At 57.7% G+C, this 135649-nt stretch overlaps 5 protein-coding genes across 6 annotated transcripts; 4 read left to right on the forward strand and 1 right to left on the reverse strand.

The window, feature by feature from the left end:
• Positions 1-3746: 3746 nt before the first annotated feature.
• TACC1 (transforming acidic coiled-coil containing protein 1) lies at positions 3747-25467 on the forward strand. Of its 2 annotated transcripts, XM_086477102.1 has the most exons (14): positions 3747-3907; positions 4483-4598; positions 12041-13124; positions 14694-14729; positions 17532-17592; positions 18156-18354; positions 19992-20047; positions 22307-22441; positions 22662-22738; positions 23135-23178; positions 23280-23440; positions 23993-24099; positions 24696-24816; positions 25399-25467. In XM_086477102.1, exons 1-14 carry the CDS (start codon positions 3747-3749, stop codon positions 25465-25467), a joined length of 2427 nt encoding a protein of 808 aa, XP_086333228.1. The 2 variants fall into 2 exon arrangements, with proteins under 2 accessions (XP_086333228.1, XP_086333229.1); XM_086477103.1 differs by lacking the exon at positions 14694-14729.
• An 18311-nt stretch (positions 25468-43778) lies between these two features.
• Positions 43779-57357, forward strand: PLEKHA2 (pleckstrin homology domain containing A2). Its single transcript, XM_086477128.1, has 11 exons — positions 43779-43919; positions 44934-44990; positions 46876-46924; positions 47887-47984; positions 51529-51675; positions 54174-54320; positions 54414-54482; positions 54631-54701; positions 55675-55738; positions 56514-56591; positions 57013-57357. The coding sequence occupies exons 1-11, from the start codon at positions 43779-43781 to the stop codon at positions 57355-57357; spliced, it is 1266 nt and encodes a 421-aa protein (XP_086333254.1).
• Positions 57358-61946: 4589 nt separating this feature from the next.
• Positions 61947-63587, reverse strand: TM2D2 (TM2 domain containing 2). The gene is made up of 4 exons (XM_086477170.1): positions 63382-63587; positions 63221-63308; positions 62982-63097; positions 61947-62786 (listed from the first exon to the last, which is right to left on the reverse strand). The coding sequence occupies exons 1-4, from the start codon at positions 63585-63587 to the stop codon at positions 62573-62575; spliced, it is 624 nt and encodes a 207-aa protein (XP_086333296.1). The 3' UTR covers positions 61947-62572.
• A 7601-nt stretch (positions 63588-71188) lies between these two features.
• On the forward strand, positions 71189-108966 carry LOC104349077 (uncharacterized). Its single transcript, XM_086477151.1, has 50 exons — positions 71189-71256; positions 72056-72120; positions 75493-75582; positions 78085-78182; positions 79557-79615; positions 80682-80760; positions 82686-82762; positions 83515-83704; positions 84492-84557; positions 84986-85057; positions 85782-85951; positions 87199-87280; positions 88052-88185; positions 88389-88560; positions 88682-88774; positions 88997-89192; positions 89721-89826; positions 90529-90712; positions 91293-91373; positions 92275-92380; positions 93897-94035; positions 94518-94620; positions 95224-95351; positions 96132-96154; positions 96277-96389; positions 97897-98083; positions 98721-98761; positions 98922-99147; positions 99576-99628; positions 99833-99965; positions 100149-100306; positions 100663-100724; positions 100876-100954; positions 101409-101485; positions 101586-101763; positions 102049-102114; positions 102356-102427; positions 102569-102735; positions 102829-102910; positions 103077-103213; positions 103469-103649; positions 104571-104660; positions 105732-105930; positions 106370-106475; positions 106804-106987; positions 107104-107217; positions 107271-107351; positions 107749-107920; positions 108094-108247; positions 108861-108966. Exons 1-50 carry the CDS (start codon positions 71189-71191, stop codon positions 108964-108966), a joined length of 5799 nt encoding a protein of 1932 aa, XP_086333277.1.
• Positions 108967-111352: 2386 nt separating this feature from the next.
• LOC104346755 (indoleamine 2,3-dioxygenase 2) lies at positions 111353-118176 on the forward strand. The gene is made up of 10 exons (XM_086477233.1): positions 111353-111451; positions 112197-112292; positions 112865-112984; positions 113192-113310; positions 113697-113711; positions 114167-114266; positions 114487-114604; positions 115055-115106; positions 116954-117102; positions 117806-118176. The coding sequence occupies exons 1-10, from the start codon at positions 111353-111355 to the stop codon at positions 118174-118176; spliced, it is 1239 nt and encodes a 412-aa protein (XP_086333359.1).
• The last annotated feature ends 17473 nt before the right edge of the window (positions 118177-135649 follow it).

Raw genomic sequence — 135649 nt, forward strand, 5'->3', positions numbered from 1 at the left:
GTGGTAACAGCGAGAAGAATCAGCCACGGCGTGTTTCTGGGGCGCAGGGGCAGGCAGAGGCACTGCTGCCAGCTGGCCAGGAGGGAGTTCATCCCGGTATGAGAAGGGAAAGTCTGTCTGGATGCAGAGCCGTTATCCCTGGATGCAGCTGGCTTCCCGCGAGGGTCAGCGCAAGAAGCGCCAGCAAGGTTTTGCATCTTTTTGCAGCCTCTGCAACGCCAGGGCTCTGCCAGCTCCAAAGCCTTTGGGGCTCCACCTGTTTGCTCTGAAGCAGAGCGCTGCTGCTCTCCCCCTTCCCTGGAAAGCTGAAGCAGCCTGGGAGCTCCGGGTGGTTTCTAGGTCACTCAGCGCTGCGGCTGCCAGAGACGCTGCACTGTGCTGCCTGCTCCCGGCAGCAGCTAGGATGGCGCTTGGCCAGAGCCACCCGCACCACCGATCCGCAGGGAAAGGGCTGCAAGAGCCCGAACAATCCCTTCTCGGGGTGTCTGCTGCCCACGTGCTTGCAGAGCTGATGGAGGATGTTACTTATGTAAACCCACAGTATTGTTTAAAACAAGGTAAAGCCAGGAAAAATAGCCACTAAGCAAGGCCGGGTGCCCATCCTTAGGGCCTCCTGGGGCTGGGACCACTGCGCTGCCACCTCTACTTCTCCTCCTGCGCCCATGGATTGGCCCGTTTACGGACCCCAACCGGGAGAGGCTGGGCGCTTGGGCAGGAGGGTGCGAGGCTGTACATTGGCAGGCTGTATGTTGATATATAGGCTGTACATCGATGCACAGGCTGTATATTGATAGGCTGTACGTCCATCCATAGGCTGTACATCACTGCCCATCCCCGAGCCACTGCATCTGTGCGGTGCTTGGCACAGCGAAGTGCTGGGCCGGGCCGGGAGGTGACAGCAGCACGAGGGACAGCCCGTCCAGCTGCTGCGTGCGCAGGCTGCAGCTCACCGTGCGGATGGAAACTGCTGGCAGGTCTTCTTTTGAACGGGTCAGCGTCCTCTCCGCTCTGCAGAAATGCATCTGCTGACTGTGCCAAGCAGGATTTGGCAGGCAGAGCCACCGGTGTGACTGACAAAGACAGGTTATCTCCTCAGCGTTTGATTTGCAGTCGGCGTTGCTGCCAAGCTGGGTTGGGTGCCAAGCTGGAAAATGCCACTCGAGGCATTTTCTTAATTGCCCGTCACAAACAGCAAGTGGAAGCAGGCTCTGCTCTTGCGCCGCTCTGGTATCTTCCTGCCCCAGGGCCCTGCGGGTCAGGAGCTTCGCAGCTGGTGCTGGTGTGGTTCAGTCCTGCTGATCCCGTTCCTGGCTGCCGCTCTCCTCCCTCCGGGCGGTGGGTGGGAGCGGGGGGCCCTCGCTGGGCGCACTGTATCTGCATGCAGCTTCCGCAAAGGAAAGATGCTGCTGGTTTCCTCCACCCATGCGCCCCCCGTTCCCTCGCCCAACGAGTGCGGGGGCTGTAGGGGTCGGTCCCTCCGTTGTCCTTCACCTGGCACAGCTCCTTCCCTTCCACAGCGAGGCAGCCCCCGCCGCCAGCACCCTCGCCGGCCGCTGCTCCTGCACCGCTCGCGTTTCTGTTGCCTCGGCGCAGCCCCTGGCAGAAGCCAGGCAGCCGTTCCGAAACGCAGCGATGCTGTCGCTCTGGCTGGTCTTCTGGGTCAGCGGGTATTCGGGTGGCAAGGGGGAGAGGGAGGAGGGGTTCAGGCTGCAGCGAGCGGTGCTGCAGAGCGGTTCACGCTGAAGATCTCCTTATGTAAAATTCATCTGCAGAAATCAGCTCTGTCGCTTCAGGTGGTGGGAAGTAGGCTGCTCGCTTCTGCTCACAGCAGACGCAGGCAACAGGATGTTGAGGTTCTGCTTTTGCATCAGCCTCTTGGGTTTTGGCTAAGCTTTGCTACGTGTCACTTAGTCCCCTCCTGCTCGGTGGCCTTGGCAGCAGGGAGGTTTTCAGGGCTCCTCATCCCCCAGGCCCTGGTGATGCGGGTGTTATCCTGGGGTCGGGACGCGTGAGCTGCTTCTGCTGCTGCCCTGCGGTGGGAACTGGCAGCACCTTTGCTCTGGCTGAACCAGAGGTATCTGTGGGGGTGTGAGGGGGCAAGAGATTTTCATTGACAGACACCAGACAGCAAAAGTGTGCAGCAATGACACGTATATTTAATAAGGACACTAGCAGATGGAAGCTTGGAAGAAAGGATCCCTGTAGGGAGGTTATTTGAGATGCTCCACAGTGAGGAATGAGCCCTTTGAAGCATCTGCTAGAGGCTGGTGTCAGAGGTAGCCAGACCAGATGGACGGGTCTGGTCTGACCCAGAGGCCTCTCGGCCCATGCGAAGGCATTCCTCGCGCTCGGAGCTGGCTGATGATTCACAGAAAAGCATCGGGCTGCGGTCTCAGCCTGCCACGGGAGCACTTGGCGTGGTTGCTGAGGGCCAATAGCACTTCTTCGCAACGGGCCGGGCTGGTCCTGCAGCAGGACAGTTCCCTGCCCTTTCCCAGGTCATCCCTGGAGCAGGGTGGGCCAGCCCGGGGCTCCGGGGAGCTGCGAGCTCTGTGGCAGCAGCCATCCAGAACCGGTGATGCCGCTGGGTGGGACAGATCTGCTGAAAAGCCCCGGAGATTCCTTGCAGTGCTTCGGTCGCTGTGCGGCATCAGTGACATTACCCTCCTCTCTCGAGCAAGCATGTGGGAGGCAATAAATTTGGGAGCGGGAGCCCTGGTTAGGGGGAAGATTCTCAAGGGAAGCCAGCATGGCAGTGCTTATTTCAGCAGGGACTGCTGGCTGTTATTTTTAAACAACAATAGTTTAATAAATAAATAAACTTGCTGCCACGGAAGGATATAGCATCAGCCGGGGCTGTTGAAGTCGGCATTTCCTTGGAAGTCGGTATTTCCTTGGAAAATGGAAGGGGCAGGTGTTTCCCTGTGCCCTGCGTCTGACTCCGCGGAGCCACTGGCTCTGGGCAGCCCCTCTGCCCTGGGGACAAGGCTGCCCTGGGGGCCAGCTCCCGGCGGGGGTGGGGGGTGGGAGCGAGGGGGCGGGGAGTGGAAGGAATCTGCCGCCCCCGGCTGTGTTACAGCACAGGTGCAGCCCTGATAAATGCGGGATAAATCGGGGAGGGGGGGATCTGGTTTCACAGCCCCCTGCCCCCTTGCGGGGGGGGTGGGGGGGTGGTGTTATTTCGGCGCGGGGGGGGTGGTGGTGTGTGTATTCTTTCGGCGCGGGGGGGCGGCAGGAACAGCGCAGCATCCCGGGGGGGTGGGGGTGACAGCGGGCTCAGGGCTGGGCTGGGTAATAATTATGTGCATAATAAGCCCGCGCAGGCGTTGCCCCGCCGGCCCCGCGTTTGGGCAGAAATAGGTGGATTTGAGAGTTTTCGTGGGAGGGGAGGAGGGCGAGGGAGGGGCACGGCGGCCTGTCATCCCCGGGCCGGGTGGGGTGGGGTCGGGGGCGCTGCTCCGCATCCCGCCCCGCACCGTCCGACCCGGCGGGCGCGTCCCGCGGCGGGGCCGGTCTGGCGGCGGGGCCGGGGGGGGGGGGGGGCTCCCGCGGGCCGGTCCCTCCCGGGCGGGCGGCGCCGGGGGGCGGCGGGGGCGGGCGCTCTCCCTGCCGGCGAGTAGTACGGTCCGGGGGAGGCCCTTGAGCGGCGGTGGGGGCGGCGCGGCCGCAGTGAGCCCGGCGGGGCGCGGAGCGGGGCGCGGAGGAGCGGCGCGGAGCGGCGCGGAGCGGGGCGGCGGGCCGGGCCGATGGCGTTCAGCGCCTGGCAGATCCTCTCGCCGGTGCAGTGGGCCCGGTGGACCTGGTCGGCGGTGCGGGGAGGGGGCAGCCCTGAGGGGGAGGACGGTGGGGCGGCGGCGGCGGAGGAGGAAGGCGGCTCGGCGGCGGAGGGCACGGCCCTCGGCTTCAGGCAAGTGACCCGCGGCCCCTGCTTGCCCCGAGTCCGCCGGCCACGCGTGACGTGCGGGGCTGCGACCGCGTCCTGGGGGTCCCCCGGCCCTCGCCCCCCTCTGCCCGCTCGCTGCCTGGCATCGGCTTGGCTACCCGGGGTGGGGGGGGATCCGCAGCCCGCACCGCTGGGTGGGGGGGACACACCGCGGCCGAGCCGTCCCGCCGGGAAGATGCTGGCGGCCCCACGGCAGGGGCACCGCGGCTTGCTTCCCAAACCCGCCCGCAGCGGGGGCGGCTGCGTGTCCGTGGGGTGCGCGGTGGATGCTCGGGAAGGACCCGGCGGCGACCGCAGCAGTGGCGGAGGGTCGGCCGAGAGGAGGGTTGGGGGCGCACGGGGGGATGCTCACGCTGTGGTTTCACCTGCTCTCCCTTTTCCGTTCGCTAGCGAGTCCCGCTGGACAGGAGGGAGCGGCTGCCGCAGGATGCCCGCGGCCGGCCCGGGAGCCGGTCTGGCTGGACGTGTGGGCAGTGCGGAGGATTTCAGAGCTAGCCTTGAAGGCGGTAATTCCTCACTCTTTTCCCCCCCCTCGGCAGCTCGGACTCCGAAGGTAATTTTGAGACCCCCGAAGCAGAAACACCGACCCGCTCGCCCCTAAAGGAGCTCTGCGAGCCGTCGCCGGGAGCGCCGGACCCCGAGGCCGGGACCCCAGGTAAGGAGCCAGTGCCTGCACCTCCTGCTTTTGGGTTCCGCTCCGGGTGCAGAAAAGCAGGGTGGGGTCAAGGAGGAGAAGTCGCTTATTTTGAATAATGCCTGCCACATTTTTTGTGGTTAATGGCCTGGATGGTTCAAATGCCAGTGCTCGCTCCGCAAAGGGCTGTCCTCTCGCCTGAGTGAAACGGTGGTTTTACTGAGTCGCTGTGGAGGGAGGGGGATGCGCTGCAGGCTCAGAACAGTCAGTTTGCCCCCCTTGGCTCATGCCTACACGGAGCAAAATTATCACCATGCTGTTTTGCGCCCACCCCTGAGCCAGGGAGAGAGCGAGGGGCTGCAGGAGGCAGAGCTCTGCACGGCAGGTTTGGGGAGCTGCCGAGGCTGCGCCCAGGGATGCAGAGGCTGCAGCCGGGACGGCTGCAATGGGCTCATTGAGAGGAACCGAGGATGTTGTGGAATCGTTTTGTCAGTTAAACTGCCCCCTGCCACTTCGCCCCCCAGGCTGCACGGCGCTCAGGGCTGGTGGGAGCTGCCCCACATGTCCCCCACACACCGCTTGCCCTCGGCCCTTGTGCAGGAGCTGGCGTGGTGCTGGGCTTGTGTCTGGTCGCCGGCCGGTCGGTGGTGGAAGTTTCATTGCATGGGTATCTTTGCCCTGGAGTTAGTGGCCGGGTGTCTTTTCTGTGTAGCTGCTGATAAAGATGCAAAAGCTTGACACCACTAAACCCCATTTCTGGAGAAATTGTGAGGGATCTGGTGAAAACACAACGGGTTTCGTTTGCTGGTGGGGTCCCGTGCTGCTGCTGGTTTGTCCTAGCGTCTCACACGGCTGCTGCTCCTCTGAGCGCAGCTCCCCATTAACCCTTGGCCTTTTGGGGACCAGCTCCCCCCTGTTGTCATCCCACTCTCTCCAGGGGGAATTGCGGTTGGTGACTGTGGCTGACCTTGTGTTTGTCTGTTTTTGTGCTGCTGGGAGGAGGCTTTGAAGCTCCAGTACCTCTGCAACAACTGCTGGAGGTTATCTGGGCAGGGCAGGGAGGAGACCTCCCCTTTCCTTTGCTCTCTCAGCAGAGCAGGGCGACTGGGCAATGTCTGACATCTGACCCGGGGTGTCTGGAGGATGGCAGCCTCTCTGGGGCACGGGGCAGTGTCTGGGGGGCCGGGAGGTCCTGGATGGGTTGTCCTGAGCATCCTCTGCTCTCTCTTGCTGGATTGCCTCTCGCTGCTGCAGGGCCCCAGTAGATTTGCAATATTGCGCTGTTCTTGAATGCTCGCAGCAGTGGGCTGGTACCTTACCGCTCAGCTGGTCTGGAGCACCCTGGTTCAAACCACACCTTGGGTCCTCCCCATGCAGGAGCCCAAGTGCTACGTGACCTTGGCAGTAGCAGGGTGCTGTGGCTCTCTGTCTCCTGCTGTGTTGTTTTGCTGTTGGGATGGATCTGGGTGCTGGTCCATCCCCATGGAAAACACAGGTTTGTTGGCCTTGATGGAGAGACCGCTTGGTTCACGCTTCTGATAATCCCAGCTCTTGGAACAGTCCTTCCCTTTTAAGAAGGGATGATAGGGGCACCTTTCCCTTGGGAGATAATGTCTGGGGAGGGGGAGAGGGGAGGTAAAGGCTTTCCTAGCAGGTATGAGGATCACTTCTGCCAAAGTGTCTGCTCAGGGAGGCACGTTGCCTCAGACTCCAGGGAGTCACCGTCCCCAAAGTGTGCCGGTGCCCCTGCATCCTGGAACAAGCAGTTCCTCGAAGCCAGCCTGGCACAGCAGCGAGGGATCCGGCTGCTCCTGGCACACGAAGGTCGCGATGTCACGGGGCCGAGGGGATGATTTCTGGCAAAAGCTGTTTGTCCACCCTGGCTGGAGGAGAGCGGGGTGTGGGAGAGAGCAGGGCCAAACCCGCTGTGGGGTGCACCCAGCTCCGTCCCCGCCCGGGGCTCCGGCTGCATCTCTTCAGCGTCTCTGAAATGGTGGAGGAAAGAGATTGCCTGGGCGTGGTTGTGAGTTTGCAGCGTGCAGAAGGCGTCCTGGGGTGTTAACTCGCCCTCCCTCGGGTCATCTGTACATCGAGCCCTCATCTTCGCAATGCTGTTTTGCAGCAGCACGTGTCCTCCCGCCTGGCTGCAGCTCGGGAGCAGCAGCGGTGATCGCTGCCGTGATGGGGAGGCAGTAATGGCTGCTTGTCAGTACTGAGACAGCCGGGCTGTCGTGTACGGCGAGAGCTGCTGCTGCCCTGCTGTCGCTGGGAATAGCTGCTGCCACTGCCTGTGTGCAGCAGGGCCAGCGCTGGGGGGACCCGGGGCAGCCCCACGGGCAGGCACAGCATCTTCCAGGCTCGGGGGGGACCGGCAGGAGCAGACGCTCCTCTGTCTTACAGCTGCAGCCTCACCCTTACTTGGGAATAAATAGGAAACTTGTAAGACCGAAGCTGTGACTGTGGGGGCTGGCTGCTCTGCGTGCAGCTCAGAGGTGACCTGGATGCATTCAACCTTGTTCTCGGGGATAAAAATTCAGCTGGTCCCATCGCCCTGGGGAGGGGGCTGCGGGTGGGCTTGTGCCCATTCAGGATCACTCAGTTTCCTTCTTGCCGCCTGGGATGGCGGAGGCTGTGATTCTGCGCCGTTCTTGCTAAAGTTATCCTCAGTCATCTGCCAGAAGGAGCTGTTCTGTGCAAGGGGACGGGCAGAAGCAGAAATGTGGAACCATCAGTGATGGGAGCAGGCTCATCGGCTTTTGCTTCTGTTGCCCCGATGCAGGGCACGTGTTTTCCGGTGTGTTAGTGGCAGCATCGTTTGCCGGTATGCTAATTCTTAACAGAATAGATTTAAAAATAGATCAACGTCTGTTGAATGAAAGCGGAAAGCCAAAAGAGGAAAAAAGTCGTTAGCTACGTAAGCCTGAGCTGAATGTACAGGCCAGACATCCTGTGCTCAGCCTGCGTGTGGAGAGCGCCGGGGAAGGGAGAAATGCGTGACTCAGGCTGCGCACAAAGCGTGAGCCGAGTCAAAGGCTGCAGATAGTGGAGGGGTTGTTCTCGCCGGCGTTTGGCATTCAGGGCTGCGCGGAGGATCATTGCTGCTTCGCTTGGCTGCTGTATGTGGGATGAAAAGGGCGCGGAGCCTCTGCACCGCAGCGCTGCCGCCGCCAAGTTGTTCTGATTCATTTAAGGGAGCGCGAGGTGGCATGGAGGAAAGCTGTTTAGTTCGCCGGCGTTTGTGTTTAATTTCAGCTTAAGGAAGACGAGCGCAACGATTATAATGCACACGCACAAAGGGCCTGTTCCTGCGGTGCCAGGCAGTCCTGGCGGTTTCTCTTTAGAGAGGACAAAATCTCCGTGTTCACTTTGTAATACCCCCTCCACAGACACGGGCCGGGCCAGAAGCAGGTCTGCGCTCCGCACACAGCCGGTACGGCTGCTGGGTTTGGGGATCCAGAGTGCCATTTATTGGATCTGTTTTGGGATGGATCCTGGGCTCACTGGGCCTGCCTTGCTGCTGGCAGTGTCCGTTACTGTGCTGGGACCAAAATGTCCCACCTGCAGGCGCAGCGCCAGAGGTGAAACGGGAGAGCGTGGGGTCACCTTTGCAGGATGCCGCTGGAAGGCGTCTGCTGGGATGCTGTGGGAGGAGCTGGTCCGAGGGGAAAAGCTGCGTGTGGTGGGTCAGCATGTGCAGCTGCCTGGCTGCCTTCTCCTGGGGTCCCGTGGGGCGTTCAGCATGGTTTCAGCTCAAAAGGAGGGTCAGGGCAGCTCGGTGGCTGGACCGGGGAGGCACCGGCTGTGTCTGCAGGCTGGTTTCCCTGGCAGGAGACGTGAGCAGGAGGATTGTGCGCTGAGCCGGCGCGGCGGCTCGCCAACGTGACTGCACGGGGGTGGCGGGGAGCGGGGCTCACTTCGGGATGTAGATGTGTGCAGAGGCTGTGGAGGAGCGGGGAGAGCTGCACGCAGCTCGCCGGGGTGGGGAAGGGGAATAGGCAGCGCGGTGCCGAGGTTATCGCGATGCTCGTACCCAGCAGGGCTGGGCAGCTGGGGGGTCCGCAGTGCAGCCCTTGCCTCTTCCCAAGCAGCCCAAGGCCCTTCAAGCCACCGATTTCTTCATCCTGTGTCATTGTTCCTGCAGGAACGTGTGCTCCGGTCATTTGGCAGCTGGTGGGAGGCTGCGTTGGAGGCAGAGGAAAACGCATGGGGGAGGAACCGCAGCCGCCTGGCTGGGGCCAGAGGGAGCTTGGGGCCGGGCTGTCCCCCCCCAGCCCTTGCTGGGCAGGAGGACCCGCATGGGGTGGGGTTGCTGGGGATGCCCCCACCTTTGGGACTGCTGTACGGGAGGGGTTTTTGCCCTGTGCTCCTCAGCAGGCAGGAGGGGCAGGGGCTGGCTCTGCATCCCTGCGAGAGGCAGCCGAAGCGCTGGGTGCCCCGGGAGCACCCGTGGCCCCGGCAGGTCCCTATGGTGAGGGCTCTGCCCTACAAACCTTCACACTCTTTGTCCTCTGGAGAATTGATTGACCATGTAGCTTTGCCTGCCTTTCTCCTCTGTATGGAGCGATCTCGGTGCCAATGTGAGCCCATCCTGGGCTGGCCTTGGCCCCGGGGCTGTGGTTCCCCAGCGGGGTGCATAGCTCAGCCCAAGCAAGGTTGAAAATCGGGACTCTGGGGCATCATGTGAGTGTTGGAGGAGGGCAGGGATGGGGTTCTTGTGGCAGAGGTGGGCCGGCTCCTTGCCACCCCTCCAGCTCTCGTTCCTTCCTTGGGTCTCTCGGGCTGTTGCTCGGACGCCGCGCTGAGCGTGGCTGTCGGCTCGCGCCGGCGATTCGTACCTGCCCCATACCCAGGGCCTCCCCAGAGAAGGGGGAAAAACCCACCGAGCTTGTAGGAGGAACGGTCCTCCTTCAGAAGATGGCCAAAATCACGGGCGAGCTGCTCAGGTGTCCGTCACCTGTGCCTTCTGTCTCCCAGTATACTCCAGTTCTGCAGCTCTCAGACAGGCTGAGCAGGCGGGCTGTGCTGCAGGCAGGGGCTGTGGCCGAGTGCAGAAAATGAGTGAATCACAAAATTGGAAGACCTGGGCGGGTGGTTCTTCTAATTTCTGTGAAGAAATGGTTGTTCTGAGTGATGGTCACATGCACCGTTCCTTCTTCTCTCCCTGCCCTGCAGCCATCCACAGCAAGCAGAGGTGGTTTGCGTGCTGACTGCTTGTTATTCAAGAAGTAATTACTCACTGCTTGGGTTAGAAACCAGGATGGGCTTATGTCTGTGAGAACGGCGGCTGCAAAACCTTCCGGTGGGAATGTAAAATGCATTTAAAAGGTGCCTTTTGCCCTGACTTTGAAGTCTGTTCTTCTATTCAGGGCTGTCTCGGTGAGGTTTAAAACATCTGAGCCACACAGCAAGTGTAATAAAGTTTTCTTTGGGGTCTGTTAAGGAGGTTTTCCTGGTTCCTAATGGTGGAAAGGCCTGGCAGGCGCTGCCTCGGAGTGTTTTCTGGCTGCACTCCAGGTACATATCCACTGGATTTGTGTTTACTGATGAGTTTTCTGGGGCAGCAAGGCAACGTCTATGTGGAGGGAGCTTTTTTTGCAGTCAGAGGGAGCTTTTTTTGCAGTCTCAGGGAGCACACGGCCCCTCATGATTCATTTCCATGGCTTTTAGTGTCCTGGAGATCAATTATGCAAACCGTGAGCCATCAGCTGAGTCAGGGTTGTTGGCTCGGTGTCCTGGATTAGCCCAGGGACCAGATATTTGCCTGATTTACTTTTCTTCTTGCCAGCCTGTGACTTGCTCGGTCACCAGCAAACATGAGCTGGTTGCAAATGCCCCATGATAGGAACAGCCTTTCCAGGGAGATGCTGTCGGGGCTGCAGGTGTGTGTGGGTCTGCGGGAGTTTGTCGTTGCCATCCCCTTGCCAAACCTCCCCCCTGAAAAACAAGGGCTCGCTCGATGTGACTCCGCTCCGCTGCTGCCACCCGTGTGCCAGTGGAGGGGGACAAGCAGGTTCCCTGGCAAAGCTCTGCATCACCCATGCCGCTGTTCCCAGGCAGGTTTTCAAACCAGTTCAGTCCTGGTCATCCCAGCATCCCGTTCTGCCTTGTCCCGGGAGTCTTCCTTGCTGAGATGCTGGAGAAGAGGTGCAGATGGGCTGGGCGGAGGTGGCACTGGGTGTTTTCCTCTTTGCCAGCCTGTGTGAGGTCCTGGTGCTCGGTGGGTGTAGCTTTCAGGATGCCTCTGTAGATAAGGAGCTTCCCTGTCCCTTGAGAGCGAAGAAGAGATTAAACAGTAAAAGGATTTAGGGGAAGGGATTGGAGTAAGAGTGATTAAGTCATGGATCAGGATTTGTGATTAAGAAACTCTGACAGCAGCGTGGTGAGCCTGGCATAAACGTGCAGGCAGGATTTCTGCAGGCAGAGGTGCAGGCAGCATGTGGCCGCGTTCCGGTGGGCAGGACGGGAGTCACAGGCAGTTTGTGAGCGAGAGCATCACCCACGTGCAGCTGCTGTATCTGGAGCTCACGGTTTACGGGGGACCCTCCTGGTTCACAGGGGACCTTCCTGACGGCCGGGTGTCTCTGGTGGTGGCAGGTCGGTGCCATGGTGCAGGCAAGGACTGTCTGTGTCGTGTTGGGTGCCCGTCAGGACTGTTGAGGCTCCGCAGGAGAGCGGAGGCTGGCGTGTCAGGGGAGAGCAGCAGCGCTGTCAAACCCGCTCCCGCACCTCGGGGTGCGGTGGCCGAGTCTTGGGGAGCAGTTTGCATCGGGCAGCTTCCCTCTGCCTGGTGCGCATCCAGCTCCACAGCCCTGGCACCGGCTGCCTGTGGGTGGCTGAGCCCCAAATCCCCTCTGCAGCCTGTTACATGCTCATTAATTAAGCACAGCGTCCCGTTCCTATTCGCCCCGGGGCCTGCTTATTCATGTTTTATGGTGTTTTCTCGTTGTGCTTCCTTAAATTCCTCCCAGTAATTTTTAGCTCTCCGCCCAGGTGAGCAGCGACTCCCTGTCGCTGCCATTCCTGCTCGGATGCGAGTGTTTCTGCCCTGGGAGCAGCCGCCCCGCGGTCGGTCCCGGCCGGTGCCTGGCCCTCGGGACCTCGCTGGGATTTGCAAAGCTCCTCTGGTGCTGCTGCCACCCTGGGTGGGGGCAAGCGGTGGGGAGAGGAAAGGTGTAAATGGAGGTGTTGGTGGGTCTGCTGGCGTGGTGCAGGCAGCGTGGCCCCGCAAAGGCTCACCCTCGGCGTGCAGTTCATGTACGTTTCCTCCACTGGGTTCATGGGCTTCAAATTTTACAGAAGGGGCTGGGAGCTGGGGTTACGCAGTCATTCTGGCAGGTGGGGAAGCCAAGCTTTGGGTCAGTGGATCCCCTGTAAATTCTGACCCTGTGAGGAGGGGAGAGGAGCCCCTCTGGAAGGGGGCGCACGGCAGGCAGGGGTTTAACCGGCTCCTTTTATCTTTTCAGAACCCAGTGGCCATGGTGACCTGCTGGTAGGGGAAGCCGTCCGGGACAGCTTGCCTGGGAAGCACCCCAAAGATGAGGCTCAACTGGAGATCGGAGCCCCTAAAGCCAGATCAGATACTAAAGGGGAAAATGACCCCAAAGACTCATCCCTGACGCAGCCGCTGGCTGAAACGCAGCCTCCAGCTGCGCCGGGAAGCAGGGCTGACGCTGGCTGCGCCGCTGCAGAGCCGGCCCCGGTGCCCCATGCGGGCAGAGCCGCCCGGGAGCGGGTCATGTCGGGAGGGGATGTGGCGGACACCGGCACAGGGCTGGTGGAGCCAAAGGCTGATGCCCTGGCCCGGGAGTGCTCGCCCAGCTGGGGCCAGCTCGGGAAAGGGGAAACGCCTTCGCTGGGGAGAAAAACAGAGGAAACCACAGAGGAGACCCCGGTGCCCCAAGCATCCTGCCAGTTCGACCCCGAGCAGTACGATGAGCGTGTGAACCCCTTTGTGGCAGGGGGCTGCCGGCTGCAGAGCTCCCCCCCGGCAGCCCCGCGCCGCCTCCCCCATCCCGACAGCATCCCTGCTGAGCTGGGGGGGGACCCATCCCTGGAGCCCAAAGGGCAGGTCCCGAAACCCGAGGTCGATTTTACAGAGGGGGGAGAGAGCACGGAGGCCAGGAGAGCTACACCCAGGAAGGGCAGCAGGATCCCGGCCAGCAAGCTGACGCCGAAGAGGCACCGAGAGTCCCCCAAGAAACCAGCTGAGGATGTGGAGAGGGGTGCTGCGGAGCCATCGCCTTCCCGGGGCTCCCCCCGGCTGGGTCCCGCGCTCTGGGACAGCCCGGGTCTCAACCCCTTCGGTGGCAGCTCAGCCCTGCAAAACTCGCCGACTCTCCCCAAGGGCTCTTACCAGTTTGACCCCAACAACTTTGACTCCATGGATCCGTTTAAGCCCACCAAGACCCTCGCCAGCACTGCCGCTGACTCCTGCCCCACTGCCGATAACAGCCTCAATGAAATCCTGGAGTCTCAGACGCTGGAGGTGCAGGAAGATCTCGTGAAAGGCAGAGACTCCCCGAAGAAGCCCAAGTCGCGCCTGATAACGTGAGTGTCGGTGCAGGCAGAGCGGGCGGCCGGCAGCCCCCTCCGTTCCCCCGTGTGCGGGCAGAGCAGCAGCGGTGGTGGTGGTGGTGGTGGTGATGGTGATGGTGCTCCTGCCCCTGTGCCTGCTGAGCAAGCCCAAAATACCAACATGCGCCTCGGGTTCTCCTGCCACCCCAGTTTTACCCGCCCCTCATCCTGGAGGGGCAGCTCCCCTCTCCCTGCCGGCACCCTGGTCGCTCAGGAGCGGATGGGAGGAGAGGGTTGAGTGTCCCGGAGCGGTGCCGGTGTCCCGGGTCCCAGACAGAGCGGGGAGGGCTGGATCGGAACCTGCTTTGCAGGATCACCTCTTTGGAAAACCCCTTGGGGCTCCAGCTCATGGGGTCGTGGAGTCAGAGCAACCCTGTAAAGGGGGCTTGAGCCTGCCAGGCACACAGGAGGGTTTGTAGGTCTTCGGGAGCTTGTGGGTGCAGATCTGGTTAATCAGATGCTGCTGGGACACTTTGTGAGCTGCTGCTGAACTTCTCCTTTTGTAAGAGGGGAAGAGAGTAGAGGTTGAGCAGGCAGGTTGTTTGCTGCCTTTGTCACATCCGCACAGGCGGCGGGGAGCTTGTTGTCCCTTGCTGAACTATTTCAGTGCATTTTTAGTTCCTGAACAGTGCTATTTAGAACCCCCATGTAGATGGTGACATTTCACAGTGCCTCCTGGGAGTGCAGACAGCATTGCTGTCCTCCTCTGGGGACTGGTTTAATGGCTAAGCATTGCTATTTTCTTGGTCGTTCACCTGTTGTGTCACAAATGTCCCCCAGCCCGTGTCTGGGCAGTGCTGGAGTCTCAGCCTGATGTTTAAGACGGCAGCTGCTGAGCCGGGCTTGGCTCTACCTGCCCTCCCTCTCTGCGCGGGCAGGGGAAGCAGAGGGGCTACTGCACGAGGGAATAATCGCCCAGCCAAGTTTGGGTCCTTCCACTGTAATTTGTGATTGCGCTTAACACCAGTGATTGGAACCAGTGGGAAGCAAAAGCAAGAAGCTTAAAAGGGGACGTTGTAGAAGTGCAGAGTTTGTGGCTGATTTGGCACTAAAACCGAAACGAGCTGTCACTCTGCTACCGGAGGGAAACCAGAGAGTGGGTTTTTACAGAGAGAGCAGGTAAAACCTAGCAGGCAAAACTAAGGGTGTGTTGGATGCTTTTCTCTTAAAATACTTTGCAGAGAGTTGATATGGATTTTTGAAGAGTCGGCATTCCTGTGTGTGCCCGCGGGCGAGCAGGCGCTGGTGGTGAGGGGGGGCAGCAGGGGATTGTCGGGCTCCCTCCCCGTCACCTCGGAGCAGCTCGGGCTGCTCCAGGCTCTCGCCTCCCCGGCAGCGGGGTTTGTGATTGAACGGCACCCTGCCGCCGCGAATGGCAAAGGCAGGGTCGGAGCATCCTTTATCTGTGTGTTCCTTCCGCAAAGACAGAGCTGAGCAACTCGCTGTGCTTCTCCAGAGGAGAGTTAATATCCAGGTCTTTTCACATGCTCTTCTTCTCTCCATCTGTCTGTCTCTCTCCCTGTCCATGCTTTGGTGCATCAGGACTACTGAACAAGTGAAATTTCTCTGTTTTCTGTTGTAAGTACTCTCTTCTGTATTTCTTCCTTTTCCTTTGCTGGTTTTTGTCCTCTCTCTCTGGGTGTGTGCTGGCCCCACTCGTCTCCATGGCATGCAGGCTCCTTCTTGCCCTTTGACTCCTGCTCTCCGCTGTCTGATTTGTGTCCCGCACCTCTCAGGCCGAATCCCGGGGCAGCTTAGCCTGGCGAGTGCCTGGGGCGAGGGAGGAGAGGAGAGGCGAGGAGAGGAGGGCCGCACCGGAGGGTGCGCTTGCAGCTCTGCCAACGCCTTTTGGTGATGCACAAGGACTCGAAACCAGTGCATCGGCTAACGGAGGGGGAGCCGGTTTCTGTGCAGTCCTGGTCCCTGCAAGTCGAGGGCAGATTTTAGTCCTGAAGATGAGGATGTCTTTTTACCCCCTCCCATGCAAAACTACCAGGGAGGTAGCTGCTGTAGAGGGGTGGGAGGGTGGAAAGCCTCAGCTGGGAGGCAAGGGGGTCAGGGGGCTATCTCCTCCAGCTACAGGATGTGTCAGATAGTCCCAGGGGAGCTTTGCCCTCACAGCCAGCTCCAAACAGGGCTCTCTCTAGATCTTTGGTGGCTGCCAGAGCTGACTCGCTCATGGCTCTCCCCTGAAGCATCCCTCCTGTGCCCAAAGCCAGGGCAGTAGAGCTGGTCTGCGAGACCCTGGACAGGTTAGAGAGCTCTGCTTGAGTAAAGCAGCCTCCGTTCGCTGCCCTGTGACCTGCGCTGCTGCAGCGGGGCCGCGCTGCAGCCCCGGCGTGAGCAGCCCTGCGGTGAGACACCAGTGAAATATCGAGAGCCCCGTGCTGTGCCCCCCCAGGGCTTGCTGCTGCCCTGCGCTTGCATCCTGCGGGGAGGGACCGGTGTTGCCCCCATTGAGTCTCCTGGCGATGCTCAGTGTCTCTTGCAGATTGTCAGCCCCCCCGCACCCTCTGGGCTCTGCTCTGGTGCCAAGAGAGTCGGAGGAAGGGGGGTCCTGGGCTCAGCTCCTGGTCTGATGTCGTCCGTCCCAGTGCCCTTCTTGTCTGCTCAGTGCCGCCTGCACGAGCAGTGTTGGAGCTGGGCTCAGGCACCGACACCCGTGTCTTTGCCGAGAACCGATCTGCCTTTTCACAGCACGATGTTCAACCGCGGCCGGCTGTCTCTCGACACGGGACCTGCAGCCCGTGCATCAGGCGGGCACACGGGCAGCGCTGCCCGCACGTGGGTTTATCCGGCTGCGGATGCCAAACCCAGCGTGGGCGGCTGTGCGTGTCCTGGCCTCGGGGGCTGCAGGGCAGAGCTGGGGCCATCGGTTTCGGCTGTCTTCTCCCCGTTTCCCCATCCCCTTGAAGTGCGGAGCTGTTATCTTGGTGCTGGGCGGGGAGATCAAACCAGATGGTGTGATAACACCCAGGAGATGGTGCAGAGCAGAGGTGGAGAAGGACACACCGAGCTGCAGTGTAGCTGCTCCCGTTAGGGCACGGTGGAGGAAAACAGTCAGCAGCGATTTTTCGGTCTGACCCGGGTGTGCATGTTGGCGTGCAGATGCCCGTGTGCCGTGCCACGCTGCTCGCTGTGCTCTGCTGGCGCACGTGTGCGGTGGGACGGGGAGGCTGGAGAGGGAAGCGGGTGGGGGCGATGCTCTAGACCTAGGAACAGCTCGCTGCAATCCTGCTTCAGCCTCTGCCCGCGTCCCTGCGGCGGCGAGCACCGAGTCTGGAGGGGGAGGTCCCTCCCGGGTACCCGCAGCGGGCTGTCGCACGGGTTGTCTCCAGCTCAGTGAATGTCCGTCTTCTGGGGGGTTCGGACACGGCAGCGAGCCGTGGGGGCTTGCTGAACGTGGAGCGAGAGGGTGGCGTGATGCAGGAGGAGCTCGTGCTGTTCTTGGCATGCCAGGGTGAGTGCCATGGTGCACATCACCTCATCGCCGGCTCCCGCAGCCCCCGCGGGCTGCAGTGGCACGGACCCTGTGCCACACGCGGCCGTTCCCGCTGGGACTGTCCCTCCGCTGCCTCGAGCCGCTTCAAGGAGCGGATGCCTGGTGTGTCAGGATGCGGCCGTGCCTGCGGTCCTGCGCAGGTGGACTCCGGGATGGCACGTTTTGAGGAACACAGGATGAAGTTCCAGGGAGAGCTTCCTTCCTGCAGGGCATCCAGCCACGGGACCGCCTGCAGGATCAGCCTGAGCTAAACATTCTCCCGTCTGCAAGGTCCTTCTCCTCGGGACAGCGTTTGCATCTGGTGGAGGCAGCGTTCAAGGCACAGCAGGTTGCCCTGGTGCTCTCGCAAGCAGAGCAGAGCTCTCTGACCAGCAGCCCTCTGACTCACATGGATGCTGCAGAGATGTCCCAGACAAACCTCCAGCTGCGGGGACAGGGCACGAGACAGGCTGGAAATGGTGCCTTTCTGCGGGAGGTCAGCGTGCACAGACACCTCAGGATGCCGTCACGCTGGACGCACGGGGCGAGGGTGCAGCAGGGGAATCTTTCTGTGCCGGCTCCTTGGCGATTGCCTCTCTTGCTGTCAGCACCTCGGGGTCCTTTCTCCGACCCTTACCTTCAACAGCAATAAACACCTCAAAGACAAACCCAATTGCTTTGTAGTCGTGTCTTTTGTTTGCTTGTTCCTTCTGTTGTTCCAGGACTTGCTCTGCCTCGATATTTCACTGGTGAGTGGGGTTGCTGGCCCGCGGCGGGGTGCAATGCTAGCGCTGGGGCTGCCTCCCCTTGCTTGGGCTGTCTCGCACGCGCCCCCACCTCCTCCCCGCGCAGCCCGCGCCAGCCCCCTCCTCAGCCGGCTGCTTCTCTCTCCCCTGCAGGAGCGGCTGCAAGGTGAAGCCGTACGAGGCGCAGCCCCTGGTCCTGGACGTCTGTGCTCAGGTACGTGGGATCCAACCCGGGAGCTGCTGGCTGGGGGCAGGGATGCTCGGATGGTGGCGTGGGGTGGGCTGGGCTGGCGGAGCTTTGGGCTGGCGTGTGCCTGCAGCAACGCCTGGCCAAAGGGCCGATTCTCTGAAAGCGGCAGCTCCCAGCTGTGGGGAGAGCATGTTTCTGGTGGGGAGGGAGGGAGGAGGGCTGTGCTTGGTGCTCCCCTGGGGTCAGCCTGTCCCTGGGGGTTTCCTGGCCAGTAAACGCTCTCCATGTTCCCTGTGGTTTGTTAGGGACCGTGTGCGTGCAGTACCTTAGCCCTGTCCCCAGCGTGGGCCAGAGCGAAGCACTGAGCTCTGTGGTCGGGTTAATGGATTTTGCTTGTTAATCGCTTCTGTCCCCAGCACCATGTGTTTCCTTCTGCCTTCTGCCAAAACCTGCCGAGGAGCCAGTGGGGAGCAGCTTGTTGGTGGATGCTAAGCCTCCTGTGCTTCCCCTGGGCTGTCCAGCAACCTGGCTGCCTAATCCCCACAGAGTAGCTCAGTCCTGCTTAACCACATGCCTTGATCCTGCAGGATGAAGGAGCGTTGATCTCGGAAATCCCAGATATTGCAAATCGGGATGGACATGCCACTGATGAGGAGAAGCTGGCCTCCACCACCTCTGCGCAGAAACCAGCTGGGCTGGAGAAGAAGGGCGAGCCAGAAGATGACCTGGAGTACTTCGAGTGCTCAAACGTTCCTGTGCCGGCGGCGAAGCACGGCACGGAGGCAGGTGAGGAGCGTCCCCGCTGCCTCTGGCTCCGGGGACGTGCTGTGCGTGCACCCAGGCAATCTCTGCAGCCTCTGGCGATGAATTGGTGCTCTTGAGGCAATGCAGCTTCATCAGTTTATTTGTGCTGACAGGGCTAAAGGCTGCCACAAGCTGTAATGAAACCTCCAGTTGCTTATCTGCCCCGTTTCCATTATGGACAAACCACGGTACAGGCTGTCTTTAGACTTTCTCAGCGCAGAGCACTCTCCCCATGGCCCCCGTGGTGCTGTGGTAGGACGTGGCTCAGGCTGACAAGGCTCGGTGCCCGCTGCCCCGCAGCCATGCTGCAGGTGCCCTCCTGAAACCAGTGCTCACCAGCGAGCCCAGCCAAGGGCTGAGCCGAGCCATCGCACGCCGTTCAGTGGGGGCGCTCCTGGTGCCCACCCTGCCTCCTGGGTGACGGGGTGTCCTGCTCAAAGCCTGTGCCAGGAGCGGAGCTGCCGGGACTCGGTGTCCCTGCACAAGCGCTGTGGTTGATGGAGATCGCTGTGTCTCTGCAGAAGACCTCTGCTAATGCTCCTGGTGGTGGTTTGCTGTCAGCCTCCTATGTAATTAGCCTCTCTGACCAATCCATTAAAAAATAATTAAAAGCCAGGCAACATGAGATTTAATCAATAGCAAAGTTACAGGTGCAAGCAGGGGAAGTCACCGCGCGGGTTTGCAGCTCCGCTCTGCACGGGTACCCGTTAATCATTTCTCCTGAGTGCTGCGCAGAGCTGCAGGCCCTCGGGAGAGGCAGGCAGTCCTTTGTCTCTTGAGGGAGGAAAAATCTGATAGTCAGCGGAGAGGCTGGGAGGTTTTATTTATTGCTGCTCGTCTCAGAGGGCCAGGCAGGGCTGCCCAGGCTCGGTGCTGGCTGCAGGGACAGTGCTGTGAGCTGTGGCAAGCAGCCACCGACCAGGGCACAGGGATAAATGGGGGAAATAGTAGGAAATCTGCAGTCACCAGGGTCACGTTGTCTCCTTCCTTTCCTGGCTGGACTCTCACAATACACTTTTCTCTGCTCAGTTAACACATGAACAGCCACTCACGCCTGCAGCCCTTTGAGGGAGGCTGTGTGAGGCGGCAGGGTGTCCCGCACGCTGCGGGGGGAGACGGCTTTTATCTTCCCTCCGCTGCTGTTAAGAATAGCAGGGGCCGTGTGGCAGCTCCTTTGGAGGGTGTTGGGCCCGGTTGGCGTGGGCTGAGGCTTGTGCTATTCGGAGTGGCCCGAGCAGCTGGGCTTCACCCCAGGGATGCGTCCTGCCTGCCCCGGCCAGCAAAGTGCAGAACCTCCCGTGCATCATCATTCCTCCTCCTCGGCCCCCCCGGGTCCTGGGGGATGGCTGGTGTGGGTGGCAGCTGCGGGGACACAGGGATGGACTGCCACCAGAGGGGAGTGTTGGCTTCCACTCCAGGGAGCGCAGGAGGAGAGGCTGGCAGGGGTGCAGGATGCGTCCTCCCTGCGAGGGCAGGAGCTGGGGCAGAGGAGCCTTTTGGGAGGGGAGTCTCAGGGGATGTAGAGTCTCAGGGGTACCCCTCTGCATCCCGGCAAATCTGCATGTGCCGCCAGGGTCTTGTTTCCAGGGAGCTAAAAGGTTGTATTTCCTTGTCTGTAGGCTTTGAAAAGGAGATCTCCAAGCAGATGGAAAAGGATGGGCCTGGCATCTTCCCCGTGAGTGCCTCTTGCTTCCTCCTCCCTCGCCTGCCGGGAGGCTCGGGGCGGCGGTGCCAGCGCGGTGGCTGTGCCAGGAGGGCGGCTGTGCCAACGCTGGCAAGCAGCTCGGCTGGGCGGTGGGGCTGGGGGGCTGATCCTCCTGCACCGCAGCTGCTGCCTGCCCCGCCGTGCAGAGGGGTGTGGGGAAGCTGCAGCAAACATTGCTGCTCCTCCCAGAAGTGCTACCGACACCTCTCTGAAATGAGGTTTTTTTGAGAGATAAAATTCTTGAAAAGCCCACGCAGGGACTTGATAAAAATGGGGGTGTTTTCCCAGCAGGCCAGGAGGAGGCTGGCAGAGGATGGCTCAGTCCTGGGTGGGCGTGGGAGGGAGAGATGCTGGTGAGGAGCCGGGGCTGCAGCCATGGGAGGGCAACGAAGGCGTTTGGAAGTGGCTGAATGACAGCGAAAGGGCAGAGGAGATGACGGGGGAGGGATGAGCTGCAGGACAGGGGCTGTGTCTCGGGTGGAGGAGTCCAGGGCTGGCTCCGACGGCCGGTTCTGCAAGGAAGGGGTCCTCGGACGCTGCTTTCAGGAAGGCAGCTGACAGCAGAGTTGGGGCGATTAATAAAAACAGCCCTGGCTCTGCACCCACCAGTGACCCTGGCACCCCAGCAGTGGCACCTCTGCACGGGGGTGCTCCTGATGTGCCCCGAGGAGCCCTTGGAGTGGCCCCGAGACCCCTCTGCTGCAGGGGGAACCCTGTGCCAGCTTAGCCCCCCTTGGCCAAAGCTGCTCGAGGTGGCAAGCAGATGACAATGAGATTAGCAACATCAGCAAAATTAGTTTCTCTGAGACAGATTTAACTATGCTAAGCCCCACAAGGACATTAGGCAAAGTGAAGCTTTTGTTTGGTGCTGGGGAGAGTGTGGACAGACTCTGCTCCTGCAGACGAGCTGGGGTCATCCCAAAGTGACAGTGTGGGAGGATTTGCCGTGGGACAGGCAGTGGGCAGAGGTACTTGCAGGTGTTCAGGTGCACGCCTGCTTTTGGGAGATACTGCGGGAAGCTGCTGCCGAAACCACCCGGGGCTGAACCTCCCCAGTGTTGGCTGCCTGGACCCAAAACTGCACCCAGGGGTGACTCTGGGGGTGGCTTCTGCCACTGGCCATCACTCACCAGCTCCTGCGGGCAACAGAGCTGTGAGAGCCCCAAAGGGCTTGGCTGGTCGTGCTTGAACCTGCGCAGCAGTCCCAGCGCAGGGAGGAGGGGAGGGAGGGAGAGAAGTGCTTTAGCGCTCCCGTTTCCAAAACACGGCAAAAGCAGGCTGCCTCCTCCGAAGCACTTCTCTATTTATGGCCTGGCAGCCGGTTCCCAAGGAGATGGCTGCGCGGGGCTGTCACTTCGGCTGGGATGATAAAAGGAGGAACAGGCGGTGGTGTAAGCCTGGGTTTGAAGGAATGCTCTTCTGGAGGCCTTTCAGGCTGCAGGACCCCCCAGGGAAGGGATGGGGCCAGCATGGTGCCTGGGTTGTGGGGCCGAGCTCTTCCCCCAGTTTGGTCCCTGTGGCTGCAGCACTGGTGCAAAGGAGCTGGGCTCCGTGGGGAGAAAGCACTGAGTGATGGGGGTGCAACCACCTCTGCCCGGTGGGAGCGCCTGCGGTGGAAACAGGAGGGTGCTAGGAGCCCTGTGGGAGCAGCCTCAGAGCCAGGTCAGCTGGACCCCTGCTCTGCAGGGAGGTGAAGCCTGCTGCCCCCACCAGCTCCCCGGTGCATTCGGGGCCATCAGCAAGGCCCAACAAATGTCCCCGCAGCTGCCAGCGGCAGTTCGGGTGCATCAGCTGCAGGAATGTCTCCTCCTGACTGGGAGGCAGGTGACCAGGACCCTCACAGACTGCCCCTGTACGTGGTTCACAGTCAGCAAAGGTCCTCCAGGCTGGAGATATCTTTAAGCCAACCACGGGAAAAGTCAAGGGACATCAGATGAGAGCACATCTCTGCTCAGAGCTGGATCTCCTCCTTCTGAAATGGGAACTTACTGGGTCTTCCCTTTGGGATGCAGCTTCCCTGGGGTGTCCTGTGGAGCAGCCCCAGCTCCCAGCAAGGGACTGGGCAGAAAGTGTACCAAAAGTCTGATACTGGGCTCTGAGCTGTCGGTGTGCAGGTAGGGAGGTTTGGTGCCTGAACAGAGGCTGATAAAATGGGGAGAACACCCTAAAGAGGGGAGATGGGGCGAAAAGAAAACCCACGCAGCATCCCAGCTGGGTAATTCCCTGCAGGGCAATCCCGGGCTGTGCTCCATGGACAAGTCCCCCACAGCCATCACCGGTGTGAGCAGGAGCGAGAGTCCCCTGGACGGCATCTGCCTCAGTGAAGCCGAGAAGACGGCCGTGCTCACGCTCATCAGAGAGGAGGTAACGGCCGGGGACCCCCGTCCTCCCCGGGCTCACCCCAGCGTAGCAGCCACCCCAGGGCTGCCCCTCACCAGACCCCATCCCGGCTGCTGCTGTGGTGCAGTGGGGGCAGCTCTGCTCGGCCCAGGGAGGGTCTGGTCCCTGACCCATCGCAGGCACGGGGCAGCGAGGGAAGGCACCCAGAGCGTGTCCCAAGGGTCCTGTGTCTGCTGCAACCTAGATAATCACAAAGGAGATCGAAGCCAACGAGTGGAAGAAGAAATACGAAGAGAGCCGCCAGGAGGTCTTAGAGATGAGGTGAGAGCCTGCTCCTCGCGCGTTCGCCTGCCTGCTGCCCTGCTCGGTGCGTGCCCCGCTGGGAGGTGGGTTAGCGGGGCCGTGATGGGATGATGCGCCTCGGCGGGACGTGTTAGGAGACGCGCGCTCTTCGTGCTTGTGCTGTGTCGAGCCTGCCTGTTTCTTTGTGGCAGGAATAAAATCCCCTTGGCCGCGCTGGCCCAAGCGGCAGCGGCTGGAGGGAGGCATTCGCCTGGAGCAGCGGTGATGGGCATCGCGGCACCGAGAGCTGGGGCTCTGCAGACGGGCTGCTGCTTGGGCTGCCTCTGCGGCGTGGGGAAGGGGCAGCAGGGCTGTAGGTGCGTGTCTGCGAAAAACTGCTGCCTCTGACTTGCTGTTTTTCTCCCTTCCTGCTAGGAAAATCGTGGCTGAGTACGAGAAGACCATTGCCCAGATGATAGGTAAGGTGCCGTCGCCTGGCCGGGCGTGCGGGGCAGGGAGCTGGCTGCTGCAGCCGTCCCCGCTCAGTCGCTGCATCCCGGCTGTTTATTCTCCATCACAGAGGACGAGCAGAGGACAAACATGACATCTCAGAAGAACCTGCAGCAGCTCACGATGGAAAAGGACCAGGCTCTGGCAGACCTAAACTCGGTGGAGAGGTCCCTGTCAGATCTCTTCAGGAGATACGAAAACCTGAAAGGCGTCCTAGAAGGCTTTAAGAAGGTCCTTTCCTTGGTTTCCTCCTTCTCCCACGGCCCTGGTCCCTGGGCGCAGAGTTCCTGTGCAGCATTGCCCCCGCCTTGTCCCCTGCTGCAGCACCGTGGCTCTCCCGTCCGTGCTGCTTCAAGCGCCCTGGCCCTTGCTCGGGGGGCTGCTCACTCGCCTTCCCCTGACCGCTTTCTGATAAACGAGCAAAGAGTCTTTCAAATGCCAGGGGAAACCAGAGCAGGGAGCCCAGTTCTCCAGCTCTTCTCCATCTCTTCTCCGCTCTCCTCCCCGGCTCTCTCCTGCTGAGCTGCTGGCAGCAGAGCATCGTGCCCTGGGCAGGGTGGGTGCCGGGGCAAAGCGCCCTGAGAAACCTGGCCTCCGTCTACGCGCTGCTTGTCTGTGCTGCCGAGCTGGATGAGGGGCTCCAGCGTGAGGGAGGAGCTTGGTCTGTTTAAAGCCTTTTTCTTTTTCACTCAGAGCGGGATATGTCATCCCATCAGAGCAAACATCTCTGTGCTCGGTCCCGATGCAGATGGATGTACTTTTTTGTTTTGTATTGTTTTCCAGAATGAAGAAGCTCTGAAGAAGTGTGCTCAAGATTATTTAGCCCGGGTCAAGCAAGAAGAGCAGCGCTATCAGGCCCTGAAAGTCCACGCAGAAGAAAAATTAGACAAGTAAGGTCATGCATGAGATCGCTGGGTGCTTAAAGACCTTGTAGGGCAGTGTCTCCGTTTGGCTCTCCTGAGGTTGGAAGGCAGGAGCTTATTGATGTGGAAAGCTGCCTTTTACAACCTCAGGCTCAAGTGACTTTAAATGGCTGTCAGTAAGCCAGCACAAATCCCTGAATGCATTCTCTGATCTCTGCTTAGTTGCTTTTTTTTTAATGGAGAATCTGAGGTTCATGGTCTACTTACAGTCGCTTAACAAGTTCCCGTGTTTCAGAGGGCTCGTGTTTGTGGTGTGCAAAGGGGTTGCGCAGCTGCCGAGGCTCAGCTCATGATCAGTAGCTCACCCACAATCGGTGGCCCCAAGTGAAATGGGTGAGGAAGGGGTTTAGTGTCACTCTGGGAAAGAGTTTGCATACAGGAGTCTGCAGGAGCTGGGTTAATCCAGTTTCATGCAGGTTTTCCATATGGGAAAACCGCCTCTGATGCATCCAGGCAAGCAGGAGCCGTGCTCTCCCGATGCCGCGTGCTCTAGCGCTGTGCCGCGGTGCTCCCGGCTGCGCCCAGGCGTGACCCCCGTCCCCTTCTCTCCGAACCCACCACAGAGCCAACGAGGAGATCGCCCAGGTGCGCACGAAGGCCAAAGCGGAGAGCGCGGCGCTGCACGCCGGGCTGCGCAAGGAGCAGATGAAGGTGGAGTCCCTGGAGAGAGCCCTCCAGCAGAAGGTACCGCACCAGCCTCCTCTCCGCGAGCCGCGCCGGCTTGGCTCTGCATTTCTGCTCTGCTGCCCTGGGCATCCGTTGGTGCTGGAGGCGTCCTTCGGATTTTTGGCCCAGAAAGTGTTTTGTGGGGGTGTTTCTGTGTATTTTTTTGTTTGCTTGCTTTGCGGGTGGTTTTGTTCCGTTAAAATGTACGAGTGCATCCTCTCGCAAGGAAGGCGATGCAGGCTCTGCCCGGGTTGGGGCATGGCTGCGTGCAGCGACCTGGCTGCCGGTTCAGGGCTGGCAAGCGTTTGGCCGTCTCGGAGCACGGGCAGAGCTTGCTGGCGTGTACCCGTGGGCAGGCACAGCGTGGTGGGCTGCAGCTGGGCAGCTGCGGGTCTCTGCGCAGCACCGGGGTCTGTCGGGGACGAGGAGGGGTGAGCCCGGGCTCCCCACGGCACCCAGATGATGCGCAGAGGAGCTTTCACAGGGGCAGGCGTAGGAGCCAGCTGCCCCTTCCCGCGCTGGCTCGGTGGCAGATGGGCCTGGGTGTTATCCCCCATCTGTGCCGCACCGGGGGGTCCTCAAGGTCTGCTTTTCTTCCAGAACCAGGAGATTGAGGAGCTGACCAAGATCTGTGACGAGCTGATAGCGAAGCTGGGAAAGACAGACTGAGTCTCACCGCCCCTTGTCCAGCACTCTGCACTTGGCCGCTTTTCTCGTAACGCCCAGCACCTTGCCTTACCGCCCAGGAAAACCCCCGGCAGAGAAACACGCGCGTGCAGCTGCCTGCTCCCCTCGGCTGCCGGACCCCGCGGCCCCCCGTGCAGAGCCGGTCCCCGCGCTGTCCCCCTCTCTGTTTCCCAGGGGCTCTGGGGCTGGGTTCCCTGCGGTCAGGCCGGGCGTGTTGTCCCTCCTGGGGTCCGCAGCAAGCGGCCACCGCGCTGTCTGTCTGCACGGATGCCACCTCTCAGCTGGGAGGTGACACCCCGGGCTCTGTCCCCCTCGGCCGGGCTGGATCTCGTTGTGCCCCTACACGCTCTGTCACTTACTGTCCTCACCTGCTCGGTTGCACAGGTCCAGCTGCCTCGGTAGGTCCTGCCCCGGGACGTGGGTGATGCCGGGGTTGGAGCACATGGGTGCACAGCTGGGGAGGCAGCGAAGGGGCTTGGGGACCCCAGGCACCCACCGCAGGTGGATTGGGGCCACCAGTGTGGATCCCCCGGCTGCAGGAGCTTCCCAGTAGATCGATTGTTTTTTGGAGAGGCGGTGGTATTCAAGGGGCTGGTCCTGGTCTCTGATCCATGGGTGAAACACAGCACAGCACATCCTCGTCCCTGGCCGTGCCAGCCTCGGAGGAAGGAAGCTGACGTCTGCATTCGTGCACTTTATTAGCATTTCTGAGCACTCGGGCTCTCTGCTCGCTTCTTCCAGTCAGGCACGGTCCTGCTACACGTCTCCTTCCCCCAAGAGCAGGGGTACGGCCACTTCACCAGGAGTAACTTCAGTCCCCTCAAAGGAGAGCCTGGCCAAGGGGAGGGCAGGAGGCTTCTGCACCAAGAGGTGTTTGAGAAATGGGGGAGATGTTGGTTCTGGAGAGCCGGGACTTGTCTGTCTTCCCTGTGGCCACCCTGCCCACAGCCCTGGCACCTCCTGAGGCTTGTTAGTGTGAGGTTTCTAGTCCGCTTTGAAATGCACAAAGCCAAGCCCCTTGCTGTTGGTTCCCCATGCCATCGTGAGATTAGTTCCCACTCTGGAGGTTGCAGGAGGAAGGAAGCAAACCCTGAACTACTTCATGGTTCTGCTGACTTAAGGCTGTTCTCCCCAGCCGGTACAGAAAGGCAAGGAGGAGTGCAGTACTGCCCAGGGTTTTGTGCTGCTGTCAAAAATGCCCTTACAGCCCTGAATATTAAGAGAACCAAACAAAAGCCTGCCTTTACAGGCAAAGGCAGATCCAGACGGCGGTAAAATGCACTTTGAAATACGTCTGGATGTAGCCCAAAATCTGACTTTCCACGCCGGCAGGCTGCCTGCCCTGTTTCAGAGGTCTTTACTTTTCTGGACACACCGAGCTGCAGCAGAATTGCTGAGGTTGCCTTTGCACTGTGCTGGGAATGGGGGGCTCTGGGGTGATAGGATGTGCTTAAATCCCTGTGTAGATCCTGCGTGTGCCCTCCTGGTAACGCCGTGGCACGAGCCAGCCTTGCCTGGGGAGTTTTGCTGTGTTTTCCTGGCTGCGGTGTCTGTGAGCAGGAGCCGAGGGCTGGGGGGTGCCGAGGGCTGGGGGCGCTGCCCCTCGGTCAGTGCAGAACTGTCCCGTCCTGCCGAGGGCAGATCGATGGGACCGGGCAATAGCTGCAGTGGTGGAGGGTGCTCTACTACTGCCTTGAACAGATAGTTGTACAGCATCAAATAAGGGGAATACTTGCTGTTTGGACTGTTTCCTACCCAGCCTAAGACTTTCGCAAACCTTTTTGCTGCTACCTTTTTGTAAGAGAATCAAGCTGTTTTCCTCCTGTTTTCTACTTCCCTGTGTTGAGCATGCAGTGCAAACATCTGTTTAAATCAGAGCCATACACTTGATATATATTTTATTAGTTATATTATGTATAGAGAGAATTTATTATACGTGTAAGCAGACGAAGATGCCTGAAGCCTGCCCTAGCATGCAGAGTCTGGGCCTGTTCACCGTTATCCCCGTGAACAGGCTGGTAGCTGTGCAGTGGGGAAGCCGATGGCTGGTACACTCGGAGCTGTGTACCTGCGGCTGTGTGCTGCGTGTTCACCCCTCTACACAGCTGACAGAAGGGAAAACCCTTTTTTTTTTTTTCTCTTTTCTTTTTTTTTTTTTTTCTTTGTCCTTTGTCCTCCCCACATCTCTCTAAAGGGCTGGTAGAAAAGCCTGTGTCAGATGATCTACAAAGGCTATTTCTGTCTGGGCAGTCCCAGCCCCTGGCAGCCTGACTCTCCTCCATTTCATCAGCATTTGGGGTTTCGCAGACCATAGCACCGCTCTCCTGTCCCGCTCCAAAACACCGTTCCTGCCTGGATGTGAGTGACCCTTCCCTGACTGCACTTAGCTGGGCTTCGGCAGGGTGGTGGTGACAGCAGGGAGCGACCCCCGCAGGTGCTGCCCCTTTGGACCTCCCCGGGGTCTGTACAGGTAAACTAAACCCCCGAGAACCAGGGATTTCTATGGGAGTTGTGTTTTTCTCTTTGCAACCCTTCAGAAGTCAAAAGCAGCAGGTCACCAGCATGGCAGAAGCTCTTGGAGCTAGCAAGAGGTTGTTTTGGGGCTGGTTTCTGATTTGGCACGCAGGTTCGCTGTCGTGCCCAGGGCAGCGCTGGAGGTGCCGGCACGAGGCCGATGGAGCCAAAGTGCAGGAGGAGGCAGGTCCCGGGGAGGGAGCGCAGGTTGTGGCAGCCCTCGGCCTCACGCTCTGCCTGGGTCCACGCCGCCCACTGTGCTGGCTTTGCCTGAGATGCGAGTGCCCCGGTCCGTCTGAGTGAGAGTTCGCTTCCCGCTGCACCCGAAGGGATGAAATTCGGTTTCTGTGCTGGCTGTGCTCAGCCCGGGCCAGGTCTGCTCGCCCGGGGTCAGCTCCAAGGAGCAGAGCACCAGGCTCGGGGCGTTGGGCTCACTGGGAGCCTGACCCGAACCTGTTTGAGCTCGGTCCCTTTTCAGGGGCGTTGCTCTGGCCCCAGAGGTGGCGGATCTGTTTTGGTTTTGCCCCTGGGCACTGGCCCAGAGCCCCAGCCCGTGTACAGCACAGCCGATGCTGCAGCCTTCCCTCCCTGGCAAAGAGGGGCTGCCCCAAGGCCGGGCTGTCGGTGGAGAGCGGCTCCCGTGGCAATAACCCGCTCTGGCAGAGTCCTCCCCGTCATCTCCCGGTCCCGCTCTCGCTGCCTCCCACCCCAGTGCTGCTGCGTTCCCGTGCCTGTCAGCATGCACCTCCTGTCCGGGCGAAGAAGATTCCTAAGGAATGATTTATTAACTATAATATGGTTATAGTTACATATATAAATATATATATAATGGTTATAGTTATATATAATAAAAGGCGTGTGTTTGTAACTGTAAACGGGCAGGGCTGTTGCATCTGGCGTGCTGCTCTCCGGCACGCGGAGCCGGCAGCACCGGCTGGCTTGGCCTGGGAGCTCCCGCTCGGCGAGGCTGCAGGAGCCAGCGACAGGAGGGGAGCACGGAGGCTCCCTCTTGCGAAGACAATGGCCTTCAGAGGCCGCCCCGCCATCCCGGCCGAGATGTGTAACCCGCGCAGGGAGCCTGGTTGTGTTTGACATCATCTTTTTCTTGCCGTAGAATTTAAATTCCCCTCTGACAGCGGCAGGTGCCTGCCCTAAGCCACTAGTGTTGCTGTTTGCCCGTGTGCGTTTGCCAGCAGGTCTCTGTCCCCAATGAAGTGCCAACGAGTAACCACCCTGACTGCAAATCGCTTCCCCCCCGTCCCTCCAGCGTGCCCCCCCAGAGGCAGGAACTTTCTCTGCATTGACTACTACCCCCATCGCTTTGTACCATGTACGTAACTGCCAGCGCCATCAATTTTATATGTACAATAATTTCCCTTTTATATGTCAGGTAAATATTTGTAAGAGTTATACTCACACAAATGAGATTATTATAATGATTACTAATATATTTTTTTCCATGTTTCATTGCCTGAATAAAAATTGTGTTTATCACTCTTGAAAGCTTTCTTGGTGTTTGTAAGGTTGGTGAAGGGTTTTTGGAGAAGTTGGCTTTACCTTCCAGGATGGGCCATATTCTGCCTCACTTTAATTAATGCAGTTTACGATGCAGTTGGTTTCAAATAAGCATGGCTATCCTCTGCTCCTCTGAAATGCAGACCTGAGATGACGGATGCCCCCTTGACTCCTACCACGCTGCAATGAGGCTTCTGGCAGATTTTGCCAAAGCAGTGAGCTCAGCCAGGAGGAATTGTGGAGGGCAGTGGGGAGACGTTGGGCTGTGGGACTTGGCTTAATCCCCTGATCACCTTTCGTGGCCTTGGGTAAATCCCTCTGTAAGGATGGAGCCCGCCCTGCCCAGCTGGGGAGAAGGGGAGCACAGGGACAGCTCCGTGGGGCTCCCAGCCCTATACGGGTTTTCAGTCCTTCTCTTGCACTTCTCTTTTGGTGGGTTGGAAACTTAGGAGGGTTTTTCCCCCAACCTGTCTGCTACAAACAACAAGAAAGGAGTTATTCTCTGGATGGAGCAGATGGGCTTGGACCAGATCTTTGAAAGCCGAAGAGGTAATGGGTCTGGAGAGGGAGAGGGTTCCCAAAGCAGGCACGGGCAGGACACGGAGCAGAGCCCAGCCCGGCAAGTGTGGGCAGGTCTGGCTACCTCCACCATCACCGGACCAGTGCTCTGCCCCGCTCCCATGCCCCAGACTGGCCCGTGCCCTTGGGGAGCCGTGTCCCGTCCTCCCCAGCTAAGATGGCTTTAGCCGGGGGCTGCAGTAAGTGTGTTATCCCCAGCCCAGTGATCCAATCACCCAAGCAGATTAGCTGTAAGACCTTAAGACAAAACAGAGGCTACGCGCCCTGGGCCGCACACTGATGAAAATGTCCGCCCTGAAGACCCTCCTGGCCCTGGCCCTCGTCACATCCCTGGCCGGAGAAAGTAAGTGTCCGGTAGCTCCAGGCAGCGCTAGGCACGGTAACTCGCTGTAGCTGCTCTTCTGCTCGCTGCCTGCCCTGGTCCCTGCCGCCTGCCCCTGGGCTTGCGTGCGCCCATTGTGCCCCTGCCTGCCGCTCCCATCGCTGCAGAAAAAGGGTGTTTGGAGGGGGGGGTGGGTGGCTTTCTCCTCCTAGGAGCACCAGAGGAGCACCCTGCCCCTCGCCCTCGCTCTGCCATTTGCACAAAGCACAGGCGTGTGGTGCCCAGCAGGGACCATGGAGCCTCCCGGTCTCCGTCTCTGACAGAGCCGAGGAGGTACCCGAGCCAAAGCACAGCAGCTTCTCATCGCTAGAGCGGTGTGTCCCAGCTAAAACTCCGCTCAAAGCCAGAGTCACAAAGAGCCATCTTAAAAGCCGGGAAGGTGGTTGTGCTGCTCAGCAATGCCATGAGGTGCAGCCAGTTGGGATGGTTTCAGGATCTCTGCACCGAGGGAAGACGAACCCCGAACTGGTTTTAGCTGATGGTAAATGAAAGGTTGTAGTGTGCTGCAAAGAACCGCAAAGGGGAAGCACGACACAAGCGATCCCGCTGTGGAAGTCGGGGTCAGTGCAGGTTAATGGTGGGTGTTTGCCGGCATTTGGCCCCATGAAATCCCGGGTTCCCTGAGACATCGGTTTTCTCCTTTCCCACGAGATGACGGTGGGAGCCCTGGCCTCCTGCAAGAGCCACCCTGCTGACCAGGAGCTGGGCGCGCTTGCCACGAGAGGGCTCTGCTCAGCCAGCAAAGCCCATACCAAGTTTTCTCCCAACATTAGCAGTAATTTAACCATCACCGTCAAAATCAAGTATTCACGATTTCAGGCGTGAGCAGGATCTTCAGGTTTGACTTTTTTGAGGTGGGGGGTGCTTTGTCTGCAGGTATTTAAAACAGTGCTGCTATGTAAAGTCTCTTACTGCCATAAAACAATAATAAAGCATTTGCTCCGCTGTCTCCTAAGCTGAGCAGTTGTGCATTTTCCCCTCCTAAAGGGTCAAACAGCTCTTCCACCTATTACCAGCTCTGACGCACAGAGTGCCCGTGGAGGCGAGGGGCTGGTTGTTGTCTGACATGCCTGTGGCCTCCTTTGAGGAAAATTCGGAGATGACTCGTCCTTCCTGACACAGCCCTGCACTTCGCTGCCTGTCACCACACTTGTCCCCCCAGGCCGTGCCTTTGGGGTGCGCTTTCTCAGCAAAACCTTGCACTGGGGAGCTGCTGTAGATTAAAGACACGCAAATGTACAAAACCTGCTTCCATGGGTTAGAAGAACCCTCCCTTCTCCCCCAAAAATGCTCATTAAAAGAACATTTGGCACAAGAAGACAAAAATCTAGGGTTTTTTTTTTAAATATTATGTCTGCCTGTTTTTACTGTGAAGGGAATTAGAGGACTCCCAGTTTCAGGAAGTTTTTGCAGAGCAGGGACTCGGAAAAGCTGGCCTGCCCAGTCTGGCTCTCACCATTTTGAGTCACACTTGGAAAAGTTTTGCATGAATTTTGTGGACAGGAGAGACCCCCATCCCAAAGCCTGTCGTGTTCCTGGCCGGCAGAGCTGCTCAGCTCCGACCCATGCTAACCCTCACCCGTGACTCCCTGCCCCCACGCTGGGGGTCACCAGTGGCCGTGGAGACCCCCAGACTGCAAACAGCACTCGGGGCTCTGGGACGGCGTGTTGCCGCCGCTCTCACTCCTCCTCCTCCCTGTCTTCACGCAGGTAAAGCGCTGAAATGCCACAAATGCGTTGCGTCCAACGAGAACGACTGCAACAAGCAGGGCTCCCACAGCTGCCCCCAGTACGCTGACGCCTGCTCCACGATCACTGCGCCGAGTAAGTCCCTTGGCTGGGGGTGCTGGGGGGGACTGGAGGGGCTGGGAGGGGACCAGAAGGTGAGGAGGAGCAGAGGACCTGCCAGGGCTGACGAGGAGCTGGCTTCCCCTTGTCCCTGTGAAGCAGGGATGAGCCACCTGGGTTTTTTCCAAGATTTTAGTCCTCGGAAACATACTTTTGGTCTGAGGTAACTCACAGCCCTTTCCTGGTGTAAGGAAAGTCCTTCTTCACGGCATGCAGCTCCTGTCCTCCAGAAATGCTTCACCACCCTCAGTGCAACCCTGCAGCTGCGGGGTCGGCAAGACGGACAGAGATAGTTCCCGAAGCCAACGTCCCCCTCCTGCCGTGGGTTCGCTCCGTAGCCTGGGCTGGATGTATTTTCACACGTGGCTATAGATACGTGGCCGCTATCTCACAGCGGGGCTGTGCGATGTGCTCCACAGTGACTTGGAGCAGTGCGACCATGGGACACCCCTTGGCCACCGGACCGCTGCGCGGCTCTCCCAGCAGTCCCGCGGGCAGGAGCGAGACCCTTTTATTCCACACCTGTACACGGACAGGGCCACAGCCCTGCTTCCCCCCTTTGCTCCCCGATCTTAGCAGTGGTGGAGTGAAGCCCCCGATGCCCAGGAGTGCCTGACCCCCATGTCACGTGTGCCTTCCCTTGCAGACAGCGTCATTAAATCTTGCTCCTACAAGTCCTTCTGCGACCAGGCACGGCGCGGCAGCTCCGGCGGGGCCACCCTGCAATGCTGCTTCAGCGACGACTGCAACGGGCCGCCTCGGGGCTCCAGGAATGGCGGGGGGACCCCACCGCAGCACCTCCCCGGCCTGCTGGCCGCTGCGCTGGCGGGGAACCTGCTGCTGAGCTGGCTGTGAGGGTCCCGGGCGAGGGGCGGCCGGCCCGGCGTAGCTGCTTGCTGCAATAGCCTAGGGACGCGCGCAGGTCGGGTTTGCTCTCCGCTGGCAGCGCGGGAGAGGCCCAGACGCCATCGGTCAAATAAACGCTGCAGCTGAACACCGTGTCCGCAGCCGCTGCGTCTCATTCACAGGGAAACCACAACCCCACGAGAGAACGGCCTGAACCGAACCCGTTTGGCTTCCTGGGGCTCCCTACGGGAATGGGAGCTCATCCGAGAGGAGCCACCGCGGGAGGCTTTGCCAGGCAGAGCCTGGGGGGGCCTGGGGCAGAGCCCCCACCCAGCACACCCCCCTGACGGAGGTGCTTTGGGGCTGCTTTGTGCTAACTTGAGAGTCACGGCTGTGGGGAATGGCTTCTGTCCTCCTGCAGCTGCAAAGACATGGGTCTGGATGGAGTATAAATATATTTGGCGTGGAATCTCGGCCGAACGTGGTTGGTGCAGCTCTATGTGCTGCTCCATCGGGGCCCCCTCGCCTCTGCAGCGATCCCCAGACGTGCTGCATGGTGGGCTGGGTTTGCCCCCAGACAAGCAGCACTGCATGTCTGCAGTCGCAGACAGATCAAACTTTCGGGTGACTAATTCATCCCCTGGCTGCCACCGCCACCTCCGGGAGATCTTGCTTTTCCTCTTTCCACCGGGCTTTCCCCTTGAACCCCTCCTGACGGGGTGTGTCCCGCAGGTGCCCATTGTTACCACCTGCTAAACTCTGGGTTTATGTAGAAGTCCTCCCGGGGCTGATTTGATGCAGGCACTGAGGCCTGGCCCAGGGGATTTTGCAGTCGAAGGAGAAGAAAAGCAGTGCCTGGTGGAGGTAAGGAGACGAGATGTGCGGGGTGGCTGGGGAGAATGCAGCACACGGGGGACTCCGGCAGAGCTGCTGAGCTGCCCCGTGGGAGACTCAGCCGAGTGTTGGGCTGAGAACGAAGCTCCCGAGGCTCGCAGAGAGCGGCTGGGACTCTGGTGGCACTGCGGCATCCAGGGCCGGGCAAGCAAACCCCTTCCCCGGTTGTTTTCAGTACATGATGCTTACGAACGCGCCGAGCCAAGCAAAGGGCAGTGCTCTGCTTGCTGCGGTGGCCCATGGCACCTGGGGAAAGTCATCCAAGGAGCGGTCGGCCAGGCGTGGGCAGGCTGCTCTCCCCCTGCAGCTCAGCACTCACTGGCCAGCAGCTTTTTGGGACTGTCCTGTGCATGGGGGCTCCTCGGGGCAGCGAGATCCGGGGTGAGCCCTGCCAGTCCTGTGGTTTGCAGAGGAGCGTTGATGTGGGGCTTGCTCTGTGGTCTGGGGCGGCTGGTGTTTGCACGGCTCAAAGCTCTGCTAGACAGACCCCTGGCAGTGCTCGGTGCTGCTCTGCTTGGTGAGGGAGAGTGGTGAAAGCGAGTGAAGGAGAATGAGGAGGAAAGAAAGGGGAATGATGAGGGAGGAGAGAGAAGGATGGCTGGGAGCGTGGAGGGGAGAGTGGGAACTCAGTCAAATGTACAAGAACTGTAACGTGGGGCAAGGCAGCAAACTGCTGACTGAAAGCCCAGCCGCTGCTCCTCCAGCAAAGCAATGTGCTAGGAGTTTCCCTTAGTCATAACACAAGAAAAAAGGGAACAGGTACTGAAACTGAAAAGAACAAGTTCAAGCAGAAGAAATAATTCAGCATGCTTGGATCCAGCCGTGGAACTCCCTGCCGCAGGATGCCACTGAAACAGAGACCTTGGTGAGCGCTGGAGGAGCAGAGGGTCGGAAGCCCTGGAGAGCGTGAAGTCTCGTGAGGGTTAACACCAACCAAGAGGGATGTTTGGCTGCTAATACTAGAGGGGAGACCAGGGAGAGCAGATTACTCCCTGTCTGCTGTGGGCCCTCCTCCTTCCCCTGGGTACACAAAGGCTGTGTTCCTGCAGGGGACTCTGCATGCTGGTGGGACCTCCAGAGGCCCCGGGGCAGAGACGTGCCCTGTCCTGGGAATCCCCTCATGCCCCTACGTCTGCTAATGGGTGTCTCTGCAAGTTCAAGGGGCTGCTCGCACCCCCAGGCAGGCTACAGCAACAAAATACTTCGAAAAACATAGGAGGAGAACTGAAAGGCTCCCCGAATAAAGGAAGAGCAGCGGTGTGACTAGCTGCCGTGTGACTGTGCCCATAGCAAACAGAGCTGCTCCAGAGCCCGGCTCCGGTGCACGTCACAAGGTCTGCAGGAGGTGTCCCCGCACAAAAATACTCTATGGAACAGTTTAGTCTTTGCAAAGCAGGCAGGGACGGGGAGAGGGGAGAGAAGGCAGCGGTTGGCAGGGCGAGGCTGGAGAGCTCTGCTGAGAAACGTGGGGAGGCAGGCGGGGCAGCGAGCAGTGGGACAGAGAGGACGCGCGCGGGATGGACGAGGGTTGCGGGTGGGTGTGGGTGAGGCTGTACTGAAATCCCGGCACTGAAGCTCTGCATCTTGCTTCTGCTGTTACACCCGCACCTCAGCGCCCGTGTGCTGCTCCCTGCTCCCTCCGTGGTGACAGGCATTTCCCTGGGGAAATGCTGCAGCAGGCTGGTGGGAATCTGCTGCCGAGACTTCCAGAGCTTGCCTGGACACGGCCCTGTCCTCACCCAGTGGAGCAGCCAGCCCTGCTTCGAGGCAGGAAAGTTGCTTTTCCAACCTTGTTGTTTTCTTTGGTGTTTTTTGCTTATTTATTTATTTATTTATTTATTTAAATTCTAAGTATAACCCAGTTGCTGTGGCTTGCGTTTCCATAGCTGGTGGTTTTTCATGCTTCAGGTTTTGGTTCCCTCCTTGCACCTTCAAAAGCTCTACAGGGTGCTTGGCCCTTTCAGACTCCAGCTCCATCCGTGTTCGCAGCTGGGCAAGGATGGGCTCTAGGGTCTGTGTGCGCGGGGAGACGGGCACTGCAAGGAATAATGCACTGGCTGCCCGGCGGGGTGCTCCTGCCCTTGAAAGGTGCATGAGGGGCAATGCCAAAATCCTGCTGTCGCGCGCAGCAAAAGGGGCTCCCAGGCTAGAGCCACCCTGGGCGTATCGCCTTGCGATTACACGTGGTCCCGTCGGGGCTCTCCGGGGCTGTCAGCAGGAGGAGGTGTGGAGGAAGGTCATCACTTTTTTTCTCCTGATGTAATTAATAAATGATGCAGTTTGGGCTGCGGCTTTTGGCAGGGCGTGGGGCTGGACGGTCCCCCAGCGGGACTGAGAGCAGGGAGGGAAGCTGCTCCTCCAACACGTGGCCGTGCGCGGTCGGCTGGCAACAGCGAGGAGAGCAGCTGCGACTGCCGAGCGGGACGCTGCCTTCACTTAATGGTGCCGAGCGCTGTGCTTCGAACGGGGACAGATGGGGCGAACGGCCCCGTTGGGGCCCAACGGGAAATTTCTGGAAAAAAAAAATTACCACTTGTGCAAAATGCTGGGAAAGCACCGCTTGCACGGTGTCTGCGAGAGCAAGGCTCCCTGTGCACCCTCGGCGGTGCCGGCAGCACCAGGAGCGGTTTCAGCTGCGCTGGGAGAAAGTGCTTCGGGGCCAGATGTGGCTCCAGAGAGAAAGCGGGGACTTTCCGGGGTGCAGCGGTGGGGAGCCCACGCTGTCCTGGGTGGCACGGGGGGAGAGTGAGTGTTTCCTGCTCCCCAAATCCACCCTGAGCTCCAGCAGCGGCTTTGCCAAGTGATGCTCCTGCAGGACCTGTGACCCACACTGGGCGGCTCGTCTCCATTCCATGTCCCGCTCCAGCACGGGCTCAAAAGCCCGGTGGGAGCGAGCCCTGCCCGGGCCCTCGCCGGCCGTGCTCCGGCATGTCGTTTCTGCCATGGGCTGGCGGCTGCGCTCCGCTGTGACAGACTGTGGTTTCGTCTGCTCCTGGGGCGGCGACACGGGCCCGGAGCAGAGTCACACAGAAGTGAACACACATGGTTTCAGTAACAGCGTTTGGGCAATCTTCTGCAACATGGAAGGGGAAACAAAAACCTTTGTTCTAAAAATGACCCAGGCCATAGGAAATGCTGGGGGTTGAGGCAACGTGTTTACTTCACAACATTTTGTGCAGCAAGTGCTGAACAGTCTGCAACTGCGCTGGGGAAAAAATAATCTTCTGATGCAGAGCACTGCATCCTCAAGCCTGGAGCCTTGCCTTGAAATGAAAGAAGACCCCCTGTGTCCCCGATCATCACGTGTCCACTGACACCAGCAGCAAGGGGCATGGAGCTGGAAATTGGGGTCATTTGCATGGCCTGGAAACAAGCAAAGCTGGTGACAGCCTCTAGACGGGGACTCTGCAGAGCTGATCCCTGTGGCGGTGGGAGCACCACTGGCCTTGGGTGGCTGCATCGGCCCGAACCAGGCAGGGACCTTTCGGGTGTGGGTGCCAGGCTCAGCCGATTGACTAACAAACCACCGATTGATGCAACCGTGAGGTTTTCTGGGCGACCAGCAGCGCCTGCAAGCCCCCTACATGCCTGGTTGCCCTCGGCTTTAGAAGGAAGAGCAGCTTCCCTGCGGACCCTGAGACAAAGGGGAACAGTGACTTGCGCTGCGTTCAATGGTCTGCCCACTCAAAACATCAATTATTAACTTTTTGTTATTGTTTTTGCACCTTTCTCAGCTGAGGAGGAACCCCAGGGCTGTGTGGCTCACAAGTAACTTCACAGCCTTCACTGCTGCTTCACCAGAGACCTGGCCCACTGTGAGGGCGTCTGCAGCATCTTGGGGGGCAGTGTGCCACAGCTTGGACACCCAGCGTCACCCCTCGTTACGTGACAGGGCTTCCCCCTCTCACCCCGTGAGGGTGGTGTGCCAACCCCATCGGGTGCTCGTTCTTTCCTGGCAGTGCCGCCGTTAGTGCCGTGGTGTTTTTGTCGGGTCTGGGCTGCAGCTCGTCCTCTCCAGCTCCCTCCCTGCCCAGCGCCGGCTCCGAGCGCTGCGAGTCTCTGTGCGTGCACAAGCAGAGGTCTGGGCGTGTGCTCAGGTAGGTGTGAAAACGTGTGAGCGCTGGAACTGCTGCGCGGGGGTAAAACTCCAAGGTGTAGCTGGGTTGATAGGACCTGGATCTGAACTACGAACAACAACGGTGGCGAGTGGCTGAGTCCGAAGCAGCAGCCGGGACGGATCCCGCTCTCACCTGCTTGCTTGTATTTGCTCAGATGCGGCTGCCTGTGACCTTACAGGTCGCGTTAAGGCCAGGGGAGCGGGGAAAGGTTTTGTACAGCAGCAGCGATGCCCTACATGGTCTGGAAGCCCTTTGTGTCAGCGGCGGAGCAGGACCACCGAAGGGCTGACTTGCATCAGCACCCACTTGCTGTTCTGAGCACCCCAGCCAGCAGCGCCGGCGCTGCTCCCTGGGCAGGGCCTGGCTCAGGGCGGTGGCTCTCGGGGGTCGCAGCCATCCCTACAGACCCCAGGGGCAGGACGGGCCTGGGAAACCTGTGGCTGAGGCTGGTGAGACGCCGGCACAGGTTGCCCAGAGAAGCTGTGGATGCTCCATCCCCGGCAGTGCTCAAGGCCAGGCTGGACGGAGCCTTGAGCAACCTGGTGGGAGGTGTCCCTGCCATGGCAGGGGGGTTGGAACCAGATGAGATTTGAGTCCCTTCCGACCCAAACCGTGCTGTGATTCTGTGAAATCCTTCACCGGAGTGTCCCGGTGCCCGAGCGGGAGCCGCTGGCAGGACGTGGCTTTCCCGAGGGGTGTTCCGTCGGCTTTGGGGGGGGTCGCCGGGCAGGACCCGAGCCCGGGGCTGGGCAGGGGCTCTCGGAGGGGCTCTCCCAGGGGTGCAAAGCTCAAGGCGGGGACCGGCACCGGGCTCCGCATCGTGGCCCCGGGGGCGCGGACCAAGCCGGGGGCGCGGACAGAGCCGGTGCCGCTACAGGTGCGCGGGGGGACGGGAGGGGACACCCACCGCCCCCGCGCCCCGCGCTGACATCCGGGGCCGGGTTTGCTAATGAGAGACGTAATTAACCCGGAAAAAAGCGGCGGCGGAGCCAGGGGCACACCCCCTCCGCCGCCCGCCCTCCGCCCGCCCAGCCCGCTCCGCCGGCCATGCGCGGGGCGCGCAGCCCGGGGACGCCGCGGGGTGAGTGCGGGGGCCGCGGGGGCCGCGCGTGTCCGCGGAGGCGCCCGTGGGCAGCGCGGGGCGGGCGGGGGGACCCCTCGCTGCCCCTCCCCAGCCCCCCCGCGGGGGCGGACCGGCAGGACATTCCGCCCCCTGGGAAGGGGCTGTTGGTGCCCCCCGGAGCGAGCTGGGGCGCGGCCCCGCGGTGGAGCGGCCTCGGTGGGGCCGGTCCGTCGGTGCGGGGATGTGGCAGAGGCTCCTCTCGCAGCGGGGGGGGGGGGGGGGGCTGGGGCTGGTTTGCTCCCGCGCGGCAGCGAGGGGATGGAGATGGGGGTGGGGGCAGCGGGGGCTGCTCCTGCTGGGGGGGCCCGTGGTTTGGGGAGCGGTGGGGGACTGGGGAGCGCTGCACGCCCTGGTCTCGGCTGCGGGTCTGTGGGGTTGGCAGCGAAGGTGCGGGGAGGGTTTGGGATCTGCAGCTCTCCCGAGCGTGTTCCCCGGACTGGGTGTTTTGGGGTTTTTTGTGGTGAAGTGAAGAAACATGTCCTCGCTGCGCCCAGCCTGCCTTTCAACAGGTTAATTGCTTCGTTAAGGCAAACGTCTGGAATTAGCAGGAGTTGTTGCTGGGCTCGGATGGACGTCGGCGGGGCGAGCTCTGGAAGCTCCTTTGCAAGACCAGGTAAAGGAGGCGGCGCTGGGCCCGGAGCCGTCGGCCCGAGCAGCCGGGGCGGTGTGGGGTCAGGGGGCGTCGCAGCGTGGAGCCCCCGTGAGACGGGAGTGGCCGTCCTGCGCCCCGACCGGCACCCGGGCAGCTCGGGCAGACAGGCGTGAGGGAGGAGGAGGAGAAGGAGGAGGAGGAGGATGAGGATGCTGTTGTGGCTGCCTGCAGGCGCCGCGGGCCGTGCTGAGGAGCGAGGTGCCGAGGAGATGCCTCTGGCCGGGCCTGCTGCAGCTCTCCCGTCGCCTCGGCGTTTTCCGCTGCCCGGTGTCCCCGGGTCACGCTCCCGTGGCTGTAGCTGTGGCGGGAGCAGGACGGCAGAGCCCGGGCAGCCGTGACGGGGCGGTGCGGCGCTGGCGTCCTGGGGTGCTTCCTGGAAAGTCTGGCCGTGTGGCTGCACACGAGGCCTTTGAGCAGCAGTGACCGCAGAGAGGGGCTTGGGTGCTGCTTGGGCCGTGCCCTGCACCTTCTGGCCCTTCCCGGGAAGCGCTTACCTGCGTCTCGGGAGGCAGGCGAGAGGGTATTTTTGCTGCAAAGCTGCTTCCGTGGGCTAATTGCTCTTGTCGTCTCATTGACTGAGCTGGGAAAGGGTTGTTCTTTTCGGTGGGATACGACTCTGAAAAAGCTGGGTAAGATAGGGAAAAGTCCTGGAAGTCTCTGATGTGCGTTGCTATGAAATGGCATAAATTCATAAACAGGGTCTGGTAATGAGATCCTGAGGGCCTGATTCGGCGCGATGCTCGGGAAGTTCAGGTCGCTGTGGGATGGCAGATCAGCTGCCATGAACCAGACGTGGGCATCGTCCATAAATCGCAGCTTCCCGTGCCCAGTGCCAGCGTGATGTCCATCGTGTTTCCATAAAGGATGTCCTCTGAAGCCGGAGTGCCTCCGCGCTGTGAGGCCCCCAGGGACTCATCTGCACTTTTAAATGATGCTGATTTTCTGTGAGGTCCCTTTTTTTCTCCCTCTCAGGTTTAGTCTTGTGTCTTTCCTACAGCAAACACAAGTTTGGGTCTTGCATAGAAATATTTGTGACTTGGAGTTTATGGAGTGCTGTATAAACAGTAAACGTTAGTGCAAACTGAGCATTTTCTGGCCCTCACAGAGTTCCTGAGCACAGGGACCAAATACCCAGATGTCGGTGGACCTGGAGATGCTACTTTTTTCCTTTTCCTATGGAAAAGCACAATTCTCGGTGGCTGCAAGGATTCAGACGGTTCGTGTCCTGCGGGCACTGGGGTGTGAGGGGACAGGGAGCTCGGCTGGCTGGGGGGAGCACAGTCTGGAGCACAGAGTTTGGAGCAATTGCAATCTCCTCTGCCCAAAGGGTTTTGCATATCGAAGTGCAATCTGAGGTCAGCTCACACAGAAGAGTTGAGCTCGTTTGTGAGCTTTCAGCTGAGCCTGTATTAATTAGGGATGGCAGGGGAAACATAGGGAGTCCCAGGAGGTGTCCCGAGGGGCTGGGGGCTAATCCCTGTGCTGCCTGTGGCATACCTCGTCTCTTTCTCATCCCTCTCATAAGCAGAAATCTCTGGACTTTTATTAGCAGCAGGAGGAAGAGGTAATTTATGAGGCCTGGTCTGAACGTGTTGGTATGGTTGAAGGCACTCGGGAATCTTCTTTCTGTGTGCTTCCTCTCGCCCACAAAAGTAACCCCACAAAAAAGCAGTAAAATGTGAAGTGCCCACATAACCCTTGCATCAGGGCAAGCGTGTTGTTTTAAAACGATCTCTTCTAGAGAAGCAGTACGATTTCCCTCTTGGCAAAGCCCTGATACCCATCTCTGGTGATAAACTCAGATCCTGACAGCAGGTTGTCTTGTTTTCTGCCACCTCCACCTTTGCAGCTGCACCACAGCTCTTGCACAACACTTGCCTCTCAGGGCCCCACTCCACTGCAGCTCTTCGGCTCAAAAATAGTATTTCCTCCTTTTCTGCATGAGATCTCTCATTTGTGCAGCCTCCACTCGTGGCACCTGCGCGAGTCACCCCTGTCCTACCGGACAAACCACACCGAGTTCAGTCGCATCCTTTCGGTAACCGCTGCCTCCATCCCCGCCCGTCCCCCCTAAGCCGCGGTGAGGGGGCCCTGCCCGGGCAGGGGGATGTGCCCTGCCCGCCCGCAGCTCTCGGTGCTGCTTTCGCTCCCCGCACGGGGCTGGCGGCGATGGTGCAGGGCCCCAGCCCGCTGGGGCAGCCCCGTTGCAGGGGTGCCGGGGGTCTCCCCTCCCCGTGGCTCTGCAGCCAGCTCTGCTGTGCAGGGTGGGCGGGAGCCACCGCCGAACCGAAGCGGTGGCGTCGTGCACCCGCTCCCGCTGACTCAAAGCGGCTGGCGGTCCTGCGGCTTGGCCGAGAGCAATGCTCGGGCTCCCCCGCGTCTCGCGCCCACGGGGGACGCGGCGAAGCCCGTTGGCGGGCGCCGTGGCTGCCGTCGTGCCCGTGCTGTGCCAGGCTCGGCGCAGTGTTTCTCCCTGCTTCTGCAGAGCGGGTTTGTGCGGTGGCTGCCCGCGGGGGTCTCGGTGTTGCAGCCCAGTGCTGCTCCTCCGCAGCTGCTGCGGCCGAGGTGAGCTCAGAGGCGAGCCCCTGGCTCGCCCCGGCTTGGGGGGCAGCTCCAGGGAGGGTCCGTGCCCGTGGCAGACCTGGTGACATGGCTTGGCCCCGCGGCGATGGGTCATTGTTTTCCCTGCTGACTCGGCATCCTGGCTGCACAGATTTTCTGCTGGAGTTGCAGATTGTTTTCCATTTCCTGGGAGTGTGCTCGGGCTCTCTTTAGTGCGCAGTCTGCTTCGGGATTATTTTTTGTTACGGTTCCCAGGGACCTGGTGTCTCGTGTCAAATCCTTTGTGGCTGCTTTCCCTCTCTCGATGGGCTGAGCTGCGGCACGGGGCTGCCCCACAGTGCTGAGCTCTCCGGAGGGCAGCTTGGTGGGACGCAACTGCCGCTGTGAGGGGGGCAGTTTGGGGCCCAGGGCTGTCCCTTGTAATCGGTCTGTCGCTGCCCCGGGATATTGCAGCAGCCGTGGTGCTGCCCTGTGCTACGAGTGGTCTCGGAGCTGGACCGGCGAGCGCTTGTCCGGCAGCGTGCAGTGGTGGAGTCCGTCTGCAGCTCCCGGGTTTCCAAAGTCCTGCAGTTCCTTGCTGAGCTATTCTGGTCCTGCTCCCTGGTCTGATCTGCCCTGCTCCTGCCTGCACCCGGGGCCAGCACGCTGGCACCCCTTCTTGTCACAAAGGAGTGCTGGGTGACGTTGTGTTTGGCAGCTTCCCCACGGTGCTAACGCGCGGCAGCAGCGGTTTGACTTTGCTTTCCGTGTGTTAAGCCGTGGGCTGTGGAGGCCTGGGAGAGGCGGCCAGAGGTTTGGGCAGGTTGGGAAACTGGACCTGCAGGGAGCTCGGCCCGTGGCCGTGGGAGGCGATGCGGAGGGTGGAGCTGGATTGGGAGCGAAGCCCCAGCCCCTCCGTTGAGCCTCGTGTGGCTTTTCACACCTTCTGAGCAACCCTGGGGCTGGTGGCTCTCAGGGCTGGGGAGAGAAGGGCACCTCTGCGGGGAGGAGCGCGCTTATGAAAATGCCTTTCTCAGCGAGGGGAGGCAGCTAATGTGCTCGTTTGGACCAGCCCTGGCAGGTTGTCCCTTCTCTCTCCCTCTTGGGAGCTCGGATGCAGGCTGAGCGACTGCACTGGCATCCTAGCACGTCTGGCACCGATGGGTTGAGGTGGCTGTAGGTGCAGGAGCAGCTGCCTGGGGAGCTGGGGCTGCAGGAGCAGAGCACCCACCTCCCCCTACCTGTCCCCCCTCTGCAGGGTGATGTGAGAAGGAGCCCGGCATGCCGTACTTGGATCGACAGAACCGTATCTGTGGGTTCCTGGACATCGAAGAAAATGAGACCTGCGGGAAGTTTCTGCGGCGGTATTTCATCCTGGACACGCAGGCCAACTGCCTCCTGTGGTACATGGACAACCCGCAGGTAGGCTGCTGCGCCAGACCCAGCCTCACACTGGGCACGGCCGGGGAAGTTGTCAGCGAGTCTGTAGGCACATCCCGGGCTGCCCTGGGGGAGGCGACTCCTCTGGTGCCTGAAGGAAGATGCTGTCTGCTGCGTGGGTTGTCTGTCGGGGTCTCCTGTGGCTGAGCGTGGCCACGACCAAGCTCCAGCAGAGCAGCCCGCCACGGCTTCTGTGGTTTCCAGGACTGCCCCAGCAGCAGCTTATGCTGTTGGGAGCCACTGGTACCCTGGAGGAGCCTAGAGGAATGCTGTGCCAATGCGAGGCGTTTCACCTCCCTTGTGTCTTAGCGTAGAGACAGTGATTACAAGAAAGAGAAGAGTTATCCTAGGAATACTTGTCATTTTGGAAGTGGTGAGGTGCAGCAAAAGCGCTTAGACTGGGAGCCAGGTGGCTGGGGAAGCTGGAGACTGTGCCTCTTGTACCCCGTGTTTCTGGGAGCTGCGCCAGCGCTTGCAGTCGAGCTCAGAAGAGCACGAGCCAAAGCTGAGCTCTAGGAAGACCCTCCTGGAAACCCCGCAGTGTCTGAGCACCGCTCGTAGGCTGGGGAGGCACCTGCCTTCCTGAAGAGCATTTCGCAGCAGATTCTTCATTGCCTTGTTGACAGGGGAAGGGGAAGCGGCCGTCCACAGCCCCTGGCCGGTGTTAGCACAAGCTCCCGCTCTCGGGGCCGTGCGGGGTGGGAGTCGGAGCCCGTCTCACAGCTGAGTCGCTGCTGCATGGGGCGGTGAGCGGGACAGGCCGTTCGGAGTGGGACCGAGGAGGGCACGGCGCTGGGGTGCAGCGCAGCATGGCCGGTCCCAGCCGCTCGTGGGGTGTGAGATGAGCCAGGTGCGGAGAGAGGGGAAGTGGCCGAGGCTGGCGGCGTGGCTGCAGCTTTTGCTGCCTGACCCCAGTGACACTGCATGACAGCCTGAGTCGCCTCTTCTGCGTTCTCCCTGCCCGTTAACTCCCGTTGCTCTTTAAATGTTTTGCAGAACCTGGCTATCGGTGCGGGTGCTGTCGGATCTCTGCAGCTGACCTATATCTCCAAGGTAATGTCAGGGTGGGGCGGAGGGAAAATGGATGGTCCCTGTCGTCCCCTTATCCCCGGGGCTTTGCCGGGAGGGGCAATGGCTCGCCCTGGCAGCACCGGGGGCGAGGTCCTGGACCTGCCCGAGCCCTCGCCGTCCTCCCTGGGTGGGGAGCCTGAGCGAGTCTGTGGGAAGGGAACCGGGCCAGGCTGCGAGGTTGGGGCGCGGGAGGAAGAGGAACTGCTCTGCCGTGAGGAAGGACGCGGGGCTGAGCGGGGATGGCAGCACGGTGCGGGTGTGAGCTGGGTGCGGAGCTGGCCATCAGCGCGGTGTTGCTGCTCCGGCACCGGAGCGAGCCAGGGTTCGTGCTCGTACCGCGGTGCCCCTCTCGCTTCGGTGCTTGGTCCCCGTAACCCCGGTGCGGTGCCTCCTGCTGCGGGTCCCGCTGCAGCCCGCGGTCTGCGGGAGGGTGTTCGTTAGGCCTGATGAAATTGGGAGGTAGAGACGGTCCCAGGGTCCCTCTCGCAATGGATTCGGGGGCTCTGGTAGCTCTCCCCTGTGCTTAGGGGGCAGAACCCTGAAGGGTGAGACCTTCTGGAAACTGAGGCTTTTGTGTGTCTTAATGGCCCTATCCGGCTTCCACAGGAAGGCAGAAATAGTGCAATAGATGACAACTGTTGCGGAGCTGGTGACTGGAACACGTGGAGCTGTGGCTGCGAGCGTGGCCGTGGGAAGTGGAGCTGGGGGGAGTGGGGGGCTCACGGCCGCCGCGCCGGGCTCTGCTCCGAGTTGGAGCTGGATAAAGAGTTGGACAGATCTCTGCGTTCCTGCTGAATCATGATTTATAAATTAAGTGCAGATGAAGCAACGCTGGGAGCTTGAGCCTTCCCCATTTCGGAAAGAGCCTCTCTTACAAATTATGTATGTTTTAGTCTAAATGAAAATTGCTGTAGGACAGCATTTGGTCACAAACGGCAGGGTTGGGTTATGCCAGCGGCTTTAACTACCAACGGTAAATATGCCAGAAAAATGGAGGTTTGCTTGAGAAAACATATTTAAAGCATTATAGACTGGCTCCAAAGGAGGAAGCCTGTCAGAATAAATACTCCATGAATGCTGTGCTTGGAGCCCCAGGGAATATTATTCTTATATAAATGATTCCTACTCTTTAGGGAGAAACCACTGCTATTTTCCCTCAATTTTCTTAATTGCTGACAAGAGCGACTGTGTTAGTCCAGCAGAAACTCGTGTTTTCAAGGCCTTTGAAAGCTTTCCGTTCTGTGCTTTACAGTGCAGCCAGCGCCGGGGGGGGACAGCGGGAGATGAAAGCCCCGTCTCCGCACTGACCTTCCCCTGGGACCGCGCGCTCGTTGCTGCAGGGGCTCGGCGCTGTGTCCCACACGGGTCCGTTCCCAAGAGCTCGCCGGGCTGCGCTGCAGCTCCTGGGCTCGCGTCGTCCTCGATGGCACGGGACATGCCAGAGCCCGAGGGCTGTGGTGCCCGTCAGCCCGGTGCCGGCGCTGCTGGGGTCCCGGGGGCGGCAGAGCCTGGGGTGGGCGCGCAGCCGGGCTCCGACCGGGAGGTGCGCGGGGAGGACGCGCTGATTGGGCTCTGCCCGCTGGCCACGTTCATGTTCCCTTGGCTCGAGCTGGCCGGCTCTCCTCCTCGTTAGCAGATGGGGGTAGTTGCGGGGCTGGGGAGAGGGCAGACGGTGCCTCCCCTCCGGCTGTAACAAGGCTGCAGCCTGCGGCGTGCTGGACCAGGGGCTTGGAGGAACTGGGAGTGTGGACTGGGTTGGAGCTTGGGGAACACCGGCTTCCCCTCTGTCAGGGGCATGTGGATGGAAGCTCACAGCTCTCATGTCTGCTGTTGTCTTTAACTTTTTCTTTAACTTGCCCTGTTGCAGGTTAGCATCGCCACCCCGAAACAGAAGCCAAAAACTCCGTTCTGCTTCGGTGAGTGAGGGGGACGCCGGCGGGGCGCTGCCGCAGGAGGCTGCGGCGCAGGCGCCTCCCCCGTGAGCCCTCCCAGACAGACCCGCAGGACCTGCCTGCAGCCTCCTTCCCCTGGGGGAGGGAAGGGGATGCTGCCAGGGTGAGCCACAGCCCCACGGGGTGGCCCTGTCACTGTGACCCCCCCTGTGCGAGGTGCAGGCGTAGAGCTTGGTGAGGGGGGCAGGACCCTGTGGGTCCCCTCTGAGACGGTCCCTGCTTTTGCTGTGCTCCTGAACCCTTTCGGTGGGTCCCGTTGTGCTGCACTATCTGGTGCAATACAGGGTTTTTTCTCTTTTTGGTGCCTGGGTAAGCTTCTGCCCCTTCTCCCTTCTGTGGGTGCAAGGGAGGGGTGTTTTGTATCCTGACCCAAACGGCCTTGGCCAGACCCACGCTGCCTCAGTGCCTTGTGTGAGCCATGGACCCAGGTTTAAAACCACAGCAAAGACAGCACGGGCACGTACATGTCGCAAGGGAACAGCGCTGCCTTTGTGGTGCTTCACTACGAGGATGTAGCCCGAGACCAGCCTGCGCGGCACATGCCCCCGCCGGGGTTCGCACCAATGTTTCAGATGAGAGTTAAAACCCAAGTCCTGAATGAAGGAAGTCCCAAGGGGCCCTCAGACACCCCATGCAAGCACTAGATTAAGTCCTAGTTCGGGCCATGCCACAGCCTCGGTTTAAGCCTGGCTTCAGCCCTCCCCTCCCTACGCTCTGGGGCAAGGATGCATCCAGCTGCCACGTGCCCCCTCCACGCCCCTCGGCCGCTTTTCCGTGCGAGAGGTTACGAGACCAATATCTGCACATCGCTCTGGGACCGGGAGCTGGGAGCCGCTGTCTTGTTGATCTGTTGTTTGGTTTGGTTTAATAACGCCAAGTGCTGAACGGGGCTCCCTAACTCTTCTTTGCGTCCCCTTCTTTGACAGTTATCAACGCTTTGTCTCAGCGCTACTTCCTACAAGCCAGCGACCAGAAGGACCTGCAGGACTGGGTGGAGGCGCTGAACCGGGCCAGTAAGATCACGGTAGGTTGCCTTATGCTCCTCTCTGGTGTTGCTGTGTCCTGCCTTGATGGGCCACTCGATAGGCGCCTGGAAGAGCCGTGCTTTTCCTTCTTGCTGTGCTCTCCTCCTCCATCACCCCCCAGTCCCACCTGAGGAGCAGTGATGTGGTGGCCAGGCTGTCCCTGGCCCGGGAGCTGGTCCGTGCCAAACTTGCCAGGCTTTATTGTGGGGAAGGAGGGAAGCGCAGCTCTCGGCTGGTGGCTGCAGCGTCGTCTTGTCCTTCTGGAGCTCTCTGTGCTGCTGGTGCGTCCCTCGTTTTGCTGTTGAGTGAAGCAGCTGTACCACGGGGCTGCAGCTCCCGAAACTCCCCGTTCCCAGGGCAGCGTGACCCAGTCCCCCCGACGGCGCTGCGAGAGCAGAGCTCTTGCACAGGCACCCCAGGGCTGTGCGCGGGGCCGGGCTGGTTTGGGTCTGAGGGAGAAACGCTGCGAGTGGAGGAGGGACGTCCCTTGCAAGGCCAGAGCTGCACGGTGACCCATCTCAGGGGTCCAGACCGGGGGATGTTCCCTCCACCACCCCCAGGGATTCCGCTGGTCTGGGTTTGTGTTGGTGCTGTTTGCTGTGGGGGACGGCGGCTGCACCCTGGGGGAGGTCCTGCAGGAGCCCTCCCTGTCCCCCCCTGCTCTGGGGACGTTTCCCTCCTGTCGCTCCTGGCTGGGATTGTGGTAACCGGCTCCTCGCTGCGGCTGTCAAAGGGCGTCTTTCTTGTGCTTCAGTAATTTATTTACTCAATTTTTATTCTTCCTGCGATGCTGGGTCTTGTGACGAGGCGTAGCGAATGCCCTGCGCTGTAGGGCACCGCGGGGCGGGTTGTGCCGGGATCCGAAGGAGTTTGCCTGCCATCTCCTCGCATCTACTGCTGTGTTCATGTAACCGTAACCCGATGGTCGCTGACCCGGTAACTCGCAGAGTCTGTGCTCCTCAGCTGCCCGGTGCTCCTGGCGATGAGGGACGATGCTGCGCTCCCTCTCCCGCGCAGTGGAGTAGAAGCACCGTCTGCACCCTGGGTTTGGTGCTCAGCTGGCAGCGCCTGTGTGCCAGGACTCCTGGGTAGGGTGCTCGCAGGACGGCTTCTTCCTGGCCTCGGGACGTGGGGGGTCCCTGCGAAAGGATCGGGGGCTCTGCAGGCTTCTGTGTAACTGCAGTTAGAGTATGGGCAGTGTTTAATGCTCGCAGGGTTTTACTAGATCGTGCACCGGTGCATGGTGTTGGTGGGTTGTGGACTAAAGATAAGGAAAAATCACGATGAGCAGTTTAGGATTGGGTCCTGTCAAATAACCTTTTTTCCTTGATTATTTTTTTTGTTTGTTTAAAATCAATGGATTGTTATGTTGTCTGTGTGGGAAGCTCATCTACAAGACCAGACCTGGCTTGTATTTTCCTTTTATATCTGCAAATACATTAAATGGGACAATCTCTGTGCCTGAAGCCACCAAACTGACGGCACAGGCCCTGGCTTGTACCTTCTCTTTGATGGGTTCAGGTGATATTGGCCACAAAAAAAGCCACCTCCAAACCCAGGTAGGAGTTGTAACCAGAGCCTGCCAGTGACATTTGCCTAGGTGTACCGCGGGGGTAGTTTCCTACGGGGTAGTTGCCTGCAGGCAGCCCCTGTCACTGATCTGCTGGGCTGGCTGAGGTGGGAGCTGGTGCGGCGGTAGGAAGAGCTGCATCTTGTGCTCCTGCAATAAACCACGGTGGTTTTCATACCCTGGTGCTGGCCAGCCCTTCCCGACTCTGGCTGTGCCCCGGCTGGCCGACCGGCTCGTCCAGCCCTGCAGGGAGCAGGCTGGGGAGCACGGGGCTACCGGGATGTGGGTGACGCTGCCGCTCTGCCCTGCCTGGGAAATCCCGCTCCCCACCCTCCAGCTTCCCGCAGGTCTCCATTTGCAGCTGGGTTTCCTTGGGCTGCTCCGAGCAGCAGTGGCTTCCTCACCTTGGCGTGGGCAGGGAGGCACAGAAGGGCATGGGGACGCGTTCTGGCCTTCGGTGGGGTTCGGACCCTTACCAGCCTCTGGCTGGCGAGAGCTTTGCCTCTTCCCTGGGCTCTGCTGGGCTCCTGGGCGCGGGGCGCAGCTCACCCAGCTCCCGTGCTCTGTGTTCAGGGCAGCCAGCAACGGGAAGGATGGGGCAGCGGTTGGGGTGTTGCTCCTGGCGCGGAGATCCCGGTTCGGCTTCCGCTTCTCTCCACTCTTGGCAAACGGGTTCCTGTGTTTCCTCACCCCGCGGGCTGCCGGCGTAGCCGGGCCGTGGCGGCTGAGGGCACGAGGCGTGCAGCGCTGCCGTGGCCGTGACCAGGGGCTCTGCTCGGTTCTGCAGGAGGAGGCTCAAGCCGGCGGCAGCGCTGCCCCGTGCCGGGCACCGCGCAGCAGCTTCCCCTTGCGCTGCTGCCTGCGGAGATGCGGCTCCTTCCCGCTGCCCCCGCCGCCCGCGCTCGCAACGTCGCTGCGTCCGCGTTGTGAGATGGCTTCCTCCGGCCGGGCGGCCCATGCCGGCTCCCCGGTGACCTGCCGTGGTCGCTCTCGCTGCAACGGTGCCCGAATGTGCCGCTACTGCCTGCGCGGCCCTGCCTGACCCGTGGCTCTGTGCAGGCAGTGTGGCTGTGGCGTCACCGGGATCTCATCCTTGGCCTTTCCTCCTCTCCTGCCTGCAGGCTTGGGAGGTTTTTAGCGCACAGCTCTGCCCCCCAAGACTTAAGCCAGGTCTCAGCCTAAACACGAGTCCGGCCGCCTGCCTGGGAGGGACTTTAGAGCAGCCCAGAGCTCTGCTCTGCCCAGCCGGCAGCCAACGCGTGGTGCGGTTTGCACGGAGAGGGCGGCATGTTGCTCCCTGTGTGCTTTGGGGTGGAAGGCAGGGGGTGGGTTGGAGCCAGAGACCCTGGTTAATGGCGTTAGAGCAATGGAAGTGCAGACTCCGAAAGGAAAACTTGGAAGCCCGCCTTTCTGTCCAGAGCCGGGTGCTGGGGAGCAGGAGCTGGGAGGGGGAAGGGGAGGGTGCCGGCGCTGGGGATCCCCGTGGCGCAGGCTCTGCCTGGGGGTCTGGGGCCGCTCGCAGCGGGGACACAGCCTGCCCGGCCGCGCGTGGCTGCGGGACACGCGGGCGTCGGGCGTGTGAAATAGTGCCCGGCCGTCGTCCGCGCCCCTGCGGACGTGCTCAGCTCGGCCTCGTTAGGCAGACGAAAGCTCGTCATTAAGCCTGGCTGTAAGTAGAGCGGGGACAATTAAAGGAGCCAGTGTCCCACAAACGCATTGGGCTGCAGAGGCGAGTCGCGGGCTCCTGCGAGTTGATGCTTAATTATTCACCACCTCTCGTCGCCCATCTCGGTGTCTCCTGCAAACCGCCTGGGTGGGGGCCACACCCTCCTTAATTGGGGTGGCTTGTTCATTTATTATTTTTTGAAGGGACGTTGCCACATTTAGGCTGGGAGGACAGAGACAGTGGCGCCAGCGCAGACATTGGGCTGCCCAGCCTGCTCGCTCACTTCACCCCTTTCTTTCTCCCGTAGGTGCCGAAGGGCGGCAGTGTCCCGCCAGCCACAGAGATCGTGAAACCTCCAGTGGTGCCCCAGGCCCAGGAGAGGAAGCCCCAGGTGGCCTACAAAACCGAGATCATCGGGGGGGTGGTGGTCCACACGCCCATCTCCATCAACCAGGTGAGCTGGACGCATCTCTGCACCGTCTGTCGGAGCAGCAGAGCTTGTGGACGTGGGTCCTGTGGCCTGGCACTGGCGTGCGGGGGAGCTCTGGGGGTCCAGGGGAGGTCTGGCCGTGGGGCTGGAGGCAGTTGCAGGTTTGGGCTTTTGGGGAGGCTGGTGTGCACTTTCATTTCTGAAAACCAGCTTGGTGCCTGCAAACCCTTCCCACTCAGGGGTGTATAAATAGCTGCACTTAGCACCCTGTAGCACCTCTCCTTTGTCTCGCTCTGAAGTGTGATGAGACGAGGGGGTGTGAGGAGGAGGAGGGTATGAATCTGCTTGCCTTCCCGGCCATCCCGCACCATCCACCTGTGTGTCCTGGGTCCGAATCCCCCACCGAGGTGCCCGGGGCAGAGGGACCCCGTGCTGCTGCTCCCATCAAAGCAGCCAAAGGGACTGACCCGTCCCGGAGGCGGTGGCTGGCACCACTTGCCGTGGCTCTGCACGCCCTTGCCTCGGCACGTGGCCATCGGTGTCTCCCACCTTTGGGTGCTTGTCCCGCTCTGGGTCTCACTTCAGCTCTTATCGGTGGCAGCACTAAAAATAGAGCAGAGAATTAGATCATTGCAGCGTTTCTTTGCTGGCAGGCGCTTTTAACGCTTCCCTGGCTGCAGGGTTTGTGGGGGTGCAGAGGCAGGGGGGTTGGTCGGGCTGGCAGCCGTCCCTTCCCGGTGCTGCTGGACCCGCAGCCCCGTGCGTGGGGCAGGGTAGGGCAGGCTGTGCCGCCCCGTGCGTGGGGCAGGGTAGGGCAGGCTGTGCCTCCCCGTGTGCCGTGCAGCCGGGGCAGCCTGGCTGCCTGCTTGCAAACAAGTGGCAGCAGCCAGCCCTGTGACTTTTCTTTTTTGTTTCAGTGAGTTAAAGCTGCTCTTTCCTCCTGACTCTTGACTCTGCCTCCCTCTCCTCCCCTGTCACCACCTCCCAACAGCCGTGAGCTCCATCCTCAGCCCTTGCCCGATTTCTTTCTTTCACCGAGGGTTTTTTTCAGAGGTGGTGCATCAGCTGCTGCAGTATTTTCCATGCTCTTGCAGCTTGCCCCGTGTGAAATGGCTATTCCTCCGCTGGGCACGTCTGTGGTTTCCTGGCTTTGCCCTGGCCAGCCGGTGCTGCCCCACAGTGGCTCTGGGACCACAGCGGGGAGCCCCGTGCTCCAGCTGCACCCGCAGACCGGGCAGCAGCATCGCCCCAGCTCCTGGGTGTAACGCTCCCTGTGGCAGCAGCATCCTTGTCTCTGGGTTTGGACACCGACCTCCGTAACGCCGGGCAGAGCCGGTGCAGCCCCAGGCGAGGGGGGCGGGTGGCTTCCCCGTCCCGGCCGGGCTGGAGCTCTGCGCCGCCGCTCTCCGGAGGTGCCGGGCGGCAGTTTGGGGCCAGCCAAATGGCTGCTCGTCTCTGTCCTGGAGAAAGCAAAGCAGCCTCTCGAAGGTGCTGGAAGGAGCAGCGCGGGCAGGTCGCTGGTTAACCGCACCGGCAGTCGCACCGGCGCGGGTGCCTTATAAGGGTGGTGGCGGTGGCGAGAGCCACCCCGGCTGCCATGGCAATTCTCAAACCTCAGCGCTGGAGGAAGGGGTTGGAGGGACGGGGGAAGGAGATGAGCGCAGATGTTTCGTCTTGCCCATCCTCTGCGCTGCCAAGGGGGAAGGGAGGGCGCTGCCGGGGGACGGGGCGGTGCGGAGGCGGGAGGGGGTGATGTTGGCAGCGGGGCAGGGCCCAGCCCTTGGGAGGTGCTCGGGGTGAGGCAGGGGCGGGTGTGGGGTGCACGGCCACGTGCGCAGCCCGTCCGTGCTCATAGCGGGGAGCGTTGTGCTTGGAGAGGGACAGCTTGGGGCCAGCGAGGTTTTTCTACCCAAACTCCAAACTTCACCGTTTCTTTTGGGAGAATTTGGCTGTGAAAATGTGGGGCGGAGACTTTACGGCTTTCCCAAGGAGTTTGTTCCCACGGTATATTGCCTTCTCCAGTTGGAAAGCATCCCTGCTTTTTGACCTGGGTTTGTCTGGCTCCAGGCTTCCAGCTGGTGGTTTTTGTTCTGCCTCCCTCTGCCAGGTGAAAGAGCTCCTTGTGCCTTGCCTTTCCCCCGAGAGGGTCTGTGTGCGGTCGAGTCACTTCTCGGTGTGGGATGAGCCAGGCAGGCAAAGTCCTTTAACTCCCCTGCTGCAAGGGGTTTTCTTCAGCCCTCAGACTGCTTTTCTGTAGCCTCTCCATTATTTCTTGACGTTGTTTTTAACATGTGGGTGCCAAAAAGGTGAACAGTACTAGGGCAGCAGTCTGAAAAGCTGCATATGACGAGATAAGATCAGCTCTCGACTCCGGTTCCTTCCCCTGCTCATGTCCAGGCATCGCAGTTAGCCCTTGGCATGTGGCGCTGCGCTCGGGTGGCTTTCCCCCCAGCTCAGGCGAGCTGCCTTCCAGCGGGGAATTCCCCCCCAGCTCCCGGTAACTCTGTGCTCTCCGGTTGCAGAACGGCGGGGACGGAGGGGAGGGCAGCGACGTGGCCGCCCACCCGCTGCTCCGGCGCTCGCAAAGCTACATCCCCACCTCGGCCACCAAGCCGCCCGCCGGGCCCCCCGTCCTCAAGAGCGGCTACTGTGTGAAGCAGGGGAACGTGGTGAGTGCCGGGGGTCCCCTGGGCTGGGGGGGCTCCAGGGATGCGCTGGGTGCAGGACTGCGACGCCGAGCGGTTTCCTCCTCTCTTTTCCAGAGGAAGAGCTGGAAGCGCCGGTACTTCGTTCTGGATGAATTTTCCATCAGTTACTACAAGTGTGAGCAGGTGAGCAGCCCCCGCCACCCCCCTGGCCCCCCCTGGGACCGGCTGCTCCCGAGCGGAGGTCTGCGGCTGCTGCCGCGGGGAGGCACATCCCAGCGCTGCCGGCCCCAGGGCCAGCCAAGCCCATCGTCGTCCTCTCTCGTCTCCGCAGGACAAGGAGCCCTTGCGGTCGATTCTGCTGAAGGATGTCTGCAAGACCCACGAGTGCCTGGTCAAGTCTGGGTAATGCTCCCGTCCGTCTTTCCCTGCCGGGGCCGGAGCAGCTGTCGGGAGCTCGGGCTGCTGGTGGGCAGCGGCTCCCCGAGGAGCTGAGCCGGAGGAGGGCACGAGGGCAACTCAGCCCCCTCCTTCGGGGAGCCCGGAGGGCTGCGAGCCGGGGCCGGGCTGAGCCGTGCTGCCACTTGCTTTTCTTTCACAACCTGTAACCCAAACATCGACTCTTCCGTTTGCTTTTTAAGACATTTCTTCCCCTTCAGCTCCATGAGCAGGTCAGGGGGATGTGGCTGGGTGCAGGGTGCTGTCGATCCGCTGTTCTCCTGGTGCCGATAGCCATCTCTGCTGGGCGTGCGTGCTCCTGCAGCTCTTATCTCTGCAGATTAAGGAGCGTGGGGCCCTGCACAGTAAATAGCACCGTCTGACAGGAGAGCAAAGGTGTCCGTAATGCTGCCGAGAGCTGTAAATAGGTGTTTTCCTTAAACTGGCACAGGTGGCTACACGATGTCTTGGGAACAATTTATTGCAGCAAATGCTGATAAAATCAAAGTAACTTGCAGACTTGCAGTGAAAAACGAACTAAGAACACCAAGCTCTTCAGCTAAAGTAAAAATACTTTATTATTTTTATTATTTATTATTATTATTTATTATTAATACAAAATAACTTGTATTAATACATCTTTGAGTTGTTTGTTCTTAATAACTAATAGGAAGCTCACATTTAAAATGAACTGTGAATGAGATGGATTGCGGGGCTGGGGAGGGGCGGGGGTTTGTGGCAGGCGGCAGAAGCTGGAGTGTGCGTGGACCTGAAGGTCTCCAGGGAGCTGGAGTCTTCTAAAAATCCCGATGACATCCAAGGCTTGCCTTCAGCATGTTTTTCCCCAGCACTCTCTAGCAATGAGGATAAACACAGATCTTTTTTTTTCCCATCCACAATGACTTTTGGGTAGTGACTGTCTCTTTCTCGCCGTTTCTAGTGACCTCCTGATGCGGGACAACCTCTTTGAAATCATAACGAGCTCCAGGACCTTCTACATCCAGGTGAGGCAGCCAGGTTTGCTTTCCTGGGCACTGAGTTCAGCTCTGGGCAGCTCGCGCAAGCCACGCTCCTGCAAACGGGCTGTTCCCCAGCAGCCCCTCAGCCAGCAGACGCCAGCAGATGAGTCGGTGACAGCTTCGCCGGGCGGCGAGGGGGAACTGCCGGGGGTTTCACTTCTGCCCTCGGGCTCATTTGTAAAGGCGGCCATTTGTGCGGGCAGGAAAAAGCAGAGATGAGCGCAGGGCGATGCGATGAGCGCCCCGAGCGCGCGGGGCCGGTGGGTTTGGCCAGCCCCTCTGCCTTGGAGAGGGCTGCTTCGGCCGCTCTCCCTGTTGTACTTGCGGGTCCCCAAAGAGCGGCCAGCGTGCCGTGCCGTGCCGTGCCGTGCCGTGGGCGCTCATCCCTGCGTGCAGGGGCCAAACCCCAAACCCTGCTGCCCAGGGAGCACGGCCCCGGGCGGGCTGGTGGCGTGGCGCAGACCCAGACCCTCTGCAGGGGCAGAGCTGGTCACACCCTGGCAATGTTGGTTTTTTTCTTAAACGCTTTGCCTGTTCCTGATACAAAAATGCTGAAATGTGGGGAGTGGCTGCGCTTCTGCAGGGGAAGATGGGGTGGCGCCGTGATTTTTAGCCAAGGATAAATTAGTAGCTCGTGCACTGGGGACCCTGGTAGCCCGTCCGTCCACTGCTCACGCTTTGCTGCGGCCGGGATGAGCTCTGGCTGCACCCAGGGGGCTTGGGGAAGGCAAAGTCTCATTCGGGCTGGTGTGTGTTGCAGGCAGACAGCCCCGAGGACATGCACAGCTGGATCCGAGCCATCGCAGGGGCAGTGCAGGCCCTCAAAACCCGCCCGAGGGTAGGTCACGTCCTTTCTGCTTCACGTTTAGTGTCAAAGGAAGATTGTGCCAAGGTACAAGATACTTATTTAGAGCCTTTGGGAGTGCTCGGTTAGCTGGTATCCAGGGGGAGATCCCTGCTCTCTTTGGGTTTGTTTACCAGTCACTGGAAAAGTTTCATTGAAAAAGAAGGAAAAGTGAGATTCAGCCATCGAGCTGGACCTGCACAAACGCTGCTCTGATCTGGGGTACCAGCGAGAGCCTGGCTGAAGGCAAAGGGCCGTTTAATTCAGCCTTTCGCTTTGCTTAGGGTTTTTTACCACTTTCTGCAGAGCATGTAAAGGGCCTGCTCCTGGTCCCCAGAGCTTTGCAACTTGCTCGCAGCATTGCATGCACAAACCCCAACCCCAGCCAGCGCTCACCCTGTGTCTGTCCTTGCAGGAAATGTCCTTCATGAGATCCACCTCCATGGTCAAGCCCGGGGGCTCTGTGGCCCCCTCCCAGCAGAGGCAGGCGGCGGAGGAGAGGAGAACGCTGTGCAAAGCCCCCTCCACCTCCTCCTGGCAGCCCTGGACGCCGGTGCCGCAGGTGGAGGGGAGGCAGCCGGCCCCGGAGGAGGTGCCCATGCCGCTGAGAGACTCGGTGTTCCTGCCAGCCTTCACGGAGCGCGACACTGGAGCTGCGCCGGGCAAGCGTGTGCGGCACAAGTCGGAGCCGCAGCATCTCAAGGAGAAGCCGTTCGCCTTCGACCTGGACGATGAAAGCATCCGGACCTCCGATGTCTGACCGGGCGCCGAGCCACCCCCCGGCTCTGCGCGCCGCCTCCCCGGCGGCCGGGGGTCCCTGCGGGGTGTGCGGCCGCGCCGTGGCCGGGGTGGTCGGTCTCCACGTGTCCGCTCAGCACCTCGGACCAAGCTCAGCCCCTGGTCTCGGCGGGGGTGAAGTGGCCCCCTCTTTCCACTGCTGCTCTTCCCTATGGTGCGGGATCCAGCTGGACCCATGTCCCAGTGCCCCGCTCTGCCGGGGAGCGGGGTCCTTGCCGGCCCCTGCCGGGGTTCTGCCCCGGGTGGCTCCGCTGTGCAGGGTGGGAGGCGCCGGTCCCCGGCACAGCCTGGGTGAGGGGGTGTCCCCTTCTGCCACTGCAGAGCTTCCCCCAAAAGCCAAGCCTGGAGGAAGCGGGAGGAGGTCTCGGAGGTGTGAAGGGGAGTGTGGCCTTTCTTGTGTTTGGAAGAACATTTTTCTCCCCTTTCATGCTGCTCAGCCTTCCCCAGGCAGCCAGGCAGAGCCGGGGAGATGCCAGCCCGCAGCCGCCTGCACGGGGACACGCTGCAACTGCCCTTTCTGATGACTTTTTCCATGCAAGACCAGCTCCTTGCACAGCCTGATTCGTGGCATATCAACAAATCTGTTGGCTTTTAATTACGTCTTTTCATACCGGTGGCTGCTGTGGAAGCCCAGCGCTGGCAGGCTCCCTGCTCCGAAAGGTCTGTTGGCACTTTCTGAGTGTGAGCCTGGGCAGGCAGCTGGTGTGACGGCGGCTCCCGGGGGCGGGAGGATCCTCAGGTACGGTGTCGGTTTGGCACTGCTTACCTCTGGGCACCAGAAAGCCGTGCCCAGGTGGTGAAGCGCTTTTAGCAAAAAGCGACGAAAGCTGAGCGTTTGAAACTGGGAAGACTCATCCAGCCAACTCGCCTGCTGCCTGCCTTGAAATGAAAATGAGCCGTTTTTAGAGCAACGTGAACTCGTCATTTCCATACCCAAATCGGCTCCTGTAGGAGGTGTGATAAATAGCGTGTAGAAAATTCAGGTATTCCCCGGGCAGCGTGACTGCCTGGTATGTTCACCCCGAAACGCACGTGCAGTCCTTGGGTGCTGGGCTGGGCCCCGCAGGGCTGCAGGAGGTGCCCAGGGCCCTGCTGACGGGCACGTGGGGTTTTAAACACGCTTGCCCCGGCCCAGCGGCACGGCCATGTCCCGCGTTGGACACGGGCACGCTCTTTGCCATCTCGGGCAGATCCCAGCTGGGAAATCCGGGTGGCCGGTGTGGGAACGGCATTGCAGGCTGAGCAGTGCAGTGGGCTGGAGTTAGCAAGGCTTCCCTCAGTGGTGGACTAGTTATCTGTTCTTTCTTTTTCTTTTTTTTTTTTTTTTTTTTTTTTTGGCATTATGTGTTCTCTGCTCTGCAAAATCAGCTCAACCTGCTCCCCAGGAGCAAAAAAACCTCTCGTTTGTCCCTGCCCTTTCCCAGCCTCCAGCTGTCTGACAGCTGTGCTCCAGCCTGGCTCGGGCTCAGCCTGGGCTCAGTTGAGCTCCGAGGTGTCGATTAACCCAATGGATCGTAACAAGACCTAAATTGCGTCTTCCTGCATTGATCCCCTCCCGTGTGGGATCCCCTTCCTGCCTTGATGCAGCCTGGGGGAGGCAGCAGTGGGGTCCCCCACATTTGGGGGCAGGAGTGGTTCAGAGGGGGCTGTGTGGAGGTGCTGGAGAACACTGAAACTCTGAGAACAAGTGGGAATCGATGCAAACAGTACAGAGTGAGTGTTAATGTTCGTTATTTAATTGTAGAAACCTAGATCATGCTGTTCCTTTTTCTTCTTTTTGCTTTATTTGCACTAGTGTTTGTGTTTGAAGTCTTTTTTTTTTTTTTTTTTTTTTTTTTTTAGGCTGACTTGCTGTTTGGCTCATAACATGGTGTTTCAAAAATGTTTTCATAGTTGGGTAAGGCTGTCAGTCAGAGTCACTACATTTGGTGATGGTGCTCTGACCTCATTTCTGGAAAATGTCAGGTGCAGAGGGACGATGGTTCGTTCACACAAGGCTTCAAAACCCTGGTGTACCAAGGGGTTTTGTTGCTTGGTAATTGCAAAGTCTCCTCGGGCCTGGGATGGTAAAGCAGAATCTTGTTGCACAATTAGGGTTAATTATCCAGGAGGAGAAACCACCACGGCTCCAGCGCTATTGCAACATTCCTGTCTCTCATTCCCACCCTCCATCTGTCCCCGGGACAGCGTAAGAGCCGAAGGGAGACTGGAACAAGCGTGTTCAAAGTCGAGCCAGGCTCCAGACCCCTCCGTGATGCCAAGGTGTTGCAGGGAGGAATTTCTCTCCCATCCCCAAGGACCGGGCAGATGCAGCCAGATCTCGATGGAGCTTTGCAGGGATTTTCAAAGCAAGACGTTATCCCTTCACCTCCGCATCTGCTTCCCAGCTCTCCCGCGTGGGGCTGAACGCGTCCCCCCGAAGTGTGTGCTGCGAGTCCCCCGCTCCCCTGGGGCTGGGTGCGGGTTCGAGGTATCTTGTGTGGAAAGAGGGGTGAGGGAGATGGGGTTTTCTATGGAAACCCCCCAGCGGTTTCAGCTGTTCCTGTGAGTGCTGGCTGTGGATTTCAAGTGCTCTTAGGGCCGGGGTGCCGCGCGTGGCGTGGGTTACCCACCTCCCACCCCTCACCTGTAAATGCCGGCTGCAGGAGATGGAACCCCTTTTCCCTGTGTTTTTAAATAAAGAAGGAAATCCCAGTCGCTTTTCCAGCCTCTCTGTGTTGGGCACTGATTGCTGAGGGCGTTGAACACCATCCCTGCCGGTGTGGGGGGACAGGGTGCAGCAGCTGGGGGGACTGCGGGGGCCACCAGCAGGTGCTCCCCCCGTGTGCAAGGGGAGCCGTGAGCGTGTGCTGGGGGAGCTTTAGGGGCGCTGCGCGGGGCTGCCACAGCCCTGCCTGGGCTCTCTTGAGCCACGCTTAGGGCTGGAGCCCCTGGGAGGCCCCCGCTGCGGAGCTGCAGCTGGCTGGGCTGCCCCCCCCACGGCACCCTGCGCCCCACGGCGTCCCAATGGACGCCCCGGCCCCCCAGCCAGCTTCAGCCGGGAAAGGCACCGAGGGGAGGGCTTTGAAAAAGTTTTTGATCGTGTTTGTCACTGCTAGAAAACGAGGGGACAGGGTCTAACTGGGCAAGAAGCATCCCTCGCTCCCAGGGCGTGTGTTTGGTGAGGAACGTGCCGGCTGGGAGCAGAAACCACCCGTCTGTCGGTGGTGTGCGTCCTTGCACCTCGGGCTGGGAGGGCGCTTTGATGGCTGCTGGGGTTAAGAGAGCTCCAGCCGCTGCTCGTCTTGAGCCTTCCCTGGGTAAGTGTGTCCCAATCAACTCTTGGTTTAAACGCTTTGTGACTGGTGTTTGGGTTGGGTTTTTTTTTGCTTTCATCACGTATTTCCGCGCGAACTGGCCGAGCACACCTCCTGTGCCCTCTGGAGCGGGCACGGGCACTGCTGCCCCACACACGGGTGGGCTCTGGGCGCGCGAGGCGGCGAGCGCCTGGGGCGGCGGGGAGTCACCGCTGCCTCTGCCTTTCCGAAGGCGCGGGCAGGAGGGCAGCTGTCGGCCCGACATCCCGGTGTTCCTCCGTGCAGTCCGTGCCGGCGCCGTGCACGGAAGGAATGCGAGGTCCTGCTGTTGGCTGGCAGCTGCTGGCTGAGAACGCGGGGAGATGTTAATGATGAGGGGCTTCTGCACATGGGATTATGATGTTTTTCTGCGTCCTGGCTCGCTGCATAATTCTCCCCCGCCACGGGCTTTTCAGCCCTGTTGTTCCACTGGCCTGAAGAATGTGGTAGTTTCATGATGAAGCCTCCCCCCCACCCCATTGCCCCGAGACCTATTCAAAGCTGCCAAATTCAGATTACTTGTGACCTAAATGGGATATAAACCCCGTTCCCCGGAGAGGAGGAGTTGTTGCAATAAACCACAACCCAAAACTGGAACAGGCAGAATTCCCGGCCGAGCTGCACCCCGTTGCAGCCCCGCTGGAGGCAGAAGCAGAAGTGACAGGGGCAGAAATGAGCCAAATGGAAACGGCTGGAGGGGCCTCGGTTTGCAGAACTGCGTGCGCACGGAAAGCGTTCGTTTGCTGTGTTTTACATCAAATGCGACTGGACTTTTGCATATACGGCTTTTTGTGTCTGGTTCGGGCTGTGACTTACTGCAGCTTCCTTTTCCCGTTTTTATTCAGCTTGGTAAGTTTTCAGACTGCATCTGGTGGGGCTTCCGCTTTTGGGTGCGCGGGTACTTGAAGCTCCCACTCATATCGGCACCGCACGCGCCCTGTGCTGGGGGCTGGAGCCGGAGGGGTGACCGGCACGCGGCCGGCAGCTGCCCCTCGGCATCTGCAGCCCCTTCCCAGCTCCCTGACAAGCACGACGGAGCGTGTTTCAGAAAGCGCACTTACTTACTTACTTACTATGAGGGGAGGGGACAGGAGGAGAAACAGGTACTTTCAAAATAACACACGTACGACTTCAGGGTGGCTGCAGTGTCCTGCAGCCGCTGTTCCTGCAACGTGAGCAGGGCAGGGAGAGTTACATCACTAGACACAAGTGCGTCTTCCGAGAGGCCTGAATAGTAACTTTATTTGCTGCACTGTGGCTTTCCCCGCCTGTGAGAGAGCAGAAAGCAACGTTCTCCAACGGGTGCAGTTCCTACTAAACCTAATCCAGCCTCCCCTGCAGCCTGTGAACAGGGTTTTAAACAAATAACGTAGAATTAGAGCTCGTCGCTTTGCCACAGAGCCTCTGTAACGCTGCGCTGAGTTATTCGACCGTAAAGGCTTGCAAAGTCTAGCAAGACAAAACCACATGCCAGGGCCTGCGCCTCGGTGCGGCTGTACGTGCTCTGTAACACTGAAAGTGCGTGGGGTCGGCTCCTTCCAGACTTTATTGAGATTTGTCTGACCACCTGTGCTGGCCAGGTCTGGCTTCTTAAACTGTCACCGCCTGGGGGGGGGGGGGGGTAATCCAGATAATTTTAAACAAGCAAAATAGATACTGAACAATTTTGTGTCCCAGGTTGGTACAGAGGAATTAACAACTGTTCTGCACATGAAGCTACAGCTTTGTAAATCCGTGTTTGTGCAAGGCAGAGGTCTGCTGCAATGCTGCAGAACAAGCGGAGGAGCCCGGCTTCAGCACCCCCCCTGAGACGCAGTTCGCCTCCTCCGGGGTCGGCTCCGCTCAGTACACCGTGCACCAGTTGCTGCCGTCGCTGGGCATCAGCCCGCCGGTGATGAGAAGGATCAGGTCAACGAACCACCAGATGCCCAGTCCTCCGAGAGTCAGCAGTTTCCCCACGGCGGTCCCGGTGTGGCCCAGGCAGAACCGATCCACTCCGAAGCAACCCAGGAAAAACGAGTAGAGCAGAGTGGTTATAAAATAATGTCCAGTGTACCTGCAACGGGAGCGTGGGGAGCCGCGTCAGGCGGGGGCTGGGGAGGGGGAGGCCGCCCCCGCCCCCCGGGGAGAGCCTTCCCCGCCGGCCTCGCCCCGTGTCTGACAGCGGGGCTCCCTCCCGTGGGGGCCGGGAGCGGTGCAGGGGCCGGGTGACGGGAGAGGGGCCCTCCCGCCCCCGGGGAACGCGTCCTACTTGACGCAGGGCCGGCTGCCCCGCAGGAAGCTCCGCGGCTCGGCGCACTCGATGCCGTCCAGCGCTCGGCACTGCACCCGCGTGTGGTCCACCTCGCCGTAGGCCTGTCCGCCGAACTGCAGCGGGGCGGGCGGCCTCAGCGGCGGGCGGGCAGGGCCCGGGGCGGCGGCGGGTCCCGCCGGCAGCGAGGTGAAGCCCGGTCAGGCCGCCCCCCGCCCCTTCCCCGCCCGCCCCCTCACCTTCACGCAGCCGTGGCCCAGCTCCTGCTGCGCCGTGGCGTTCCCGCCGTGGTCCACCGGCTCCTCGCACTCCACGAACTCCTCGGGGCTGCGGAGGAAGGAGGGCGGCGGTGAGGGAGGGCGAGGCGTCCGCCCCCCGCCGCTCCCGGCCCGGCGCTCACAGGTAGGTGCAGAGGACGAGCGGCGCCCGCGGGTCGGTGTAGGCCCAGGCGGCGGCGGGCGGCCCCGGCTCGGACCCCTCGGGCTCGGTGCCGTTGTGGGGGAGGCCGCGGGAGGCGCCCTGCAGCAGCAGGAGGTTGCCGAGCAGCAGCGCGGCTTGCCCGCACAGCAGCGCGTAGCCCACCGGCCCGCCGCGCCGCGGCGCCATGGCGGCGGCCGCTGCTGCTAGGAAACGCCGCGGCCGCCCCGGCCTCCGGGCCGCGCCGCCGCCAGCCAATGGGCGTGCGCCGTCGGGCTTCGGGGTCGGGGAATAGCGGCGCGCCGCCAATCAGAGCGAAGGCGGAAGAAGCTGCAGCGGGGGCAGTGAAGAGTAGGCGGAAGTGTGCGGCAGGCAGGGAGGCGACTGGCTGGCAGCGAGGCCTGCCGGCCTATGGGCGAAGGCAAAGGGGGCGGGGCACCGGTACCGGGCGCAGCCGCTCCCGTCCCGCGCCTCGCCCCTGGGGCGGCCGCTGGCCCTGCCCGCCCTGTGCCCGCCCTGGGGGGCGGCGGGCGCGGCCGCGCTCCGGGGCGCTCCCCGCGCAGAGCCTCCGGCAGCGACGGGGCTCGGGAGGCGCCGCCCCGCTCGGTGTGAGTTGTTGGGGCGCGGTGGGAGCCGTCCGGCGCCGTGAGCCCGCCGCTGGGAGGGAGCGGCCCGCTGGCGGAGCGAGGCCCGGCGGCCTCCGGTCTCCCCTTGCCGCTCCCCGGAGGTCCCGTGTGCCCGTCCCGGTACTCGGAGACTCTTCCCTACAGGTGGGCGCAGCCCGTGCCCCCCGGGAGGGCTGCCCCTGCGGGGGGGCCGTTAGCACCGGGGAAGGTCGCACCTCCATGTGTTGCACGGTGACAAGCAGAGCGAGCTCGTCCGCCCCTGCCGAGGCAGCGGCGGGGAGAGGCCGGGCCTCGCTGGGCTGTGTCGGGGCTCGCAGCTTCCCTCGCAGCTCCGCCGGAGGCAGCAGCCCGGTACCCGGCGCAGCCCGGGCAGGGGCGGAGAGCCGCCCTCCCCGTGCGTTTGATGGGAGAGAGGCGTTAGGCAAACAGCTCCCCGGGGGGTTAGCCTGAGCCTCACGTGTGCCCGGTGCAGGGGAACGCCGCCTTCCCGAGGGAACTGCGGCTTTGGCCCGTTCCCTGGGGGTCGGTGGCGGCCGGTGGGCTGCGCCGTGGTGCTGCTGGAGTCGGGTTTCCCCTGACCTGCCCCAGGAACCGGTTTGTCTCTTGGATGTGATGGCCAGCTGTCTCGTTAAATCCTTCCTTCACGATTAAGAGGCTTCCAAGTGGCTTTAGAAATAGCTTAGAGACCGCAGAGCATGGGGGCTGGGTGGCAGTGGACTGTGTTTGCAGCACCAAGGCAGGCAGAGGAAAGATCCCATCAAGCGTGTGTTTTACTCTGGTTTCATGCCGTTCTGTCAGTGTAAGGCATCTCCGAAATGGGTGTAAGCAAAGCTCATGCTTTTGAGCCTGATGTTTCTGACTTCGCCACGTTAATTGCTGGGGGAAAGGTCCTGTCCAAAGGGGCTGGGAACGCTGTCGGAGGCAAGAGGCGGCAGGAGGGAGATGCCAGCCAGGGCAGCAGCAGGTCACGGTCCGGAGGGAGCTGTACAGCCAAGTGCTGCTTGGAGGAGGCTGAGAGCCAGGAGGGGTGAAACCGTGTCTCCGCTCCCTTGAGCTCCCCACAGGGTGACTCTGGAGGCCTTTTGAAATAAATGGGGCTCGACCCCTTGAGCAAACTTCCCACTAATGGAAAAACAGAGGAGGGATTTTGAGCATTACCTGGACCATCTGCCTGCCCGGACGAGGAACTAGTCCTGCTTGGACAGTCAAGTAGCAGATTTTTTTTATCTTGACTGCCCTGCCCCTTGTACAAAGCCACTGGCGTTGGGAGCCCCCCTTGCCCAGCCTTGGCCCCTCTCTGTTATGCTCTGAGAGCTGCAGAGATCCGCCTCTGAGCGCTTTCTGGATGAGACCCGGGGACTAACTGAAGTGAACCGTGCGCTCGGCCACACGAAGGTGGAGGGGTGGAGACTGGGATCCTGCTGTTGGCCCTCTACATCGGACAAGCTGCTGCCTGTTTCCGTCAGTTTTCTTCTGCCTCATTTAATCCCCCCCACAGTGTCTTGAAGTCATTCGATTGGAAATGCCAAGCGCAGCTTGAGACAGGTACGTGGCATTCATTAGCTCCAGCTGGAAGCCAGGCAAAGCATGTAATTTGATAAGAATGTGTTTGGGAAAGAGCCACGACTGGGATTCGTAGGTGCTCGTCAGCCGGGATCACTGGTGTGGTGTTAACGAGTGGGCTTCCTCAGCCAGCTGGGCTGTTGCTGGTGATGTCAGTGAAGTCTGACTGCATCCAAAATCCTTGATCTGTCTTATTTACCGTGCTTGTAAGCAAACACCGTGCACTGGTATGTGGGGAGAATGTGGGAGCCAGCAGGACTGAGGCTGGAGGGAGAACATGACACATCTGACTTTGCTATTTAAAACTCCTGTTAGACGTTAAGCCAGTTTAGTTGGAGTCCTTCTACCCTCTAGTCTGGCGAAGGTACGTGTTCAGCATTCACTGGAAAAGGGAGTGTAACGGCCAGCCCCAGCGTGAGGATTTCTGAGAAATTTCTTTTCTTGCTGACTCTACAGCTTTGTTACAAAGAACTGTGACAATAACGGACAAACAGCAGATGTCGTTGGGAGAATTCATTCCGTATCCTCTCCCCGGCACTCGCTGGCTGCTCGAGCGCAGTGTGGCTCGCTAAGCCCCAGCCCGGCGAGGTCTGTCGTCCAGCTCGCAAGGGGCCAGAGAACCCCACCAGCACCCATGTGTACAAGATTTATGCCTGATACACCGTGCTGTGCTGCACTCATGTCGTACATCCGCCTTGCTGCCTTTAGAACCCAGCCTAAAAACCTAAAGCCTCCAGAGGGGACTGGCAGGGACAAACACAGAGGAGGAAATGCCTCTTCCCGTAAGCCTGTGAGAGAATGAAACATCCTAATTTTAGTATCAAGTAATCTCTAAGGGTCTTGTCCGCAACAGGTTTTCTCAGTTTGACTTATTCTCACCATAAAGCCTGTGCTGGAGGCAGCTAGCAGCCTGGAATCCCAGTGCTTGCCTTTGAGGTTTCATTCGTGATTTAAGACATCGCAGAGCTCCAGGATTTATTGGTTTGTTTCACCTGGTTCTTCTCCAAGAGCATCTTCTGCCGTGTCTGAGCGACAGCTCTGCTGATGTGGGCATTTCAGGCGTGTCTCAGCTGGGTGATCAGGTGGGCGGTTCTCCAGATTTTCTGTTTTCTGAAGTCGTCAGGTTTGCATTTGACCCAAAATGCGTGTTTAGAAGCTGTCCTAGCTTTCCGGCCTCGTTTCTGGCTCATTTCTGGAGCTTTGAGGTGTGTTGTCTCCTATTCCTGGTATTGCAAGGCTGCAGGAGTGGTGCATTAAGAAGTCAAGGGAGACGGACAGGGCTCTTTCTAAACACGGACCTGTGGATCTCGTGCCCCTCAGGCAGGAACCATGGGATGATTCATATTTGTGTGTTATTCGTACAGTGCACAGTGGTATCCGTACGTGATCCATGACATTCTCATAGCCCATGGGAAGCCTTCTGTGTCTTGGGTAGCGCCCAGCTTAGTGCAGAGTATTACCAACTCAAAAGCTGTGTGCAGCTTCCGTAAGGTTGGAGGTGGGTAACCTCTGGGTTGTCTCCAGCATCAGGCAACTGTAAAACCCTGTGTCTCACCTTTCAGTATTCCACAATTTAGTGTGCCGGCTTCCTGCGTAGTTTGGTCTGTTAGGATACGTAAAAGTATCCTAGAGCCGAGTTGTCGCTGCCTCCCAGCAGGAACAGGGTTTTTTGATTGCTGGAGGCTGCGAGGGGGGAAACCTGAGTCGCAGGGCCACATGACTCCTCTTTAATTGTTCACCTCCGTGACAGCAGTATCAACCTCTTATAAAATCTTCCCAAACCTCACCGTTAAGGAGAGGGGGAAGACTTCCACCCATTGCTCAGCCCGTTACGTGTTTATTAGTGGCATCTTTTGCACTATGTGCATTCAACAGCCATTTCTGAAACATGGTAGATGTCGGTCAGACTCCTGTGAGTGAGACCTTGAGTGTGTACGGGCGCTTCTGGCTGGTAGCACCCAAAGGCGCTCATGTCTAGTTGTCTCTTGTGTGTGGCCTTCAGTGGAGGTCCGGCTCTGCGTCCACCGTGAGGTATTTTGCTGCATCTGTTTTCTTCAAGAGCAGTGACCTGCTCGGGAAAAGAACGTGGATGCTCAAAAAACCCGTGAAGTACCACACTTAGAAGACCAAGAAAGGTTATCGGTATCTGAGAAGCTGTCGGTAAAACTGGATTTTGTTTGTACAGGCTCTGGTGCGCTGCTTGTCGCTATAGCACAAACATGCTTCTCCATCACCCCGCCAGTAACGTGACCGATGTGTCACTGTTGTTTGTTCCTCTTGTCCAGGAGGAAGACTGTGTGCTCCACGCAGGGCCTGGGGAGGGTGCTTGGGGGGGCCTGCGTGCTGGCCGGGGCAGCATGTGTGACGCTGGGAGCAGAGGGTAAAGCCTGTGTAAAGCCTGTGTTGGTGTTTCCTTCTGGAGAGCTGTTCTCCTGCTCACCTGTGCCCGTGGCATCGCACGGTGGAGCGCTCGTGGGAAGGGGCGTTTATTTGTCATGTAGGTTTTTGGGAGGGAAAGGCCAGAAGAGCCATTGTGCCCGCGGTCTGGGTTCCCTTCAGCAAGCTTTCTCCTCGGGACTCGTTGTTTTCCCTCTACAGAAGTCCTGCAAACGTCAACGCGGGGTCCCTTCCAGCCCCCGCCGCTCCAGGAGGTGTCGTTCGGGGCCCTTCCCGGAGCGCGGTGCGGCCCCGGCTCGGCGGTGGCCGCTCCCGGGGGGGCGGCGGTGCGGGGTGGATGTCCCGCGTCCCGGGGTCGGCCCCGGGGGGCCCGCGGCCGCCGGTGGGCGCCGGGGCCGCCCCTTGTCCGCGGTGCTGCCGGCGGGCGGAGCGGCCCCGCCCCGGGGCGGCGGGGGGCGGCGCGGCGCAGGCCCCGGCCCGGCTCCATAAGGCCGCGGGCCGCCGGCCGGACCCAGCGCCCCAGCCGGGAGGGGCGATGTGGACGCGGAGCGCCATGGCCTGGGCCCGGGCGGCGCGGAGCTGCCTCTGCCTCCTGCTGCTGGCCGCGCCCGGGCAGCCGGGCCGTGCGGGTGAGTGCGCCGGGCCGGGGCCTGGCCTGGGCCGCCCGCCGGCAACAACCCCCCCACTCCGGCCGGGCGGCCTCCGGTCCGCCTTCCCTTCCCGGGCAGCGCGGCCGGGCCCCTGCCCCGGCCCCTCCGCGAGGGTCGGGCCCTCTCCTCATCCCTCCTGGGCCGGCTGAGGGGGGGCTGGCGGCTCCCTACCTCTCCGCGGGGCTGCCAGGGCCCGGCCTGGCCCCGCGGGCTGGCAGGTGGGGTGAGACCCCCGCCCTCGTTCCTGGGCGGCGGGGTCCTGCCGGGCTGTCCCCGTCAGCCCCCCGGTGCTGGGGCTCCGAGGGCAGGGGAATCTCCCCCTGGGCGGGCAGCACTGCTGGAGCACGGCGAGGGGGTCGCAGGTGCCTGAAGGACCGTGCGGGAGGAGGGTGCTGGGGGTGGCGGCACGGCCTGGGCCCTCTCCAGGACCGTCTCTGCCAAAATGCTCCTGGTGGACGTTGCGCCTGGTCAGAGGGGGGCCGAGAGGAGAGCGGGGCCTTTGTCTTCACCCTGCAGCGCGAGGAGGCAGCCTGGGCCGGTGAGCCGGGCGTCCCCTTCCTCCTGCCCGAGTTCGGAGCGCTGTGCCTTGGCTCCCCAGCCCTCCTGTGCCAGGCGAGGCGCTCTGCTGTCCCCGGGCTCTTCTGTGCGCTCACTGGGCAGGTGGCAATCCGTCCGCCTGTGGGAAGGCCTGTAAAACGTGTGGTGGGGCGGGCAGCGTGTTCACAGGTCTCCCAAAAATTTCGGTGTGAGCAGATCCTGGCTACAACCGCGTGATTTCCCTGCCCAGAGGATGTTGCATTTCTCTGTGGAGGTGACAGAACACCCACGTCGTTTCCACTGCGTTTCGGGGGACACGTGCAGGGACCTGTGCCTTCCCCCTCTCTGTTTGGGTGGCCCTCGCCATCGTGGAGCCAGGGCGTCGCCTGCACTGGCAGAGCCAGGCACAGGGCAGGACCCCGGCCGGCTGCGCTCCCCCGAGGGGGACGGAGGCTGCGTCCTGAGGCAGGAGCTGAGGCGCAGCTCGGTGCCGTCGCTGACGGCAGTGAAGGGACACCGTGTTCTCTTTATAGGCTTTTAACGAGTCGATGCTGTGCTGTCTTTATGGGCTGGTCATGAATTGAAACCGTTCTGTTTATGGGCTTTTATGCTGCTGATTCTGATACACATTATATATACATGATAGGCAGAAATGTTTCCTCTGTCATTGTTTTCTTCCTCCTGAAGGGATGTATGCGCTGTGTTAACTTTCTGGGTTTATCATTAATGCATACTTTTATAGTCAGGGCTTTCTAATTGAGGAATCTTCTCTAAAACTAATAGTGATGCTTCCTGCTGAGAAACGGTGCTCTTGGGACAGGTGTCTCTCCCTGAGGGACGCTGTGCTGTGAACCTCTTGCCTCTCACTCAGCGTGGTGTTACTGGCAGCTGTGAGCCGTGTGCTAGACAAAAGCCAAGCTGTGAAAGGTGGCTGCTGGCTTGTGGTGAAAACTGCCTCGCCAGAGCACCGGGGAGCGAAGTCTTAAGTGACGTGTCTCTGGGATATTGGGTGCTTGTGCTTCCAGTGGACTGGTCGGTGTTTTGAGGAGTAATGTTGTAGTTCCTGCCTGTGGGTGGGAGGAAACGCCGGTCACCGCGTTACTGATGGTGGATGGCAGTGTTTCTCTCTGCCTTCCGAAATCTCTGTCCCAGCTAATAATGCCAAATCTGCGATGAAAGATAAAAGACCTCCTTTGTCTGGGGTCTGAGAGTGAAGGAGAGGGGAGAAATGAGTCCCCTGTTTCAGTTTATCCAGGAACTTCTAACTTTTGGGTTAGAATGGAAGTGCTTTGGACACTCCCCAATAAATAGGGATATGAGGCAGAAGTAGGATGTTACCGGAAACTACTAATTGAAAATTCCTGAATGAACATAATCACATAGTGATGTGTAGCCTTAAGGGATTTGTACAGTGCAGCTTTTCCCCTCCTATTTGTGTCCGTAGGAGGCCTCAGCATTTGGCTGTGTAAATTCGTGAGGAAACCGTCTGGCGTTGCCACCAGCAGGGACTGTGGGTTTTGCTACTTGGTCTCTTGCCTGATACTTGCTGTCATACACACACCAGCGACTAGCCACGCTTTACCCGTTTTTAAAGGAATTCTTAAAGTGTCTAAACACTTTGGTTTCAATTTCTGGGGAGATGCGGTGTTTGGTTAAGATAATTCCTTTGTTTAGCTCATGAAAAGCACAGTGCTGCCTCACCCATATTTCAACAAATCTGAGCCAATCGTTCAGCAGAGTAAAGAGAGGTTTTGTGGTTATTTCCTCCATGTGAAGAATAAAAAGAGGAAGAAATTTCAGTGTAGCTAATGTTGCCTCTTGTAGTGCTTTGTGTTCAGAAAAAGGAAGTTTGAAACATGACTTTGTAGTTTTTGCATGTCTCGATCATTCTCATTTCTCAAGCTAAAATTAAAAAAAAAAAGTTTATTTACTCAACTCCACCAAGTTCTGTGATTGAATTTGTGGTGCATGATTTCCTTTGGTGGCCAAATTTAAAGATAGTGACGTCTCCGCAGAGATGGTTCCCACGAACCTCCCCTGTGTGAAGCGAGCTGACATCTACGCAGCTGACGAGACGTGGAGGAAGTGAGTGGGCTCTGTGTGAGGGGCTCCTCTCCATGGGCAGAGCTTTCAGGGATGGAAGGGCAGAGATTGCGGGGCCACCAACCCAGGAGGAAGGGCGTCCCGGTGAGATTAATTGTCTTGCACCAGAGGACAGTGTGGCTTTGCTCTGTTTCTCCTTGTAAGAAGGCTCCAAGGTGGAGAGGAGGTCGTGACAGTACCAGAGAAGCGTGATAGTCCTTTTTGTGGAACAAGAGTCACCATTGTCTTGCAGACAAATTAGCGTGGCTTTAGAGAGGGCAGAAGGAATAGCAAGAGTCTAGACAGGAAACACTTACAGCATTGGTCAGGATTTCAGCAAGAGGGAGTTAAGAATGTTCTAGGAAATATTGCTGTAGAAGAGCTCAGTATCCTTGTTAATGTCCAACGCCCCCAGTAAAGTACTAAGAGAAATTAGATTAACCGTTCTTGCCAGCTTTAATGTTAAATGAAGGTGAGCAATCAATCAAGTAGGTGACTTTGCTTCTCTTGCCGTGGTAGTTGGTCAGCTTTTCGTACCTTCTCAAAAGGCACTGTGACACAAGGAGGCCCACTTGGTCTGAAGATTTAGAGCAAGGCAGGGAGGAGATGGAAAGAAGAGTCCCAAGGAGGAGTAGAGTACCCTGTAGAAGAACAGCTGGCCAGATGTTCCTGGGTGCTTTGAAGATGGAGCACCACTGAGGCACTCTAGCCTTTGAGGTATGCTGGCTTCATAGGAAATGGTTCTACTTTTAGCAGAAAGCCTGTTAGCTTGGTGTTTTGCATAAATCTCTAAATATTTTAGAGTGGACTTGGATAATATGTACATAATGAAAATGAAGGAGATTTTTGCTTCCAGTAATCCAAAGAGTAAATCTTACTACAGCTGTCATCTTAGTGGAAAGGTCAACTGCATCTAAAAGTGCTTTTCCTTGTATGTAATCGATTGAAGAACTACACCAAGGAGTAATCGGTGGTGACGTGTCATTCTGGAAGGACATCTGTAAGCCAGTTCACAGAAGTTTCTCCTCAAACAGATACTGCTTGGTGAAGTCCTTTATGATTTTTGGAAATAGGCCACGGAGAATGCCCACTGAGCTTGCGGCCGATACGCTGCCTGTCAGACAGGCTTCGGGCTCCTTAAAGAAAAGGTTACCAGTCCCTGTAATGTGGCCACGTGAGAGAAGTACCTGGCAGAAAGATGCGGCTTTGAAAGGATGGGTGCAAAGTGTTCTGCTGAGGTGGAAATAATTGTACGAGAGGGTGAAAAATGGGATGCGGGAGCATGTTGCAGGAAGGGAAATGAGTGTTAGAGTGGGTTAAAGGGCAAGTGAATCAGCCGTGCTGTCTGTTATGGAAGAAGGATGAACCTGTGGAGATCCATAAACACACAAAGCGTGTGAACCTTGATACGCGCGAGGCCTCGCTGGACTGTTGTGTCCAAAGGTTTGGATCCTTTTTCGGGATAGGTACGGTCTAACTGGAGAGTAGAGCCAGTAGACCCGAATATGAACGGTCAGAGATGTTAGAAATAGGGTCCACAAGGAAATGCTGAATATTGGCTTTTACTTAGTTGAAGGGAAAGCGAGGGGAGCGTGACAGCACGCTTTGAAAATGTAAAAATTTGCAGCCAGATAGATGGGGAGTGAACTGTCCACCTCCTTTGGGGATTAGAGATACGGCTTAAAACACAACGAGGGAAATGTGTTGGACATCGGGGATGGTCGTTGGAGTTGGAGACGCTTTGTGTGCAACTGATCCTACCCTGGGACCCGAGGATGGACTAGATGGTTGCGTAAAGCTTTTGGCGCTTCTTCTCGTGAGCAGTCTGCTGCCTAAGTGTCAATTGAGTGGGAAGCTGACCTCATCTATTAATTGTGATTGATTATTATAATGATTAATTTAATGAGTTTGTGTATTTAATGCTTTAGCAATGTGCATCTTGACTCAGACACTCGTGCTGCTCACTGATGCTCTGGGTTTAACAGGGTCTTGGTCAAGGCACTACGTTTAGAGTAAAATGGCTAAAAGTAGCCGGGGTGGATGCAGGCACAGGATAAATCCGAAGAGGGCATTAGCAGTGCCTTACTTCTGTGTGGTGCTGATTTTTTTTTCCCTGGCTCTATTTCCACTCTCACTTAGGAACGGAGTAAATGGAAGTAGGCAAATGTGAGTAAATGGTCATATGGGTGTCCTCTGTCTGTCCTCTGTCTTCACCGATAGACGGCTGTGAACAAGTTTGGGAAGCATCAGAGGGATTTTAGTGTTTTGCTTGTTGTGCAGAACGATGCTGTTCGATATCACTCGTGATGCTGAAAGCAGCAGGGGCTCCGACAGGGGCGGTCCGAGCAGAAGTCGAGCCCCGCTGCCGTTGCTGGCAGTCCCAGCGCGCTGCTGGACCGGTGCTGCGGGCAGGATGGTGTTGAGCCTTGTCTCTGTGAATCCAGCCCTCCTCCTCGGAGTGGGAAGGGTGGATTTTTACATGTTCCTTGTTAGCGTCTGTCCGCAGCCAGAGCTGCTGAGCCGGTCACATGCCGATGAGGTTGTTTTTATGAAATGGGTTCGTTTTGTGGTGTAATAGGCTACAGTCTTAAACTTTCCTGGTTTGGGGTGGTTTTTTTTTTTGCTTCCATTGAAGACCATATCTTTGACCTCACTCCAGTAGGCTTGGGAAAGAGCTGTGTTAAAGGGTGATAATTGGGGTGAACTGTTTGGTGTGGGTGGGTGTAGCCATGTGCTGTATTCTGTAACCGAGCCAACGACCGGCAGGCGTGCCGAGGTCTGTGAAGACACGAGGTGCAGCTTGGCTTTTGCTGAATATGGATCCTGCCTGTCGGGGAGCGGACACGCTACAGCTCACCTCAGCGTCTGGAGAGCCGCCGTGGCTGTGGTGCGTTTCGATGGTTTTCAAGCTCCCGCACGCCGTGGAACGCACATGAGATTCCTGCTGTGGATTTGGGGCGGGGAGGGGAAGGTGATTCACATCTTCCTAGTTGCCTCCGATGCTCGGTAATTATAGGCAGTCTTTAATGAGACAAGATAAATATAGTGGATGCAATTGTTTTTTTTTTTCTCCTCGGGAATACAGCCTCAACTGGCGTTACACCCCAGAATGAACAGCGAGAAGCACATTCTCGGTGGTGGTGTGCAGCACAGCTCAGACAGCAGCCTTGGCCAGCGGCAGGAAGAACCTGAGTACAAAAAGTCCTGCAAGTTCCTGAAAAATTTATTGCAAACTACTGTGCTTGAGGTCCAGACTTAGTATATTGCAATGAAGTTTCTCAAAAGGGGGTGGAGAAAAAAAATGTAAAAATTAGCATATCTGAGGAAAACAGAGTATAAATGTCTTCAGACATCTGCTGTGGAAAACAGCCGAGTATTTGCGTTGGGTTTTTGCTGTCATTTCTGTCATTCCTTAATTGCTATGAATTAAACCATCTTTGCTTTATACTGAAATATGTGGATGAGTTCTCATGGGTTGTGACTGTCTCAACTGGAGGGTAACATCCCAATACCGGTGTGGTTGCAGGAGCATAACTGATAATGCCTGCGCAGCACGCTGGAACCTAGCGTTGGCCTGGAGTGCTGCGGTAGCTGCAGGCTGCCTTGTCCTTGCTAGAATTCTGCCTTGTGCTAATTAGGTCAGGCCGAGTCTGTTTTCCTTCCTTGGGTGAGATGAGGCCTGAGCGCGTCAGTCACCAGAAGGAGCATTGGGTGCTAGGTGGGGCTGGAGGTGGCCGATGAGTTACTGGATGAAGGACATCTCTCTCAAGGTTTGTGTTTCTCAGCAGGAGAAAGTCCTGTCCCCTAGTAGCAGCCTTTGAAGGTAGGAGGAAGGTTTAGGAGCAGGATTGTCTCTCGCGAGTTCTAATTTCTGCTTCGCTGCACTTGTCCCTTTCATTGGACTTTTGATTAACTAGCCTGGTGCTCTCTTTGAGGGATGCTGGTGATGCGTGAAAGGCTGGATGGGCCAGTCAGCATGGAAATAGGTTTTTTGTAAAGCAAGGGTCAGTGCTGTGGAGATACCTGCCGGAACAGATGCTTTTGTGCTGGTGAGAATCCCACAAAACAAACTCTTCTGGACATCAGTGGTCTGGTTGTCAATTTGATCTGTACTGAAGCATGGGGAGAGAGGGGATGTTTTTGCCAGAAGAAAGAGAACTGAAAGTTTTAAGAGAAAGCTATTTGTGTTGAGTTTGAACTTTTATGTGAAGGCTGTTTTTCTATTTTTGGTTCCATTAGAAAGCAAGGTGGTGCCTTCCTACCCTTATGTTTTAGCTTGTCGTAATAAGCAGCGTTTTGTTAATCAAGCAAACACGCCCTCCTCCTCTGGTGAGTTGTGCCCACGATGAAGGGAAGAATAAGGCATTGTACCTGAAATCACTTCCTGAACTGCGGTAGTGGAGGGAGGGAAGGAGAGCAGAAAGTGGGGGGAGAACTGTCGGAGTATTCAGAGTTGAAAGCTGTACTCTCTTAGTGCCGTTTACTCGAAGAGTGAGCCTCCAAGTTGCACTCTTCCCAGAAATCCCTCCCAGTTCTGCTAGCTTTGTATGATTCACTCCTTTGTCTTCTGCTTCCAAGCTGCTTTGGGGGAGACATGCGGCTTTCTGAGCACTGTAAGATTAGCCCTGCCCTGCTGTTCCTGTAGCAGAGTCTCCAAAACTCTGTCCAGGTGTCCCTTGGCCCTTCTGGGTGGCAGTGGGGAAGTAGCAAGTGCAGAGCAATGATGTGCAAGAGCTCAGGACCGGATACGAGCAAAATGTGTGGTTGGAAATGACAAACGTAGAGAAGTGATTTGCTGGAGTATGTGCTTTTGGAGGTTCATCCCAGGGAAGGAAGCAGCCCTTCCCTCCCCTGTTCTCAGGCCAAGGCGGTATTGACCCTGTGCTTTCTGTAGCCCGTGAACATAAGGGCTATTTTCAGGAAGCTGATCTCTGCTTTGTTAATACCCTTTTTCCAATAATCAGTGTAATTAATGAAGCTTCTGCTGCAGTATGTGTACTCTGTTATTTCTTGAGAAACAGCATAGCTCTCCCTAGGCTTGTGTGACAGAAATGCCGTGTTACAAGTAGGCGCGCGGCAACGCACCTGGGTTCTTCTTGCATGTGCGCTGTAACGGGAGAGAAGTCGAAAGCAATGTCACTGCTTTTGCTTGCTCTTTGGGGCCATCGGGGGAAGGAGTGCGGGAGTGGATGTGCTTCTCACTCAGGCAGTCGCTTACCGGGGTGCCCGTGTGAAGCGGTGACCCGAGGTGATGCCCACGGTGCTGAGGTCGCGCGGCAGCTCGTGCTGGGGATGGGAAGAGAGGCTGCAAAAGCATCTGCAGGAGCCCAAATGTCGCTGCAGCTTGGCGGTGCTGGCTTGGGGAGGCTTTCAGGGGACCCCTGGCATTTAAAGCCTGCGTGGGGGCTCCTGCCCATTTGCCAGAGGATGGAGCAGGCCTCAAGCACGCGGTGCCTTCGTGTGACTTGCGAAGCCGCAGCCACCGTCGAAGTTGCAGTGTGAGTTTCGGTGGTTTTCAAATGAATGCAGTATCTCGGTCCCACTTGGAGAGTTTTTGGAGGATCGCAGAAAGTAAACACCCCCTCACCACCCCCCAGGTCCGGCGATTAGTTCTGGAGACAAGCGGCGGCAAGGAGGATAGCTGTTCCCTTCCCGCTGCCTCTGGGCCAGGAAGCACAGGCTCCTCTGATGAGCTCACCGATTCCATTGCCATGAGCTAGTAAAACCGTTGCTCTTAATCCTGCCTGCACCGGGAGGGTGACCAACCTCCCGCTTCCCGGGGGAGCGGCTCCCGAGCCAGGCGCAGGCAGCAGCGGCTGATGGGAGAAGTAGTTTACGTGTGTCACCTGTTATTGTTTATGCAGTCAGTATGGAACAGTTGCTTGCAAAAACTGATGCCTTATACGGGAAACTTGGACTGTAGACTCCTGTTTGGTCCAGAGGAGCTGTCTGATGTTGCATATGCAGATCATTTGTAAAAAGGGATCTGCAAAAGGCCGCTTTGTTGCATGCATTTGTTTCACCTCACTTGTTTTTATAAGGACCTTAAGAGCTCTCTAAGAACATGATGAGTGGTACCGGCCTCGTGTCAGAAGTTCGGCTGTGATGGGCAGGGTGAGGGTGTAAGGCCGAGCTCTGCTGGGCTGGCTTTGTGCTGCCGAGCCGTTAGGAGGCTCAGGAGCCCCTGGGAGCTGATCTAGAGAGGCTGCATGGTTGAGCTGGTGCCGATGTGCAGCGCAGGACACCTGATTTTGACATTGTCGTTTTGTCCTTGAACAAGTTTTCTCTCTCTGCTGACCTGCTTTAAGTGCTCTGATTCCTGCTGGTGAAAGGTGGTGGTGTATCAGATAGATACTTGTAAGACAGTAATTGGAATGCGAAGCTTTAAATTTGAAATGGTCTGGAAAATTTGGTGGCTTCTCTGCTGTTTGTGTGTTGTTTTCTCTGGCCTTTTACAAGGCGATCCAAGTGTGCTTTGCTCTGAGACTTGCTCTGGGCTCTCCTGGGTGCATCAGGCCTTTGGCTTGTTCTGTTTGGCTTGCAGCTCTCTGAACACGTATGATGCCTTGGCAACGGGGTGCTGGGTTGTTTCGTAAAAGTAGAGGTTGTAAGCGTGCGATAAAGAACGGCGCCAGCTTAGCGGCAGAGGGTCTGCCCCGTGCAGTGCTGCGCCCAGTTTCAGGTGGCTGTGATAAGCTGGAGACCTGAACTGGAATTGCAGGCTGCCTCTTCTTGCTGAAGGGGCTTTTCCTGAAAGAGCCTGTTCTTCCTTGTGCCTTATCCTTCCGATTGCCTCGTTTCTTTAGCCAGTGTTTCTGTTCTGCTTTCTAGGTTTCCAGCAGGTTTCTCTGTTGTCTTCCTATGAAGTTGTAATCCCGCAGAGGTTAGGAAGAGAACGGCGAGAGGCTTCCAGTGTCTCCTCGGTACAGGTACTGGGCAGTCTTAAAAATGCCTTCGGTTTCATATCTACTCCCTGACAAGGTCCACCCGACACTGACCTGAGATGCTCACAAAACACTGTCAGACTCGTCTGGCAGCAAACAAGTGCCCGCCCTCACACAAGGTATCACCTCTAGCATCGCCTTTAGCTGCGTTGTGGTAAATACCTCCCTGCGCCAGGGGTTTCAAGTGGCCACAATGGATTTTTGATCTGGGTGTAAAAGCTGCATAATGAGGGTTGTTAAGCACTGGGAGATGCTCAAAATCTGACTGGAGGAGGCCCTGAGCAGCCTGGGCCAACCCTGTAGCTGGCCCTGCTCTGTGCAGGGGGTTGGATTAGGCAAGGGCCGGCGGTACTTCCCAGTCTTATGTTGTTCTGCTGTAGCCACGTAACTAAAGACCGCACACTTCAAAGTAGTTGGATTAGACCAACTGTGTTTAGTCACAATTCTTATAAACATTGGCAGAATTTAATATTAACAGAAATGCCTTGCAGTTTATCGCCGTCGTTAGCTAGTCCTCCTGCTGTGATATGGAACGTAGTGGTCAGGCGGTTCAGCTTATCCACTTAATGTTGGAGGACCCTCGTTGCTGTGTGTAGCACGTGGCTAACGCAAGGCTGTGGAGGTACTGGCTCACTGTGAGTGTTCAGTAATAAAACTGCCCTTTTCCAGCTGTAAGTAAGAGTTTTTCTGTGCAGGTCGTAGAAGCAAAGAGTAAGAAAACCACAAAGCTATTTTGAAATGCTTCCTTCATGTGACTTTTCTCCAGTTACACAGGAAGGGATGCCAGGTTCCAGAGGCAGGGACAATTATAAAAGAGGTTTCAGGCTCACCCACACGTGGTGGCTGTTCCTGTTCTGGTGCAACTAGCAAGATTTAAGGACCATGTAGTAGCCCAGTATCTGGCAGTTTCCATGCATGGACCTGGCAGTCGTTTTGCCTGCCGGGTGTCAGGGAACCAGCTCAGCTCCCGATGGCTGCGGTCAGCTTCTTGTCGCGCAGTCTTGTGGGCTCGGCGAAGTCGGCTGGGAGCACAGGGAACCCCCACTCCCCTGAGCAGCACTAGGTACCAGCAAGAGACATGGTGGGAGAGGCAGCCCAGATCGACAGAGTTCTGCGTCCCTCCAGGAGGTGGTTTGAATCTTGTTGGTGTCGGTTGCGTCTCCAGCATAGTCTGTGCTTGTGGCCTGTTCAGATCCAGCTGTGGCAGACGAGTCCCGAGTTACGGAGGGTGGCAGTCATAATGGTCGTAGCAGCAGTGGAGCTCACCGAGACTGTTTTCTGCCAAAGTTTTGTTGATTTCAAAGAATGTTTTATTCTTTAACCTGAGTAAAATGCACTTTTTTTTATATCCAGGACAAGGTGTCGTATGCTATTGAGATAGAGGGAAAAGAATACACAATTCATCTAGAAAAGAACAAGTAAGTGATGAATTTCTTTAGATTATTAAATTCCATCTATTGTGTCCAAATCACGAGCTGGCAGGTAGCATGCCGGTTCTGATCCTTGAGGTTCTTCATGAGAAGTGCGGTTACATGCTAGCTCTGCGAAATCTGCAGAGAAGGACGGCAAAGTGGACTGAGTCACACAGGTTTGGCTATCAGCCAGAGATTTTGCTGAACTCCTGCAGCCCTGGTGATCCCCTTCCAGTGAAGGAAGCAGTCGTTTGCTCACAGGGGATCTGAAATGACTCTCTCTTCATTCACATCTAAAAATAAACAAACTGAACTGTATTTCAAGTAAATATTTTCACTTTCTTCTGGGTTTTGTTTATTGTTTCAGGGCTTTTTTTCCTGTCTCAGAAACACAAGAATACTAATAAATGAGGAAGCTGACTTTATATCCAAGGCCTTAACACCCATAACTTACAGACAATATAGATGTTGTCTGTCTTGAGCTTCACTTTAAAGGGCTACTTGCAGCAAGAGCAAGTTACCATTTGTCAGGCTATTGCTTCTAAAACTGCCCTCGTAAGAGGCGGAAGTATTTAAATGTACGAGCCCCTGGGGATCTCTAGCTGCCACTTAGCAAGCCCCTGACTCTCAGAAACATGGGAATTCAGCTGTGCCGCATCAAGGGATTTGCAGTGAGGGTCAGCAGTCTTAATCGTGGGAGACTTTCCCAATGCACTTCCTTCCAAAACTGGGCAAGAGGAGTCCTATGCAGCAAACTTTCTTTTTTTTTTTTTTTTTTTTTCTGCACGACGGCGAGCTATTGGCACAATTTCATGGGGTTTGATGCATGTTTTACTTATCTGGGGTGAGGTGGTTGGTTTGATTTCATAAACAGTTCCGCAATTATGGTATCTTTGGATTTTGCTATGGAAATGCACAATTTCTTTGTTAATTTTGGAGGGTTTTCTTTTAGAAAGCTATGTTATTTAATTGCAATTTATTTGTGACACTTTTGATTAGGATCGTCTTACTGCCCTGCTATAGTGTCATTCCGTTAAATTCCTCTTGTATTCCTTCTCCCCTTTCCTTACAGAGAACTACTGCCCAAAGATTTCACAGTTTATACCTACAATAAAGAGGGAAAGTTGCAATCTGAATATCCAGATATCCAGGTGGGATTTCTTTCCTTCTATACCCTCCCTGAAGGTGACTTGAACACTGAGCATCTACAGGATGAGGGAGTTGGGCGCTGCCAAATGATAGTTGCATATTTTGCCGGGCCACCTTCTCATCCTGCGCACGTGCCGCGCTCTTCCTGGAGAGAAGCCTTGATTTTGGAGGAGGGCTCTGGCCTGGAGCTTGTGACAGATCCATATTTCCTTACCTAGAGGTGATTGCTGTCTAATTAAAAGCTCTTCTCTAAAAAGGAGATGCCGTTCATGGCTGCCAGGTATCTCGTTACCTGAGGGTGGTGCTGTCCTTGTCATACGGCACAGTGCAGTGTTGGTATCTCTTCTGGACACAGGCCTTGCTTCTCACGGGGACCAGAGCGGGGGTGGCCTAGTGACTGAACGAACAGCTTTTGCTTTGACACACAGTGGTCGTCCAGATTGGTCCACAAGTCAAAATGAATAGTCACCTGCTGACCCGTCTTTTCAGTTGTGCGAGCCTGGCTGTTAGTGACTCTAAGAATTTTTGAGGGTTGGCAGGCTGTCCATCAGCCCAGAAATTTGGGGACTGCTGGAAGGGATGGACGAGATCACGTCTGGAGGGCCTTGGAGAGGGATGTATCTGCGTTGCATTGGAGTTATTCCACTGAAAAAGCAGTTGCAGCCTTCTTTTTATGTACAAGCAGGCTGCCTGATAGGTTGCTTTTGAAAATTTAATTGCTTCAGTAGAATAAGAATAAAAAGCAGCTCGTGTGATACAAAAAGCATGAGAGTATTTCTAATGGCTTCACTCTGCTTGTCTGTCAGCGTTGTGCCTTTGAAAGAGAAGTGTTAGTCATATATGATTCATAGGATCTTGTTTTTGAAAGTAGAGCACCTGAGTCAACTGAGTATTTATTTCCTAGTTAAAAGTGATTGACTGAGAGGAAAAACGCTCCTTCTGCACGAGGTCATGAAAGTCACAGTGGCCCTGAAGGATTAGCACATGCCTTCAGTGCTTTCTGCGTTTGCTGCTGAGACTACAGGCGACATGATCTACCTGACCCCTGTAGCAACGTTCGAAAACGCACTTGCCAGAGAAAATGAAGTGTGTTTGCCCCATCCTACACCTTGTCTAGTTTCCAAAACGTGCATATAGAGAGGACAGAATGGAAGTATTCTGCCTCGTCGGGGTGATGAGGGATGTGCTGCGTGGCCGAACGGCTCTGGCAGCACAGCGCCTGTTGGTGAGGGTAGCGGGTGTTGGCCTGCTCTTGCTGGAGAGAGGTTGTGTACGAGTCAAACGTTCTGCAGGACTGTTTTCTAGAAGGCTGCATGGGGATTTGGCCCAAATCAGTCAGGAGGGGTTGGCCTCAAAATGCTTGAGGCAGGGTGGAGGACAGAACTTAAGAGCAGGACGGCTTACGGTCAAGTTAAGAAATCCAGTTGCTGGGTAGCGCTGCTGAGCCCTGCTTGCCTGGTGTTGGGGATGTGTGGGCAGCGCCAGCTCTGAATCCAGCTTCAGGTAGAGTGACAGAGTGGGCGAGTGGGACTTGACAGTGAAGTGTGTGATGACCTGCTGGCCCCGTCGGCTCATGAAGAGCAGCTGCTTTGCAGGACAGGGAGGCAGGCATCCAGCTGGAGGGCTGTGCCCTGCTCGTTGGCTTTGTACAGGCGCGTCCTCGCGGTGCTGCGGCCGGTGAGGACGTTTTCAGATGCCCGTTAGTGATGGAAACGCTGTTACGTGGTGGTAGAGCCGGAGGCCTGTTCGAAGCTGTCGGCTGCAGATAAAAGGCGTGTGGTGAATTTTAACTTCAAGCATATTGAGCTCTCAGGTTGAGAGTGCTGCCAGTCCGTGGCAGGCAGAGCAGTGACGCGATCGGAGATCACGCTGCGCGCGCGGGGACGCGTGCAATACGTGTGTAATGCGCCCTTGTTTTCCCGCGCAGGATCACTGCCATTATCAGGGGTACGTGGAGGGGACCCTGGATTCTGTGGTTGCCGTCAGCACGTGCTCGGGGCTCAGGTAGCGCAGCTCGTCTCTTGTGTCCCTGGCGTCACGTGAGTCTCGCGGCTCGCTGGACCTGAAACGAAATTCTTGCTCCGTTTTAACTGCTGTTCAGCCAGGCGGGGCTTCGTTGTCCGAGGCCAGGCTGCAGTAGAGTATGCCTTTGCGCAGGCTTTCCGTGTGTCTTTAGCCGTGTAGTTAACAGATAACTGAAATACATGTAAATAAATTGCAATTTGTGATCAGAGTACAGCAAGTTGTTCTTTGACACAGATTTTGCCTCATTTTCTAGTTTGGGTAGATGGCCACTGCAAAGAACTGTGCGTAGTGCGGAAATGGAAAGTCAAACACTAGTCTGCAAGCTTTACAAAATGGGCCCTAAAGCTTAGGCACATCAAATTTGATTGGAAATTTTTTCTGCTTTGGGCTAATTTCTGTGTCTTTCGGGACTTTGATTTTTTGCAGTGCCGTGTCAGACACCAAAGTGGCAATAGTAATTGAACTAAAGCATCTTTGCTTAAGGCTTGTGACTTAATTTCTTGGGCATTGCAGACTCTTACAAAAATGTTTAATTTGCTGTATTTGTGAAGGCCCTGCCCAGCGAAAAGCTGCTTTCAGGCTTGAAATGAAGCATGCTGCTTTGCAAGGACTGAGATAGAGACATGCCTTTAGTTATCAAAAAATAACTGATCCTTTGTTTTACTGGGAAAATCTGAGTAACTATCCTCTGCGCTTAATGCAAGAATTTCTCCCACACTACCGTGTTTTAGGGGTTTGGTGACGATAGGGAACATCACCTATGGAATTGAGCCCATGGATTCCTCTTCTGGCTCTAAACACATTTTGTATCGATTGGATAATGTGAAGAAAGAGCCCACGATGTGTGGAGTAACCACCGAAGACCATGAAAGGGAACATATGGAGGAAAATCACCATCCCAGTATGACTCAGCTGCTGCGAGTAAGTACTCCGCTGTTTCCTCTACAGTCCCCTATAATGCGTTTTTTTGAGTGTTCAGCTAAGAATGTGGAAGCAGCTTATCAGATTTTCTGGGGTTTAACACATACCTAAAGGCTTCTGATTCAGAGGGCTTTCTACATTGCTGAAAAACTCAGTTGCTTGAACAAAGCAGTTGCAATTTCCTTCTGCTTCTGCGTGCAGCAGTGAGTCGAGTGGCTAGTTAGATTATTCATGGGCAGAGCTTTCTGGGGCTTTTAAGGGCAGAAACACTGCCCTTGTTGGAGAGGCTCATTAGCAAAGTATTGTTTCACAAGCCAAGAGAATATTCTGTTGTTTATTCCATTCTCCTAACCGTCAGAATAACTGGTGTGAAGGTCCCGCTTGTCATTTAAAGACTGGCTATGCAGGAACAGGACTGCAGTAAAAGCAGGAGAATGAAAACCCTTCACTTCAAGGCTGTTGGCGTTTGCTTGTTCGTATCTTTCTGCTCCTTTATAAAAGTGTGTGCTGTCTTGCCAAAGAAACCTGTGGGAAAAGTAGAAAGGTCCCTTGCTTTTGAAACACGGGAAATCTTTGTGCAGCTCACTTTTAGGGTAAAACACTCACAGGGAAATGGTTATTGCGTTGGATTACACTTCTTGGTGTTGGCTTGTTTTCGTCTTGGCAGGGTGCTTTGGGTGTGTGTCTCAAACCACTAGTCGTATCAAGTGAAATATGACCATGTCATGGGGTTTTTTGTTTACACTTGAATTAATAAAATTAAGTTGTCTAAAACTTTTTTCCACAGAGAAAGAGAGCGGTCCTACATCAAACAAGATACGTGGAGCTGTTCATAGTTGTGGATAAAGAAAAGGTAGGGGTTGTGTGTCGCTTTCCCTTCCTCCTCCCCAGGAGATGGCTTGAGAAGCCCTCAGGTCTTTATTACTCCCAAATGGATTGTTGAAACACTGACACTTGGGCCAAGGGTTTGCAGATATGCTAATCTAAAACTGAATAAACACGTTCTGCGCAATACTCTTCAGGAAGAGTAAACTGTCAGACATGGAGAGTTTCTGCAAGGAATCTATTAACGTAAGGAAAACACGTGGCAAAAACTGCCTTTGCTGTTTTCTCTTGAGTGTTGAGCTGTTGAGCGATAGCAGTGAAGGTGCTGCTGTCTTGACAGGAGATTTGGAGCCAGGCAAAGTGATTTTCACGTCACTAGTCTTAAAATGTTTCATTCCTTTTTCTGACTCTTGTCTTTACCTCTTCTCTTCGTGACCGAGTTTCTTCGTCTTGCAGTTTGAAGATTTTGGGAAGAGTGAAACAGAAGTAAGAGAACACATGGTGCAGCTGGCAAACTTCCTCGACAGCGTAAGTTAAAGCTGCGCTGAGCGATGCTGCGTGCAGCCGCCCTGCGGCTCAGTTCACTTGTGTGAACTTCCACCTTGGAGTCTGTTCTGTTACCACTTTGGTGAGAAATGAAATAAAGGTTTTTGTCAAGGCAGGAGCTGAACCTGTTCCCTCAGCCATCGCATTGATGACTGAGAGAACTCGGTCGTGCCCGCACCTTGCGCTGAAGGAGCACCAGAGCAGCAGGGGTGCGAAGCGATGGCAGTATTTGTTGGCAGTGGGCTTTGGCGAATGCATCGCCATGGAAGCTTTTCCGCCTCTAAATTCGTCTGCAGTTGTTATATTTGAGAATTGATTTAGGGAACTCTTCCCAGCGGTGCTATGTACAGTGCGAGACAGCCCAGATCTTTACCATTACTGCAGTTCTTTAGTGTTGGCCAAGGTTAGCGAGAAAGCACGTCTTGCAGCTTGACTGGTTCAGATGGTGCTGTTTGTCAGGATAGAGACTCCTTTTTATTTCTGTTTTGGATTTTCTCATTGATCCTGTAGCTAATGAAAGTCTGAATCAGGGGGAAAATGCATTCTGTTGATGCGAGTTGTGTACTAAACTGAAAAAAATAAACCAACGAAACCAACAAACCCAAACAGGAAAAGTAGATCCTTGCAATAAGGTAAGTAATGCCAGGCCGCTTGTTCTTACCTGAAGGTCTTCAGAAGTGTTTCTCCTTTTTTTTTTCCTCCCCAGATGTACGTCATGTTGAACATCCGCATTGTGCTGGTTGGTCTAGAGATCTGGAAGTACGAGAACATAATCAGCACAGACGGGGGTGCTGGTGATGTGCTGGCGAACTTTGTACAGTGGCGAGAGAAGAATCTGGTTTTGCGCCGGAGACACGACAGTGCCCAGTTTGTTCTGTGAGTTGCAGTTCCTTCCCTTTGACTCTTAAGAAGCTTATTCTATTCCTGTCTGCTCAGCCGTGCTCTAGTATCCAAAGTAGCTGCTGTGTTTCAGCAGAGAACCCAGTGCAGTCTGCTGTGGCTTATGTACTTGTGAAAACTTTCCAAGTCAACTTAAGCATTTTTATGAAGGTTTCTGTGGGCCTTGAATTCATTGTCCTTTCTAACAGGTATATTGCTAAATAGCAGATTTTTTTCTTGTCCCACACATGTCCTGTGATGTTATATGTGGTCTTGTGTAAAGCCTCCACTCAGATAATCCTTTGTCAGGTTGTACGCTGGTTAGACTTGTAATCTAGTGCTTTTTCCACTTCAAAATGAGCATAAACCTGGTGCAGAGCGTTGCGTTTTAATCAAGGAAAGGTTGTTTCTGCCCTCGATGCCCAGAAGATAGCTATGTGGTTTGAGCTTTGCCACGTGACGTTAATCTGTCCGTCCCTGCTGCCTTAAACTAGCAGAGAGCTTCCTGCGCTGACGCCTCCGCCCCGCTCCCAGGCCGCCTGCCCCGGTGCGCTTCCCGCTCCCGCAGATAGCGCGGTCCTTGGGCAGTCCCTGCCCAGAGCAGCAGAAGGGCAGAGGCGAGCGCACGCTTCGCGCGGGGCGACAGCCCAGCCTGCCCTTGGGCGGAGCAGCAGCTCCCCTTCCCGCAGGAGCTGGGAGCCTCTTCTCCTCTGGGGCAGAACAGCACCGTTCAGGTGATGGGGGTGAAGTGGCTGAAAAAATGCTCACTTTTAAAATTCTTGTATATGAAGGAAAATGTGGTGCATTGTGCTGCTGCGCTTAAGCTTTAAGAACTGTGTAGAAACAAGTAGGTAATGAAAAGGAAGTTGACAAGGAAAGAAATCCGTGGAGTTTGGCAGTAGTAGAAAGGCAGCTAACAGCCAGTTAAAACAAATGATTTTAAGGGTGGGCCATTTAGCTCGTATTTCGAGGGAAGATGTGGAAGAGGCTGACTTTCTCTGCAAACTCTTCTCTTAATTCCAAAGAATGAAATAACGGTGAACAGAAAGATAAAGCTGATCTGGTACATTCATACCCGCAGTCAATAGCAGCGCTGCTTTGTTAGCCTTGGAGAGCTGGAAGAGCAGTGTTTTGTGCCCCACGAGCAGGCGTGATGTATTGAGCGGCTGTACGGATGGGCTGGGCTGTTGGCAGTGCCTGTGCAGTCAGGGTCACTGCCTTTCCTTTTTCTCCCGTGACTGTAGGAAGAAGGGGTTTGGTGGCACAGCTGGAATGGCCTATGTCGGAACAGTGTGCTCCAAGAGCCACGCCGGAGGCATTAACGTGGTGAGAGATCTTTGCTGATACTGTGAATGTGACCAAAATACGAGTTTTGCACTCTAGAAGTCTTCCTGGAAGTGCAGAATCTCCGGTACCAAAGCTGAAATGGCTTAGTGGGGGCTTTTATGTGCCCGCCGATCGTTTCTGGGACTTCCATGGTACCTGAATCGCAACTTTTCTGTGGTCTTCTGCATCCTCTGCTCAGCTTCCCCTCCCCTCAGTGTGCAGCACTCATGAAAAAGGGACAGGATTTCTCTGCTGACATTTTAAGCACGCCTGCCTTGGAAGTACATGGGAGCTGTGGGTGTTCTCAAACCTGTCCTCTGGTGTCTGCTTGACCCGCGCAGCCGTGAACTCCTAGAGCCGTGCCGGCTGACTGCCCTCTTTATGTGAAACTGCAGAGCGTTAACGAGCTGAATTGCTGATCTCGGATAACTGGCAATCCCAGCGATCTTGTTTTCTTGGACTAGTGACAGAAGTACTGGAATTGGAGTTGGCATGTTTATAGAGATTTGGGCTGGTGTGGAGAACTCTAGTTTTTGTGTTAATGTTGCAGCTGCACTGGAGGTTGTTAGGTAGTATCCCAAATGCGTGGCTCTAAGGGCTCTTATTACCAAGCACATGACGTGCACGTGGTTGGAAAGCAGGGACAGTTGGTCTGAGAATCCTTTTAATGCAGAGACAGAACGACAGAAGCGTCTTTTTGGCGCGTAAGTGAACACTGACTTTCTCAATATAAGCGGTTCGCTAATTTTCTTCTGTTTTGTTCTTGTGCAGTTTGGCAGAATCAGTATACAGATGTTCGCCTCAATTATGGCTCACGAACTGGGACATAACCTGGGGATGAACCATGATGATGAGCGCGTCTGTCACTGCGGAGCAAGCAGCTGCATTATGAGCTCCGGAGCATCGTAAGTGCCTGACAAAAGGGAAGGCGTTTTCCAAAGGGTCAAAACTCCCCACCCATGTGCTCAGTTTTTACAGGTTGCTTCCATCTTCAGAAATCGTGTCCCGCTTGCAGCTCATGGGGAAAGCGAACGTTACCCGTGTTCTGCAAATGGAGGGAATGCTTGTGGGTTGGCCTAGTGCAAAGATAAGCTCATGTTCTCTGCAGGGGATCGAGGAACTTCAGCAGCTGCAGCGCAGAAGACTTTGAGAAGCTAACTCTCAACAAGGGTGGAAGCTGCCTGCTCAATGTTCCCAGGCCTGATGAAACCTATAGCGTCCCGTACTGCGGGAACAGGCTGGTAGACGCTGGGGAGGAGTGCGACTGTGGTTCACCAAAGGTTCGTAGCTCGTGTGTTTCCCGAGTGCTGCCAGGGTGGCCTTGCCTGCCCCTCGCTGGAGAGGGGGCTGTGCACGGCGGAGGGGGCCGTTTCTTGATGTTGGCAGCGCTTGTGTTTTCAGGAATGTGAAAGCGATCCTTGCTGCGAGCCGGGTACCTGCAGACTCCGATCCGGGGCCGAATGTGCTTACGGCGACTGCTGTAAAAACTGCCAGGTGAGAGCCTCGGAACTTGTTCTTGGAGGTGTTCTTCAGCGGCTGCGGGAAGGAGAGCGTTGGCCTCGCCAGTGCGTCTGTGAGAGGGGATTGCCGTGCGTGTGCGCAGCACCCACCGAGGGCCCTTTTCTTGGGGGGTGGGTCGTGGGTCGGGTGCAGTGTTCGTCTCTGCTGTAAGGTTGCCATTTGCTGATGCGGTTTCCCTCTCCCCTCTCTCTTTAGCTCCTTCCTGGAGGAACCGAGTGTCGAGCGAGGAACAACGAGTGTGACCTTCCCGAGTACTGCAACGGCACGTCCCAGTTCTGCCAGCCGGACTTCACCGTTCAGAACGGTCACCCCTGCCACAACGGGGAAGCCTACTGCTACAATGGCGTGTGCCAGTACTACGACGCGCAGTGTCAGGATATCTTTGGCTCAAGTAAGGAAGAGCACAGTGTTACAGGTTTTCTAGGAGACGTAGCTGAAAGAATACACTAAGTTTATTTAAAATGTATTTGCTTGTTTTCCTGTGACAGAGACCAGCTGGCTTTGGCAAAGGACTTGAAATAGTGATGTTTATGGCTTAGCCTTCACGCGTTCTCCCTTTGTTACGTTTAGTGCCGTGCTGGTGATTCAAGCAGTAATTTTCTTGCACTGGTTGTTCCTTTTACAGTGGGGCTTCCAGTGTATAGGGCTGCAAAGAAGCCTTGAAGAAATATGAGATGATAGAGTTGGCTCAACGTTAAGTGACTATTTTTCTCTCTCTCCTTTTAAACTTGGAACCTTGTAGTACTGACATTTCCACCTCTTTATTGTTTTGATTGAGTTCTTAAGCTCTCTGTGCTGCATGGAAATTACTAGGTGTAGCAGGATAATTGCTCTGGGTAGAGGAGACATGGTGATACGAGATGTTTCTGTCCCTGTTTAACCTGGTTCCTCTGTCTGGGGGATGGGCTGTTGTTTGCAGAAGCCAAAGCAGCCCCCAACATTTGTTTTGCTGAAGTGAATTCCAAGGGTGACAGATTTGGCAACTGTGGTTTCCATGGCCATGACTACAAGAAATGTTCCAGCTGGTGAGTTGAGCCCCTAAAGGTGTCGCTGAGGATCCCTGTTTGGGTGCTGTGGTATTGGTTTGGGGTGTTTGAGCAGGCGCGCTGGGGAGAGGCATGTTATCCCATAGTCTGACCCGTGTGTGTCGTTCTGATGCCACAGTGAGGTGGCATAGAAAAGGTGTGTGTGGTCCTAATTGCTGAAGCTGTTATTAGCACTAAAGCCCCCCTCACACACACACACTTAGCAGTTGTAAGTTTTGTGGCTTTTGTTTTAGATTGTCTGGCTTGAACTCCTGCACGTAAGAGTTCGAGTGTTCAGGCAGCTCTTCCATAGCTGGTTTGAAGCTTTCGGGCTCGTGCCGCGGTTTCCCGGGCGTGCGGTTCTGTGGCCTCGGGGCATCTGCACGTCACGCGTTCGGTGTGTCCCACATCTCCCATCGTTGATTGTCTTTACCCCAAGGTGTTCACATACAGAAAATCGAGGAGCAAATCGTCCTGTTTTCTTTAATGTAAATATCCCAACAGCTTACAGGAAGACGTGACAAGTCCACACTCTTGTGGCACTGAAATGAGGCCCAGATCAATTGTGTTTGGCGAGTTGCCTCAATTTTATTTTCGAGCAGTGTCTTCCAGTAGAAAGCAAAGATGCTATCAAATGTGTGATGGTCGTCTTCCCAGATTAAATCCAAGTGTCACTTCAGTATTCCCGTGTTGACGTTGCAGGAATGCCATGTGTGGGAAGCTGCAATGTGAAAATGTGAAAACTATGCCTGTTTTTGGAATTAAGCCTGCTATTATCCAGACTCCCATTAGAGGCACCACGTGCTGGGGTGTAGATTTCCAGCTAGGCTCTGATGTCCCGGACCCAGGGATGGTGAATGAAGGCACCAAATGTGATACTGGAAAGGTAATTAACAATTAAAAAGTGGTTTCCTAAAGTAATAATTCGGGGGTTTCATGTGAATAAAACTTTCAGCTGCTTTGTTTCACGAATGTTTATGGTCATTAATTTTTTTGATGCCTGTAGCTAATGCAAAACTGAGCGAGTCCGCTGGTTCCCCACGCTGCCTCGTGTTGCAGTGTGTGCATAAGAAGTGTAATGAGCCTTTCATTTACAGAGGAAGCAAAAGAAATTGAGTTGTGGAGAGCTAGAATGTTTGTCCTGTCGAAGAGCAGGAAGAGCTAGGTGCATGCAAATGCCTTTAAGACCACTTTCCGTTCCAATCCAACCGAACTGAAAAGCCTGGAAGCTTAGCCCCAGCAGAGGAATGTGCATCCTGGCTGTGCACAGTTTGATTGCCATTCCTTTACATTCAGGCTGGAGACAAAGACTTGCAGTGGCAGCTCAGACCCACACTGAGCGGCCTTTGTGGTGGGCAGCGCAGGGGGGCTGCAGAGCCGAGCGCTGAGCAGGGGCAGCCGGGGAAGAGGGGGCAGGTCAGTGCACGCCGTCGGTTTCATTTGTGGGCGCCTCTCCCTTCCCCTAGATCTGCCGGCACTTCCAGTGCGTCAGTGCCTCTGTCCTGAACTACGACTGCGACGTGGAGAGGCAGTGTCACGGGCACGGGGTGAGTAGTGTGAGAACGCTTACAGCCAGCTCCCGGTCTGTAAGTTTTGGGATAACTGGCAGTATTTCTGTAAGTTCCCTCCCGTCTTTGTTACGAGAACATGAGGCTTTTAGAGCCAATGACCGTGCAGATATATAAACAGACTTTTTTGGTCAAAAGTCCCAGTTTGAGCCAGGTACGCTGCAATTGTGCTTAATCAGTGCTGTCTGTATACCAGTCTTTTTTGTGCCTACAAATAAGGCTGTAGCTAACGTGGGATAAAGGAATCATGATGCTAGATGCAGTGATTAAAAAAATTCTGTGGGGCTTTTGAGGATGGGTTTTGCTATAAAAAGCTGCTTTTCATTAGTGTTAATGAGAAAAGGGCCTTAACAGTCAGCAAAAATTGGACCAAAGTTATGTGAGTTGAGCAAGTTTTAAAATGGTGGGCAGTAACTTAATTTTTCTGGTGTTTTTTTTTAACTGTAAAACTCTCTATAAAATGTCTCTGGACAGGAGAGCCTATAACAGCATCAAAAAATCTTTGACAAAAGCTCTGAAGATGGTATTTTTTTTGCCAGGCAAGAATTCCCAATTCCAGTATATTACGAATGTAATTTGAAACGCTGCATTTCACCAAAAAAAAAAAAAAAAAAAAAAGGCGAGCTCGTTAAGCTGTCGGGATAGCTGATCTTTGGAAGCTCATCCTGAGCAGTGCTGTGCTCGCTCAGTCATGTGAACTCTGGAGACGCTCGGCCAAGGGCTGTTTAGATGGATGTGGGAGTTAGCAGTGAAGGTTCTCCGGGCCGGGCGGTGGGGAAGGGGCAGAGCAGACGGTCGCGGCTGCTGCGTGCTGCTCAGCTGTGCGGGCGCCTCAGCTGCCGAGTGACCTGACTGTGGTGTCCGTGTGGTGTGAACGCAGGTGTGCAACAGCAACAGGAGCTGCCACTGCGAAGCAGGCTGGGCCCCTCCTCGCTGTGACACCAGGGGCTACGGAGGAAGCCTGGACAGCGGACCGCCCTATAACGGCAAGTGCTTGTGAGGGGCTCCAGTGCCCTGGGCCCGTCCTGCTCGGGGCGGCGCCGGGCAGAGCGCGGTGCCGGGCTGCTCTGAACCCGCTGACTGCTGCTGCCTGAAGAGCTGCTGCTTGTCGCTCTGCAAACAATTCTAGTCCAGGTTTTGGGCTCAAGGTGGAGCACTTCTCTCTTTTGGGATGCTGGGGATCTCTAAAGAAACTGGGCTGGTTTAGGTACCTTCAGGTGATTTCTGACACCTTGGACTTGCCTGTATCCAAGTGGGAACTGAAGCCCCTTCCATTCGTAGACCCAAACAAAACTTGAGCTTTGGCTGAGGACGTGGGTTCAAATCGTGGCTGTGAATCTGCATCTCCCTAAGGACACGCTGCTTCGAGCAGTGGGGGCAGGGGTGAGCAGCTGCCCTGCTCCATTTGCTAGCAAGTACAGTTGAAGTGCGCCCCCCCCAGCAACTTACGGTGGGGAAAAGAGGTACGAGACAAACAGATGGGGAGGGGCAGGGGTTTGTTTGCGGGCCTCTGTTTCACTTTTTTTTTTTCTGGAGGGAAAAGATGGGTCAGGGAGGGAATTTTGTGGGGCTTTTCCCATGTAGTTTTTCCCACAGGAAAGGTACTAGGTCAGTGTTTGACGTGGCAAGATGATGTATCCGTGTGCTTGGGAGACAGATGTATCTGTGTTTGCGTGTGAAGAGTGGGCAAACGGTGCCTGGGGCAGGGGAGCACAATTCCTGCGTGTGAGGGAGCAAACTGAAAGAGGCTGTGGAGCTTACTTTTCTCACCGGCAGTTTGAAGGTGAAATAGGAAGCCAAATCCAAGCTATAATTTGGAGAAAACTTGTGCAATGGCTGTGTGGAGTATATAAAGATAGGATTAATGTAGTAGTGCCTTCTATGAGCTGCAAGAATGATCTTCGTACGATGGGGTGGGTTTGGGGGGAAGCTGAGCACTGTGTTGATGCAATAACAGGCTGGAGAATCGCATTGGAGCATGGACAGATGTCTCAAATCATCAAGTGAAAAAAGGGAAAAGCTTTTTTGTACAGCCTGCGGTGGGGAAATTTGCTGCGTGTAAAAACTCAGGTTCTTAAGCTCTACGGTTTTTGCCTACAGCAGACAATGGTAGGAGAAGAGGAAGATTTAGGATCAGGCCAAAGGGCAGAAGCTCTGTTTTCCTGTCTTTCAGTTGAGCTCATCAGACCTTCACGGTAATGTAGTGGAAGAAAAATTAGGTATTGATCTAGTAATTCAATCTGCTGTTACAGCCCGGGGTATCATGGCACATACCGTTCTTTCATCTTTGACCAGGCAGTCCCTGTGAAAAGTTAATCAGAAAAGAATATACTTGGGCATAGATCTTGCAGTCTTAGTAGATTCTTTAGTCTTTTCTTCTGTGAAAAATGGGAAATAGTTGTAGAACCAATCCTGCCAAATATTCACTGCTGCAGTGAGTCAAGCGGTGGTAACGCCGTGTAATGCCTTTTATTTTCTTCTCCGTCGCTTTGTCCCCCTCAGACAAGGACACCTCACTGAGAGATGGGCTGCTGGTGTTTTTTTTCCTGGTCCTCCCACTCCTTGTAGCTGCTGCTCTGGCATTTGCAAAAAGAGACAGGCTGAAGCGATGCTATAGAAGATTAATGTCACGCTGCCATTCGTGAGTACATGCTCCTTTTTCCCCTCCTCTGCCCTTTTGCAGCAGTCTGTAGACGTCGCTGTGCACCAGCCCATGCCGAAGGCTGGGCCGTGTTCTGGTCCCAGGTCGGCAGGCAAAGGTCCCTGCGTCCAGTGGCGCGCGCGGCTCGGCCCGGGCGGTGGCAGAAGAGATGGATTCATTTTAAATGGAGGGAGCGGAGAACTTTCTTCTTACTGGTGTGTGTGGTGGTGTGCGTTGGTGGTGGTTTGATGGTTTTGGGTCCCATCTTTGGTGTGAAGTGGCAACACGAAGCTGTCATAGTCCTGAACAGGAAAAGGGTTCTGTGGTTTACTGGGTACGCGGCAGATCCTGCCTTCCTGACGCTTGCTACGTGCTGGGACAGCCTAAACCCATCTCGCGGGTTCGCAGTGCGGGGGCTCGTAGCCAGCCCCGTCGTTCTGTCAGGTTCTGTGCTCATGCAGCCCCTGTCCGTTGCGTTTCAGGTCACTTCAGTCACCACCTCCTAGAGCAGAGACTGAGCCGAGAGACTACCCCCAGAGAGGCTTTTCACACGGCATGCCTTACGCTCCAAGAGGTGTACCCATGGTAGGAGGGAGCCTCCTTTCAGTACTTCATTTCCTATTTGTTACTCTGAAGTAACAGGTGAAGGCAGTTTATGTAATTTTTGCCCTAATAAAAGCTTCAGAGTTACTTTATGTTTTCATTTTTCTTTGCTAAGAGGCCAGGAGGAGAATTATTTCCCAAGACGTGTGTGGGGAACTCCTCAGTTTCCCACCGTTTAAGCTTTCTTACGGTCTGTGTGTGGCTGGGCGAGCAGTTTGCCTGCTTGGCTGCCCCCTTTCCCTTCCACTGGAACCCCCACCCCACCCGAGGAGGGGAGCAGTCCGTGCCAGCTCCCTAGCCCCCCTCCTGTGCGGACCAGCTATCTCTCTGAAAGCAGTAACTAGCCAAAGCACACTTGCGGAACAAATCAAGTGCTTGTTGTGGTCAGCCTTTGTTTCCTCCAAAACGGAGTACTTTGCAGACTGCAGTTGCTTCTTTCTACTGAGTTTCTCAGAAGGATAAAGCAACTCTGGCATTTCCAGGTTGGTTTGCAAGTGGTCTTAAATGTCACTTAACTGATGAAACAAATACTTCAGTTTCCTGGGTGCAAATTTGTGAACGTTCTCGTTAACGTTTCCTTTGTAGGATGTGGAACCCAATGCCTATCCTGTTCCATCCTACCCAGTTAACCAGCATCCTCAGCAGGCTTACCACCAGCCTTACTACCCGTCTCCGCAATACCAGGCACCGCAGCCGCCGAAGCTGCCGACAAGGTAGGCTGAGTTACGGCAAATCGCTGTCAGCAGCTGCGCTGGTGCGTGTGGATTGTCATTGCCTTCGCCCCGGTAAGCGCTGGGGTGTTTCCTCGGGTGCTCTAGGCAAGCAGGACTGACCTGTTATTGAAAGAAGTTTCTCCTTCGTTCCGCACCGTGGAGCTAAAGCGCCGTTACCCACGGCATTCGTTTTACGCGCTGTCACGGCTGCGTTCTGATTAACAGGTTTCCGAATGCTTTTCTGGGGCCGGATTAGCCCTGCGTACAGGTGGATAAAATGCCTCTCAAAATACACAGTTTAAAAAGAAATTACTCAGAAATCTGTCATTTCGCTGATTCATGAACGTTATTTATTGCCAAGTACAGGATCATTTCTCATTAACTCGGAGCGGAAAGTTTTCCTTTATTTTTCATCTTTCATTTTACTTTATAATTGTATTTCTAAGACGTAATGCCCTCACCGTAAAGCACTTACGGGTGTCCGGAAAGCACAAGGCATCGAGAGGGAGCGCTTCAAATAGCTTGTGTGGGCGGGACGCTCGGGGGGGTCTTTAAGCTATTTGGGCAGAAATGGTGTGTTAACAAACTGGGGTTCCCTGTGGATTTGGGGCCGTGGAAAGCGGAGTCGGGCTGTGGCGTGTTCGAAATGAGCCTTCAGCTCGCGTCACTGGCTGGGGGAGACTCGCAGCGGCCGCGGTGCGAGTGCCAGGCGAGGGGCAGAGGGGCGGCGTGTGGGGCGCAGGCACCCGGACTGACGGCGGCTTCTCTGCCCCCTTGCAGGCCGCCGCCCCCGCAGCAGAAGTGTGCGCCTCAGGGACCCCCTCCGTCACAGCCGGCGCGTTTACCTCAGGGACAGTATTTTCCTTCTCGACCGGCACCTTTGCCTCCCAAATAGCTTCCAGCTTCTTCGGGGCCTTCCCGTGAGCTGACCTGTTCACTGAGGCGGAGCTGAAATGGCGCGACCCTTCTTGCATCGAGTGGCCCGTGGTGACCCCGGAAAGCCTTCCTTCTGCAGCCTGGGACGAGGCGAACGCGACGGTGAAACGAGGAATGTAAAACTTTAAACTAAATACCTCTACCAAAGCTACAGGAACTGAAAACATCCAACCCGTTCTTCGGTCTGTCTGAGCAGTGTGGCTGTGCAAACTGCAGCAGGGCTGTCCAGCCGGGCGCGGGGCAGCCGGCAGTTAGGTAATCTCTGAGGTACAGCTCTGGGGAGCTGCTTTTGGTTTCCCCATTTCTGTGGCGAGCCCTGATAATGAAATTCTCTGATTTGTTGTTGTCTTTCTAAATGTGCAGTGAAGGACTGAGGTAACCCATACCGTTTCCAAAACAAGGAAATCTGGCCAATTAATTGAAAATTATTTTGCGTGGGCTGGAAAATATTATCCATTTACACATTAATGGCACAAGTGAGATGAGGTATCAGCGGACTTTTCCAGAGGAGGAGAAGTACATTGTAAACATGTTTATGCATGTATATATGTTTATTGATGTGTAAAGTGCACTTCAGTTCTTACTTTCATGCTGACTGACGCTAAGCTGTGCTATATGAGCACTAAGTTTAATGGTTGGAATTAGTAATTGTGAGTTGCTACATGAGAATCCTGTACTAATTTCCACTAATATAGAATCAGAGTAGTTTGGGCTGGGAGGGACCTTTAAAGGTCATCTTGTCCAACCCTCTGCAGTGAGCAGGGACATCTTTAGCTGGGTCAGGTTGCTCAGAGCCCCGTCCAGCCTGACCTTGAGTGTTCCCAGGGATGGGGCTTCTACCACCTCTCTGGGCAGCCCGTGCCAGTGTTTCACCACCCTCAGTGTAAAAAATTTCTTCCTTATGTCTAGTCTAAATCTACCCTTTTTTAGTTAAAAACCATCACCCCTCATCCTATCACTACACTCCCTGGTAAAGAGTCCCTCCCCACCTTTCCTGTAGCCCCTTTCAGTACTGGAAGGCTGCTATAAGGTCTCCCTGGAGCCTTCTCTTCCCCAGGCTGAACAATCCCAGCTCTCCCAGCCTGTCCTCACAGGGAAGCTGCTCCAGCCCCCGATCACCTTCGTGGGCTCCTCTGGACCCGCTCGAGCAGGTCCATGTCTGTCTTGTGCTGGGGGCCCCAGAGCTGGACGCAGCGCTGCAGGGGGGTCTCACCAGAGCGGGGCAGAACAGAGGGGCAGAATCCCCTCCCTCGGCCTGCTGGCCACGCTGCTCGACGCAGCCCAGGATGTCATGAATGGGCGATGAAAATAAAGGTACGAAAAGACAGGGCCGTGTTTTGCTTTTAAAAAACGGTTTTAATTTGGGTCGAAAGACTGAGTAGCAGTCCCTGCAGAGCATTGAGAAGCAAAAAACGTCTGTCTGCCTAGGCATCCTGAGCTTCTCTGAGCACTTTAAACAGGAACCTGTTGACTAATGCAACTGTCTCGCATGATCCTCAAACCTTTTTAGTGTCAGTCAGGATGCTTACAGGCTACCTTGCGTTAGATTGGACTGCCGTCCCTTTCTACACCACGGACTAAGTGAGATTTTGGAACTCTTTCTGAAAAGGAGCGTTTAGCCTTCGCTGTGCTGGCCGAGGAGATCTGTGAATCGCGATACCGTTGTGCTGTGGGTAGGAACTGGATGCTGGTGGTCACAGGTAGAAATCTGTTACACAAACTTGCTAAAAGTGAAATCCGCACTGAAGAGCGTGCTTGGCTTTGTCACGTTGTGCTGGCCACCGAGTACCAACTCAGTCTGTAAAATCCCCCGTAATATTGCCAAAAAAGATATCTTTTCCTCTGTATATACATATATAAATATATATATATATAGTGATTGCATTTGCAGTAATAAAATACTTGAATTCCTGTGGTTTCCCATAAACTTAGGGTAAGAATTATAACACTATTGCAATATGTAAAACGTCACCTAGAATATCACCAGACGTATTTGTGGGGGTCTTCTGTTTGTTCCAAGATAATCACTTGCTAATTTTTGTGGTTCTCCTCAGTTTGGGCTGTCTGTAACCATCAGCTTTGTGGCTGACCGAGGCAGACGTCCCCAGGAGCCTCTCGTGACTCGAGTGGGCCCGGTCCGGAGGGTGGGACGAGAGGAGGGAATGGAGTCATCCGAGAGAGACGTACTTATGTGTTTGATGCTGTATGTGTGAACTAAAACTGTGCTGAAAATGGTGCCTTTTCATAGATAACGAGTTTTTATACTTCCAGCGTGCGCGTTAGCAATATTTGCAGGGTGGCGGTGCCGGGCAGCGAACGTGCGGTTTTTAGAAGCGATCCTGCGGAAGGGAAGTGGCTCAGATTTTGTGTGTTCAATATGAAGATGACTACTGACTTTTTTAAAGCGTACGCTTGTCCCTGTCCCCCAAGCAGGTCTGGCGACAGCGGAGGCGACGTCCGTGTCCCACTCGCATGTAAACCCCCGCGCTCTGCAGAACCGTCCCCGCGCATCGCTCCGGCCCCGTCGGGCTCTGACCAAAGGGCTGTTCCCGACCCCTTTGTAAGAACCAAACGAGCAATAAAGATGCCAGTTTTGTACAAGGCGCTCTCCTCCGCCTCTGCTTTCCGGGGCAGGGGGGGCCGTGCCGGGTGCTGCTGCCGCGGGAGTCTGGGCCGGACCCCCAGAGCCGCCCGCCTGCCGGGCTGGGCACCGCGGGGTCTCTCTGCCCCTGGGCTCGCAGGCGCTGGCCCAGCTCTTGGTCCCGCAGCGGCCGGGAGCAGCAGCACCTCGGCCACGTCTGGGGGCTCCGGGTGGGCGTGGGGGGTGGAGGAGAGCGGGGGCTCCAGCGGCAGAGGAGGGGTGGGGGCACAGACGTGCTGGCAGCCATGACACGGGCACCGCACCGGTGCTGCCAGCCCAGCCGGGGCTGCGCCTGCGCCCTGAGGGAGCACTGAGCCCTCTGCTCCCGTGCCTGCCCTCGGAGCGTGGTTTTCGTCGTTCCTAACTCTCCTTTTCTCTGCTTTTCTGCACACGCAAGGACGCGGTGTGCTACGTCCTCAGGAGAGCGGGGAGGCCGTACGCCTTCACCTGCGGCAGCAGCAAGTTGGTCTTGGCCTTGCCTCGTCTGACCCCTGCTGCCCTGTTGACTTGTCCTGTGCCAAGGTGATGGTGACCTGCCCCACGCTGCGTTGCTCCAGGGTAGCCTGGCTGTTTGGTGTTCGGGGGGTGTCACTAGTTGCTGCAGGGGAGCAGTGCTTCCCCCCTCTCTCCACGTTTTTGCTTCCTAGTCGCAGTAGAAGGTGCTGAGGTGAAACAAAAAGTTTCCCTTGTGAACGCGTGGGTCAGATTCACGTTTGGGAAGGGTTTTGGAGTTGCTGAGTTTGCCTGGTTCAAAGCTTGTCACCCTGACGGTGGCTTTACCGGGTGAACGGCAGCTCCCACGACCCTGCAGCGGAGCAGACGTCCCATAGCCCTGCCCGGCCCTTACCCGGAGCTGTACCTGTGGTTCTCTCCCTCGATCCTACCGCCGAAAGCTCTGCCCTAGCCGTGCCGAAGAGCTTGGCTGCTGCTGAGCTTCGGCGTCACCGTCCTCACCCTGGTCTGTGGCACCATCATGACCCCGAAGCGGAGCTGCCTGAAGAGGTTCTGTGCGGGGAGGGGGGGTCAAAAACAGATGGGTGAGTCGGTGTTAGTTACCTAATGCAAATCCTCTGCTCTGGGCGTGGGAGATTGTCAGGGAGCATGGAAGCACTGGAAAAGCTGGTGAATGGGATTTACAGCCTGGGCAGAGCAGGGAAAGTGGTGCCAGGGAAACAGGACCTGTTCGTTGGTAAACTGGGACCTGTTTGTTGGTCATCAAGGGGAGAAACCAGTGAACAGATGTGGAAAATACACAAACATCCACCTGAGGGGGTTTGCCGGCCCCAAGCGCGCTGTCTGTGTGCAGGAGCCGGAGGAAATAGTTTTCCCTTTGCTAATTCCTGGGGAAAGCAGGACACGGGAGGAGCTGCAGGTCCCGGTAAAAACGGAGAGTGGCAGCTTGCTCCGGTGCGGAGGGGGAGAGGGGGCTGGGGCAGGACCCGGCGGGGCCGGGGCACGGGCGCGGAGCGGGGCCGGGGCCGCGCGGCGGGCGCCGATAACGGCGTTGGGCGGAGCCGTCGTTACCGGCGGGTCGGTGGGGCCGTTACCGGCGGGGGGATGCGGGCGGCGCTGGCGCTGGGGCTACTGGCCGCCCTGGTGTGGCAACCGGGCGAGGGCCCCGGGGGGCGGTCGGTGGCGGCGGGGGGCGCCCCGCAGGTAGGTGGGGGTCCCGGCACTCCTCCCTCCCCTGCCCCGGGCTCCACCGGCCGCTAACGCTCCTCTCCCCGCGGGCAGCACGCCCGGACCTTCATCGTCCCCATCGAGGGGACCCCCCGCACCCTGCGCCTGCGGCAGCAGTAAGTGGGGCGCAGCGGCAGCGCGACCCCCGGGCCCTCTGCAGCCCCCGGGGTGGCACAGGGAGGCGGGAGGGGGGCCACTGCCTCGTGCGGTGGCCACCACGTGTGGCCACCGTGCTGACCGCGAGGGCTCCGTCTCTGTTGTGCACAGAGTGTTCTTGCCGGAGGATTTCCGGATCTACACCGACGGCCGAGGGGGGCAGGTGAGGTCCGAACCAGCACGTATCGAGGTGAGAGTCGCGCCTGGGCGCTGCACCCAGCAGCTCTGAGAGCAGGTCAGCGGTGGGACTGCCCCGGGAGGAGAGTCCCCTGGGCAGTGGTGCTCTGTAGAGCCCATTCTCCCCGACGTGGTGCCAGCCAGAGCACTCTCCAGGCACCAAACCCGCTCCCTGGGACCGCAGGTAACCACAGTGGTGTTCAGACATGGACGTGGTTGGTGCTGCGTGACTGGAGGAAGGTGGGCAGCAGCGGGCCAGAGGTTTTGCAGAGGGGCAGAAGGGTGGGCTCAGCCATACAGGCAATCCCTCGGCGGTGCCTGCCCTGCAGTATGTGGGCTCGGGCTGTCTGGGGGGCTGCGGCTGCTGCCCGGCGAACGGCCGTGTCACCCGGCTGGTGCAGCGTTTGGGAGGACGGCCGCGCTGAGGGCACACCTTGGCTCCGTTGATATGGCTTCGCTCCTTGCAGCGCGACTGCTTCTACGAGGGCTACGTCGAGGGTTTCCCCGTTTCGCTCGTGGCACTCAGCATCTGCTCCGGCCTGAGGTAAAGTGGTTGCGCGGGGGACGGGTGTCAGTGTGAGCACCGGCGGTGTTGTCCCAAGGCAGCGGGGGAATTCCCGCCGCTCCGTGCCTTTGCTTTCCAGAGGGATCCTGCATCTTGCGAATGCCAGCTACGGGATCAAGCCGCTGGAGGCTGCAGCCGGGTATCAGTATCTCGTGTACCCAGTGTGGCACAAAAACGTAGAGACTCGGCTGCTCGTAGAAAACAGCTCTTGTTCCTGGATTGGGGAGGTGTCAGGGAAGCCAGAGGACACAATGGCAGTGAGTACACCTCCCAGGAGGGGTCTTCAGTGGGGCGGAGACATGGGAAACTTGTAGCCAGAGGATGCCTTGATTTGCGCAATAGCGCGGTGTTTCTGAGCTGATTTGGTACAGCAGATGCTGAAGGGCTTCGTAACTCCTCTGTGCTGAGGATGAGGTCTTTGCAGTAACTGACCGTGGACGCACAGGTCTCCTTGGCAGAGCTGCTACAAACTGCAGAAGCTCCGAGCGAACGTTTGCGTGGGGTGTTTTTGTTGTTTCATCTGTTTTTTGGATTTCCTACAGAGTAAGCAAGCTGTCCGTAGATCTGCCTGGTATCTGGAAACACACGCCGTTTTGGACAAGGCTCTGGTAAGTCTTTGCATCCTCTCCACTGCAAACTGTTGCCTCTAGAAAGAACTTCTGTGTGCAGCAAGTCGGTAGCTACGCACGAATGTTGAGGGCAATTTGCACGAGGCTTGGGAGTCTTTGCGTGGTGGGAACTAACTCCCTTGGGCACGGACAAGGGCGTGTTGTGGCAGGGACCGCAGCCAGCGTGCTCAGTTTGCCTCGCGCGGTGCCCTGATGTGTTCATGTGTGTGCCACATTTCAGTATGACTATATGGGAGCAGACAAGGACGTCGTGACAGCCCAGGTGGTGCAGCTTTTCAGCTACGTGAACAGCGTAAGTGGCTTTCGGTCCCACCCCGAGCGCGGGTGGGGAAGGGGAGGCAGCGGTACGGGTAAGAGCCTGTAGCTAAAGCACACGGGAGGCTGCGGGGCACCGGGGCTCGGTGGATGAGCCGTGGTGTCTGTCTGCCTCCAGATGTTTGCTCCCCTCAATCTGACGATAGTTCTGTCTTCCCTGGAGTTTTGGACGGAAAAGAACAAAATCCCAACCACGGGAGATGCTGAGCAGTTGCTGCAGAGATTTTTGCAGTGGAAAAACATGTACCGTGTGTTGCGGCTGCAGGACATAATGTTCCTGTTTGTGTAAGATTAAGACGTCTGTGTTGGCGTGGGAACAAAAGGTGGGGGAAGGTGCCATTATACTTCGTGTCGGACTGAGTCTGGTCTGTTCCCCAGTTACAGGGAGCACTCCCGTTACGCGGGGGCATCTTCTACAAGGAAGCTGTGTCTCGGAAGCCGTGCTGGAGGCGTTGCCTTGGTACGGTACCTCTGAGCTGCCTGTCTGTGCCCATAACCTCCCGATGCTGCTGAGCTGAGCCCCCCGGGCTGTGGGTGCAGGCACCCTCAGGCTGGCAGAGCCCCGAGGGAAGGCGCTGGGGTGCGGCTGAGGCTGAGGCTGAGGCTGGTCCTTGTCCCCGCTACAGTACCGGAGGGATGTGGCACTGGAGGCGTTCGCAGTCGTCGTGGCCCGGCTGCTGGGGCGCAGCCTGGGGATGGCGTATGACGACCCCCAGAGCTGTTGCTGCGCGGGAGCCGCCTGCGTGATGGAGGCCAGCTGGGCGTGAGGCTCCCCTGCCCCTCGGCGGGACGGCGCGAGGGGGACACGGTCCCACCGGGTGTGCGCGGTGCCACTCGCGAGGCACAGAGCCGGGGATGGGTCCAGCAGCGTGCGGGGGCGGAGGGGCAGGTGGGGGGCAGCTCCTGGGACCACCGTGGCGGAGAGCAGCCGCCCCCGTGTTGCCGACATCTTCTGCGGGCGGGAAGGGCCACGCAGCCCCAGCCGGAGGCCGTGGTAGCCCTGTGCTCTCTCTTGCAGACACTCGCCTGGCCTGAAAACCTTCAGCAGCTGCAGTGTAAGAGACTTTCAGCGTTTTCTCGCCACTGGGGAAGGGCAGTGTCTGCTGAACAGGCCGGCTATGGACGCTGCGCACAAAGCTGCCGTGTGCGGCAATGGAGTGGTGGAGCCGGGAGAGGCTTGTGACTGCGGTACGGCAGAGGTTGGTTGTGGAGCCCTGGTAAAGCGGGAAAGAGCCAAGCCCTGTGTCCTCGGGGGGGGGAGGGGGGCGGGGGGAAGAACAATGCCAGGAGAGGTGTGAATTGCCCGTGTACCCTCCAGGCCCCCGCACAGGGCAGAGAGGGCCCGAGACTTTATGAAACCCTAAAGTGATGCAGATGCTTGGCTGTGGTTGCCGTGTCCGAAGTGGCCACCATAGAGGGCTGTCGTGTGGTGTAACGGGTGGATGGAGGGAGTTTGTAAGCGGTTGTACCTATAAAGAGGGGCTGCCCCAGCCCCCCGCACAGGGACACAGCCCAAAAGGCACTGGGAGGATGACCCTCGGGACCCCAGGTTGTCTAGCTGCAGGTACCACTTGGGAAGCAGTTTTGGACACCGAAGCAGCACGTGGTGGTGGTGTGGGGAGAAGCTCTGCGACTGCAGCCTGCCAAAAGGCAGGGGTGCTGTAGCAGTCGCCTGGTTTGCTGGCAGAGTGTAGGCAGAGGTGCAGGCAGCAGGGAAGGTCTGGTAAAGGAGCAGTACTCCTGTTGCAGAGGAGAGCTGCTGAGCAGCAGATGATCTCCTCTGTCTTGCTAGAAGCCCCCCAGCTTCGTGCTGTGTGTGCCCCTCTGCAAGGCGTCTCTGTCCCTGCAAGTGCTGCCAGCCCCGGCAATGGCTCCCCCATGGCCTCAGGCACGTGTGGTTGAGAGGACGGAAAATACGGTCTTGCCGTGGCAGCATGGGCGGCTGGTGGCAGCCAGCATGGCAGAGGGCTCTGCCGGGACCCTGGGCACCACCATCCACTGGAGAGCCTGGGAGATGGCTGCCTCAGGTGACAGGGGCTGCCGGAGGGAAAGGCCAAGCTCTCCAGCTTGTGCCCTTGTCCTCGGGAGAAGTGGAACCTCACCTGACTGTCCCCCTCCAGGAATGTCGGCGTGACCCGTGCTGCGCCGTTGGCTGCAAGATGAGGAGAGGGGCGCAGTGCGTGTCGGGGCCGTGCTGCCAGCAGTGCCAGGTGAGCCCTGCGGCAGTCCCTGGGGTAGCCCCTGCGCCGGCATCGCTCGCTGGAGTCCCTGACGGGAAATGGGACAGTAACAGGGCCCAGGGGAAAAGGGGACTGGGTGTCCAGCCGACCGTACGGGCCAGGGTGCGGACGTGGAGGGTGAGTGTCAGAAAGCGAAGTGAGCGCTGTGCAGCGCTGGTGCCAGTTGGGCGCCTGTGTCCCAGGAAGGTATTTTTAGGGTGCAGGTGCTGTGCACCCAAAGTACCGAGGTGAAGGAGGTGCTGACTTTATGGCCGCCTGGGAGGCTCATAGTGGCGTCCCCCCATCTGGCTTTCCCAGCTGGGCAGCGCAGGCTGCACGGGGCGGGCGGCTCCCGTCAGTCGTGGCACGGCTGCCCTCTTGCCCAGAGCCGCACCGGCTGCAGGGGAGGGTGGTGGGGTCCAGGAGCGAGCCGAGGACACAGGAGCTGGAGCAAAGGCAGCACGTGAGAGTCACACAGTGTCGGCTGTGCGGTCTGTGGCGTGCGGCAGTCCGGGGGGGCTGCAGCTGGAGCTGGGGCTCCAGAGCACCGGCAGCTTTGGTCCTGCAGATGTACAGAGAGGAAGGGGTGCCCTGTGGTCAGGAGCCAGAGGAGCTGAGACTTGTCTTTCTGGGGGAGAGCCACTGTGCTGCCTGGAAGGTACTTACATGTTGTGCAGATCAGGCCAGCTGGTGTTACCGCGGGAGAAGCTTTGGGGGTCCTTTTGTTTGTATCGCTGGTTGATGAGGTGGCTGAAAATGGCAGATCGAGTGGTTGGTCTGAAATCTCTCCCTTACGGGCCTCGATTCCAAGCAGCTGGAAGTCGCATGGTGGAAGCATGGGGTGCTGGTTGGCAGCAGGCCGAATAGGAGCCAGCAGTGTGCCTGAAGTGGTCAGGCAGTTGGACAAGTTGCTCGGTGTAGGTCCCTTCCAACTGGAAAATACTCTATCATCTCTGTCTCTATCTCTCCTTTTCCCCTCTTGTCTCCCAATTCTGTTGTAGTCTGTTCTATTGAAACTCTATTCTATTGAAATCCTAATCTAATTTATTTTCTTTCCTCTAGTTCGCAAAAAGAGGCACGTTATGTAGAAACAGCTCCGAGGATGAGTGTCAGTTGAGTGAATATTGCAACGGTACCTCTGGGGAGTGCCCACCTGACCTTTGGGTCATGGATGGGCATCCCTGCAGCAGGAACACCGCCTTCTGCTACCAGGGAGTCTGCCAGACAGCTGACAAGCAGTGTCGGCAGATCTTCGGCCGAGGTAAGGCTGACAGATTTCAGGAAGGGGCTAGTGGTCTTGTGGGAAGTGCAAAGACCTGGAAGGGAAGCACTGGAGGGGAAACCTCGGCAGCCCAACCCGTGTGTGAGGCCGAAAAGGGACAGGAGGCACGGAGGAAAGGGAGGAAGCGTGTTTGGGCGTCTGTCCATCTGTGTGCTGCCACGCTGTGGGTTAGCCTGTGGGTGTTTGTAAGGGACCAAGCCCCTGTAGCCGGAGCAGAGGTGTCAGGCTGTGGGGAGCACGAGGGCGAGCAGGCTGGGTCTGGGCTCCCGCACAGCCGTGGCTCCGAACGCCTGTGAGCACGCAGGTGGCCCCGGGCGTCACTGAGTAGCGGGTGTAGCGTGTGGCTGAAGCGGTGATGCCCAACCCCAAGGTGGAGAGAAGCTGTTGGACAGATGAGAGCGCTGTTCGGTGTTTGCAGGGGCCAAGAACGGGCCCATGGCCTGCTACGAAGAAATTAACAGCCAAAGGGACAGAATGGGACACTGCGGCTCCGGTCGCCACGGTTATCGGTATTGTGTGTGGAAGTAAGTGCCGTAGCGAGGACGCTGGGGTGCTCTGGCTGCAGCGTGGTCTGCCACGGAGCGGGGAGCCTGGCCCCTACAGGTCCCTGTCGGCAGAAACGTGCCGTCCCGGGGCTGGGCAGGAGGGGCACTGGACGTGCCCGTGCAGAGCTGTGAGCGCAGGGGGGATGCGGGAAGGCCCCGTGGTGGACGTCAGCGTGCCGTGTCCGTGTGCTGGGAGTCGGGCGTGCGGGGCCCGTGCTCTGAGCACTCGCTCGGTGTTGGCAACGGAGCTGCGAGGGGAGGATGAAGGTGGCTGTCGTCCAGTCCTTTGCTCGCGATGCCTTTGCAGGGATCTCCGATGTGGGAAGCTCGTGTGTGAGTATCCAGGCTCCAAGCCCTTTACCAAGGAGAAGGCTGCGGTGATTTACGCTCGGGTGCTGAACGCTCTGTGTGTGACGTTAGACTACATGAAGCCTCCCACGGAGAGGGACCCCATGCTGGTGAAAGATGGCACCGTCTGTGATAAGCGCAAGGTAAGCGATCCCCTGACGCGTAGCAGCTCCCCTGGGACAAGGAGGACTTGTCAAAAGTATCACTGCGCTGTCGGCGCCCCGAGGGCTGCGGCTTTTCTGTCTGCTCTGTCCTGAAGGAGTCAGGATGGACGTTTGGGCAGCGCGACCCCTTCAGACAGGGTCTGGCACAAAGCCTGATGCTCCCTTGCGAGCTCCTGAAGGATCTGCAGTTCTCCTTGAGCGGGAGCCGGGTGTGTAACTGCCCGGCTGGCTGACCCGCGGTGCCCGTGTGCCTGTGCTGTAGATCTGCCTGAACCAGCAGTGCGTGCCTGCCGCTGTCCTGAACTACACGTGTGAGGTGAAGACAAAGTGCCACAACCATGGTGTAAGTCGTGGTGCTGCCCATTGTTGTTTGTGGTTTGTTCAGCTCTCTGGAGACGTGGCTTGCGAAAGCGTTGTCCTCTCGGGTCACATTTGTGGGGAAGAGCAGCCGAGGGGGGCTTGGCAGTGGAAGTGCCGGACCGCCTCTCGAGGCTGCGTGCGTAGCCCCTCCAGCAGAGCTCCCTCGCGGAGTCAAGGGGCTCCTCTTTGTAATTCAGCCAGACAGAAAGGGTCTGAGCCTGCCAGGGGGCTGGGAGAAGCGATCAGGCTGGGGAGCAGGCGGTGCCCCGGGAGGTGACAGCCAGCATGGACAGAGGCAGAGTGCCGCCCGTGTGAGCCCCGGGCGAGCTGCGTGCGGGGAGGCTTTGCCCGGTGCGAGGTGCCCTGATGTCTGTGCCCAGTGCCTGGCGAGGGAGGATGCGCGGGCACGACCCTCTGCAGCTGGCTACAAGTCCTGTCCCTCCCTGTCTGTCACGCAGGTCTGCAATAACCAAGGGAGCTGCCATTGCCATCCCGGCTGGGAACCACCGACCTGCCAGGAGAGAGCACGGGCAATGGGCAGCCCCTCCGGAGGTGGGGGCAGTGGCTGCTCGGGGTGGGGGTTCTCACGGGAAGAGGCAGTGCTGGGGCTGGGGCGATGGATTCCTGTTCTGGCAGTGGCTTGCCAGAGCAGGGCCGGGTAGGCAAGTGTCTGGGTCCCGTGGTGTGTCGTGTGGTGAGCTCGAGGAGGTGGTTTTGTTTCCTAGATGAAGCAGGCGTTGGGAGCCAGGGCTCGCTGAAGCTGTGGCTGATTCTGAGCTTCTGCCTCTCTGCGTCTGTCGCCATCGGGCTCATCCTCATGGTGATAAGGAGAAGGGACTTAAGGTGCTGTGTCACCACGGAGGAGACGGACAAAGAGAAGTGAGTCTGTTCTCTGCACTGAAGGGTGCCGAGGTGATGGTGTGGAAGTGGTGTGGAGGTGGACGTAGGCAGCAGGAAAGCTGGAGCCTGGACAAGGACTCTTGCTGTGCAGCACGACTGAGGCGGGAAGAGGAAACTGGAGCAATGGGCAGTGAAGGGACGAGGTGGCAGTGCCACCACGGGGCCGACGGCGATGCTGGGAGGAGAGATTTTGCTCCTTGCGGTTCTAGGCGGCTCTGACTGACAGGAGCTGCCTCCCCAGTCCCACTCTAGGTCCGAAGACCAGAACTGTGCCGAGGGAAGGAGTGTGTCATCTGTGTAGCGGCGCAGCAGGGAAGGACGTTGAAATGTAAGTCATTGCCCAAGTGGCTGATCGCGTTTTTGTGCTGGTCTTGGGGAGGGTGGTGGTGGAAATGGGGGAGAGGGAGCTGTTGTGTGTGCCTTGACGATGGCAGGGACGTGGCCGAATGTCCCGGGCGTGTGTCAGCGGACGGCAGGCTGGGTGGTGGTGAGTTAGTGTGAGCTCTGAGCAGTGAAGGTTGGGGTGGAGGTGGCTGGGGGTGGGAGCTGCCCAGAAGTAAGTGGTGCCTCTGTGGGGTTTCCTCTCTGGCAGTGCCTGGGGCCTGGCAGCGTCTGGCAGCGGGTGTGGGAGCACAGTCCATGGAGAGCAGCGCACGACGGCCCCGGGCTTGGGAGCAAAGTGGCTGCAGCCGTCGTAGTGGTTGCTGTAAGCGTGTGTAGCGTGTCCCTTGTGGTGGTGTTTGTGTTCAATAAAAGGTGTCTGTGCTCTCTGAGGAGCTGTGTGATCCCTGAGCGGTGCCATGGGCCAGAACTGCCTGGGCAAAACACATCCCCGCTCGAGGAGTGAAGCACTCTCTGGGCTGAGGCTACGGGGAGAATATTAGTCATACAGACAGGCAGTGCAGCCCCGCACTGGGGAGCAACCTGCACTGGGAGGCTCCCGGGGTCTGGTACCACTGTACTGATGTGCTCTGCCACTGCCAGCCCTTGCAGGCACCTCCCTGGTCCTGTCCCCATCCCCAGGCAGCGGGGGCCAGCCAGGAGAGGGGCTGCCCAGCACCCCCAGTGCAGCTGACCGCTACGGTGCGGCACAGCACAACCACCTTAGCCCTGCCTCAGTGAGGGGGCACCCATGTTCCCTGCAGTGCCCTCAGACCTGCACCCCGCAGCGATGCCCACCTTGCTGTCCGTGTCCCCCCCCAGCCCTTCCCTTCCCACGCACCCACAGCATCTCCAGCCCTGGCACCTGCAGAGCTGCTTTTCCCCACCCCTGTTTTGGCAGGCCCCGCTCAGAGCATCCTTCCAAGCCCCCCTCAGATGGGGGGGACCCACCGGGCTGCCCCAGTGACCCCCAGCTGCTGGGACCCTGCCCTGCCAGGCGCCGGGCTGGGGCGGCTCTCGGCGACGCCATCGCAGCCGACGCAGAGGAAGGGCGCGGGGCGGATGCGGGGTCCCCGCCGTGGCTGCAGGCTCCTTCCCGCTGGCGTGGGGACGGTGGGAGGGTGGGCTGGGGCGGCGGCGGCGGAGGAAGCCTGACTCATCAGAGCAGGCGTCGCGCCATGAAATCCCCCCGTGCCGGGCAGCCCGCTCGCCGCTCTCGCTGCAGCCCGTATCCCCCGGACGGGCAAAGCACGGCCCTCGCCCTCACCCTTGGTGGGCTTGGGGCGCCCTGCCCAGCACCGGCACGCCCTGGCATGCAAAACCCCTCCAGCCTTTCCATGAGAAAGACCTGCCCAGTGGTGCCCCCACCTCAGGGCCCCTGGTCCCCCAGAGAGCGAACGGCACCAGCACCGTGTCGCTGCAATGGCAGCAGGACCGGCGGCGGGGAGGGGATGGATCTGCCGGGGGGACACAGGCAGCACCGCACTGAAATGCAGGGGAGCAGCATGAGGTCCTTTTCAGCCTCGTTTCACTTGTCTCTGGCCAGACGGTGGTAGGAGCCTCACCAGCACTGACCACCCAACCGGCAGGGGGTTTTGCTCCGGTGCATCGCCATCAGGGCAGAAGCCCGCAGAGCCTCGTCGCAAGGAGGGCTGGTCACCCTCCGTGATCACCTCTGCCTCCCCGGGAGCGGGTGTGTGCAGCCATGGGGAGAGCAGGGCCGGCGCTCTGGTGCAGGCACGCTACCAGCACGCTGCTCACTGCTGCCAATTAAAACCATCGTTACCGTCTTGCACCTCGTCTGGCTCTGGGAATTTAATGACAACGTCAGCTTACGTTCAGCCATTAGGCAGTTCACTGGAAGTGCAGATAAAGCCTGAAGTGACACAAAACGTGGATTAGGGAGTTTCGCTCCCTGCCATTCAGCGCTTCCTTCACAGAAGCTGCTTTGGATGTGGCTCCCGTTGATTCGTTTTGCCTGTGCTGGGTGTGTTGCTGGGGCATACAGCAGCGCGGGGCTGAGGGTACAGTGTGTGCCTCGGGTATCGCTCCTCCGGGGACGAAGGGCCCCTGGCACCTGGGGGGTGTCACACAGCCTGACGGGGACTGCAGGCAGCTCCCAGAGCCACCAACACGCATCTGCCCTGCCCTGCCGTGCCTGGGGCATGTGGTGGCCGCAGGCCTGTGCTGTGGGGTCCAGGCTGCGCCCACGGTGTGCCCGGGCTCTGCAGCCTCCAGCGAGTTGTGGATGGTCCCTGGTTCTTGCACAGTCCCTGCAGACCAAGCCCAGGACGTGACTTGGGCATTGCCAGGTGCCGGAGCTGCCGCCAGCCTAAAGCACCCTGGGCTGCTTCAATGCAGCCTCTGGTGGGAGCCCAGAGCATCCCTGCAGCTCCCAGGGGAGGTCCTGAGGGGAGACAGCTCATAGCCCCTACCCGCGGCAAGGGAGCTCCCCTGAGCCTTCCCCACAGGTGGATGCCCACGGGGACAGAGATCAACGTTTGCTCCGCAACAGCGCCTTATCGGCAACCTTTAACCGTGTTTGCTCGGACCCTCCGGCCATTGGGCGGCCGGGCCCTGGCTCCCCCGGGACAAGGTACGCTCCCATAGCCAGGGCACGCGGCGCTGGCTCAGCACACCCCGGAGCGGGGCAGCCGGCACATGTCCGCCGAGCCAGAGCACGTCCCGACCCTGCGGCCAGCGATGGAGGCTGGCGAGGGCACGGAGGAGACCCCGCTGCCTCTGGCGCTGACCAGGTTCCAGCTCTCCGAGGAGTTCGGCTTCCTTCTTCCCAACCCTCTGGTAGGAGACGGCTGTGCCACCGCCTCTGCATGCTACAGGGGACAGAGAACAGACAAATAGAGGGGTTGGGGAGCGGCTTTCTGGGTGGGTTTCAATTTAAAGCTACTTTATAACAGTTTATAAAAAAGCAATGAGGAAGGCATGAGCTATTTTCGCTTAGACAGTTTCATAGGACAAGCCTCTCACTTTAAAAGTTATTAAACCGGCTGCAGTACAGGGTACAGCGGTACAGGGCAGAGGAGAAGGAGCTTTGCAATTTGCACGTTGGCCTTGGCTTTACAGGATTTCAGGGAGTATGAGGAGAGCAGTCAGGCTGCAGGTCTCCCATGCTGGAAGCGGTGCCATTTATCACTGGGCTCGCTCCGCAGCAGGAGCGCTCAGGGACAGGCAGATACTTGTTTATCATCTATTAATTCGTGATCACGCAGGCTGGTGTTACAAGAGGGGGAACCAGACACAAACCATTAGCCATGACGTGCGAGGCTGGACAGATGCTGGGAGCCTGGGCTGGCAGTGGCTGCTCCCCTCCCTTCTCCACAGCCCTGCCAGAGCCCCAGGAAAACCTTTGCAAACATGATGGAGTGGGAGGGCGAAGGGTCCCCAGGCCCCCCCCAGCTGGGCAATGTCCAGAAAGGGGCTCCCAGGGGGCTGTCCAGCCCCAGCAGTGAGTCACAGCCCCGCGCCGGGGTCTGCGACACCCAGACTCTGTGGTTAACAGCCCTCCCTCTCGCCTCTCTCCACCAAGACGGAGCTGCCGGCACCCTACGGTCCCTGGATGGAGGTTGCCCACGACCTGCCCCAGCTGATCGCGAGCCATCGGCTCCGCTCACGAGTTCACCAGGTACCCAAGTCGCCTGCCCTGGCTCTGGAGCTCTCCCGAACCTTGGTCTGATGCAGCCGTGTCTGCAAAACGCGTGGAAAAGCAAAGCACCAGCAAAGCCGTGTCCTCAGCAGGGCCTCGCACAGGCAGGATAATACTGTGCGAAAGCAAAACCCTAACGTTGGCACAGGAACAACTCCTACGGCAGATCCTGGGGCACACCGGCCAGCCGAAGCAGCGAGGGCTGGAGCGTGGCGGGGGGCAGGTGATGGAAGGAGAAACCAGGCGCTCCATGAGCCCCCGGCCTGGCCGGACCCTCCAGCACACCGGGATCGGCCGCTCTCACCTGCAGCCCACAGTGAGGGAGAGGGGTGCCTTTTTCAGTAAAATCCCACAGTTTACTGCCCACGCTTGCAAACAGCGAATCAGTAGCAAGTCCTGCAGGGCTGGGAGGGAATGGAGGGCTGCAGGGAGGGGGCACGGGCAGGGAGAGGCACTAGGAGGGTCTGTCTTCAGCTGGGGGGGCTGCCCCCACCGTGGAGGCCCTTGGCATTGCCTGCGGTGCCCCTTACTCCTGAGGGTCTCCCTGGCAGATGCCGCAGCTGAGCACCCGTCACCTCCGAGGGCACGAGGAGCTGCACTTGGCGCATCTGGTGCTCAGCTTCATCACGATGGGCTACGTCTGGCAGGAGGGCGAGGAGGGCACCGTGAAGGTAAAAGCAATGTGGAGCAGGTTCACCTGCTCCTTGGGATCTGGGGGCTGATGCTGCTCCCCTGGGATTCATCCCATGGGAGCAAATCTTATTCCCTGAGGCTCCAGCAGGAGCATGACCCCTCCCGCCCGGCTGGGTGCCCGCAGATGGGCTCCTTTCACCAGCCTGACAGTGTCACTGCCTTCTCCTGTACTTTGTGTCCTTCAGGTCCTTCCTCGAAATCTCGCCATCCCCTTCTGGGAGGTCTCACAGGCCCTTGGCCTCCCCCCCATCCTCTGCCATGCGGACTTTGTGTTGGCCAACTGGAGGAGGAAGGACCCCAACCGGTAAATAGTCAAATCTGGGCGGACTGGGCATGGCCCTTCCCACGATTGGGGCAACAGTGATGAGCCTGAGCAGGTTCTTCTTGTCCAGCACAACGGGGACCAACAATTCCCAAACCACTCCTGTTCTGCCAAAAACGGTTGAAAAACTGTCTCTGGGGGCCTCTCCCATGGAGAAGGTCTGGAGAATGGTCTTGCTGGGCAGGGGGGAGCAGTGCTCTCTGGGGCCAGGTGCCTCTGGGAGTGTCCCTCCGGGGCTGGCACTTCCCTTGGGCCAAGGAGCTCATTTGCCTCCCACAGAGCACAGGCCATTGCCAAAACAATTTATAACATCTCTCTTTTTCTCTTCTTTTCTTGTGCATTTGTTGGCACTAACCGAAATGCTTCAGGCCTCTGGAAATTGAGTAAGTACTTAAGATGCTTATTTATTTTCTAACAGTACTAGTTTTGTTTGAATTGGCTTAGCACTCCAACAGTGCAGGGCTCTGCTTAGGTTGAACCTGCCTCTTGATATAAGAGCACAACAAAAACAGCTCAGTCTTTGGCACGCAAATGCCACTGCAACAACAGGAAAATGCCATGACTGCGGCTGAACCGTGGGCTGCTCTAGTCCACGCAGAGCCTGGCTCCATGGGCCAGACCTCTAGCCCAGCGAGAGCACGGGGAGGGTGGCGGACCCCTCAAAACCAGAGCAGCCCCTCTCCCTTTTCAGTCTCTGCCCGGGGTGCAGGTAAGAGGCTCTGCAGCCGGGAGGGTTTTGCTCCAAGGGCTCAACAGGTCCTGGGGCATGCGGGGAAATCCCGAGCAAGCGCCCTTCTCACCCCTGCACGCTTGACCGCTCTGCTGGTCGTCCCTGCAGGAACCTGGACACCATCATCTCGCTGCCTGGGGGAGACAGCCTGCGAGGCTTCATCCTCGTCACCCTCCTGGTTGAGAAGGCGGCTGTGCCTGGGATTAAGGTAGGGCACCACCCTGCCCCATAGCTCTTTCCTCACCCCAAAAGCGCCCGCAGGCGCGCACCCTCAAGGCACACCCGTCCCCTGCACGCTTGCTTATGGGCGGGGGAACAGGCAGAGCTGGTGTGGGTGGCAGCGGGTATCCAGAGCTCTGTACACAGACATCCCAGCCTCCTCAACACTTCATGCTCCCTCTCCCTCTTCCCCTCCTCCCCTCTCGCAGGCGAGCATTCAGGCCGTTCGTGCCATGCTGCAGCTCGACGAGGAGACCCTGCACCAAGCCCTGCAGGAGCTGGCAGAGGCCATCAGGGACATGAGCGCGGCTCTGAAACGGATGCACGGTAACGGCAGCCCTCAGCTGGGGCAGCACGCGTCCTCCTGTCCCTGCGCACGCTGTGGCCCGATGGCTGCCTCAGCCCATGAAGCATCTCTGGAGGGACGGAGCAGGAGGAGACGGGAGCAATTCAGGGGAAGCTCCGTGCTCCCAGGGTGGCGATGGTGTTTGGGCACCCAGACGGGGTTAAAGCGAGGGGTGTTTTTGTGCGGAGCAGCTCTGAGCAGGACGCTGTGCTGCAGGCAGCGGTGCCGCAAGGAGCCTGGCCGGGGGAAGCCCACCACGGGGAGGGGACACCAGCACCGTGCAGTGCCCCTCCTGCCAGGTCCTTCTCGGAGCGCAGATTTGGGTTGCTCCGGCTGTGCCGGGGGTACCGCTGCCACATGGGAAGAACCAGTGCAGAGGGAACTGGTTGCCTTTTGCCCGCAGTAACGCCTGTGGTCTGGTTTCCTCCTAGACTATGTGGATCCAGCAGTGTTTTACACTGTGATCCGGATCTTTCTCTCCGGGTAAGTGCAGCACCTTTCCCTCCAAAGCCACCGTGTCAGCAGCTCCTGGGGCGGGGGGGAGCAGGGAATGTGCTGGGAAGGGGCAGTCCAGACTGGGCACAGGGTCCCCCGTGGCAGGGAAGGAACTGACCCTGTGTCAGTGGTGGCCCCGAGGGCGATGCGGTCGTGTCCCTCTCGAGGGAGGGAGTTCCCAGGCACTCGATCCACTGACGCGAAGCTGGAGCTGCTGGGCAAGGACTGCGGCGGAGGGCTGGGGTCTGCCTCCCCACCTGCTTCGCTCCATCCCGCGCTTCAGCTCAGCCCCGGCATGGTCTCTGCACCGCAGCAGCCGCAGTTGTGCAGAAATGAATCATTCCTGCTCTTGGCCCTGCAGTTTTGACAGGAGAAGACAAATTTCTCTTTACTTCACACACTGTACACACAGAGCTACAAAGCTGAGTGGGGTCTTTTCCCCGCTGTGTGCTAAGGAAACATCTATAAAAAGCCTCTTGCTGTTGCTCCATTGCAATTCCATTAATTAAAAAATCCAGTCCCCCCAAATACTGAAAAAAGCCCGTTGGGCAGGGCAGGAGCAGGGCCACAAGAGGCCAGTGCTGCGGGTTTGCTATCCCTCACCTTCCCCACGGGGCTGTGAGCATCCCCCACTGCTCTGCTCCTGGGCTTCTCGGGGGTTTCTATTTTTGTTTCTCTTCAGCGTATCTCGGCATTCCGAAGTCAAAAGGCTCTGTGCATCCTGATTACGTTTCTCTCATTTTTTTATCCAAGCTGACCTTGCCTTGATGGTCATCAGCCTGGAAAAACATGCCTTTTAAATCCCCTTCTGCTTATAAGAACTTCCAACTAGTAAAGGTTACTATAAATACATCCCTGGGAGAGCTAAAAATATTATGGTATTTGATAATGAATCCGTTTTCCCTGCAGTTTGTGCAAAATCTACTCCAGCAGTCAAACAGCCTTAGCAGCCAGCACCAAAAGCTTCATGAAATGGTGCATTCTTCAAAAGGTCAAGAGAGATTTTTGTGCCAGGCACACTATCTCTCTGAAATTATAACTCCTCTTCCCATTTGTGAGCGAGCATTTGTGCACAACAGGCACATAAAGCCGGATGACAGGGGCTGAGTTAATGGTGTATGGTGGGGAGGCACCGACGCTGCCCGGTTCCCAGGCTTGCCGAGGACGAGCAGCTTTATGAGAGGGAGGAAATCACATTGCAGGCCAGTTCTCTGCCGAAATAAATAAAGGCAGGCTGTCCTGTGCTGTCTTTAAAGACATCGTCTCAAGAGCAACAAGAACAGAGAAAAACCCAAAGTACAAACTTCAAGGGCTCGGAATAGCACTTGGGTGACTCTACCTGCCGCAGCGGCAACGCGGCTTCTCCTAACGGCCACCAGCATTTCAAGGGATTGAAGTGAAGTGCCACTACTGCCCAGAGCAGTGTCCCCTCCCCTCTTGCACACCCAAAGCAGCCCTGCACGGGCAAACCACCATGCGGCACCGAGTCGGAGCGGGAGGTGCAGCCAGGCGGAGGGCAGCTTGTCCCAGGACCCCGCCGTGGGGTGCTCACCCGGGCGCAGCAACCCCATAGAACATCCCCAGCTCCAAGGCAAAGGATAACGAAGGGTTTCTCCCTGCACCCATGACCTTGTCGTCTGCCTCAACATGGTGTTTGAAACTTAATTTCCAAGTTTCTCTCGTGTTTGAGGACAGCTGACAAGGCTGAGCGAGGAGGAGGAGGAGGAGATGCATGGGCCAGGGCAGGAAGGTTTCACTCAGCCTGGCCAGCCCAGGGTCCCTTCTCACACCCCCCACGGCCGCTCCCCTCCTGACTGCCGTGTCCCCCCACTCAGCTGGAAGGACAACCCCGCCATGCCAGACGGGCTGATATACGACGGCGTATCTGACGAGCCCATGGCGTACTCGGGAGGGAGCGCGGCACAGAGCACCGTCCTTCACGCTTTTGATGAGCTCCTGGGGATTCGCCATAGTGAGGAGAGCAGTAAGTCACACTTTTCCTTTTTCCTAAGCAAATAAGGGGCAGGGGAAGAACCAAGCCAGAGCGATTCCTGCAGCCGTGCCCAGCTCTGCCAGTCGACACGGCACGCGCCCATCTCACCCTCGCAAAACCCTCGCAGAGCCCAGCTGGGATGAGGCTCCGCCCAGCTCATGAGGGAGGAAGTCTATAAATGAGGCTCTGGCAGGCACTTTCTTGCCACTGTAAACTCCCAGACGGAAAGACTTTGCTTTTTGCGTGTCAACTTTTTACTGACGTTATATATGGGTACAGAGCTGAGGGATCAGGGCACGCCAGCATCCTGCCAGTAAATTAGCTCACCCATCCACAAAGCTTCGCATTAGTCCAGCCCACATTTATTTATCAGAAACCAGCAAACCCACTCTAACAGCAAAAAACCCCACAAACAACCTGAGGTCAAAAGGCTGAGAGCAAGGGCTAAAACCTGCCTTTTAGGGTTAAGACCAACCCTAACGGAGCATTGACCTAATATGGGGTTTCTTCCTCAATGGACTGGAGGCACCGAGCAGAGCAGCGGCGGGCAGGAGGCTGCCAGGCTGCTGGGTACCCCCCAGCGCAGGGCTCCCTGCAGACTGCACTGGTGCTCCAGGCCGGCTGCTCCCTGAGCGTGTCACGGTGCTTTAACCCACTCGCCCACAACTTGTTCTTCTCTGCTGGTGTCTTGCAGCCGCCTTCCTGCACAGGATGAGGGGCTACATGCCCCCGCCCCACAGGGCCTTCGTGGAGGAGATCCACCGTGCGCCCTCCCTGAGGCAGCACGTGCTCTCCTCTGGAGACACGCGGCTCTGCGCGGCTTTCAACCAGTGCGTCTCTGCGCTGGCAGACTTCAGGTCCCGCCACATCGCCATCGTCACCAAGTACATCACCGTTGCAGCGGCCAAAGCCAAGGCCGGGCGGGCAGAGCCAGGTGACAGGGCTGGCCCCTCCGCAGGGAAGCCCCCGTCTGCGCTGGAGGCCAAAGGGACCGGCGGGTCCCACATCTTCATCTTCCTGAAGGGCGTCAGGGACACGACCAGGGAAGGGATGATAAGTGCCTGACATGCCCCGAGGGTTTGCCAGGGAAGGCGCACAGCGGGCAGGAGGCCAAGTGGCTCCGGTGGGTGGCTGCAGCGCACGAGCCAAACTCTGACTGCAGCGACCTTCGCCGAAAACCTCCTCTCAGCAGCACCCTTCCCATTCGCACACCTCTGGGACTTGGGGAACACGCTCTGGGCTGTCGAGGGAGGAGAGCACTGCTGCTGAGAACCCCCAAAAGGCACGCAGTGAGCACAGCACCCTTCCACGACACTGAGGTGAGCACAGCACCCTTCCACGACACTGAGGTGAGCACAGCACCCTTCCATGACACTGAGGTGGGTACAGCACCCTTCCACGGCACCAGGCTGAGCACAGCACCCTTCCATGACACTGAAATGGGCACGGCATCCTTCCACGGCACCAAGATGGGCACAGCATCCTTCCATGGCACCAGGATGGGCACAGCATCCCTCTGTGGCACCAGAATGGGTGGGCACAGCATCCTTCCACGGGACCGGGATGTGCACAGCAACCCTCTGTGGCACCGGGATAGGCACATCATCCTTCCATGACCCAGGGCTGGGCACAGCATCCTTCCACGGCACCAAGACAGACACAGCATCCCTCTGTGGCACCGGGATGGGCACAGCATCCTTCCACAGCACCGAGACGGGCACAGCATCCCTCGGCAGCACCGGGAAAAGCCGCCTCCGTCCGAGCCCGGCTCGCTCCCCGCGCCAGGCCGGGGGTCGGGGCTGGGGCCACACGCCCCAATAAAGCAGGGTTCCCAAACCCGGCCGAGCTGCTTGTCCCTGTGCCCGCCGCGGCGCCGCGACACGCCAGCGCTCCTCCATCGCGAGGTGGCGGCAGAAACCCGCTGCTGGCTCGGCCCGGCAGCAGAGGAGCGGGGGGTGCGGGAGGGGCGGTAAAACAAAACACCGGCCGGGGTTTGGGGGGGGCTGCGGCGAGCGCTGGGGGTGCAGCGGACCGCAAGCCGACGGTCCCCGCTGCCACCCGCAGCCCTTGGCACCCCGACACGGCTCCTCTCCCCCCCGCACCACCCGGCCCCGTCCTTCCACGCCCGGACACGGCGCGTTTCTGGCGTGCCCGGGGCTCTGGGGGTCCCCAACCACCGGGGCAGCCTCAGGTCCGCGGGTCCCGTCGAGTCTTTCAGCCCGACCCTGACACCGGGGCTGGATGATGCCAAGCAGGGTCGTGTAAAAGCCGGACCCTTGGGTGCCCGGCATTTCACAGGGACTTGTTTCTGTACGAGACGGACGGTGTTTTCTGCCGAAGTGCCTGCTGCCGGGCTGAGTAACGGGCAGGGATCTCACGTTGCTGCGTCCGCAGCGGGACCACAATCCCTCACCGGGGCAGTCTGCTGACAAACACCAACTCCCCAGCCGTGGGAAGGATGCTGCAGCCACTCGAACCCAGCCGGGAGGGGGGGAGTGGATGAGAGAAGTGAGCAGAGCGTGTGGGAAAAGCGCGGGGTGTTAAGGAGGCTGGTGTTCACGCGGAGATGCTGCGTTAAGGCCTGAGGTTTTGCTCTCCACTGCCAGCTTCGTTGCAGCCCCTAATTTATTAAGGGCTCAGGATGTCACGGGGCAGAGCTGCAGGTTTGGGCACACACAGGTTTCACTTTCTTAAGTCTCAATGAGCAACAGCGTGCTGTGCCAGAGGACACCGGTACATACGGTTTCCTCGAGGTGCTGGCAACAGAAAAACACCTCAGACAAACTCATGGTCCTCACCAGGTATCTGCAGCAGAGCAACAGCCAGCCTGATGCTGGGTTCAGCCCAGGACCTAACAATATACCGGCTCCTACGCTACAGACGCCGCAGCAGGACCAGCCAACAGCCCTGCAGCTCAGCACCGCTGCCAGGGCTGCTGCCTGCTCCCCCGTGCATCGCTCCTTGACCCGGGGCTGCAGCACAGGGATCACCTCACACCCACACCCCCCCTCCATGCTGGGATGAGTGGGCAGACCTTTGCACCAAGAGCGGTGCTAGAGCTTTTTTCATAACGCCAGGTGCCTGAGGTGCCCTTTTACAGTGAGAAAGCACCCTCAAATTCCTTGCAGTCGGCATCTTTAGGGAAAACAGGCCATATGCCTCCATGTTTTGCCTGCCCAGGTTTTGCTGGCATGGCCACCGGAGACAGATTTCACACCCAATCAGTGTCTCGGTGCAAAAATAGCTCTGGCAGTGCCACTTCTCCTGCACTATCAGAAGAAAGTCAAGGTCCTTTGAAATAAGGCTTCATTCCCATAAGGACAACAAAAAGCTCAGCACACGGCAGCTTGAATTATTAAAGCTCCTTGCTAAATTTTATTTTGTGCCCTCTTTTGAAAGGCAGTCTTAAAACTGGGGCTTAGGAGAAGATATCTTCAGTAAACAACCTATGGGAACATGTCAGCACCTTTAAATCTTTGCCTGGCAGCCCTCATTCCACTTGATCTTCATTTCTGAATAGCTGCTGCATATTTCATGTAGGAAATATTTCATTCTGATGATTGTCTTGGTCTATTACATTTCAGATCATTTCAGGAAAACAGCAAACTTAGAGGGGAGAACAAAAAAAAAATCACTCCAGCTAAATGAGAAACACAATCAGGACTCGCAGGGACCTGGCGCAGGCTGGCACTGCAGGGGGGACACGGGGCTCCACGAGCGCTGTGAAACGCCTGGGCCCACGCTGGTCAGCAGCAATGCCAGCACTGGGAAGGGGAAAACGGTCCCCGGGGGGGTGTGGGATTTTATTCCTGCTGCAAACCCTGGTGAAGCCCCTGCCCCAGACTGGCAGAATCATGGCAATGCTCCCACTCAGACGGATTCGTGCTGCCTTGGAAGAGAGAAAGAGCTGGAAAACCAGAGGAGAGGTGCCCGAGGGCTCTGGAGAGCCAAGGCGGTACCCCACACCGGTGGGCATGCTCACCTTCCACACACCATTTTGGGGGAGGAGGAAGGTGCCTAAAAAGCTTCACGAAAACAGAGACAGACCACGGCGCTCCCAGGCCAGCAAACTACACAGCAGGGGCTCACCGCGTTTGAGTTCACTTTACCAAATGCTTTGTGAGAGACACATCCAGCGACAGCACACGCATTGATCAGCTTCAGCTCTTTTAAAGTTGGATTCAGGGAGGATCCTGCTGCGCTCGCAGCACCCAGACAGTGATGCACAGACCCTTCCCGTCTTCTCTCCTGGCAGGCTGGGACAGCTGCTTCACGAGAGCTTTGATTCCTCTCTGTTTCCAAACCACTGCTGTCTAATATTGATCACAAGGCGCAGACATCTAAGGTCCCAGGTGCATTGCAATTGAAAGCACATCGCATTTAAATAATTTACGCCTGCGCCTAAAAAAGCCACAATACGTTTGAGAACGACACGGCACTTGGCATTCGTTTTGCGTGTCGCCGTCGGGAGCCGCGCTGCGCCGCACCACCCGCAGCCAGGTCGGCGGACCTGAGGTCCCACTCTGCTCTGAGGGGTTCGTTTCGGCAGGTGCCGGGTGGAGCCCGAGATGCGCCGGGTGGCACAGCATGGCCCTTCTGCCACCGAGGGCGATAGGAAGAGCAAAGGAAATTCGGAAAGAGGTTGGTGCCACGGTCACTGCCCACACCCTGGCTGGGACAACCAGAGCCCGTGGACACCCGAGACACCCTGCACTGCTGCCTGCAATGGGACGGGCAGAGTTAAGCCTGTTTCTGCCCCAGGAATGAGAATGGGAGCTTGCACCACCCCCCCGAACCCGGCACGTCTGCTGGGTCGGCCAGGACAGACGCCTGCCAGGGAGATGATGCAAAACCAAGAGGGATGTCGCAGCCCTCGGCCACAAGCAGAACAGCAGCTCCAGACGCAGCTGCCACCCACACAGAAAACTCTCTTATCCTCGCAAACAGAGGCCCTGCCCCTGCAGCGCTGAGGTACACATTTCCATTGCGACTCTGCAGCTCGGGAGCCACCCGGCAGCCCCAGCCCCATTCTGGGGTGGCCACCGCCTCCTCGACATCTCGTTACCCCTTTTTATTAAGTGCAGATCTTGTCCACGGAGCCTGACCCATGTGACGGAGAAGGAAGCCAGGCACACCCGAGGGGGCCGGAGGAGACCCCTCCTGAGCACACCTCTGGTGCCACCAAACCTCACGAGAGCCCGGTCGGCTGCACCCGGCTGCTGATGGATCAACACAAAGACCTATCCAAGAGCCGCAGCCCTTTCCTCAGCAGCGCAGGCAAGCCGGAGCCTCTCGTACCTCATCACAAAATCCCCTTCCTACCCTGCCTCAGAGGATGAGGTTTTCCTTTCCTAAAGCCCCGCATACCGTGCAGTAACAGGGTGGAAGGTGCCTGGCTGCCCTGCAGCGAGGTCTGCCCGGTGCCCACCGCCCCCAGCTGTAGCTCACAACCGCACCCAAGGAAGGGCCCCTCGCTGCAGGCTCCCTGGCAGCACCCAGCACCCCACACCGCCCGTCTCTGCCTTTCCCCTCCCCGGCGCGGTCCCCAGCCTGCCCGCGCCCGGCTGTCGCTCCCTGCGCCAGGCCCAGCCGGCGGCCACCATTCCACCCACGCTGCTTGCTCAGACTTTCCATCCCGCTGGTTCCCTCCTTGCCTTGCCCAGGTCTCACCCGGGTCACCTTCCACCGCTGCGCAGAAGTTCCTGAGATGCCTTTGGGCACTCGCAGCCGCTTCCCCGGCGGCCAGGCTGCCGGCCTCGCTCCCCAGGGCATCCCACAGCCCCCGGGCGGACACAGCCAAGCGCTTTGCTGTGACTCCTGCTGCCGCTTTTGTCCTCGTGAATATTTGAAATCGAACAAGAATACAAACATTTGGATTCTAGACACTTCCCAACCCCGACCTTATTTATCATACTTGGCTCTGCTCCTGGAACTGGGACCAGAAGAGGCTCTGAACGATTTAAGTTATTTAACATGCTGTGCATAGATCAATCTCGCTCTCCCCTCTAGCCACAGGTTTCCCTTTGTGGTTTACTGCGCACTTATTATGTCCATCAATATCCAAGTAATTAAAATCCCCCATTATCTGGGTCCTGGCTGCCTTATGAGCTCCTCATAAGCTATAAAACCTTTCGTGATCAACTCTCCTTAAGTGCCTGGGAGGTCTGCAGACCCATCTCAGGATCCCCCCCGCTGCTCTTATAACCCTGAAGGTCCCGTCTCAACTGCTGCCTGCTCCAGCCCGAAGCGTGTCTGCCGTTCCTCTCCACGCGTTCCCGTTCTGTGCCAGGATTGCTCATTTTCATCCCTGTCTTTACCCGCTGGCAAGCTTATCTCAGAGCAACCGCCCCACCTCCTGCTTAGCTCACACGGAGGCAAGTACCAGACCTGCCGCATTCCTGGGAGCACCCACAGCCTGCCGGGCTCTGGATGGTCACACCCCGACTTTTGCCCTGCTGCGCAACAGCTCACCGTACCCTGGAACAGCAGCGAGCCCCCAAAACTGTCACACTGCAGCCCCGGCTGTCCCTGCATCGTGGTCAGGGACCATCCCGGGGCTCTTCTGGGGTGGCCGCTCACACTGCCCTTCAGGCCCGAGCTCAGCCCACCCGCAGCCCACCAGCAGGTTTCTGTGGAAGCAGCCGCCGACCGTCCCAGCTTGGCACGTTGCTCCGGGCATGGACATCACGGCACGCCGGGAGGGGAGCGGCACGCGCAGCCCCGATGGCACGCCTGTGATGGCCACGCACGTGCGGTGACAACATCTCTACAGACAAGTACTTGTCTCCTGGTCAGGCTCTCCTGTCCTGCACGGCTTGGCCACAAGTCTCTAAGCAATTTATTAATAAGAACCAAGTTGGATTTGCATTTCCCCCTTGGGAGGGACGGGAGGGCACAGAAAATAATTGCCTTCACTTTCTTCCTGGCGCTGCCACTTGCCCAAGACCTGGCGTTGCATCGGGTGCGTGCCCTGAGCCCCGGATCCCTCTGAATGCTCGACCTGGCAAGAGCACCAGAAAGGCAGAGGGCTGTGTCTCTGCCCGGGGAATTACTCACCTTGGCAGGAGTGATATGATGAAAAGACATGACTCAAGCCAAAAAGTGCTAATTACAGCACAGGAGGAGGAGGAGAAAGGAGCTGCTAAATTACGCTGAATATGGAAGGGGAGTCAGGAACAGATTGAAAAGCCATCGCTGCAGAGATGATGAACACGGGGTTGTCCCAGCCCGGGGCCACTGGCTCCGCTGTGCTGGGGACAAGCCGGACGCAGCCACAGATGTCTTGCCAGCATTGTTTATGTTCTGTGGTTTGCATCATCCTGTCCTACCGGCTACATCACGCAATTTTGGACGCTCTTTGTCCAGGTGGCCCTGGGACCTGCCACCCCAAGGCTGACAAGCCTCAGAGGAACCCTCTGTCAGGGAAGGAGCGGGTGTGTTTATGCTCCCTGTGTGACCTTCAGTAAATCTCTGGGTTTCTCCTGTGGTTTAGCTTTAGACCACCTTTAGACCTGTTTTAGACCAGGCTTGCAAATGTCTCTACCCCATCTGCCAACAGCGCCAGGATCCCTCTCCCGCTCTGCTCCGCTCCGTCCATGCGGGCTGCATTCACGCTCCCCATCACCTCCTGCAGCTGCCTCCATTGCCGAATCCTGCCACTTTCCTCTCTTCCACTGGCTCGTCGCTGCAGGGGGTGATCTGTGCAGCTGCGGTGCCAGCGGTGCTGGGGCGAAGGGACGCGTGCCAGGGGCTGTCGCACACAGCCACGTGCTCGCTCAGCCGCAGCTCCCGGCACCTGACGTTTCTGCCTGCTGGAAGCTAAAAGGACAGCGCAGACAGTGTCAGACGAACGCTGGTCATGTTGTCCTGGGGATGGTCAGCACTGGGAAACAGCACCAGTGTCAAGTGAGTCACCAGATGGAAGAATACCCAGAGGGACCTTTGGGAAAGGGCTTTATTTCCAGCCCTGAAGTCCCCGATGTACGGCCAGCGGTTATAAAACATGTCACTGTTACTGCTGTTTGGAAATAGAAGGAACCAGAGACAGAAACATTAGCATTAGAATAAGGATAGCTTTGCAAGGGGCAAGAGCAGTTTGGAAACAAGCCAAAGGCAGGTCTTGACAAAGGTCTTTGACCTCCTTTTAGGGTAACGACCATTGTAGGGACTGCACGCTGCTGCTGCAGCCCCCATCGCCCGTAGCCCCGCACCAAGCTCTCCGCCAGCGACTCGAGTGTCTCTGTTGGCAGCCAGAGTTCTCCTGGCCAAGTGTGGCCCCGCACCCACTGCTGGAGCAGCTGCTGGGCTGGCCACAGCCGAGAGGGTTGGTGATAAAACCCACAGCTTTGAGTGCAAGCTCTCTGAGGCCGGAGCTGTCGTCTTCTGTATTTACTTGGAGATGAGCACAGCAGGTTCTTGGTTTATGATGACGTGCTAGAGTAATTTCAGTAATAAACACCATGAAGAAAGTGCATTATTATGAAATACGGGGTTTTCCGATAAATAAATCATGGCCCTTATTTGCATGCATAATACCAAGAGAATGTATCTGGGACTGTTGGTGCTGACTGGAGTGTCTGACACAAGGAGTTGCAACAGGCCAGCATCCCCTTCCTTTAGCTCACCTCTTCCTCCAGCTCTGCTGGGTTCTCATTTTAGGACTCGAGGGGGTGACACTGTTGGGGCAGAACCCGTTTCTGCAAGCCTTTCCTTGCGAGGAAAGCTGTGCCACCTTTGCCACGCGGACCTGCTGGGCAACAGCGCAGAGGTGCCGTCCCCAAGGCCGCGGGGGGCACTCTTAGTCTAATGGGGGCAAGGCGGGCGGCCGGCCAGGAACGGTATCTCTAATGCCTGGAGGTCGCACCAGGAGCCGGGGTGCAGTCGCCGCCTGCGCGGTGGCATGTCGCCGGTGCCACACGGAGGAAGCGCCGCGTCCGCCCCAACGCCTGTTTGCGGAGTTAGTCACGGCTGCCCACAGTTGTGAGCCCGGGTAGCCAAGGGCAAACAAAGGCGCTGGCGTTCCAGGCAGGCATGGTGAGCCCATGAGGCAATCCATACCCAGCTTCCCAAGAGCTCTGCTTCTTAGAAAAAAGGAAAAAAAGGAAAAAAAGACCAGGCACTGCTATTATTGCAGTAAGAGGCTGTCTCATGCTGGGCTCTGCTGCTAAATATATTCTGTGTTTACTGTGCACAAGAACAGTAGGAAGCCTTCCGAAACGGCACCGGGGTTGCTCCGATTTTTTTCAGCAATCAATCACGCCTGGCTTGAGCCATTTTTATCCTGACACAAATGGAAAATATTTTCCTGGTTTAATTTCTACTGATCAAAGACATTTCCTCAACAGAGAGGAGCCCCATGGCCCTAGGGGGGAGAAGGAGTCCCCAAGGAAAGTATTTCAGCGAGGAGACACAGGGCACGGCTGGCTCGCAGTGGGACGCCCTGCATGCAGACAGGGCGAGTCGGGACACGATCCCTGCAAAGCCAGGAGTGGTTAGCAAGGCTGTTAATCCGTCTTCTTCCCAATTAATTTGCTGAATGAGAGGCTCGGTGTGTAGCCACATGCTGGCCAAACACAGCACCTCAGAGCATCTCGAGGCCGTGGCTGCTGCATGCAGGCAGCGGCGGCAATGCCAGGGCTGGGTGCGGTGGCTCGTGGGGACGAGACCCTGGAGCTCTGGGAGGTGGACGGCAGCACATGGGCGAGGGGCGGTGGCACACACGAGGGCAGGGGCACCAGTGCCCTCCTCCGAGCACCCTTCCTTGGGGCAGACCCCTCCTGCCCCATCCCGACCCCCACATGAGGCTGCCTCTTCCATCCACCTCCAAAGCGCTCTGCGTGCTGACCAGCCAGCTCGGTGTGCTGATCTGGCCTGTGCCAAGGCTGCGAAGCAGCAACTCTGAATGCAAAGAAGTCAACAGCCTCCGGCTGAGCCCAGCGCTACCACGCGAGCAGCCCCGGCACTCCAGCCCTGGTAAGAAACCAGTCGCCACGCTTGTCTGCCTGATTTGGTCCAGGCTTTGCAGCTCCGTGACCTACAGTAAGGACTCTGCAGCGTATGTACAACAATTTCCCCTGGTAAATACAGAGTGTAACCTACGTGAAGATGTGTACCTAAGCAGTCAGGCTTGTAAGACCTAATACTCAGCTTGGAGGCCTTTTTCTCCCCAGATGTCTTCCCCAAGCTGGAGGGGCGGCTGGTGTCAGTGCCGGCTCCAGCTTTGCTCAAGGAGTCTCAGAGAGACCCTTGTGATGGCTGGATGTCTCTCCCAAAGGCAGACATTAAGACAAATTTGATTTACTTCTCCCAGGCTGATGCTGACAACTTCAGAGCATAACCTGCCAACCAGGCTGGTTTCTAGTTTAACACCGAACCTCAGAAGGGGTCAGAGCCGAAGCAGGAGCAGCCAAAGCTCATACTCCCAATCAGCAGTTGGCTGGTCAGCCGGGTCTCTGTCAGAGGGGCTACAAAGCACTTTTTGCCATACCTATATACATCCACACAGCATCATCTCTCTCCCTCTCCCTCCCCTCCTACACAGAGCTGAAATAAACTTGCGGTTCTAAAACTGTCCTTTTTTGTTTGAACTGCCTGCATAAATAACCTGATGCAGACAGACCGAAATACCCATAAACCAGCGCTGACACTTGACAGGGATTCAAGGGCAGATCTTGAGAACAAAGACAAGGCTCCCTCGTAAACAAGGCATCAGTCACTTAGATTATAACAATTAGGCAACGTGCTTGTTGGGAAACATCTAGAAGGCACCACTGCAAGACCTAAACTAGTCTGAGAGCAGTGGGCTCCTGCTCAGAAAGCCTCGGGGGTTTCCCGCTCTGTGGCCGTCTGGAGCAGCTCCGTGTCCCGCTGCCCTCTTGATGATTCAGGGATCGTGGGAGTCTCCCCGGCTCTGCCCGGCACGGACCTCAGCCGGGGCAGGTGACGCTGGCCTGGAGCCTGAAACTGCCAGCCTCACCTCTGTCCCGGAGAGAGGCTTTACAGCCCTGCTATTGCTCTTCAGAGAGGGAGCTGCCGTGCGCTGCCGATGGCGATGTGCTGGGGAAAAGAGCCGCTGGCGGAAGTTCAGTAACCTGCCGTAACCCCATGGACAGCGCGGCAGCCCTGGGAACAGCCCCAGCCCAGCTCCGGTGGCCGCGCAGGTCTCAGACCCATGTAACACCCACGCAAACCCACACAACCCCCACACAACCCCCACGCAAACCCATGTGACGCCTTGCAGCGCGGCTCCCCCCGCAGCGGCAGGGACAGGCCAGCCGCAGGTGCGCCCTGGCGGGATCTGCAGCAGGGCCTCAGCAGGCAAAAACCGCCCCGCAAAAACTGCGTGCGACCACCAGCCCCTGCGATCCGGCCGGCCGCCGCGGCTGGTGCCGCAGGCAGGGTAAAGGCAGGGCCCTGCGGAGGGCTCGGGATGCGGTGCCGAGCGGTGCCACTGCAGCGACGGCAGCGGGGATGGGAGGAGGGCCGCAGAAATTGCTTTTCTAGCAGCTACAAAGCGAAAGTTGTCAGGCCACGAGAGAGGGTGATGGGAGGCAAACACCATCTGTTTTCTCCGAGGAACTCTTCTGTTAGTGGAGGAATGAACTACAAGGCTGATAACACCACAATTTCAAGCTAATCTCCCACACAATTTACATATCTGTTGATTTCCTGATAAATCTCCACAGGCGCAGGCTGGGTGTTCCCCTCAGCTCTGATGATCCGTTTTCTTCTCCCAGCGTTACTCGGCTACACGTCCCCAAACCTCGACTGCACGCTGCTTCCAAATACACGCTGCCCTTCCCCAAAACACAGCCAGGACAGGAGCTACCTCTGCCACATGCCTGTTTTGCTCTGCCACAAGATTAAGGAACTGAAAAGTAAATTGGCAGGTTTTTTTCTAGCAAAGCCTGAACCAGGACCCAGCTTGGCTCCCTCTGCACAAAGCGGGTGCTTCTTTCTTCACCAGGGGAAATCACTTTAATTTCTTCTGGGGGGATCACAAACCAGCACTGTATTTTTGCAAACCAAAACTGAAAACTGCCTCGGAAGTGTGAGGGGTCGGTCACTGCCCGTGTCCCAGAGCTGGGAAACAGCCTTCTTCCAATGCAGCAACTCACCCAAAGCAGGCAAATAAGCAGCAGACGCATGTTAAAACCAGATTTCAGGGTGGGCGCGCAGGGGTGAAGGTCCCTTGCCATTTTAACTCTCTCACATCCTGGCACAGTCCCTCTGTTGCTTTCGCAGCCACCCTGGACCACTCGCAGAGTCGCAGCGTTGCACAGAGCTCACCCAGGCATTCCCCTCTGTCGTGGTGCCCAGCAGACCCCCTGGCCCAAGCCTTTGGTGACCCACTGCCAAGCCCAGAATCTCCTCTGCACCGTCACAGCCCTTACCAGGTACCACAGCTCGGCAGCTTAATGCCCCCCGAGACCCCCACGCTGCCTCGCTGCTGCGCATTGACACCCTTCTGCCTCCCCCCTGACTGCTTTAGCACCCCGCTCCCCAGCCCCGCGGGAGGCTGTGCCGTGCCACTTCACACATCTGGCCCCAGATCCGACGCCGACCCCTGTACAAAGCCCTGGGCTGCAGCCGCTGCGGCTCCAGGAGCGATGGGGGGCACCGAGGGCCCCCAGCAGCCGGAGCAGTACAAAGGCACGCATCCTGTCTGCCACCCCTCTTGCAGCAGAGGAAGCGGCTCGGCAGAGATTAGAGCCCTGATGAGGGGGGCACGGAGCGGCGGGACGTGTGTCTGGTACTGTCGCCCGTGGGCTGGGCTGGGACAATGACCCCAGCCAGCCCCGTGTCCCAGCCCCAAGGCAGGATTTCCCGTGAGCCCGTCCCCTCGGCACCAGACAATGAGCTGTCTGACAACTGGAGACTGGCTCTGCCTTCACCCTTCTCTAGCGAGGGGTGCTCGGGGACCTTCAGGAAGATCAAACAGGAAATTCAGCAGAGAAAGAAAAAGGTTGTTCGTGCTTGAAAGTCTAAACTTTCATTGCCGTGCTCCGTCTTGCTGACCCGGGAGGAAGATGCTGAAGTCAGGATATTAAAATACTTTCCCTGACTCCTATGGAAAGAGCAGGACATGGTGAGCTGCTCTGCAGAGGTGATGGTGAGGTGCCATTTCGGGATGCTGGTCCTGCCGGCACATGGCACCCGCCTCACGGAGCAGCCCGGCTGCTCCCCGCAGAAGCTGCCCGGCGGCGGGGTCACCCCAGCCCCCTCCAGTGACCAGCTGGGCCCCCAGCAAACCCACTCACTTCTACCCTGCCCTCGTGCTCCGAGTGCATCCTTTGCCTGCTGCTGCCTGCATCCCTGCTAGACACGGCGATTCTTTTTTTACCGAGGCGTTCAGCTGTACAGCACGCTCTGGCTGGCAATCTGCCACCAGCCTCTCTAGTAATTATCTCCCACTACAAGTGGGGAGCACCACAGGCTGAGTTTCCCTTTGCAAGGCGGCTTTGGGAAGCCTCAAGCAACAGGAGAAGCCACCCGTGGCTTCCTTACACAGCCAGCCTCCCCTCCCCATCCCCAGCCTCTCCAGCCCCCCGTGACAGCAAGCACTTCACGCCAGAAGTCAGGGTGTCCTTAGCTCAGCTTTGCTGAACGCAGGTCTTCTTTCAAAGGGTTCTGCCTTCTCAAAGTGCCAGAAGTTTCTGTTTCTGTTCTGTTTCTTAACAGGCATGATTTACTTACTGTAACTGGCTATTCATTATGTCCTGCACTGCATTATTAACTCGGTGATCGTACATTTAGCAGAGAATTTATGAGAAATGAGGAGACATTCATTATCAGTAATACCACAGACTTTACTCTTATATGGTCTCCCTGCACAGAGCAGTGCTCAGCTCCCATGCACGCAGCCAGGCGGCTTCAGCATGTTCCTTGGGCTCTTCTGCAAAGTTCTGAGGCCACAGTCCCCCTCGCTCCAGCCAGTCCAACATGCACCCTTGGTGTCACCGACCGGGGACAGACCTGCCCCCAGGGACACCATTGCCAAAAAGCCGCAGCAGGATGAGCGAGGGGCAAGGCTGTGTTCTCCTTCTGCACCCCTGATGCTTTTCACCAACTCCTCTCACTGCATCGACACCATGAAAATGAGTTATTTTCTTTAACTTGCCAGCAGCCTGTGCTGCCCTTAAAACGGCGAGAGAGCTGCCGAGATCCCCGTCACACCAGCTGCAGGGCCAGCTCCGCTGTCGCCGGCTGCTGCTGGTTTCCCCACGTGTCAGCAGAACAGGTTACCAGCGAAGGAGACATGGCACGGGGCAGAGGGATCCTGTGGAGAGATGCCGAGAGCCGCCGGCTGCAGCTGAGTGACAGACGTTAATAAAAAATACTCCTGCTCGCCTGGGCTGCAGGAGGCTGGAGCGCAGAATTAATGCTGTGCAGACTACGCCTGACATAATGACGCCTGTCTTAGCAGCCCAGAAGCCAGCATCTAATTTAGTTTTCATAGGTAGGATAAAGAAAAGTATTAAACAGACAAGGTGCAAATTTTTTTCCATATTAAAAACTTTCCCAATGGAATTTAACCCGCTTAATCATGTCTTCTGTTGACTGAAAACCAGTAAGGTTTTTTTTCTGTTTTTCAGGCAGGCAGCTGTGTGAGCAGGCTTGTCTGAGAAATGCCTTTACTTTCCAGCAACGGAGCTGCAGCAGAACTGCCATTAAAATGCACCCAGCTGTACTGCACATCCGAACTGGGGACACAGGAGAAGTTAGAGGGAACACACTCGGCCAAGCTGAGCTCTGGGGTTCTGTACGCGAGGGGCATGGCGAGTGTCCCCAGATACTCTGTTAAAGAAACGACAACCACAGAAAAACCCCCACCACCCCCCAGACAAGCCCAGGTGGGGCCTGTGCTGTACAGAAAGGGGCACGCGAGGAGCTGGAGGCAGGTTGGGGAGCTGCGGCAGGCGCTACCATTCGCAAGACCTGGATGTCTGACAAATTCCAGGGAATTTGGATTCCATGAGGAACACGATGAACCGGTTCCCCTTTGACCTCAGAGCCATCCCGCAGCGGCCTCTGCTGCAGAGCCCTCCCTCTCAGATGCATTTCCCAGCAGAGAGCAAACACATGGAGCAGCGCTCCTGGCTCCCGAGAAGGGCAGGGATTCTCCAGCCTGCACGGCCGGGGGAAGGAGCGAAGGCTGCGAGTGAGCCAGAGGTCGAGCCCACATAGCGAGGGAAAGGATGGGAAAAGAGATGTCCTGAGCCTCCCTGGCAGTTCAGGTTCTTAGATTTTCCACTGAATGAGCTAAAGACAAAGCACATAGATATATTTCAAGGCAATAATTTAACTTTCCTCTCCTGTTCTAGATGCTCTTCCAAAGACTGAGTTTCTGAATCTTTTGCACGTGGCCGGGAAGGTGTCTGCAGCACCGATGCTCTCCGAGGGGACTACTGCACCTTTCCACGCCAGCGTGGTATCACAAGCCGTGCAGGCTTAGGCAGGCCAGTGAAAGGAAAGCTATGCAAAACATGCCCTAGCAAAACACAAAGGCATCCCAGATTACCTTCTTTGGAGTGATTTTGGACACTTACATAAATGCAGACTAAGTTCTCTGCAAGAGTTTGCGGGAAAGGCACCGGCTGCTCCAGCTGCCCCTGCCGCCGCGGGCAGCCCTGGCCCTCCCTCCACCTCCTGCTCTCGGGGCTGCGGCTCCTTGCCGGGGCTGGGGGCTTTCCCCTTTTCCCTGCTTTACCTGCCCCTCTCCTACAACGGTGCAGCCGGGGCAGGCGGGATCGCCCGGCAATTCGCAGCTCTGAGGCAGAGATGACTCTGGGTCTATTTAAACACGCTTTGCGTTGCCAGCGGAGAGCAGGAGCGCAGACACGGCCACTGAGTCACCATCCTCCCCGAATCCTTCCCTCCAGCAACTGCTTGCCCTGACTGTGAGACCCGGAGGCTCGGTTTAGCCTGCAATAAATCATAAGTGCTTCAGCTTCAAAACCTTCGCATCCACGACCTGGGATGAGACGCCCGCGCGGCGGTCAGAAAGCTGCGCTGCCGGATGCTGCCGAAGGGCCCCCCGCGCCCCAAAGCTCGGCACAAACCTTCCCGTCCCCCTGACAGAAGAGCCCCCACGGCTGGAGCGCTCCAAGCCTGTCACGCTCCAAGCAGAGCGCAGTTGAAACACTGGGGATAGGAATTAATCCTCCCATTAATGTGTGAAACGGAGCGTTTGCATTTCACAAAGCAATTATACAATAATAGCAGGAGAGCCATGATAGAAATCGCATCTTGTCTGAAGTTTCACTCCAATCCAACACATGAATAATTCCTCCTAGGCATTACTGGGAAAGCAGTATTAAAAGACCAATATAAACAAAAATTACTGGAAAAAACAGATGAGACGTGCTTCATCTCTCAGTCAGAGTTGAACGCAACTAAATTTATACAAAGTGGGCAGAGAAGCTTGAAGGGGCAAAGACATTTGTTACTGCTCAGTGCAAGATGAGCTCACAAGAAAACGCATGCTTCATCTTGGCAGCTTTCTGATGTCTTACTCCTAAAGCATCAGCTTTATTCTCGGTTTCCATGGCAGATACTTTTCTGAGCTTGTATCTTCCACAAATATTGCTAATTTATTCTCTCAGCCGTGTCTCTGCAAATACCTGCAGAACGATTCCATATGCAATACGAGCAGCGAGAAGCAGGCACATGTTAGGATGCCTCAGCTCTTGTTTTCAACCAGGGGAAACAAAAGAAGGGTTCGTTTTCTACAGCCGCAAGATCGCAGCGGATCTTCTGGCACTGTTTTTTACCCTAAGTACTCTGAAAAGGTATATCCGTCCAGTGAAGCAAAGTACATTTAGCATTTCAGCCAGACCTTTTTACAGGCAGGTTTTCCCCTCTCGCAGCGCTCCAGGCAGCACTTTGCACCCGAGCAGGAGGGGCCAACGATGAGCGTGGTCCCTGCTCCTACTGCTCCCCCCCCTCATATTTCATGTTAACGAGAGTCTATAAAACATGAGGGTCTTCCACGGGCAGAGACCCAGGAGCCAGCCACATCAAAAAGATCCCATTTTCAGGGTGGATTTACCAGCCCCACAAATGTTGAGCAAACAGCGGCTGCTGTGTAATTCTCACAAACTCGGCAGGACTACAGCAACGTGAGAGGCTTTTAAGTCTTTCTGGCAGCAGGAGAATCACAGGGTTTCGGAAAGCAGTTGTTTATACGCTAAAGCACGTAGCAGCTAGCACATACAAAAGAAATTCGTACAGGCTCATAAAAAGTAACCCGCACAATGACAGCAATGCAGAACTGGCAGAAAAAAATGGCAGGCACGTGCAGGGAGAGGTCGTGCCGGTAACAACGGCTGCCAGCCGCGGGGAAAGCCCGTCCTCCGGCGGGACATGGGTGAGTGCAGGGTGCTGGGCTGTGCCGGGGTGTGCCCAGCACTTACGGATGATTCCCGAGGTCCCAGGCAGGACCGTGGTCAAACTCTGAAATGCAGCCCACTCCGTCTCCTAAAGATAAAAGCCTGGCAAGCCCCAGCCAGATGGATGCTCACGAGAGCTGGGATGGAGCTGGGACTGCCAGTCCTTTGGGGGCCAGGCAGCGTCTTGCCCTGCTCTGCATGTTGCCTGGTGAGCAACAGCTCACAATTAATCCTGCTCTCTACTCCAAATGCCTGGCATATGGACTTTGGGTGCTCTTACCTCTCCCATGGCTCCTGCTGGCCACAGGAGAGGGAGTTTGCTGGCGCTGCGCTCAGACACATCCCCTCGCCCTGTCTGAAGGAACAGAAGTTTTAAAAGGAATGTGAAATGACAAGGAACTGGGTGATGTTATTTTGGATCTGCTCATCGCTGCGGTCAGAGACCACCTCCACAGGTCTCCAGTAAATAAGGGAAACCCACTGGGGCCATTGGTCAAACTGGCGTGGGGACGGAGGCTGTTTCTGGACTTCTTCCGTAAGGATGAGTAACAGGGGTCATCAACACAGCCAATAAACAAGATGCTAATTTTCCAAACAGTGCCTCTGCAGCATCCGGCTGCCTTTAAGCCATTAACCAAAACACACTTATCTCTGGTTCCCTGGCCTCAAGTCACTCTTTAACCCACTGCCGTTCTGGGCCAGAGGTAGTTGTGCTCAGTAACACCAGATTTCTAAGCCCAGCAGGACACTGGAGCGGTCAGAGTCAGCCCCTCGCAGGCAGCCGTGCCCAGTCCATGGCCTCAGCGAGAAGTAGACACACAATCACAGAACATCTTGAGTTAGAAGAGGCCCATAAGGATCATCGAGTCCGGCTCCCTGCTCCTAACACTAATCCATACAATTGAGGGCGAGTCCTCCCAGCCCAAGGGCTTGGCGTTGGCCAAGGGTGGGGTGGAGAGCACAAACTCTGCTGGAGCAGATGAACTGTGCCGGTGAGCTGGAAATTAAAGAAAAAGGACACTTGAAGCAGGAGCAGGGCAACAAACCACCCGGTGCTGTCGCTGCAGCCCAGCATGCACATTGGGGCAGGGAGCTTCTACCTGCTGCCCCAGTGAGAGCATTGCCACGTGTGGCTGGGCAGCCGTGGG

This window comes from Leptosomus discolor, chromosome 23, assembly GCF_034619465.1.
Source record: "Leptosomus discolor isolate bLepDis1 chromosome 23, bLepDis1.hap2, whole genome shotgun sequence".
Lineage (NCBI taxonomy): Eukaryota > Metazoa > Chordata > Aves > Leptosomiformes > Leptosomidae > Leptosomus > Leptosomus discolor.

Bases quoted from the DNA above. Each gene is read 5' to 3' on its own strand.
- TM2D2 (XM_086477170.1), bottom strand. From the start codon at position 63,587: ATGGCGCCGCGGCGCGGCGGGCCGGTGGGCTACGCGCTGCTGTGCGGG. The intron at 63,098-63,220 runs GTGAGGGGGCGG...GCCCCGCTGCAG, and splicing joins TGGGCCACGGCTGCGTGAAG to TTCGGCGGACAGGCCTACGG. The intron at 62,787-62,981 runs GTAGGACGCGTT...CTCCCGTTGCAG, and splicing joins GGCAGCCGGCCCTGCGTCAA to GTACACTGGACATTATTTTA.
- LOC104349077 (XM_086477151.1), top strand. From the start codon at position 71,189: ATGGTTCCCACGAACCTCCCCTGTGTGAAGCGAGCTGACATCTACGCA. The intron at 84,558-84,985 runs GTAGGGGTTGTG...TTCGTCTTGCAG, and splicing joins TAGTTGTGGATAAAGAAAAG to TTTGAAGATTTTGGGAAGAG. The intron at 94,621-95,223 runs GTAGGAGGGAGC...TTTCCTTTGTAG, and splicing joins CTCCAAGAGGTGTACCCATG to GATGTGGAACCCAATGCCTA.
- LOC104346755 (XM_086477233.1), top strand. From the start codon at position 111,353: ATGGAGGCTGGCGAGGGCACGGAGGAGACCCCGCTGCCTCTGGCGCTG. The intron at 111,452-112,196 runs GTAGGAGACGGC...CTCTCCACCAAG, and splicing joins TCCTTCTTCCCAACCCTCTG to ACGGAGCTGCCGGCACCCTA. The intron at 112,293-112,864 runs GTACCCAAGTCG...TCTCCCTGGCAG, and splicing joins TCCGCTCACGAGTTCACCAG to ATGCCGCAGCTGAGCACCCG.
- PLEKHA2 (XM_086477128.1), top strand. From the start codon at position 43,779: ATGCCGTACTTGGATCGACAGAACCGTATCTGTGGGTTCCTGGACATC. The intron at 47,985-51,528 runs GTAGGTTGCCTT...TTTCTCCCGTAG, and splicing joins ACCGGGCCAGTAAGATCACG to GTGCCGAAGGGCGGCAGTGT. The intron at 54,321-54,413 runs GTGAGTGCCGGG...TCTCTTTTCCAG, and splicing joins GTGTGAAGCAGGGGAACGTG to AGGAAGAGCTGGAAGCGCCG.
- TACC1 (XM_086477102.1), top strand. From the start codon at position 3,747: ATGGCGTTCAGCGCCTGGCAGATCCTCTCGCCGGTGCAGTGGGCCCGG. The intron at 20,048-22,306 runs GTGAGTGCCTCT...AATTCCCTGCAG, and splicing joins ATGGGCCTGGCATCTTCCCC to GGCAATCCCGGGCTGTGCTC. The intron at 22,442-22,661 runs GTAACGGCCGGG...GCTGCAACCTAG, and splicing joins TCACGCTCATCAGAGAGGAG to ATAATCACAAAGGAGATCGA.